The sequence below is a fragment of the Lissotriton vulgaris genome, chromosome 8 (assembly GCF_964263255.1).
Source record: "Lissotriton vulgaris chromosome 8, aLisVul1.2, whole genome shotgun sequence".
NCBI classification, from domain to species: Eukaryota; Metazoa; Chordata; class Amphibia; order Caudata; family Salamandridae; genus Lissotriton; species Lissotriton vulgaris.
Window position 1 is genome coordinate 374,833,186 of NC_141696.1, and position 144,179 is coordinate 374,977,364.

The window sequence follows — 144,179 nt, forward strand, 5'->3', positions numbered from 1 at the left end:
TCGATTTAGTGACTGACATTTGAAGAAGAAAAGGCACGATATAGAAGTGGAAACAAAATAGAGACTGCTCCAAAAAACTCTATAATAGATACTCGAATATATATATTTGTAATATCACCAAATTGAGAGAAAATGAAGTTCCAAAGCCTCCTAAACTTTGAGAGATGGGAACTATGTGCACCAAATCTGTCCCTTCATGTGAACAAAGTGGAATTATGAGGCTCTCCCAACCTTCGTGATTTGGTCTTTGTACATTAAAACCTGATTACTTTGTGGTAAAACTGGAGTCTCAGATTGTCATATTTCAGTCATTACCACCACAAATGAGGAATTCTGCTTATACCAAGGAATACAGATGAGGCCTAACTCTTGACTCCAATTTCCAGCAATGCCGTAAAGATCCTTCATCTGGAAAACAAAGAAGTGTTGGGTGCACTTCTTGAATTAATCTCATCCACTGGTAATTGGTCGGGGCTACATCCCAATCCATTGAGACAGTTATGCCTGCATGTGGGTCTTGTGTTCATTGTCCCATAGGAATACAGCTAGTCCTTTCAGATAATGCCGAAATAAGCTGAAACTGGTCTTGGTGAATTATTTTCTGGTCAGGAATAGACATCACCTTCCATTTGATGCAGGATTATTCCTATTGGACCATGTCCATGGCTGATTTGCATATGGCTTGGCTCTGTCTAGAGTTGCGCAGTGGGCCAGGACTGGGTTGGGGTCCGAAATGATTCTAATTATCTGCAATTAATTTAAGCATTCATCCTATCAGAGGTACTAGAATCGGGGAGCCACGCATGTACAAATTGTATTCTACAATTTTGATGTTTTACAGTTTATATCTGTCTTTTCAATTGTGCAGGCCATAATTGATTGCGTCATGTGTTTTGCTTTTTAACTATTAACTTAGGAACTAGAAAATGTCTAGTAGTGTTATTAATTGTTTTTAACTATATATGCATAATACATGATTTGTACTCTATATATTTGTGTTTGTAATAGAATTGATTTAATTGTGATTATTTAGGCTATGTTTTAGCCTAATCCTGTTATACTTTCAAGGGAATCCTTTCTTTGACTGGTTAGATAACCTCATTTCCCTTGAGTTTTTTAAGGGGTTCCTCTCATTTACATATCCTTGGCCCATAAGGGACAGCGTGGGGATATGTAAAAAAATCTAGGCGAGCGATAAAGAGTTTGAGTAAGGATTTAAAATGAATTTTAGCAATGCAATTCAAATATTGATGTAAGCTAACCTAACATAAGTAGCCATTTTGAATATTGTGGTTGATGCACAGAAAGGCCAATTTAGAGCTGTAGTTTGTATTCTGGAGCAATTGAACCTTTATTCTGCGTATATTTTAAAGCATTTTCTAATTGTTTTGATTACTGATGGAGTTTGTGTTGGGGTAGATGTAACAATAGATATATGATCTTTAAAGATCAAGATTTTAAATCAATGATTGTATACCTTATATGGAAAAACTATGGCATTGCTTTAAGGTGCAATTTTCTAAATACTTTGCACCACCGAAAAGTCACAAATGATGGTGCAAGCGTAACAAATTCTTTATAGGGTATTTACACTTGTTTGCACTGGAAAAGCGCCCTTTTTTTTACTGCAAATTGCGTTTTGAGCAGAGTTCTACTACTTTGCATCAAGGGGGCCTGCCATGGGTGGTACTTGGGTGTTCCAGCGCAATCACTCATGGATTTTAACACAAAACTGGGCTTTGTGTAAAAAATAACACCTCCTAGAGGGAGGTGGAAAGTTGGAGAAATCATTGCATTTCTCCTATCATTTCACACATTGCATGTGTGCTACACTGTACAGCACACATCCAACATGAACATTTTTTTTAATTGTCTTAGCATATGTTTTTGTACTCTAAGGGCAGCCTTCTGATTGGTCCTTTCAGAAATAAATAAAAAAGGAATAACAAAACAAAGAAGGCACTGGAAAGGGAGGAGTGGGCACCAACGTGCAGGAACATGAACACACAGACAGAACATACAAAAATGAAATAATATATGAAGAAACAATGTGTGGCTTTGCACGTTAGTGCAATGATTGAGCAGTAGGGGATTAGGGAGGTATGTCATTGAAAGGAACATGGAGTGCTGAAACACAACTTAAAAGTAGTGGAAGGATCCAAGTCTTCCATTAAGAACTGGTATAAAGAAGCTGTGATCCAGTGGTGAGAAAAATTATAGAAAAGAGCGCAAGGCTATTGAATAAGGAACAGGGAACTAAGATAAACAAGAAAGTCATTAAATAGTGAGTAAGAGGCTTAACACACTCCCACTCTGTATTTTGTATTGTAGACAACTCTTCGGCTGATGTCGAAATCTAAAATGTTAGCAAGAGCATTTGCACTTCCTCTCTTTTTTCTTGCGAAGTGTTGCATCAGATGAGGAATTCACAGAAGCGGCAACCTTCATGAATTTGCCGTTGCAACATGGAAAAGGTTTGTGAATTTCAAATGGATGTATATCTATATCTTTTGTGACCATGATGCTGTACATGACTAGAGTACTAAATTGGGGTGAAACATGCCAAAAAGATGCAGTCCTAAAGAGCATATTTAACAGTGCACATCCTCTTTTCTCTCCATAGTTTTGAGCACGTATTCAGTTCCTGCTAATGTGTTTTGGAAACCTACTCCTGGAACGTTATGTGGGAGAAGGTTAAACAGACTTTCCTTCCTTCCTGATTTAAACACTACCCTGTTCCACCTCCCTGTCCTGTACATCAGGGGCATAGCTTTGGGTGTGTGTGTGTGGGGGGGGGGGGGGGGGGGTTGGTGTGTTACACCCCTAATTAATTTATTTTCTGGTAAATAGTTGGGTTCAGGTGTTTTCAGTTGGGTTTGGTGAGGTGTCTGTAGGATTTCACCAGGACGTTTTACATACAGGCAAACAATTACGCACACACACACGCTCTCGATCTCTCCGTTTTGAAAGTCTTCAAAAATGTTGGCTATTTTACAAAATATTGTGATTTCTCTCACCTTGTACCCGTACCAATCTGCATTACTCTCCGTTGTTACTGCCCATTAAGCCCCTCTCTTGCACACTTGCTTGTGGTATAATGTATTTTAACATTATATTGCACTGAAGCTCCCCCCAATCTTCCCTCCCCAAACTTCCCTCCCCCCAATCTTACTGACCAAGCTACGCCCATGACCAACATTCAAAGAAAAGATTGATTACCTCTTTGGCAGAAGCAATTAAATGCAAGTCTGCCAGAAAACATTGCTCACTGATTTTTGAGAAGCAACGTTTAAGTGGGACTATTGAATTAGACACTTTATCAAGGCACAGAAATAAACATGCTCCCTTTGTTTCACCTGGTATCAATGGAAGAATGAGAGTCCCCCCCACACCTAGGGGCGGGGGGCCTTTAGTGGCCTTTCGGGCGAGAGGCGAGAGAGAGGCTGGGCCAGTGCACATATGGTCGAGGGGAGTGGGAGGAGTCTCCAGGAAATATGAGGCGGTGGGGCAAGCTATTAGTGCGTCACCTAGGCGCGCAGGCGACCCCTCCAGGGAAAGCGATATAAGAGCACTGAACATGAGGGAGAAGCACTCTTTGTCCTCTTGCCTCGGGCGTCTACTGGGTCGTAACCAGAAGCAAGTTGCCCACCCACCTATCCCTGTTTTCAAAGGTAGAACTGGCAGGGTCCCGGGCAAGGAAAATGGCGGGGACTCTTTTTTGGCGGGGACTGGCTGATCCTGGAACAGGGACGGCAGTCAATGGGGCTCCGGGCTGGCAGGAGAGGGGGCCGTCCTGCTGGTGGTCCTGACTCTCCGGCCCTACCCGAGATGCCGGTGCTTGGAAGAAGCAATTTGGTGAAAGCTGGTGCGCAAGGAAGGGCGTAAAGCAATGCCCTGGTGACCGCATCCAGGGGGTAGACGACGGGTAGTTACCTGAAATGGAAGCAATGGAGATGGATTGTGGCCTGCTGGTACAACCCACATCCAGTGTGGTGCTGGAGAACCTGAATTGTAAATACAATTGTAACCTGTGGTACAAAAGGATACTGCGCAACCCAATGTTTATCAATGTGTGTTGGATTCAATAAAAGTTGGTAAAATGTTGACAGTGCATCAACAAATAAAAATGGTCATATCTGAGAATTAATAAAGACTATGCAGGGAAGACCAGCCACTTGTATGGTGCCTTTTTTTGTGGTGGGCAAAAGGGGGGCAAAGTCTGATGGGCCGAATCGCACGTTATATGCCTTCTATAGCTTTTACCGCATTTGAAGTGAATACACACATCCTTCAGTGTGACAGGCCAGAATCACTATCTCACAAATTTTCTGCAAGCAGCCGCATATAGGGCCTCGTCACAAGGTCCCCTTATCTCCCTTGGTAACTCCGTCCCACAGAGTTAACCCATAGCATTCCATTAGAATTTGGAGACCCAATTCCTTTTTTAAATCCTAATTTCTCCTGGCATTTCCCCTTGAGTCTCCTCTAGGATTTATTGAGGCCCACTGTGCCCTTGGGTATACATACAAGAACAATGTAGCTGAAAAATCTCATTTTCCCATAGCAGTTTATTGATGAATTGAGAAATTTGATCAGAAGCACTGTTCCCTCAAGACAATGAAGAGCCTCTTAAAATGGATTCAGTACAACTCAGTGGTTTCTGTATAACAAGGTACATATGCATCATTTGAAAAGTACGAAGCACGATTATTGATATATTTAATAGCACTGGTACATCTTTATAACACCTTGTTAAGGTACACTTATATTACAAATATTTAAAAATAGCGACAAATCACTACCAATATACAGGAATTCTACTGTTAGACACAACAATAAAAAAATGCAGCACAGCTATGTTTTACCACATGATAAATGACATTCATTAAAAAATAACAGGCCCAATTCATAAATGTAAACTTAGACTTGAAGTCTAACTTTAGATCTGAATTCTAAAGACCCTTTTAGGATGAAGTCAAAAGACCCAATTCACAAAGGCAAACTTAGACTTTGGATTGAAGTTTACCTTTGTGACTTGGGCCCAAGAGTCTTACATTCTTGAACCCTGACATGTGCGAATGCTGAGGCAGACACGACCCCGCTGCGGAGGAAAAGGAAAGAAAAGCTGTTGAAAGGCTTCACTTCAGGGATACATTCTCCATCCACTCGTAAGATGCTCAGAAGTTTTCTTTGTTAAAAATAAAGTGCACTCCGCGTGGGTCAGCGGCGGAGTTGCCGATGCACTGCTCGCTAAGTGTCTCTGCGAGGGCCTCAGGTCCGCAGAGGAAAGTGCCCACCCTGGAGCTGTAAAGGAAGAGAAAGCGCATTTAAATTTTCTGTAAACAAATTGCATTTTCAAATACCATCTGATATCCTCTGGTCTCTGTAATTTTAAACTGGAATGAAAGACTGCAAAGGTCATGAGTTGCCTATATAGAGGAGCTTTAATGTGTTTTATGCCCTTCAAAACACATACTGCACAGTGCACAGAAAAGCCTACATTCTGTAGGTGAATGTATAATAATTATAAACACTTATAATAATTTCCACTCTTCTGCAGTGTAACTACATATGAAAACAAGAACTGCAGATCACGTTATTTTTTCTGGCAGACGTTTCGATAAAATATCAGGTCCCTTGTTCTGGAATCTCAGTGCAAATACTTCCTGTTTCTCCAACATTTCTATTAAAAGCCACACTACTTACTGTAAACTGGCTTTATTACATGTGCTTGTGGTAAGTGATTAACGCAGGAGTAACGCTGTCCACCGTAAAAGTGCAAAAATGTTACCATGGCTGGAAACAGAACGCCACTATTAATAATGACCAGTTGCTCACCGGTAATATTCATTACTCCGAGTCGTAGCCCTTCCCATCCCAGTCCAGGTTCATGTGGTTAGGACAGGGACGGGGAGGGCTGACGAGGAGGTAATGCGCGGTTACTCACTGGTAATATTCATTACTCTGAGTCGTAGCCGTCCCAGTCCAGGTTCATGTGGTTAGGACAGGGACGGGGAGGGCTGACGAGGAGGTAATGAGCGGTTACTCACCAGTAATATTCATTACTCCGAGTCGTAGCTCTCCCCATCCCAGTCCTAACCACATGAACCTGGACTGGGACGGGGAGGGCTGACGAGGAGGTAATGAGATATTACCAGCTCTAATAGAATACTGTGAGGGGTAAATACAGACCACTGCTGGTATAGAGGGAATAAACCGGCAGTGTAAAATACTACTGACGCAAACAAACACACCACCTACAAGCCATTGTGTTTTCACGTATAGGTTGTGTGGAGTTTTACACTGCCGTCAGTCACATATTGGATTGGAAGGTATTGTGGTCAAGAACACCGTTCCAAGCATTGAGGAGTGCCAAAGAATAATTCATGGAGGAAATGCTCAATCAGAATATATCATTCATTTCCATCTGCGGTCATGTGGTAAGCAGATTGGCAGAATTAACACTCAAGACGTTAAGTAGGCAGGCAGAACGTATGTTGGGGATTTCTCTTGCCAACATCTGAAGTGTTTGCACAATTGTCCTCCTTTATTATTGGACCATCTTTTCTTGACATATCTGATGTCACTAATTTATCTTGTAGACAATTCTTCAGCCAGTATGTTTTGTGTTGAGTACATTGTTTTTAAAAAGTGTCGCCAATCACTTCCAAATTACTTCCACAGGAGACTATAATAATAGGATTTTAAAACTGAACGAGACATGGGCTGGCTTTGGCATTTTGTTGCTGATGTTGTGATAAACATCAGAGGTAAATGGCACATATAATACCCACTTTCCATGCCAAAGAAGGACGTCTTGAGGATTTTAGGAACCTGGAGCCAAACATATTTTGGAGGCCCATGTTCCCAATCCTTTGAATTTATGATTAGTTTTCAGTGAATTCACGCCCTTTTAATTATACCTTAAAATTTTAGACACAGTAACAGAATGAAAACAAATAAGAAAAAGTTATATCTCAAATCTTTGAGGAGTCAACTGAACCCTTTAACATCCCTCCTTTTCTAGAACTGCCCTTACATTTCCTTGACCACGTGACAGAAGCACACATATGAGATTGAAAGTGGTCCATGGAGCAGCCCAGTATGAGGCTATGGCAGTGCTTAATTTGAGCTGGTGGTTTCCGGTGCTCAGCACCGGCACTTAATCATCAACACCGGTGCTTTGCATGAGCACCAGTTAAAGACATATTAATTTAGGGGGAGATTAATTGATTGCCCAGTATCACACAGAGACTCGAACCTGGTTCCCCAGCTCTGAAGTCTGCAGCTCCGGTCATTACGCCCCCCCCCCCCACACACACACACTTTCATCATTAGTAATTAGTTCTGTTTTGGGCAGCACTACCACGAGAAATGGGCTGGTGCAAGCTGCCTCCTGACAAGGGCCATGGCACTTATTTTCCTGCAAATTAACCACTGGGCTATGATATACCTGCCACAATTCAATGACCAAAAGAGGTAGAATGTGTCAGGTTTCTAGCATGCTTTCTATATAATTATAACATCACAGGAAATGACATCATATGCCCTTTAAAAAGACCATGAGATCATTCATAATGACCAATGACACTTGACTGGGACTAGATTGCAGGAAAATACTATGGGGAGTTCTGAGGACATCTCTATGGGGTGGAAGGGCTAGGCTAATTTGCTGGGCATTGTAGAACCATGTTAGCAGATGAGAGCTGCAAGCCCCTTCCAGACTTGCCATTTTTACCCACTGTTTAATTATCAATCATGAATGGTCTCCTGCATTATCCTCGCCTGTTTCTAATCCTATGCTTACTGAGGGTGTGCAAAATGTGTTTTAGCATATTATGCAAACTTTCAGAAAAATTCCTAGAAATTGCATATAATTATGCAAAATGCAATCAGTCCTTTTTGCACTATATTGTAGGGTAAAATGTATCCGTGCGTATATTTTTGGCACAAGGACGCATTTAAACAAAACTGATGGCACGAGGCAACATGTTACACATTCCTGCCCTTCCGTTGGTTTTGAGAGCAAATGAAAAGCATGTGCAGTTGGGCTGGGCATGCGGACTTAGAAAATGCTTAGCCAAGCCCAATCTGAACCTGGTTGCCTTGATGTCATTATTAACTCTTGCCCTACTTTGCAAGTTTAAGCCGTGTTTGGATGCTTACTAAACCGTGTCTGTTGGCTTAGTGGACTAATTCATCCACTATAGTAGACTGTGTTTGATCTCAGGGTCACATGTTTAAATCCTGGTCGGTCCACTCATCCTTTCTTCCTTATGAGGTCAATAAAATGAGTACAGTTGGGTAACAATAAACATCTGTACGTCAGTGCCAAGATGTCCTTCTGGATGAACATGCATTTTACAAATCCACATGGTAAGTTATGTTAAGATAGGCAGAGTACGGCAAGCTCTCAAAACAATAAAAAATGAAATAAAGAAACAAATAGCTACTTTTAAAAATAGTTATTATTGTGTGAGGTTCTTGATCAATTAATGACCCCCTTGACAGAGGGTTCACTTGGATGAAGCCCACAAAGATCATGTCTTAAAACATATTTGATTCATAATGATGGACAGATGGAGGAAGCTAATGGAGGTTGTGTGTGGATGTGTTCATGTGGCTGAATGTAATGGTACCAATTATATTGGGGATGCCACCTGTCACATGGAAGCACTCGTTTATGCACTGCTGGTCTTTATGTAAGCTCATTTAGAGGATATGATGCTTCAGACTAACAGACCTATGATGCTTGGGAATTAGATTGTTGCTTGCATGTACCAGGTTGGCTTGACTTAATAGAGATGAAAAAGGGGATGGAATTCTTGAAAGGAAATTCATAGTGGGCTGTTTCTCCTTAGGCCCTTGCAGCAGATCTTCATGATTTCTGATTCCAGACAGAACAGTAACACCAACATGCAACTCATACACTCCTGGACTAAACAGCCTTGTTTACCAGGACCATGGCTGATTTGCATACAGTTAGATGTCTTCTATTGTGGCAGTGAAGAGCCAAATCAATGGAATGGATTGCACCCAGGTATTGCCAGAGGTTAAGATGCATTCAGGTATTTCTGTGCACAACGTTTGTGCTCTTCTTGTACTAAATAAATGAAATCATTTGGACTACATCAAAAGCTCAAAGACAAATTCACAACCCTGGACATATGTTACCAAGAGAATATAAAAAGCAGAACACTGGACTCCATAAAACTATTTTAGACAGATTATTGAGCAATTTCAGTCACTATCAGACCAACAAGCCCTCAATGTCCACAGCTATAAAGTATTCTATCCCAAGACATGCTCTGATTCCTAAACATCATAATCCAGCAAACAGAAGAAGTGGTGGTGTTATCTTTAAACATCTAACAACAAGAAAGACATTACCAAACACAGAAAAAGCAGGTCTTTAAACAAAAGTATGGATGGCTGCACAAGTTTGATAAATATAATCGAACAAGGAAATCACAATCAACAAAGAACAACCTCTTTAACCCCTTCGAAGCTAATGACGAGCTGGGCTCGTCATGGCGCTTACCTGCCGTGCGCGGATGACAAGGCCAGCTCGTCATGATGTATGGAGTTTATGATTTTTTAGCGCAGGACGGGAAAACGCCTAGCAGCCATGTGGATAATATACCACAAAGTGTTTTTCACTGTAAAATAATACCACCTCAACCTGAAGTTAACACTAAACACTGTGGCATGTGATCCTCTAAATTATTGAAAACATCCATCTACCTACACCGCAATAAACTAATTCTAATAATTCTACAATGCAATTTCACGTTTCAGAAATCAAAATATATCAAAACAAAATGAAAGAGTCTTAAAGGCTCTCCCATAATGATGACATTCAAGCGATAAAAATGAAAAAATGATAAAAGTCTAGCTTCCAATCTCCACCTCCTCCTTCGCAATGATCTGAGAATTTACACAAAGATTACACTCAGACATCAACTGATACTCATGAAGAAATATTACTGCCATTGAAATCTACAGGGAATGACTAACATCTTAGCCAAATACACCTTACCCTTCTGTTTGTCTTCCCTTCTAACCTGCAAATTACAGAGCTTAAAGTAAGGTAATTCCCACTCTGATCCCCAACAGTTATAATGTTTCTGTTCAGTGGTCAGGTTTCTGCTATTGTGGTATAAATACCATGTGTTAAAATAACTGAGAGCCACAATGAGGTCACCTATAAAATTAATGTGTAAGGATATATTGATGTACTGATAACTTCATTGGATACAAAATCCTCAAAAGTCCATCATGATAAAAATGGAACACTTTACCTTGGGTGCTGGCGTGCAATTGTTTTAAACTCATTTTCCCAGTTTGGCCTGCCATACTGAGTTTTCTGTTTCAAGCCAGTGATTACATCCGTCTCCCCATCATGGTGTACTGTAAAGGCGGTGGCCTGAGGATGAAGAAGAGAAATATATTTAAAAGTTGCAATGTAACAGTCTTGAGGATATCGAGATAGGATATGTTATGTGTATTTATGTGGCTGGAGTCAAGCTATTCTGTGCTAGAACAATAGTTATAAGCAAAAGGTAATGAACCATGAACAAAACAAGGTCTCGGAAAATGTAATAATACGTGGAAAAAAATGTGCATTACTTGAATTTCACATTACATTAATTTCATGAAATAGTATGCCATTTCGAACAGAAAGTGTCTTGTGCAAAGAGTCAAACTGCATTAAAGAGCATTTTCTCCTTGAACCCACCCTTTGATTGGTATCTCATGTGACTTTTATTGGTAAGGTATACCCCACACCCTGGTGGAATTATCAGCCAAGTACATTTCGACCAATAAGTGATTTTTTTTGTCATTCTAATGAAGATTATGTACACTTACTGAATAAAACATTCACAATTTCGCCCACCCCTAAAAGAATAATTTGAACTCAAGATATTCAGAATAAGGCAAAAGTTGCTATGGGGTGTAGTCCGAGTGATCCATCACTCACAAAATAAGCAAGGAAAGATCAAGAATGAAGCCACATAAAGTTTAATTCATTTTAGATATAAAGGTAGAGTTTCCGGTGTAGTTTTCCATACCCCTTTAAACTACTCATCTATGGGTATCTCATAAAAATAATTTGTTGTTGGTACATTACATTAAATATTGCCAATTATTTGAAAAAGGCCATAAAGAATTATTATCTTGAATGTTTACATTTCACTGGAAAACAGCTAGTAGCAATGACGCTTGTTACTTTGTAATATCAGAAGCCTGAAAGAAAGAAATCTAAGATCATTCACTTTTGTAAATCAGACAGATTTATGCATTGAAGAATTGTTAATCTTTTCCTGCAAAACCGACCAAGGCTATTTGGCACATGAATTTTCAAATGTGTATGCGTAAGACCACACAATATTCTACTCTGGATTCTACTGTGTTCACTGCTTTTGCACTAATTCTACCCAGTGTAATTGGGAAGAGTCTGTGCAACAAAGCCTCAGGAACATGAAAAATTTGAACCCAACTAGGATTCTGAAAATTAGGTGGAAATTATTTCAGATTAAACGTGGCATACAAAAAAATCTTTAGTTTGTTTTGATGGGAAATGGTTGAAAGTGCTCTTACTAAAAGATTGGAAGGGCTCTCATAAAGTGCATGGAGTTTGGGGATTTAATCTGTGGAATATTCTGATTGTATCCTTTATTATTTGCTGTGTTTAATATCACTCAGTCTATTTTGATGCATTTGAAATCTATTGGAGTTTCTCATTAACGTTAAGAAAAAAAAATACACGTTACTACTATTTTGTTCTGATGTTCTAATGCCTTGAGTTGGGTGCAACCTTATTTGGAGATGGGATTTCTTCAGGAATTAAAATCCTCCTTCTTCAGAGACTATTTAATAAAAATTGATGTCAAGATAAGACCTGAAGCCCATTTCCGAAAAGCTGTTGAACAGCTCCATTCTGGTCAGAGTGTACTGTTCATGATACGGCCCCAGGGTGCGTACAATGAATATATGACATTACAAGGCAAACATTTATAACGCATGCTTTAACAACGTGGTTTTTACATCGTAGCTACAATTGCGACACATTTTTTACATCCTAGCTACAATTGCGACACATGATTTTACAACGCATGCCATTACAGCACATTTTTAGAAACTACATTTACAATGCAGTCCATTACAACTCATTCCATTAAAACACATACCATTACAACGCTTAATACTTTTAGGGCAACAGTAGGGTAAGTGCTGGATAGTGTAGGGGTAAAAAGTACTATTCCCACTCCAGTGAGTGCAACAGAAGGGTAAGTGTTGGATAGTGTAAGGGTGAAAATTACTATTCCCACTCCAGTGAGTGCAACAGTAGGGAAAGTGTTGGATAGTGTAGGGGTAAAAATTACTATTCCCATGTACCCCAAAACCCATACCCACCCTAAAACTTAAAAAATCTCCATGACTTACCTTATAATGTGTTGTAATGGTATGTGTTGTAATGGCATGCGTTGTAGTGACATGCATTGTAATGGCTGCGTTGTAATGGCATGCAATGTAAAGGCAGTTGTGTTGTAACAGCTGTGTCGTAAAGGTAGTGCGTTGTAATGATTGCCTTGTAATGGGTTTTTCCCGCGGACAATGGCTGGCTAGCTTTTGTTGTCCTTACCTGAGATTCATCCCAACCAGTAAGAAAGATGTTGTATGTGAGGAAGCCAGCATTGTTTTTCTCCTGCATCTGAGTTTCCAATGATTGTAGTAAATCTGCAAACCATTCAAAGGCACTTGTTTCTCTACATAGCCAGTAGAAGTAGATCTGAAAAAGTGTTACATGTTAATAATTAAAGAATTGTTACCCAATTAATTTGTACCAAATCAAGGAAAAACCTTTCTTTATTTAATCTAGTGGTGGTGTGGTTCTGTCTGTGGATCACATTACCAAGAAGCAGAGATAGTAGTCTATAATTTTTTTCAAATATATACATTCATTTATTATTTTCTGAAATGGGGCACTTGGCTACTAATATTGTACCTTTACACTTCACATCTCGACAATAACTTAAAGTTGATTATATTTGTTGCACATGGGTATGATGGCACAGAAAATATTGGTGTTTGCCACCATGGATTGGCTGGATTAGGCAATAAGAACATCCCTGAAACGTTTGATACCAACAAGCAAATTTGTTTTTCAGTTGGGTCTGACAATCAACTTTACAGCTCAATTTTCACAATGCTTCATTGCACTTGCACTTTGTAGCTAGGAGCAATATTTCTGCGTAGCAGCAAAACATATATGTATCTGTAGGAAAAGTGTGCAATGATTACGGGCAGGACCATCCGATAAGTTGTGGGTCCGTCAAGTGCTCAAACCAGTGCTTCATATGTGTCAGAGGCTGCAAGTGATGGACACATCCACTCATTCTTGGGACCAGGGCATATTTTTCATCATAAGACTTTGACCCAGAGAAAATGAGAGAAAGTTAGAAAAATGTGAAAGAATGAAGAAGAGAAAGATAGAAAAACAGTGACAAAGGGAGAAAGCAGGGATGAAAAATAACTTTCAGTAGCGCTATAAGGAGGAAGGAAGTGTGGGGTGATGGAATGAAGAAGCATGAGATGGCACTACGCCTGGCAGCCATGGTATTTAGCAACCACTGCATTGAGCACTGCAGATGGTGAACTTTTCAGAAAAATCTTTGTCCCTGTAGTGTGCCCCCAGGTATAATGATAGAGGAAGGCAAGCACAGTGACTAGAAGGCAAAACATCACTGAGGAATTAAAAAGTGGCAGGGTGTATTTGAGCCCCATTGCCTGCACTGTAATCCTGGTGTAATTTCCCTAATTTGTGCCAGTACCATGCTGCACCACACTGGTGATGAGGAGGAAAGTACACCTGTGTCACCTCCTCACATCACATCCTGTGCAGTCTGCAACAAGATACGCAAGTTCATATGCCACCAGCAAAAGCACCATAAGAGGAGAACAGCCCTCTGCCTACCCACACAAGGCATGCATTGTCAGTCTTACACAAAAGAGGATGCACAACATACTGCAAAAGAATATCAAGACCACTTAGGTGCCTCCTAGAGGATAAGTCTCATTGAAATCCTCACCATAGGCAGAATGCATGAAATAGTTGACACCCGAGCCACCACAATGTAAACAGCCATGGCGATAATGGAACTAGGGGACAGCAAAGAGCTAACATGACCAATCAAAAAGGGAAATGTAGGACTCTGCACCAGACAAATGCCCAAGATTGCCTCTACCAGGGGCAGGAGCAATACCGATGGTATATGCCAATGTGGATTCTGTGTAGGACAATCCCATTCTGAAACTGGCTGCCTAGCGCCGGACCAGACATGCTTCGCATGTGGTTGTCAAAACAACTGTGTGAGACTATGCAGAGGAGGTTAGGAGACATTTGAAGTAAACTTAAGAACCAGTCTCCCTGATCACTGCACAAAGACGCAACAGACATACCGACCAGGTCAGGCTGCCAGCGAGAGCTGCACCTAAATCGAGAAATTGAAGATGAGGAAATTCTTCTCATCTCTGTTATTGTTCAGGGGTCAAATGGCAAGATACCTCCTTAAAAATGTGAGGTCACAACGAATAGGCAAAAATTATTGTACTCATAGACATGGGGGAATCAGTCAATGTCATGGAGAAGATACAATTTTACCTTCCCCAACTCTAGCAAGCACTGTAGAAGACAAAAATCTGCATCCTTGCATATGGTAGCCACAATCCACTTTTAGTCGCAGGTGTTTTCACTGCTTCTGTACAACACAAAATGCAGAGTAAGGGGCAGATTTACAAACCCCTAGCGCCACTTTTGCGTTACTTTTAACATGGGAAAAGTGACGCAAAAGTGGCGCAAGGGGCTTGTAAATCTGCCATTAAGTGTTTCATTGTCGACAATAGCATCAACACTCTCATCATCTGCACCACAGCACAGGCTCTAGACTTAATCTTATTTGCATGCTTTGCTAACATCAGAGAAGTCAATGCAATGCTTAAAGAATTCAGGGACCTCTTCAAAGGGCAGGGGTGCTTGTAATCAAGACCTGTAAAGCTACACATTGATGACACAGAAGGGTTGTTTCACCTCTAAAAAAGGTAAAGCTCAAGCTGAAATGATTAGAAGACATGATAGTGTTCTAAAATGTAGAAGGCCTACACCCCAGCCCCCTCTTAGGGTGGTGAAAACAAAACATAACCTGATGAGGTGATCAGAATCTGATAGAGACTACCCAATGCAGTGATCCAAAGGGAATGACACATAACCCTTACCCTTGGCAACATACTGGCAAATTGAATGGTGCAAATGGTTTTCTGAGCTATACTTGAATTCAGGGTACCACCAGCTGATATATTACTACCTCCTTGACTCACACTGGATTGTAGCAAAATAAGAGGCTACGCTTCGGAGTCTCATCAGCCGCCAAAGTCTATCAGAATGCAATGTGAGAAGTTCTGAGTGGGCTGGTGTGCAGCATCAATCTCAGTGGCAAGATCTTCAATCAATCAATCAATCAATCAAACATTTGTAGAGCGCCCTAATCACCTGCAATGGTCTCAAGGCGCTGGGGGGAGCGGTGTGCAGCTACTGCTCGAACAGCCAGATCTTGAGATGCCTCCTGAAGGTCAGCAGGTCCTGAGACTGTCGGAGGTGGGTGGGAAAGGTGTTCAATGTCATGGCGGTGAGGTAGGAGAAAGATCTGCCACCTGTGATCGACCTGTGGATGCGTGGGACGCTGGTGAGGTCAGCGGAGCGAAGCTGGCAGTTCGGGGTGTAGAAGGTGAGTCGTTTGTTGAGGTATATTGGTCCGGTGTCGTGGAGTGCTTTGTGAGCATATATGAGGAGCTTGAAGGGGAACTTCTTGTTGACTGGGTGCCAGTGAAGGTCTCTCAGGTGAGCTGTGATGTGGGTGCGGCGGGGATGTCGAGGACGAGCCATGCGGAGGAGTTCTGTATGCGTTGTAGGCTTTTCTTGAGTTTGGCCGTGGTTCCTGCATAGAGGGCATTGCCATAGTCCAGTCTGCTGCTGATGAGGGCCTGGGTGACTGTCCTCCTTTTTTCAGGTGGGATCCATCTGTAGATCTTGGGAAGCATGCGGAGGGTGTTGAAGCAGGAGGAGTAGACGGCGTTAACTTGCTGGGTCATAGAGAGTGATGAGTCCAGGATGAAAATCAGGTTGCGTGCATGGTTGGTGGGTGTCGGTGCGGCTCCCAGTGCGGTCGGCCACCAAGTGTCAGCCCAGGCAGAGGTGGTGGGGCCAAGGATGAAGACCTCCGTCTTGTCCGAGTTCAGTTTCAGGCGGCTGTTCTTCATCCATTCGGCGATGGCCGTCCTGTAGGTTGGTTTTGGCACTGGGAGGTCCTTGGTGAGGAAGAGGATCAGCTGGGTGTCTTCATCTACTCTCATATACTAGTTGAGAACAATAAAAGACTTCATGACACCCTCTGGCAGGTAAGAGAAAGAGGGCTGACCCTGCACTCAAAAAACGTGCGAGTTCCTGAGAAACAACATGAAATTCTTTGGCTATGTATTTTCTGACAAAGGACTTTGCAATGACCCCCAGAATATTGATGACATCAAGGAGGGGTCAGCACCTTGATCTGGCTCAGAGGTTAGGAGTTTCCTCAAAATGTTCAATTTCTGTAGTCCCTTCATCTCCAGCCTGGTCACAATGTGGATACTGAGCATGATCAATTACTGTGGCTGTTTCCTCCCCAATCTGGACACAATGCCACTGAGCCACTTTTCAAACTCACAATATCATTAACCTAATGGTATTGGCTCTATGAACATGACATCAAGGTAGCCATACTGCAGAACACAGCAATGCACTATTTTGACATGCTAGCGAAGACAGAACTAATTGTGGATGCCAGCCTGGTTCAGCCTGGGGCAATCATCTTTCTAGAACATCAGCATAAGCACTGGAACCCAACCACATTTGCCAACAAAGCACTGACTGATACCATTGCAAGAGCTTTGTGTTCTCCCAATTAGAACGCTAAGCCCTTGAGATGGGCATGCAATCACTTTCAACTATACCTCTCTGGAAAGTACTTTTTAAAGGAACATTCCAAATCCCATCACCACAGATAGTAACGTGTGCACTACAACTTCAGCAGTACAACTTTGAAGTCAAATACCAGATAAGGCCAGACAACACCACCAATTACCTCTCCCGCCACCCAGCGAAGAACACCATAGAGAACCATAACTTTGCCAAATCTACAGAGGCCTTTATACAGCTCATACCTAGGGCACCTGGCCTCAAAGTGCTCTCCCAAGAAAAGAGTGATTGTGCCACATAGACAAATCTATGTATGCAGCTGGCAAAAAAGGCACTGCAAGAAAACGGTTAGAAGATGCTCCTATTTTGCCAAGCAACAAGAGATGAAGAGACTCAACAGTATGGAAAGTCATGCATGAACGGAGTTTAAATGGAGAGGTGACTCTACTGACAGGCATCAAAATTGTGATTCTCAAAAGTCTCCAAAGCTGCACAGTCATGCAAGCCCTTCAGGGACAACAAGGAGAATAAGAGTCCACCTGAGGGAGATATTGTGGTTTCCACAGATGGGCAAACTGACAGACACAATGATCATATCCTGTCTTCTTTGTCAAGCCAGAGACATACAACATACATCAGCTCTCATCATCACCGAAGGTGCCTGCATGGAGCCATGGGTGAAAGTTTGTGCTGACATGTGCAGCTTACTGGATGGACAACACATCCTCGTCCTCATGAACTCCTGCTCCAAGTATCCAGCAGCTGCAATCATGGAGTCATCAGTGTTTAAGAGATTCCAACCCTAGCCGGAGAAGATCCTTGAGCCGTATGGCCTTCCAGTTCCCCTCACAATAGGCAATGTGTCACCCTTTAAAGGGCATACAGTACAGTACATACACATAAATGTAAATGTAAATTGATACTTGTATAGCGCACTACTCACCCGCAAGGGTCTCAAGGCGCTTGTACGAATACCACTGTGGAACCCATCCTTGCTTTCCCTGTGAGGCGTCCACTCCTGGGCACCCCCAAGGTGGAAGCCAGGCATCCTTAGCGTTGTGGGGGCCGTTGTGGAGATTAAGCAAGCTATTGCCCAGAGTTGCAGAGTGGGACTCCATGATTGGAATAGGCACCAAGGCGAGAATTATCAGGTCCGTGGAATTTAGAGCCCAAGACCCGCCGAGGCGGGGAATTGAACCCTGGTCCCGGGCTAGACCTCTGCATCAGGGTCTGCCGCTCTAATCATTGAGCCACACTTCTCCATCATAAGACATCATCCAAGAGCCCTTAAGCCAATAGAGAGGTGGAATATTGCATATGTATGACAAACAAGACATTGCGCATATCTGTGGAAAGGGGAGACAACATCTAGTGGGCTCTTCACAGGTTTTTGTGTGCTTACCAGAATACCTCATATTACACGACTAAGTGGTCTCCTGAAAACAGTGTTGTTCAGGAGAGCTCTGAGAGACGCTATCCCAACATCCTCAGGGTGGATACCAACTGAGATTGAGGAAGGAAAGCCATCCAATAAGAAGAAATCAATGGGAGTGACAATAAAAGTACCAAATGGCAAGCAATGGGTTGTTTCTAAGTTCACTGCAAACTTATGGTATGGTCCATATGAGGATTTCACGTACTGGCAGCTAAAAGCTACTGGTAGATGAGACCGAAAACAAGTTACCTTTGTTATAATATACCAGCTGTCTAATCTTTCTCAGTGTTCAGGTAACTATTTTAAACTTTAATGAAACCATTTGACCTACAAAAATTAATCACCACCCTACTCAGTTTTGGAAAGCTATTATTCTTGCAGGTATATGTAACACATTTCTAAAACTCAAAGACAATTTCAACAACAAAAAATAACTTTACCTTTTTCAGTCTTAGAGTGCTTTCATTGGAGAGGTATCTGTACCAGACTGACTTGAGGACAGAAGCAAATGGTGTAACTCCAATCCCAGCTCCAACCAGCATGACCACCTCATAACTAAACACATCTTCACTCGCCGTTCCGAAAGGGCCATCCACGGCTATTCTAAAAACAAACATTTAGAGTACATATTTTAGTGACTCTAGGCAAATACAAACCCGATGTAAGATATTTTTGGAGAAAGTTGCAAGGCTTGCTGTTGACAATATTGAGGACGCAGCCCAATGGCTTACATTCCTGGCCGTTAATCTATAGCACTCATATGACAAAATAATGTCAATAAAACAAAGGCATTTTTAGTAAGAATGATGGCTGTAAAATATGTTTTCCCATAAAAGTCCAACAACAACTTAAAAAAGAAATACACTTATTTTATTGCAAATAAAAGCTATGGGAGAAATGGAAATATTATGAAATTCAGATATGTGATTCTGAACCCAGTTTGTGTATCTAGTTGACTTTATCTACTAATGGTACTTGAAGTATGAAAAGACAGATTCACAAACTGCAAGATGCCCATTGTGATGAGCATTGTGCTCAGTGCAATTGTGCTTAGGTTGTTACTGCATGCAAGCCTTGGTTTGCAAAGCCTAGACATTGCTTCTTCTTTAACCCCAGGCACAGGCACTGCTCCCAAGGACAAATGATTGGTTCATTAGCAGAAAATAACCCAAGTGGGATGCATTGAAGGAACAGCTGTTTAGCACAGATCATTACCTTACACGGACAACCAGAATCCTGCTCCTTGTCAAGGAGACTTTTTGAATCCTACACTCATGCTGGTTTCAAATTCTTAGTGCATCTGTATCCATATGGCATTTTTCCAATAGACTGCAAGCAGCTCAAATCCGCTAAATTCCCTTCCATATATCCCTGTGACATGAATGGCCCCATCATAGACTTCTTTTTATGTCAATCCATTGAGAGGTGCCTACCCCTCAATTAACACATTCATATCCATAGAAAATTTGATACAAGAATGGCAATTAGGCTTTAGAAGAGCAATAAAGCCTTTGTAATGTAGCTGGGGATGTTCTACATGCATTTGATAAGGAAGGGTTTTAATTTTTTCATGAGGAAGAACTTAATTTTTGGGCAAATATGTTCTTGTCGTTGAATTCAGTCTGTGTTCTCAATGATTTTTCCAATGAAAGGTAGTTTAGGTTATTGGTGGAAGCTGGTGAGATTGTCTGGGTTCTCAGTGAAATTTTTTCAGCAGGGGAATGGGCTATCTTATTTTGAGCTGATCAGGGGAGGTTCCTTGGTTCAGGAAGAGTTTGATAATATTGAGGAGAAGTGTGAGGACAGCGCAATTTTTTTATGGCAGATGAAAGAAAGATGTCATCTTCTTAGGAGCTGGGCTTGGGAGAGTTTAGTGTGTTGGTGAATTTTATGTGCAAGAGGAGGTTTAAGACTGTCCACTTAGGTGGGATATAGTGGGACTAGGAGGCAAAGTGTGTCAAAGTGTGTTGTTTAGTTTATCTTCTTGATGAAGAAGTGATTGATGGAATTGTGACTGTGAAATAACGATGCAGGTTATTTATATATGTAATTGCTTTACACAAAACTGATCTGTGAGAGAGGTCACATAGTCCTGCTTTAGTGAAAAGAGGCAATTAAGTCTAGGAGCCAATCCCTTTCCAGAGTGAATATGGATACATTGTTGAGGTAGATCAGGAATCTCCTGGTGATTAAACCAGGACTGGTCTTTACCAGATATCACACCACATTCTGTGGTGTTCTATCCTTATTTCTAGAGGGCAGGAAGAGCTTTGTTTTGAGTGTATTGAAGCAAGGAAGGCATGCCTGCTTGTGGACCGGTGGACTTTGAAGTGGATTGACAAGGTGTTTAACTGACTTGTAGAGTGATTTACTTTGATCAGTCACTTCACTGATGTTCGTGCGCGAAGGTGACTTTGGATGTGGCTATTAGGCATCTGTGTGTAGAGCCAAGTGCTATGGTTTCAGTGAGGTTGTCATGCCATTGCTCCCTCTGTATTTTTTCTCTTTGTCTTCCGCCATACACAGCAGTCACAGAATGTAGAGCTTGGCCTGTGTTCCCTTAACCTACATCCATCCTCTGTATCATCCAAGATATACTGTGCACGTCCTTTGTTCATGTGCAGAGTGTATTTATTGTTTCATTTATTTATTTATTTATTTATTTATTTATGTGATGTTAAACAGCAAGGACATTACCCAAAGCTGTTAGAGCGCTTTCCAAAAGAACAGATAATGACATAGGGCATATGACTTATGCCGTCCAAAGGTGTTGGGAAAGTTGCAATAGACAAAGAGCATTAAAGTCAGGTATACATTTCAGCAGTCAAAAGTGTTTGAGTAACTGGATGTGGACAGTTCCCAGGTACCGAAAGGTGTCCATTGAAATCAAGGTAGAGAATTACGTTTCAATCGGGGAAGAGAGATTAACTAAAAGGCTTTTAAAAAAGAAGGGCTTTCAATTCATATTTAAAGATTGTCTGAGCGGCAGTGGCGCATAGGTACCGAGTTAAGGGGTAACAGACTCCGTCACACTTCCGGAAAATAATTAACCCATAAATCTTTCCTTTTTAACCCTTTCCCTGTGGCGCTAATTCCGCTGCGGTGTGGGAATTTAATTAGGGGGCGTAACCCCTTGCGTGCTCAGGACGGCTCCCGGCCGTCCTACGTCAGGGCAGGAGTGTGCGGAGGACGGCCGGGGCGCGTTCAAATTCGGCCCACTAATAATTCTTCCACACAGGCGTGGAATTCGCATCACGCGGGGAATCGCGGCGTTCAGATGGACCCGGCCAAGCTGAGCACACGCCCACCGTGATGTAGGAAGGCCGGGGGCTCTTCCTGAGCACACAACAGGTTAAGGGTCAGGGGTTCTAACAGCAAGCTTCAGCATTATGTGATGGTATAGCACCACAAAATAACTTAAGCTTGTCAGCTTGTTATGGAGTGGAGGTGCGGGAGGCCTTGTGAGTGATACATGCCATTTTGTGTGATGTAGTGGTATACTTGTAGAGTGTAGCATCCGGCAACACCGCCTGTCCAGTTCCTTTATTTCTAGAGCTGATGGTGGACAACCCATGGTTGTGCCCAGTGATCTCAAAGCACAAGGTATGGCATCTGATTAAATCCTTCATCACCCCGGTACATAATATTAGGTAGAAGGACAATTGAGAAAGCTCTGGGGTGACAGGCTAGGTTCAGAACACGAACACAAAATAAAACAAAAAGAAAGAAAAGTTAATTTATGGGTATAGGCAGTTCTGTAATCAGGGGCGGCTCCTCCGCTAAGGAGGAGGAGCATCGCCCCACTGCCTTTGAACACGGCAAAAAAGGAAAAATAAAATGATAATAACAAGATGTTTTTATCATTTTATTTTTCTGTGCCGGGGCAGTTTTGTTGGGCGTGGCTAGGCTGCGCAGGAGGGAGATGTGGTGGCACTCTCCTAAGTGCACATGAATGTTTGGCTGGCCCACCGGCCAAACCTTCATGCGCACTTTGCATAAAGCCCAGGCTTCCATTCCACATGTGAGTGACGAACCACGGCACTCAGACAATTCACAACGCTGCATTGCAGCATTGTGCTTACCAATCACAATGCTGCATTGCAGTGCTAGTGCTGTGATTGGCTTAGGGGAGCCTATCCTGCTTCCTGTTCCAACAGAAGCCAGGAAGAGAGAAGGCGGCCGGCCAGCCGGCAGGTAAGTGATTTTTTATTTTTTATTTTCTCCCCCCTTCTCCTCCTCCCTGTCCCACTACTGATTCGCAGGAGCAGCCGCGACTGTCTGTAATTAACTTTTAGAGTTTTTTTTCTGGCGCATGTTTCAAAAAAATATTTCCTTATTTGTTTTATTCTTCCAAATAGAGTAACAGTAAGTGCCAAATGTGGAGAATCTGAACCAATAAAGGAGTTTCAGAACTGGGTTGGAGAGTCTCAGGAGTAGGTGTGGAATATTTTGTGAATGGTATGAAAAATTAACCGCAAATGTAGGAGGAAACCTGTGGGAATAAACTACTGGCTGCCTTTTGTGACTGACCCACCCAATTTGAGGCATCAGTGTGAGTTTGGTCGAAGGAGAAAACATTAAGCACTGCAGTATCACCTTTTCATTTTAATGTTATTTATGAAGGTGTATGTCGTTTGAAGGCCATAAGAGTGTTGCATTTGTCTCGTATACACAGAGGAGGACAGAAAGGGAGGAACGTGGACTGGAGGTACATTTACTAAACTCAAACAAATGTCAAAAGGTTACGGTGGTAGTTACCGTAAAATGCTTCCCACACTCATGATTCATGGAAAAACGGGTTTTCTGGGCTTGTGTTCATGGTAAAACGTTTACAACACATAATAACTTTAAATTGTAAAGTTTTCGTTCACTCACTTTGGCATTTTCCACGCCTCCTGGAATTCTTTTGTTTCACCTCCGCAAGCTTTAAACAGACCCTCTGTCCAGTCTCCAACTATTCGGATGTGAATGCTGAAGTGATCTTCTTCCGGGGCAGATGTCAAAGTAAATGGATGCCATTCCAGTTTTGACACCACAGGAAGTTGAACAAAAATATACTGACCAACCTCCATCTTGAAACCCTTCTTCTTCATCTGCAGCTCAATTGTTTTAAAAGGGTGAGTGACGACCTAGTATAAAAAAATGAATAAACAAAGCTTTCATGGTAGCACCAAACGGATGTCAAGGGAGTATATCTATTTGAAACTTACTTTTCAAAAACCCTGCACACATTCATCCATCTTTTTAACCCGTGCCCTTCTTGTGCTGTTTCAATTTTTGTAACAAATGGCAAAACGAGTATCAAAATGTTACCTCACAAGGACCCCTTGTTGTACTGAATATCAGTTTGCCATAGTATTTTTTTAGTTATTCTAAATGAGAGTGTTGGGGTCAGTGGTGAATCTATATTAAAATGCAAATACACCACAATGCGAAAGAAATGCATTCTTACAGATATCTGTCCTACTCTTTTAATTTATCATTGCTTGGTATGCAGTTTGTGCATTTATAATTACAGTAAGCGTGAACATTTATTAATATCTGATGATACAGCATGATGAGAGCAGTAAAACGTATAGACACGGAAAATATTCATTTTGAAAAGTATGTATCAACATTAAATCACCATGAAATAGTTAACAGAGAATAGTTGTTTGAAAAAGAGTTGGTTGATACCAGAAGCAAATGTAATGTTTAGCATTTCCAGAGTCTAGTGAAAGATGTAGGTGTATCAATCAGGTGTCCACCCTGAATATCGAATGTGGAAATCAAGGGAGGCACATATAGGTGACAGAAATTTAATCCAAAATATCAAAACGTAAGTAAGTATAGATTTTCTATACCCAACTCCACATATATGTAACTTGGTGAGATGTATATCTCCATATCTTGTCTTTTTTTTATACTCAAATCTCTGTTTTCTGTAGTCCAGTGCCACACTATATCAATCATGTGATTGAATAGATATATGTTTGGATCTCATTAAGATTAGATTGTAGTAGATAAACGCAAATGGTTGGCATTTAACACTTTCCTTCTGCTCTGTTAACTAGACAAATGGCAAAGATCACCCGAATGAGATTTTCCACCTACAGCAAGAGATATATAATTTGGGAGGTCGGTGCTCTGTGATTGCAAACCAATATCACACTACACTGTTTTCGTGTTAAATACAGAGAAAGAGATGGGATAATAAATGTATTTTTACTGACTGACCTCTGCCTATCCCCGCTCTGCCTGCTTATAGGCTAGAGGCCTGATAAGGAATTAATATGCATACTTGTTGCTAAAGGGATGTTGATGACAGCAAATTGTGCTACTGTATAAAAAAGCAACTGACACAGTAAATACATTTTATAACCTGCAGGATGTCTTGTGTCATTTGCTTGTGCAGTTCGCACAATGAATGAAGTTTACTATACGTTTTGTGGGCAGTCACGGCCCGTGGAGGGAGTTTCGGTGGAGCGGAGAGGCGGGCCGGGGGGTGCTAAAAAGTGGAGTATGGATAATGGAAGGTAAGTAAACAACTTAAAAAATAAAACAAATTTCGTAGCTTCCCCCCCCCTCCCCCCATCGCATTTTGCGATGCAGGGCGCGCTACGAAATTTGTTTCATTAATTAAATTGTTTACTTACCCTTCAATTATCCATACTCCAGTTTTTAGCACCCGAACCCCACCCTGCCCCTCCCCCGCCCGCCTCTCTGCCCCACCGAAACTCCCTCCACGGGCCGTGGCTGTTTGTGGACCATGTCTAAGGGATTTTGTGGCCTTGGGCTGTTTCGTGAATGTTTTCTACTTTAGCGTGTAGGATCAGAAGGGTACTATGTGCCTGTTTGCCTGATATTGCTCTGCCTGCAGTAAACACTAGGAAACAAAGCACATTGATTCCCTCTTCATGTTTTCGAGCTGTACTGTCTACAGCTCATAGACTAACTTTAAGTTTTCTGAGTTAGTGTATGTCAGGGGTCTCCAAACCGGTCCTGGAGGGCCGGATCCATGCCAGATTTTTAAAATTACTACATGTATCTCAATGGGGATATCCCAAAAATCTGGCATGGATCCAGCCCTCCAGGACCGGTTTGAGGACCCCTGATGTATGTGGTAAAAGCAGCACAATGTCAGAAAAGCAGGGCACAAAGCCCTTCTGGGTTTGCACGTGAGCACTGATGATGTTCATGATATGGCTCCTTCTGTATGGCTCATATAGGCATGATGTTTAGACCACCATAAAGTAAACCTAGGAACAGGAGTGCTGGGTCTAATGTTTTATGGGAGGACAGTGATTCTGGATGCAACCATATGCAGAGTGATCATTGTATCCAAAAACCTGATATTAGAGCTGTGTCCATAACCCTAATATCAAAGCTTTGAGAAAGTCAAACTCTGTAATACTCTCAGTGAAAGAGGATGACATCATGGAGGCACCACTTGCCCTGGAGTTAGAAACTGTTCCAAGTTTAGCTGCGAACCTCTTTGTCACTACATAGCAACTTACAGTGAACAGTGAATTTAAGCCACATGAGGTAAGCCGAGTTCCCAAACCAGAAGTGAGGAAGGCCCGAGGGTTCCAGGGACATTGCAAATAAAAAATGGTTATATCGGCCTATTAGGTGGCTCACCATGGCCCAAGTTTGTCATGAAGGAAGCATTCATCACAGAAAAGAGCTTAGAGGTAGGGGTTGAACTTATTCTGTCTGACAAAAGAGGGTGTCAAAGCAGTAAAAAGTGCAGCAAACTACAGCAACATGTTCAACCAACGACTAATGAAAAATTAATAAGACACATTCATCCCATTCAAAGTGCTCCTTCTCCAGTTCTTTAAAGTCTGCAAGGAGTGACTAATGGCCAGATGTATCAAAGGGTTTTGCCCATTTTGTGTCTATGGGAAAAATGTGTTCATGCATATGGCCCTATATCCCGTCGCCGTGGGCCTCTCTTCCCTGTCCAATTAGTGGGAAAGTAACAAAAAAAGTTACATTTCCTTTAATTTATGCTTAAAGTAATGTACCAATCATGACCACAGTTCTTGCTATCTTATTACTTTACTTCCATCTAGGCCATATTCCCTCTGTGTCTATTATAATAAATATTGATTCTAATTGCTAGGCCAACCATATAAGGTGAATGATTCCTTCATTTCAGACAGATACCCTGTCAAATGCTGGCGTCTTCAACGCATGGACGGTGTCTTCCATTGTTCAATTCCACAAGTTAATAATACATGTCTTTTCCTAATCACGAGCTATCGCTTTTTATGTCATATTCCAATACCTGCACTGCCTGTTATTCTTTATAGTGCTTACATGCACCTAACAAAACCACCCTAAACATAAGCACATACATAAACATGAGAGTCGTATTTAGTCTGGTTATATCATGTCGTATTCCCATTAATGCCGCACCATATTCACCATAGCCATTTTGCATTTGTAATTTCTTCCTGTTACTAACTTGGGTGACAGTGCACATGAAAAAATCCGCAAACAGACCCACATTTTCATGGACTTCTGATGCTCCTTGTTTGATACTTAGGGTCTGAGTCACAAAGATAAACATACACTTTTGTGTAAGTTTACTATTTTTTGGTATTCACAGACTACAACTTTAATTTTACTAATAGTAATTTTATGACTGCGAGACTCCGCACTCGTGATGGAGGTTCCACATATAGAGAATATAGGCTTGTCCTATCTTTTTATGTGTGGAGTTCTATTCCCTGACCGCCGGATCTCCACAGTCATTACATCACTATTAGTAAAATTAAACTTGTTACTTTGTGAAAAACAAAAAAAAATAGATAACTTACACAAGTATAAGTTTACCTTTGTGAATCAGGTCCTAGGTCTGGCACCTAGAATGAGGCCAACAGTACTGTAGTGATATTAGGTAGTGAAATATACATAAAGGTCTTTCCTTTTCTCATTTCTACCACTTTTTTGCTAACCTTCAATATGTTTCTTTTCAAAGGACGAAATTAATATGTATTAAAGAATGGAGTGTGGAGGCAGTTACACTGAAAAATCTGAGTGAAATGTATAGGTTGATGGATAAAAGGGATTCATGCGAACATGTATTAAAAGCTTACAGCAGCATTTCACACAGTTGAGCAAGATGAGCGCCTTTTTCATTACTGGGACACCACATGGAAATCCGGTGAATAGGCTTTCTTCCATTTTATCACGGTGATCCCAAGTAGGAAAATCTGGCTATTGCACTTTCATTTCCATGTTTGTGTCCTGTGGAGTACCTCTGAGCTCAGTCTGAACATCTACACTCTTCAATGTGCATGTTGAAAAAATGTGACCTGTTTGCGCAGGAAGAGGGTTATCATTACACAAGTACTCTAACTGCACACAGGATCTTCACTCTACGACAAGCGCTCTTTAAAGTGCAAAGGTAGATGACAAACAATTCTATTCAAATAAGCCTACAAATGACAGAGGGCCTGTTTAGGGGACAAGTTACCCGCTCGTAATCATGATGGATATCCTGTTCGCCATATTGCACGTTCGTCAGGATGAAATGGAACTGTAATGCGACAGGCGGGCTATCGGTCATGATTGTGACAGAGTAACCCTGCCCGCCAAAGTCCAAATCAGGCTCTTAATACTCTTATCGTCTATCTGCAGATGCTTCTTCCACTTGGATCTTCTTCAGAAACTAACCTCTTAGACCTCTCACCTGTTTTCTTCCCCACTGTGATCTCCCTGGGATTTATGCTTGATGCACCCCCTTCCCAGATACCTCATATAAACTGGGCCTCAAAGTCAGTAAACGTCTACCTACAAACTCTAAAGAAGCGTAAAAACACCTGACCAACTCAAATCAGCAGCACATGCATTGACTATACCTAGAGTTTGGATGTGCAATTGTGGCGCAGACACCAAAATCCACACTCAAATCCACTGAGAGCTGCCTTCCACACCACAATGAGCTCAGCCTTCTCTTAAAAACATATGACCATGAATCTTCCATCCTCAATACTTTCTACTACCTTCCTCTTGAGGCAGACTCCAAGTTTAACCTTGGATTGCTCTTACACAATACTCTACATCGTAACAAACCCTCACACCTCAAAAACCTACCTAAAATCTTACGTGGCCAACATGCCTCTGAAGAGGGGTCGCACTCATACTCGAAAGCCCCCAATTTAAAACATTCCATGTGCAGCACCAACCATTTTCAAGGGCTGCCCTCACATTTTGAACTTTCTTCCAAGGGGCCTGAAACTGAACTATGGTAAAGACTCTGATGTTTGTGGTACATCTCCAGAATATGTGGTTTGATTTATTGCTGAGACTGTTGATGATTCCTCTAATGAAACACGTTGTTAACTTTAACTGTGCTCATATGCTCTTGAGAAGCATGAGCCCCTGATAATATTTAAATAAATAGCTAAATAAACAAATAAATAGTCTATAATTAAAATAAAAAGATGCAAGCAACCACGGATTGTAAAAAATGAACAGGAAAATGAGTACTGTTTGCAAATGACAAAAATATGTAACTCGTGTGATAGCAAGAACGTGAAAATAAGACATCATAATCACCAGTCGAATATGTATTCTTTTCTTGTATTTTTTCATCTTATAAAATGTCAAGACACATTTAATTTGAAGTCTGTGATACAATAATAGTATATGTTTTGCTAGTTTGCTTCATGTATGCTAGATAGTATGTTCTTGATCTTCGGCTTACATTTTACAAACCACTGACATCAGGTAGTTGTAATTTTCATTTTCTTCTTTTAGTCAATTAATTTGATGACAGTTATTTGTAAAAAGAAAGTCAGGGCGGAGAGACGGTGTATTTGGAGTGTTCTGGCAAAAGTTTGTGTTTCATATGGTAGTTCTAACAGATTGGCATTGACTGCACCAATCTCAGACCTAGAAGCTTAGACAATGCGTGTTTACCTATTCCTCCTGCAAACTGCTCAGGTGTATGCACATTCACAGGGTTCGATTGATTTTGGAAACAGCTAGCATCATAACCTTTTATTACCAACCTTTGTGATAACGACCTTCTGGTGTGACCTCCACAACCGTATCAATCTCTCAAAGACATACAATGCCATGGGCCCAACAACCCATTTCCATGTCTGTAAAAAGAATAAACATGTTTATCATTAGTAATTTTAAGAAAAGGCAAAGGGAAGTAAAAAAACAACTGCAAGAAGTGTTTGTTGTGTCATCGTCTTCGGATCCCTGAGGTTACTGCAGAGCAGCTGGGCGGGGGAGCTAGGCAGCACGACTGTTCATGCTGAGGAACACAGAACAGGCTGCACAGAGAAGTGACCTGGAAGTAGACTTTCTAATAATTCTCCCTACACCGAGAACCAGCGGTGGCCAGTGTAGGTAAGTGCAGTGGGGCGGAGCAGGGCGGGAGGGTGGAAGGTGACATATGCCGGTATAGGGAAAATTAAATTAATAAATCCTATTCAGTCGACTTCTGTCCTGCCCTGCCCCACCGTGCCTTACTGCACCGGCTACGACTGCCGAGAACAGAACAAAAAGCAGAAATTGTACCCCATGCATTGAAGAAAAGTTCCAGCATGCCAGCAGTATTTGTCTTTTTGTTTTTCAAAATTCTGGGCTTTGTTTATGAAAAAATTGTGACCAAACATGACATGGTGGCTTTGAACTCAATGCAATTTTGCTGAAAATCTGTTGGCGGAAACACTTCATTAAAAATTCATTGCATGATCTGTGGGGGACTCTCAATATGGCTTGTTTGCTTCTGCTCAGCAGATGAAGACAAAGCTGTAGCCCCACCTGTGGGTTGACCACTTGCCAGAGAGCTGCCAATTAGCTCATATGTCAGTTATAAGGCTAAATAATACCAAGCATTATGACAGAGCAGAGGCAGCAGAGCCTCCCTTCTGGTGTCTGTGAGTGTTGTTCAGCATGGCTTCTGACTGTGGAGGTTTTCAGGTTGGTTCTGTCAAACCGCTATCATCTCTGTCCATTGCCCATGCATTGATATACTTGGTCATCAGCTGTGGCACTGTTCTACAACCATACTGTACACGTCGGTTTGTGAAAGTTGTGCATTTACTCAGTTCTTTAAATGAGCTTACATGGTAGGGCTACATGTTGAGTCAGACAATAGATTTAACTCATATCATACCATAGGTGGATTTCCTGAAAATTGAGGCGTTGGACACTCAGGGTTATCGGGTCCCCATGTGGTGAAGTTTGCTGAACAGTTTGCAGGACTGTGCACCTTTAAGCTGTCATCAGTCTGCCCCCGAACAATTTGCCTGAAAACAAAGAAATAAATTAACTTTGCATGCTGGTTATCTCCATTTTCTTTAACAGTATCACCTCTTTTTCAAATATTACAATGATAGTGACAAACAAAGAGCTAACTAAGAGGGCAAAGTAAGTAGTCATATTACTTACACGACTCCTTTAACTAGGAGTCATTCGCATTATAGAAAAGGGGAGTTTGGGGTTTGCAAAGAACATTTCAATCTTCATAGTATTACCTTTTACATCTGTACTGGTTGTCACAGACATGCAGAAGGTGTGTGTCTGTGTGTGTGTGTGAATTCCCCTCTCATACCCATCTCAATACTGGTTTGATTGTTTGGATTAAGAGCTCGGTGTGCTTTAAAGATTGAAAAACGATATGAAAATAAGGTTGATGATGATTATGGATTACTCCAATTCACACAAATTAATGTTAAAACCAGAAAATATAATTATTTAACTATGTATCGACTTTATTTTACCCCAGGAATAAATTCCATGACCCAGATTCACATACATCTTTGTCTCTGTGTACTTTTTTCAGAATGCAGAGTGGAAAGGTGGGTTGAATGGGAATCAATATTTACTCCAAGCGTATATCGATAAACGTATCGCAACGTTACTCCAACAACCAAGTGTAGTACCTACAGCAGCCTGAGTCTGAGACTCAAATAGGTTACTAGGATATACATGTGTCATTTATGGCAATCCCATAAACTAGGTTATAACATAGCTAAAAGAGTGAAATGAATTGTTTATTATACAGGGGATATACCTCGGTATTAATTCAACAATTGCCATGGGAGGAAAAAGCAGCATCGACTACTTTTTAACCTTCAATGTGATCTCTGGTTTGCCATTTTGCCTCACTATTAGTTCTCATCAACATCCTATTTAGCTGCTGAGAGCCTAGCGAATAAATAAGAAGTGGAAAATACAGAAAGTAAGCAGAGCTTGCAGAAACCTGTTTCCATTATGTGACTATTGTTGTCTTTATGACCTCTCACATTAGGGGTAGCAAGGGCAGAGCAAAAAGAGAGGTATTTAATTTCTAAAAAATACATGAATAAAATAAGTCGAGGGGCCCACAGTATTTCTCAGCAACCCCTCACTGGCTAATAATACCCTGGCTAGCCTGCCTTGAATCTACCTCCTACCCTTTTCTTCTACCACCCTTTACTTCTTGTCTCTTTATGCTATTCTTGCAGTTTTAGCCAACCATGATCTCAGCCTTGTTTGCTATTGCCCATCTTTATCTTCCTTCTACTGTCTCTTTGTACTAATATTCTCTCTCTAGCACTGGTTCAAAGTCTGATGATGAAAATATGTCCTGGTAGCCAAAATTAATGCTGGTGCCCACCACCTGCAAAGACCAGCACAAATCTAGCACTGTCAAAAGGAAAGACAGAGGTGGCATCTACTATCACTGGCTAACCATATATCACATCATTGGGAGCAATGGAAAATAACAAATGTAAAGAATACAAGTAAATCCAACTACTAAGCATTTGTTCGATTATTTAAGATGCTGTTTTTTACCAAACTACATTTTATAACCAACAAGGTAAGAGATATAACGAGGTAGTGGAAGAGAATGACATTAATGTTTATTGTTTTTTCTATGTTTAATCAGATTACGTACTCATTTTCAATCTCAATATCTGAGCAATAGATTGCTCTAGTTAGTGATAGAGACTATTTATAAAATCTAGAATGCTATCAGTTATCCTTAGTTTCATATGACTATTGTGAGCAATGCACAATCAACACTTAAATCTGTGTGAAATTAATCTGAGCAGTTTTGAAAGGCCACAACAACGTGCGGAGCTATACAAACCCCGCAGTTGTGTCTTTGCGCTGGTGATAAACGTTTGCATTCTTTCAGCAGTGCTTGAAACAAAGTCACTCTGGTTACCAAAAAAACATAACACAGAGGCCAAATTTAGATAAAACTGGAAGGTAATGAAAAAATCTGGAAGTAGTGGCAAATCTGGTGCAGAATCCACTGGTAGAATTACTTGCAACATACTTATGGGGAAAGAAATTGCACACGTTTTCTCTAGATTTATCAGTTTCCCTACAAATTGCAAATCTAAATCAGGACATAGAGTATTTTGAAGAAATATTTTTTGAAAATGGCAAAAGCAGAACACGATTCTGATCCTCAATATCTTCATACCAATTTTAAAACATGAATATGAATTTCGCCTGATAGCTGATGTTCACTTTGTCACATTTTCTATCAATATCTCATTTTATTATTCCACAAAAAAGGTATATGCATCCCTGCCTTGATTCTCACTGTGCACCTGACTGTTAAGGACAAAACTAACAATATATTGTCTTAAGTTAGTTACTCTGCCTTCCCCATGTTCTCTATTAAGAAAACTTAGAAGGTAGGCTGAATCCAGAGACCTTGGGCATTTGGAATTTTCTGGAAAATCTACTCTTGATAAACAAGGTTGATATTGTTTCTAAAATTAACGGAGACCGAGAGAATGAGAGGAGCGTTATGGACAAAACCAGTTTTACATTTTTATAATGATAGTTAAAATTGCTGTAGTTTGTGCAAGAACCTCAGAGTAAAAAGTTGAATGCATTTTAAACACTTGAAAGAGTCCTATAGACATCTATTTATAGTGCCTCCATTAGCTTTATTCGGTAATTCCAGAGGGTACAATAGTGATTCTCATGTAACCAATTTGTTACAGAATCTTGAATTTCAGATTAGCTGGCCTCTCTCTTCTGCTGCAGAAACCAGGATGGAATAACTGATGGCAAGGCATTTTGTGGCACAGTCACTGATGGTGAAGGCAGCATGCAGGGGTAAGTAGGGATGCAAGTTTCAGCACCATATTACTCCCTACTGCAGCGTGTATGCCTTCCTATTATTAACAAGATGTTTAAGTTATCTCTTAAGTTAAACTTCCTTAGGATAGTTTCTATCCTCTCCGAAGATTGTAGGAGTAGCAGTTTGTAGTCACGTCTTGGGTGGGGGGGGCGAAGGTCAAGTTATGTGACTTCCTGTCATTTCATCAAGAGGTCAAAGAGTATGTGTCATGACCTCAGCACCCCTGTATATGTAGTAAAATTGCACCAGCACGAGTTCAAAATGAAAGAGTAATATATGCAAAGAAATACGTACTCAGCCCCATGGATGACAAGACCGATGAAGAAGATGATAAACAGGTGATGGGTATACCAAAAGACTTCAAAGTAGGACCTGCGAATGGTTTTAGTTGATGATGTAATTATTAATATCAGTGCCAATGTAATAATCACTCCAGTGAGTCCAGCCAGAAAGGTGAAAGCCACATTTAGTCCTCCAATAGGATTCTGTTTAAAAGAACACAGCATAAAAAATACATTTGTCATTGTAGAGTTGTGAGCTTCGCATTAAGTCAATAGTTAATCCTAAACTGACACTACTGATGAACATTACATAAGTAGCCTTACAATTCTGTTATGAGTAATGCATGTAAAGATATGAAGCAGAAACTAAACATTAGCATATGAAGATGATACAATTTAATATACACTAACAGATATCTCATGACAGAAAAAAATGTTTATTAAGCAGATTTAAAGAGTATTTTTTGTTTAGCATGTTCACGACACTCATCAATTAGCACGTCATAAGGATCAGCTGCAGTTGTCATATCATTAGGTTATTTACAACTTTTTCTCATGTGATATTTTGGGGGAACATCACTTACAACGCATTTTTTACAACGCACTACCATTACATCGCAACCATTACAACGCATACCATTACAACGCATTGCGCTGGGGGGCGCTCTAGGATAGGGAATATATTTAATTTACTATCCAACACCTTCCCTGCTATCCACGGGGACTGGAGTTGGATTAGTAAATTAAATAATTCACTATCCAGCGCCTAAAAGCATTATGCGTTGCAATGGACTGCGTGGTAAAAACCGCGTTGTAAAGGCATGCGATGTAAAAGCATGCGTTGTAGTGACACCAATCCGATATTTTGTCCACAAAGAAATCCCCTTCTATTTTCCAATTTAACAGAATACTGTCACTGCATCTTAATCACTTATCAGTAAGGTTCTTACACAGTGAAGAAAAGTCCCTAACCAAAAAACACAACATCACGTTGGATCCCGTAAATGAACCTATTCTACTGCCAGGAACATGATGATGGCAAACTAATGTGAATTCCTTGTCACTGTTCTTAGCATCATCCTATCCTAGAACCACCCGAGGTGGATCGCCACGTACAACAAACTTTCTCTCTTGTGGTGTTTCCCTCTCTTATAATTAGGTTTTCATCTCTTTCTGCTCTGGCTCTTGTATTGTGATATCCATCATGTGGCTAGACTGTTCCATTATCCACCTCACGTTTTGGTCTGCTGGTGATTGGACAAGGTCCAGTTCCTATTCTCCAGCTAATTTCATACACAATAAAGGTATTTATAGATAGAGGAGTGTAAGAAGTTGGATTTTTGTGTTGGGTGGGTGAATACCCAAGTAAAGGAATAATGATGTCTCTTGTCAGGGTGAAACCTCAAAGTCACTAAATTAACCCGACCTCAACCCCAGGGGTGCTATGGCCCAGACCAGACAAGCTTAACTTAGAGGCAATGCCTTAAGTTTTTATTTGGTACCGAAACAGTCCTAAAGTCAAAATGTAACCCAATAAAAGTCTGAACCAATTTCGAAAGAAGAATATTTTAATAAATAAAATGACGCTTTTTTATGTCGATCCATAAGTCTGCAGAATAGCTGATACTGTGGCTTTGGACTTTAGGAATTTCAGTATGTTTGTTTGTTGGTCCTCTTCCCATTCTGACATTTTTGCCTCAGCAGCTTTGGGAACCTATAGCACTACGTGACCCTGGGGTGTGGTCATATTCTCCTTTTTTCCCTCATCAGGAAGAAGAAAAGAGGAAATGAACTGAGAACAAATATACCTCGTTTTTTGCAAAGTTCTGCGGGCTATTTCCTGTCAAAAGGAGCTTGCAATCAGCTTGCAATCGGTAAGTGCAATGAACCAGATAGAAGTTGAAGCCACATTCACTTCGACTTTCACAATTCACACACACCATACACGTGTGAAAATGGGGAAGTTGGTGCCCCGGTTAACAACCTACAGAATCAATGATCTATTGCACCCTTTATAACTTCCGTTTCCTTTGTTCCACATAATTTTAGATTAGCGGAAACTAAGTATTTATGTAACTCCATATAACTACTTGTTACTGGCATCATGACAGTGACTAATTAATTATTGGCATGCCAGTCAATAGCTCTGCACTATGACTAATGGGTAATGTCATCAAACACTCACGCAGACCAAAGTAAAATCAAAACAAAACAGGACCAACCAGAGTATCCCCAAAAAACAACTTAACAGCGCTACTCCACAAAACATTAATTCAACACAGCTTCACAACAGCACAGTAACAGAGAATCATGTGCCTTGCAAGTGATGATTGAACAAAGTGCGTCATTTCTTTCTCTTTTTTTGGACAGTTTTGTTATCTACTCAGGCGCTCAGGCACAGAAAAATAAAATCTAAGATCTGACTCTTAAGGACCACATTTAGGGAACTTCCTCAGCTTGAAGTATCTCTGGAAGAAATCATAGACTGTGGACACCAGAGCAGGGCCGGACTGGGAACCAAAATCGGCCCTGGCAAACTGCTTGGCTGGCCCCCCTGGGGGCAGGTGGGGGGTGCAGCCGAGCTGTTTGCAAGGCCTGGTTTTGGCCGATTTTGTTACAGGGAGACGATATTGCCAGCCCCCGGTAAAACGGCTCACAGGGGCCCAAAACCAGCCCTCAACCTTGTGGCCCACCGGGGAAACGCCCAGTGCCCGCTAGGGCCAGTCCGGCCCTGCACCAGCGAATGAGGCGAATGAGGCCCAGGAGGAGGGACAGAGCAACTCTGCCGTGCTACAAAAGCTCTGAGGACGTCCGCAGGCAGTGGCGGCTCCTCCTCTAAGGAAGAGGAGCATCGCCCCACTGCTGCAAAGCAGTGAAAGAAATAACAAATACAATGATAAAAACTTGATGTTATTATAATTGTATTTGTTCCTGCTTCAGAGTTTTGCGGGGCGGGTGCGTCTGCTCTGCTCTTAGAGCAGGGGAGGAGTGGTTTACTCCAGGAAAGCAGGAAATCTCATAGATTTCACTCAGCCACTTTCAGGAGGCGTTCCTGCGCAGGAACGCCCCCCCCCTGCACAGGAACGCATCCTTATGACGCAGTGCTTTACAACGTGACGCATCTCCTAGATGCGTCACATTGTAAATAGGGCGCATTGTTTGCGCCGCAGTTGCGTCAAAAAAAGTGATGCAATTGCGGCGCAAAGAGGTGCAACGGCCTCATAAATCTGCCCCTGAGTACGTATATCATACGGCAGAGTACATGCAGCCTGAAAGAGAAAAAAGCTGAAAATCAGTAGAGAGTAATGGAGGAGAGGATGGGGCAAATGGGGAAAACATGAAACAGCATGAGATTAAGGGCCTGATTTAGATCGTGGCGGTTGGTTTACTCCTGTCACAATGGTGACAGATATCCTGTCCGACAAAATATAGTCCGGGCACAGGGTCAAGACTAATTTGCATACACCTGTGTCTGAACTGGGGTGGCGAAGTGAGCTAAAAAACGATGATGGATTCAACCCAGATCTGTGACAGGGGGTGAGTGTCAGCGCTTCGTCCATCATCTCCTTGTGTTCGCTTTGACAAAATATATATCCCATAATATCCTATGGAATTGATATTTCAGTGGACGAGATATCTGTGACTATTGTTACTGAGGAACTCATCCACCAAGATCTAAATCAGGCCCTAAGACTCATGCAACAGCATAAAAGAGGAGAGCCTTGATGCAGGGCTTAATGTGAGATTGTGGTTGAGATGGTGGTTACCACTGGGGGCCACCAACACTCATTTCCGGGCACAGTGGCATCCTCCCCAGCCCAATAGCATGTAAATGACCATGCCACACATGGAGCTCTCTGGTGCACATCTTTATTCTTCAGAGTGCATTCATCAACCGCGAGCACTAAATCATAAACTTGATTAACCACACTCAGACATACCCAAATGATGATGTCATTCTCCTACGGTGTCCGTCAAGGACTAGAATGGTCCTGCTATTCATACTTACAAGACACTAACAGGCACATGCATCAATGTAGGCTTTTGTGATTCATTAATTGCGTTTATTAAGGAATTGCAGTTAAGGAATTGCAAAAGCTGATGCATATAGGAATCGCTATAAAATGAGCGATTCCCAAACATTCCTTAATTGCGACTCGCAAATTGCGAGTCACAATTAAGAAATGCCTTCCCATTCATTTCTATGGGGCTACATTATTTTTTTTAACTCTTTATTGTTTACCATAGCAAAATATCACCTTAAATCAGGGCAAATGCACATCACAGTAGATTTTTTCTTTTTTGTTATGCAGTTTCAAACATAAACTCTCGTCTAACAGTATATAATTACATTCTCTGAAGAGATTCAGATCAAGGCACTAAGAGAACTGAATTACTATCACTAGCCATGGTCAGTTTTACACACTGACTATAAATTATAAAGAACATCTCATGCCTGTTAAACAGAAATCTCAAAACGGTAACCTCCCTTCCACATCTCTCCCCCTTCCGCTAACCCACCCGCTTCTGGTCGCGTCAGATTCAGCTAGGTAATCGACTGAAGAAAAACAGTAATGGACATCAAACTACGGTCATAGTATAGAATGTTCATGTATACCGTCTTGTAGAGGGGGGGGGGCTACCTCCCCGTCACCTTCCTCCCTTCTGAACTAACTATTGCGGTCCGGCCGTCTGAGGGGTTCTATGGGCCTACATAGGAATGAATGAGAGATTGCATGCGCAATTTCATGGGTGCAAGGGTGTCAAAAGGACACCCTGTTGCACCCCTTAAATTGATCTGTGCACGCATGTTGCGCACACACATGCCCCAAGTATTACAAAATCCCGAGCATTACAAAATCACGATACAGGAGAGCATCAGAACATGAAGTTTGAATGCATGAGAGAGTGTAAAATGGAGCATGTGATAAGGTTTGACAATAGAGGGCAGCACAAGTTAGGTGGTATTGGGAAGAGTGAGACAAAAGAGCACAAGACAATGTCAAAGAGAAAAACATGCGGCCATGAGCAAAAGGGGACATGAGACACTATCAAGCCAAAGACTGCCCAATGTTTCATGAATATTTGTCTGCTGCTCTGCAGTTAGCGTTTGAAATTGGGAAGATGGACACATCCATGTTGTTATTGCTGAGCATCATTCCTGGGCGTCTTTAAAAAGTGGGTACTGCACATCACCTCTTCAGAACTGCGTACATATCCAGTGCAATCTCATCAATAAGTTTACGAAAAGAGTTGGTAAAACACACCTTTCTGGTTAATGTTTTACAATACTTTCTTGGAGGAAAAGCACCACAACTCTCTCATCTCCTACCAAACCCTATCCTTTTCTGAGGCCTCCTGATCCAACTGAATCCTTTTGACCTCTCTCTGAAATCTCCAGTTGGTAATAAAACATTATTTAAAGCTACTTTTGGTTCCTTGCCTGCTTGGCCATGCCATTTGGTCAAGTTGGGAAACCAGGATAAAAAATGTGAGTGTCAGCCAAGAATGTAACTGCCAGATTAGACAGCCATTGCTGAATTATAATAGCCACCTATATCTTATTGGAACATTGGAATGACGGGAGATCTACTGAAGACACTTTTAAAGTAGAGGACCTCTGTCTGCCAATAACGGATGGCACAGACCTTCTGCTCCAACATTCCAATGCTTGCTTTCTGGTTCTCACTGTTTACTTAGAACATTCTATTCTCAGGGATGAAACTTTCTAATAGCATTATGCCCTGCTACCTCAGGCTCTACTGATTGTTAAAGGACCTCTCTCTTGCTATAGGCCCTCATCTGTGGCTATGGCTTGTTAATTTTAGCTCAGGGACTTTAACAACCTTTATAGCCCTTGTCAGAGGACTACAATCCTTAATTAAATCATTGGAATGTTTAACGCTCCACAAAAAACAATAAAGTGGCAGAGGGTCAATACTGACCGATAAGGCATTCTGCTTTAACATTTCAATGTATCTCTTCCATTTCTCCCTGCTTGATTGGGAACATTCTACCCTCAGAGAGTGGATCAGTCTAATAGCATTATACACCTTCTGCTTTGAGCTAAAATATAGACCCTCACCGGCAGCTTGGCCATATAAATTGGAGAGCAGACATTTATCAACTATTAAAGCCCTTGTCAGCGGAGTATAATGCTATGGAACCAGGAAGTGGGAAGTACGGTAAGGTAACAATCAAAATATATTAGAATGCACCTGCACACCTTGTTATATACACCTCACATGAAACCTTGGGACTTGGCCATCTGGCCTCTATCCATTGGCCACAATAGCATGTAGGATCATGTTCACAGCTCTCTGTCAGCACCAGAGAGCTGTCCATCGAACAGGATCTCTATTCTCACAGAGGTTCTTTGAGTCCCATATACCTTCCTGTGTACTCCAGTCTACCTCCCATTCACTGCTCACACTTTCTGCCATTTAGAAAGTTCAGAATGCAGCACAGGTAGAAGGAGAAAAATACAAGGAGAAATAAAGACATTGTTCCACGTTCGTTTCCCCTGAGAAGGCATAGCATTCTAACGCATCGCCAGGTCTACTAGTAGTGGTAAATCTGGGAATGCTTCAGAATCCATGGGTGGGTGTGTTTGAACACCCAATCTCCACCCTTGGAACGTCTCCTTGGACTGAGGCTTGTGATGCCTTGCTTTACTGCAGATTTTCCAAGCCAAGCAGGGTCACATAAGGTGGCTTGGTAAATCTCATTATAGGTTTTTCATCACTCTTTGCCCTCTTGCGTGGTGCAAAGGAGAAGCAAAACCCTTGATAAATATGCCCCTGAATTTACGTGAGGTGCACTTCTTTGTCTCAGGTCTGACCATGTCCTGGTTGTGGGTGTGATGAGATCCAATGGAGATGGTGAGCTTCTGAGACTCATAATGCAGGATGCCATTGTTGATGGCTTAGTAGAAGATGCAGTTGGCCTCGGAGGTGATGTAGGTTAACAAGTGGAGCTAGTGGACCTCCATCAAGTGTAGGGGATACGTTGTCAGATTTCGGTAGAACTTTAATGAGGAATTCTATGGCATGTATTATGCCCCTAATGGAGGGTAGTCTGGGCCACGTCAGGAATGGTGTTTGGATCCTTTGCATTTCAAGAAAATACTTGCTTGCTGGAATACCCATAATTCACTGATAAAAAAACATTTCTATGGGTTTTATTATAATTTGGAATCACCATTAGGTGATAGCCTTACCTCAGATTTTGGAAGTGGTTGGTCTGTATGAAGTTTCTGGTCAAGTTCCCAAGATACCAGTTTAAGTTCCCAAGATTATCCTCACCTTCCCACCACCAGGAGATGGATGGTTCAAAGACCATGCTTGTTTTATATTTAAAAAAGTGGTAATTCCTGTGAAACTCACAAAAGGGATGCCCCTGTGAAATCCAACTATTGGGAGAATGTGAGGGAGCAAGTGACCAAAAGACCAAATTGTGCACATGGGTTTTCCACTGATTGTATGACAGTTTTTTATTCTTACCGGTACTCTTGATCGAACAAAGTTGAGGTATGTTTCATTGGCTTTGTCTTCGAGGTTTGAGAGAACTTCTTGAATGGTTCCATTTGCTTCGACCCGGGCATCTACACACCTCTCCACATTAAATAAATGTGCAACGGTGTGAATAGCTGAGAATGACAGAGATAGAGAAAAGTATTAAACACATAAAGACCCAACTCACAGTCTACAGCAGCCTACCAAATGTTCTGCATCTGCTGAGCTGTCCAAAGCATTTTTTGATTGCTTAGTCCCTCATGATGAGAGGCGGATTAATTCTGATGAGCCTGCTAATGGCTGTTGCTATCCTATATGAATTGTAAAATCCGCTGGAACCTCGGAAATTTCTTTTTGTATCTGGAGATGTAGGCTGCTGGGGGCAGTTGGAACCTTTGTGTGAAACTTCAGGGAAAATGAGGACTAGCTGGTAAATCAGATCTTAAATATCCAATTACCCTGGTAATTCCTCAATTCTACCCTGCACCTTCAAGGACCTCCTCACAAACGCTTAGTAACTCTGATCCTGGAATTATCAGCACCTCTGGTTTTTGAAATTCCATAGGGGCAAGGTGGCCCATAGGATTACTGAGTCTGTTGTTGTGAGGGCCTTAACACCTTGGCTGCTAGGCGTTTTCCACCTCCTGTGCTGGGAATTACCATTTTGCTGTTCCCAAGACGAGCTCAGCTCGTCATCAGCACACGACACCTGTGGGTGATGACGAGCTGAGCTCGTCACCAGCATCGAAAGGGTTAATATCCCAGGAGTTGTTAATGAAGATTTATCAAGCCAGAGAGAACAAGTGGTCACTATATCATATCTCGCTTGCAAGAGTCTTCTACAACATTTATTCTGGTACACTAATACCTTTGGATGGCGACTACCAATTTATGGGGCGACACATCCTGCAGGCCCAATAGGATTTGAACCAAATTACTTACAAGTTCAAGTTGACATTTGTAAGTCGCTAGGTGTGGTCCTTGAGAAGCACAAAATAAAAATAGCACTAATCTTCCATACCTAAGGAAGCCTAAAGTGGATATTATTGGCCTCTTCATCTATTACCCAATCTCAGATTGATAGATCGAAACTACAATATTAAAAACTGAGGTTTCAAGGCAGCTGAAACAATAAGCATTCTTTATCACACAATTGTGTAGTCAGTTGTTAGACTAATCAGATGCACAGAACTGACACTCATCAACATAGGTGATGAGCCAAGAAAACCATTGATGAGAATCAACCTGCAACTTTAATATTACTGGACTTCTCAGAAGCTTATAGCACTGTTGCCAACGCCATTGTTCTACTTCACATCAAAGACTTCATGGGGTGTTTTAGGATTAGTCCAAGCATGAATTAAGTACCTCCTTCAATGTCAAAGGCTACACATATCTCTGGGTTGGTTTACTTCAGTATCCCAAGGAATGTCTTGCAGGGCAACCCAAAATCTTCACTATACCCTTGACTCTTTAGCAAGTACCTATGCATTTTAGCCAATCCTATTGAATGATTCAAAGTGGCATTTCAAACAAATGCATACTTATTAGAAAATGGCAATTGGTTGCAATCAAACCAGTGAGAGCAATCACAAGAGATGCAATAAAACGAAGACTTGTATGACTGCACGTCTAGCCACTGGCAGATGAATCCCATTTGCTGCAGTTGAACATTTAAGACCCAGATTATCAGAATAGACTAAATCTAGTCCTCTGCTGTGCATCTCACTCTTCATCCAGTCCCAAAGAGCAGCCCATGGCCCACTTGATTAAATTATCCTGAAATATGTAATACAATTATAGCTCCTTATTGCCCTAATATTGCAAAAAAAGTGAGTGCTCTCTGATGTCCATTTCCATTCCTCTCAATGGGCGATACCCAGATGATTGTCAGAAAGAAACGGACTCTCCTCTACATACATCTGAAACTGTTCTTTGTTGATTAATTCAGTAATTTCAGATAAACAAGAAGAATATTTATTGACCTATAATCTTGGGGTCTAGTGTGGGCCTTTGTACTACAGGTGTCAGTATCACACTCTTGGAAGGAGTGGGATAGACACCTCACTGTCAGAGATAATTCATAAAATTAGAAATATCCTATGATAAAGATCCAATATTCTTCTTGAATAATGCATTAGGAAAACATCATCCCTGGAGCTAGAGGTCATCAACTTGGCCACCAATTTCTCAATTTCCTTAGGTGATACCAGGTCAAAACTTTTAAATTGTAATACAGAAGACCTAAATAGTTTAGGATTTGTTATTTTAACAGCCAAACCAATTCTCTCTGTTTAATGTTCACATTTAAATCAGCGTATCACAGTATTATTGAAAAGCTAGTTCAGATGGAATTCACTTACTGGAGGAATTGTTAGCTCCTATTAAAGCACATGTTTGTAGCAGCAAACCATATAATTGTGTATAATAATGACTTGGCTTTTACTTCAATTATAGCTTTTTCTATATCCTATAATGTTTTGTAAGCAGATGCACATGGCTCAATTTTAGACCTGCACCATAATCTTTTATGTTTACTGCTCTTTTGTTTTAATTGCAGCAGTTCACTAGAAATCCATGATTTTGATGCTTACTAATTTGTGGTTTATTTTACTGGTTGTAGAATACCCATTGTTGATTATACAGTTGAACGCTGTCTAGCCCCAGACATTCAATTCATATGAATGCTTGAGGTGTGGTCTAAATCAACATTTGTTATGGTTTTGACATTCCTTACTTGATTTTTGCTTGCTCAGGCTGACATGAATCCTTCTGGTTAGTTGCAGGGGTAGAAAACAAAAACTGAATCACAGGGTGGTCTGTCCAAAAGGGAGGAATGATGAAGCAAGAGTGATGCAAATACAAAATGAGATTTATGAAGCTACGCAAGGCCTGCTTGCGTGGCCCTGTGTGGCTTCATAAATCTCGAGTAATGTAACGCAGAGCAAATCGCTGTGTTGCATTAATTTGCACCAGGGAGGCATTTCCATTAGTGTTCCTAAGCAACATCCATGGATTGGGATGCATTCCCAGATTTACTAGAACAGGTACACCTGGGAATGTGCCCAAAAAGATGCCCCTCCCCAGGATGGCATAACAAGGAGAAATATCTTTATTTCTCCTCGTTTTCTCCTCTTTCTATGTGTGCTGCATTCTGCAGCACACATAGAAAAAGGAAAAAGTCTCTTAGGATTGTTTTTGTGCAGGAAGGTGCTCCTTCCTGCACAAAAACAATCCTGCTTGCAATGCAGGGGTAGAAACCAAAAATTGAATTGCAGCGTGGTCTGTCCAAAAGAGAGATATGATGGTATAAGAGTGACATAAATACAAAAATGAGGTTTAAAAAGCTACGCAAGGCCACCTTGCGTGGCCCTGCGTGGCTTCGTAAATCTTGAGTAATGTAACGCAGAGCAAATCGCTGTGTTGCATTAATCTGCGCCAGGGAGGCATTTCCATGGGTGTTGCGTGGCTGTTCCTCGGCAACATCCATGGATTTTAACACATTCCCAGATGTACAAGAACAGGTAAACCTGGGAATGTGCCAGAAAGATTCTCCTCCCCTGGAGCGGCGTAACAAGGAGAAATATCTTTACTTCTCCTCGATTTCTCCTCTTTCTATGTGTGCTCCTTCCTGCGCAAAAACAATCCTGCTTGCAATGCAGACCCCCGGCATTGGCGCTAGGCAGCCCATTGTGTGCCAGCACAGGAGAAAGGACAGGAAAGCACCATATTGCCTTGAATATGGCACATTCCTGCCCTTTCCCAGTGACGCAGCGCAGGAATGTGGCTTCCTATGCCCCGCTGCGCAACCTTTTCATAAATATGATCCTTAGTATTGAAAGATAGTCTCTAAACAAACTCGAAGTACTTCTGAATTTTCCAGTTGCAGAATATGTTTATATCCACCATTAAATAGTGCTTCCAACACCTTGGTGTGCAGCGTGTATGATTGATTAGGTAGAGATATCAGCAGGGACGTGCCTAGAGTTAGTGACTGCAGAATGTTTCTCAGTGTTTGACCAACTCACTGCTGCCGAATGCCTGCTTTTTATGCTTCTATGTATTATAATATTGTCACAGTAATGATATTGATCATAATAATAAAGCAGTTTTGCCAGGCAATTTTTTTCTTAGCCCATATGTTTTCCCACTTCTTACTCCACTGCTCAGTTTTTAAACACTCTTGGAATGGGAGCAAGATTGAGGTGCTTCTTGAAGTTTCAAAGCCCAGGATTTCAAGAACCCAATTCCATGAAATTCTCCAACGAAAATCAGTGAGGTAGAGTCAAAAGGGTCGGATTTGTAAACAGAGACCAGCATTTTTTACAGTTTTTAAAAACCAAATACATGAATATTTCCTTCACTCCCTGGGATTTAAAAAAAAGCAAATTGGCCCTTATTGAATGTAGTCTGTGATCTGGTATTATGGAAGAAGCTGTGGTTCAGTGGTGTAGTTTCCACATGTGGAAACATGTGGAAATGTGAGATTTCTGCATAGCCACAGCAAACGATGTTGTCATTGCCAAACGCCTTGCCCTTCCTGTGTCTCATTTACACAACTGCTCTGAGGACGTTCCTGGAAACAGTGGACAGGGAACTCGAGTACACATTTTATAAATTACTATATGCAGCAGGCTTTCCTGTGGAAGATCTCCAAGGCTATTGTTTCACAGCCCTACAGATGTTGAAAAAAAGTTTTACAAAAGTCTCAAAACGGAAAAAAATGACTGCCCAGCCTGATGACACACTACCATTCTCAACGTCCTACCCAATATCAGTAGGAGTAATTACTAAAATGGTAAAAAATAGCAAAGCTTCATCAAAGATTACTAATTTCCTAGGTAATCTTGCATAGCCAGCTTGATAAAGGGCCAAATTACAATTTTAGCCTCAGTTATTGGTACCATTTACAACTCACTTCCGGTGGTCCTTGACAAGCACAAACTAAAAGTAGAAATAATTCTTTCACCTATGGAAACCCAAAATGAATACAAATGTCTCTCTCTCTCAACTATCACTTGGTCTCATAGATACATATAGGAGGTGTTGAGGCAGCTTCAACAACATAACAAAAACTGTTCTTGTAGTCAGTTGTTAGACCAATCTAAGCCTCAGAATCAAGACTCATCGACATTTGTGAGGAGTCACTGAGAGCCATTGATGAGGACCAACCTGCAGCCTTAATATTACTAGAACTCTCTGGGGGAGATTTTCGAAGATTTTGCGCCTGTTTGCATCACAAAAGTGATGCAAATTGGTGCAAATGTATTTTTTCCAATTTACTTTCCAGTGCTAAACTTGTTTAGCGATGGAAATAACGGAAAAGTAATGCTGCTTCACATCATTTTGCGCCACAGGGCGTGCCAAGGGTAGAACAAGGGCGTTCCCATGCAACCACCCAAGATTTCTCATGCTAAACTCAATTTACTGAATAAAGTAGATTGGGTTTAGCGTGAGAAAACTGCGCCTTTTTAAAGTGGGCGCAAGTTCACCTTCCTTTTCCGACTTTGCATGTGTGCTGCACTGTGCAGCACGCATTGAAAGTGGGAAAAGCTTTGCATCTTGTCTAGGGATGGTATTTTGTACAAAAAGGGTACCTTCCCTGTACAAAACCTATGCTACACTCATGCACACACCCTAGCACTATAGCGCTAAGGTGTGTGTGTGGCCCACAGCAGCTGAAATCAGTGCCGGCACAAGGGAAAGCGGAGGAGAGAGACATATCTCTGAAGATATGCCGCTCTCCTGCTCCCTCCTTGTCGCACAATGCAGTGCAGCCTCGCGCTGCCTTGAGTGACTTTTTGCAGCTTATGTCACTGTTGACAATGCAATCATACTACTTCACCTCAAAATCTACAAGGCTAGTTCAATCATAAATTAAGTATTCCCTTCAAGATTGAATACTACAAATATACCTGGGATGTTGTCCCTCAGAATCCCGCAGGAATATCTTGCAGGGCAACCAAGGATCTTATCTATCCATGTTAACAATTCAAGGTTCCATTACAAACCTATGCAGATGCTACACAGGCCACGATAAATTTAGGGGAAGAAAGTAGCAGCAACTTACATATTGCTTTGTGCCTTAAGCATGTACAGGAATTGATGAGGATGAGCTATCTTTATTTCGTCTCGAAAACAAAAATGTTACTCTTTGGTAAACTAAATTCAATCCACTTAACTTTCCAGTAGACTCCTGTGTTGGTCAACATCCCTAGCCTTGCTCACAATATGAAGAACCTAGCAGTAGTCTTTGGCCCCTCCCTCTTGCTCAACTCACAAGTGAATCCTGAGGGACAAAGTGCTCACCTCTACTTCCACCTTCATACAAAGTCACACCAAATTTAAGTTTTCACCAGAAAGAGGACTTCCTCCACTTGCTGGTTCTGCCAGACTTTGATTACTGAACCAACATGCACATGGGTTTACATGACAAGACATTTAAACTCAGCTGGGTCAAATGTTAGCCTCAAGACTAGATCTAGACCTGGAAAAAAGGGTGTACATCATTCCTGCCTGCAGATACTTACACTGTGTGCTTTTGAACCTGCTAGTAACCTTCAAGATACTTTGCATTGCCTAGGGGGGGCACTGGACTGAGGACCCAAAAAGCTTACAAAACTAATCAACGACTACCCAACCTTCAACCTCACATCAGCAACCAATAACATGATAATTCAAGTTTCATTCATCAAGTAGATGTCAGTGGGAAAGTCCTGGGAACATGAGGTCTGAAAGCCTTTAATCATCTGAACCCAGACATTTGCAAGACATATTCAAGTTCCTAAGGGAGTTGAAGGCTTTCACTTCTGTCAGGCCTTTACTCATCCAATTCCCTGACCAACTGGCTGTCAATTAGGTGTAGGAGTCAGTGAAACCCTAGGCTACATATCAAAGTGAGCTAAGCCTCCTGGAACAGGCGAAAGGTTACAGCATGGGGAAATTAATTTTGCTCCATTTTAGGCTGTTCAGAAGAAAAGCACACACTTCCTCTAGATAACAGACACTGAAATGCATTGAGTTAAGCACTGTGAATATTACCTGTTTTGTATATCTTTTCTTACGAGATTTCACTTCATTCCCTTACCCTCCAACTATTTTTTTCCCTCTGAGAAAATCTGAAGTGACCTACAAGTGATGTATGATGCCTTGTAAATACTAAGCTTGGGAAGAATTTGGATTTCACCGGAGTAATCAGAGTAATATCGGTAATTTGGGGTTACTCTTTGATATGGAATTACCGATAATTAAGCGATTACTCCTGGCCACATAATTAAGAGTATTTTGTGGGAAACCATACTATTTTTTAGCAAATGGGAGCAGCCGCCCGTTATTCATATGCTGCATTTAGTGATGTCTCTTAGTGCAAAATGCACCCTCACATCCATTTTGGATGAGAGGCTGCATTTTTCGCAAACAAAATATTGCTAAAGGCCGGTAGTAAATTGGGGGAAAATCCTATCCTAAGAGCAAGTGCGAGAAAATGCTTGTGTTCCATTTAGCACTATTATTTTATCGCAAAATGCATCATCTCGTCCCTTTTGGATGAAGGGGGGCATTTTTGCGCTAACTAATAGTGTTAAAAGCAGAATTACTCTTTTTAGGTAATTCTGCATTACTTGGCTTAATCGCATGGAATGCTTGAGTTATTCCATGTGATTAGCCTACACAAAACTACGCAATTTACACCCCTGCCTAGTGAATACTAATAGACAAATTGCAATTGGGATTTGTTTTCCACATGTACCTTGGAGTAACCTGGAATCAGATACCAGGCAGGCCCTAATCAAGGTCACTGCTTAAAAATGGAAATTCTTGACATAGGTTTTTGCCACAAGGTGTGTGATCACCAGCACCTACATTGAGGCAAAGTCTGCAGATGGAACCCACCTGCACTCTATTTTAGGAACCAGGACTTATTTTTAATCATCAGAATTTGACCCAGAGAAAGAGAGAGAACAGAAGCAAAGGTGGAAAATAGGAGGGAGCAAGAGAAATGTAGAACAAACAATTACAAAGAGAGGAAGCGAGGATGAAAAAGAGCCTTCTAGAGTAAGATTGAGGTGCAGTAGGAGTGTGTTGGTAGATGAAATAAACATGAGGTGGTACCTGCAATGTTACCTGCAACAGGAACGGACCAAACCAAGCTCAATCGGAGCCCATGTTTGCCGGGGTGGAGGCTGAGCTAATATCCAAAGCCACCACTATCCACGTTGTTAAAAAGCATGGATTCTGTTAGGTAAAATATGATTTCTCTAGGTCGAGTTTTGGGGTGTATTGTGTTGCATATGTTAGCCTGAGCCACAAACGTGGGAGACCATTTTTATTGGGAGATATGTGGGAATGCAGAATAGGAGAACATCTGTTATTGCCAATTGGATTTCTCTGCATTTATACCTTCCAAATGTAAGCCAGTGTGTAAGACAGCATTGTGTAAAATGCTAGTATGAGTACCATAAATTCAGAGATATTTACAAATAAGAATTGCTCTCAAACTCAGTATCCAGTGTACATTTTTCTGAAGTATGTAGGTTTCCTTCATACCCATTTTTCACTCATTTCATTTTACTATATATATTGCTCTATACTGTAAACAATGATAGACCATTGTAGGATGCAGCTCAATTGTTGACTCTGTATACCTCAGTTCTTGGAGAACATACAAACGCTATATATATCCATGATCAAAAGGGTCTAGCAGACATAACAGCATATAACTTTTGTAAATTAGCCATTGTGAAAAGAAGTAACAGATGAAAACATTGTAAAAAAATGGTTGTTTTTTCTACTCATTAAAAAAATGTAAACAGTTAGTTTGAGAAAACCTGGGGTGATCTACACAGATGATGCTTTGCTGAATTCAGAATGCTGTCTGCTTTTCAGAAATGTATAGTTTTCTGCCATCACCCATAAGTTTCACACCTGTTTCCACCACATACTGGAAGTAGGTTGAAAGCACAAAAATGAGAAACAATGGACCTCTGGCAAAAAAACTAAAACTGTGGTAAAAAAGTGTTTTTCATACAGCTCTGTATGTTCATGAAAAGTGGGAAGATGGTGATTTTAGCAGAGCCAACCTTTCATGGGTGTCGTTTTTAAGAAACAAACCAAACCTGCTACTTTTGTTGCAAAGCACTCTTCACCAGTGTTTACCCAAAAACTAAATGTAGCTATATTTTCCCTGTTTTGTGAGTCCCCTTCAGGGTAATGCCCAATCCAGGGTATCTTCAGAATCCCCAGAATGTTTTAAAAAAAAGGATACAAATTTGTCAATACCTTACTTGGAAAAAAAGTTATTGAGGTGTAAGTATGAGGTACTTCAAAAAGCCAAAATGGGCTAAGCACTGAGATGGAAAGCCTCATCAGCTCAGGGGGCTAAAATAGTCTGACATAGCTTCATTACACACAGTGCCCGTGGGAAGACTCTACATACCCTGCATTACTTCTTCTTTAAATTAAATGTGTGCTATATGACAATCACTTTAAAAAAACTGCATGTTTTGTAATTACTTGAAAAACATAGGTTTTGTCTATTTTGAGGGTTAGGCAGCTGAATAGAAACTCGCTGATTTCAAAACATTTGGAAAACACAGCGAAAACACTACTGAAATCTACACAAAATAAACATGGAAAACAGGCCAGCCTACCAATAGGCATCAACCAGTTTTCCAAAGTGAGGAGTCTTCACATTTCCTGCAGCTGTCTTCCAGGGTTCATTTCCATGTAACTTATAGAAAATGCTAGTAGAATTATGAAAAACTTAATGCATGCATACCTGTGTGGAGTGCAATCATCCATGCTACAAGCTTATGAAATGAGAGATTTCGGTCAATCTGTCTTCTTACGCTTCGCCCACAGCACTGTATTTCCGAAAGATAAAAACAAGAAAATTGTTTACTCTGGGGATAAGCATACAAACAGTGCCCTGCCAAGGTGGTAATGATGAGCAATATCACATCCATTTTGTAACAGCAACATCATTCATTTTGTCATTGCTATATTTGAGCAGCTTTGTACGTGTGTATATGATGTGTGTGTTAGGCCATATATTCTGGTACTAGGCCCACGGTATCTAAAAGGACAATGGGAGAACAAGCTCTCTAGGGCAATCAGAGACCCATATTTTTCTAAAAAGCATTATGGTACTATCATACTCATGACCAAGTCTCTAGATATCAATATATTTTAGCCCCCTTATGACCACCCCAAGTATCTCTTTATAAACACATTTCTTGAGAACAGCTGAACAGACTTACACAAAATAATGAAAAGCATGCATTCTGAGTAAATGACTACATTTTTGCCAAATGTGGTGTAATTCCATTCAACTGTCTTTTTTGTATCGTTTTTAATGGAAATTAACATTGGACCACAATGTTTTCCCCCCGCCACCTTTCTGGGTCCTGATCTCCCTGATACTTTCCAGGAATGAGCTGAGGTGGATGAACTTTTTCAGAAAGTTTCATGACGACTGGTCATATGGCACCTAAGTTATTAGCTAAAAAAATATGCTGTTGCTATGGAAACTCTAATTTTAATATACACAGTACCGAGCACCACTGTGTAATATATATATATATATATATCTCATATTAAGTAATATTTTGATATACAGTGTAAAATTAATGTCAACAAATATGTAGCATTTATCTTACAGGACCTGGGCACATGTAGTGCACTTTACAAAGGACTTATAAGTAAATTGAATATGCCAATTGTGGGTATGCCAAAATTTAATACAACTCACATAGAAATCCTTGGGTCTGAAGTGGGGGGTAAATGGTCAGAGATACTGAGAAAATCACACCGAAATATCTGTGGAATGATCCCTTTCAGGACGTAATCCCTCACCCACCATAAGTGACATGCTTCATCATCATTCAGAAAAAGTACTGTGTAGGAAATGATGTTAAAACTAGGTAGTCAAAACAAATTATGTGCTTTATTAGTGTATTCTCACAGTTCCTGCACAGTACTTTTTCAGTTGCGCTGCGCCCTCCCCCAGCTCATATCGCTCTTATCTGTTGAACTTAGAATATTCCTTATAGAGTAGAACAAAAAACGTCCCTGAGCTCCTCCCTCTCAGAGAGGGGGTTGTAGCACTTGATGGGACCAGGCCTTCCCACTAAGAGGAGAATCCCAGATGATGAGGCATGCCACCTATGGTTGGTGAGGGATTACGTCCTGAATGGGATAATTCCACGGATACTTTTGTGTGATTTTCTCAGCATCTCTGACCATTTACCTCTCCACTTCAGACCCAAGGATTTCTGTGTGTGTTGTTTTTACCTATGGAATTGGGGATACCATCCTTTGCAGGTCTTTAAACTCTTTTTTATGCCAATGTTACCATGTTTTAAGGAGTTAGCACGGGCACTTTAGCACTGGCTAGCAGTCCTAAGGCCAATGAAAATTGGTCCAATGAAAATGGAGGAGGAGAGGCAAAAAGCTTGGGGGAAGACCACCCTAAGGTTGACAGGCCTAACATTGTTAGAACAACACTCAACCCCTCTTAAGAATGTAAACAAGGATTATCAAATTGCAAATCTTCTACCTATGAGATTTGTCAAAGTGAGAAATCAGAGGGGAAAACAAACCCAAAACTCTGTACTATATTAATGTCTGAGAATCTGTGTAATACAATACATGTCTACAGGCTTTAATACAGTTTAATAACAATCTACAGACTTACTGGCATTGACATATGATTTTCACAATAAATAGGTTTACTATATTTGTCTTAGCCCCTTGCATGCTTATGACGAGCTCAGCTCGTTATGAGGCACAGTGGAGCTGTGCTCATGACGAGCTAAGCTCGTCATAACTGCTGCGGCCGGCCCACGTGCGGCTGATTCCCCGCCTGTGCGGGCGTTCTATGGGAGTGGAGAGTGGGCGGAGTCATGACGAGTCCAGCTCGTCATGAGCACAGCTCCACTTTGCAACATGACGAGCTGGACTCGTCATGAGTACCGTGGTGCCGCGCGTGGCCCCTCCCCCCCATCACCGCTGGAGAATTAGCCCCGCATGGAAAGGGTAAAATGTTCATAATAAAAAGATAGTCCTATGGCTTCTGACATAACTTTTACAAATGAACCAATCAGGCTATAGCCTTAATTATTGGGCTGTTGCTATAGCTGTTATCCCCATAAGCTTTCAAACAAGGCAACTACCGGTATACAGCTATAGAATTACAGATATATACAACATTCAGACGGTAAAATGCTGCACAATCCCTCCTCAAAAGGCATAACAAGGATTATCACAGTGCAAACCTTTTACCAAAAGGGTTTGTGACAGTGAGTAACCAATACCAGAACCCATGCCCACTAAGGGACTCTCAAGATTCCTTGTAATAAAATGCCTATCATGAAGCTTTAAATACGTTAATGTCAATCCACCCTCAAAAGCCTACTGGCTTTAGTACGAAGTCCTTCTGTGTTGAATATAAACTTTTCCACAAGGCAACAATTTCAATATAAGTACTCCTCATCAGCTAAAAATCAGAACATCTGAGAAAGAAAATCTGTGCTCAAGGATATCGGTATTTAGACAAAACGAAGGTCCCCCCTTAACCGTTGTAGACTTATAAATATGCACAAACATTTAGTTGACAAAACAATGTACAGCCTTTCCCAAAATGGCATAACAAAACTTCTCAAAATACAAAACTTCTACCCTGAGTGTTTGTCGCAGAAGCTGCCCAACACAAAACCCCTCACTTACCTTGGTAATCTCTGCGATTCCCTCTAACAAAATATCTGTCCTCAAGCTTTAATAAGATGGAATGACAATCCACCCTGCAAGGCTTGTTGACTTGAACATCTGCTTTTGACCAAAATTTGCCATGCCTACTGCCTTTGTCATAGCTTTTATTAGTAAACAAGCAGGCCTATACAGTTGATCAATGGCTAGTGACCATAACCAACGCAGTCCTGCTGTGATGAGTATAAACGTTCCCTCAAGGCAAAAAGTGCAATATAAACACTCTTTTTCAGCTGATGCACACAACTTCTGACCAATCATAATCAGTTCTCAAATTAATCAACATTTGAGGGCTGAAAGCATCTCCTAAGCTCTTTTTCTGTTGATACAATAATATCCAACTTTCTCTTCACTGTCAAGCCACACTTACAAATGAATGACTTGGTTACACGAAGAATTAACCTCATCGCTGCGGCGGCTATTCCGCCGCAGCGCTAACGGGGGGGGGGATGGAACCGCTCCGTCACCAGCCGCGGTTGAGCTGTGCTCATGACAGAGCGGTTCCGTCATGGCCCCGCCCGCTTAATAGAACGCACTGCGCAGGCGCGAAATCAGCGCCGCGCAGGGGCGAAATCAGCGCCGCGGAAGCGCGTCGGGCGGGCCATGACGGAACAGCTCCGTCATCAGCACAGCGCCACTGCTACTGATGACGGAGCGGTTCCGTCATCAGCATGGAAAGAGTTAACAACTACGCTCGGTTTATTTCATTAACCGAAAAGGGAAGGTAAAGAGTCCTTGATGTAGTTAGGGCGCTTGGTGTGAAACATTTATGTAGCACCGAACAATTAAATTATCCTTTTTCTGGTCTCAGAATAGTGAAATTGGACTTGCCACTTCAAACACAGATTCGTGTGATACGTGCAAGCTTGATGACCGCCCCCAGCGCAAGGCTAGTTGTGAAATTGCTGTGTTCTGTTGAAACTTTTTTCCTTCACTCTTTTGTAAATGATGCACAGAGCAAACGAAATGGAAGAGGAAGCTTCCCACCGCAGAATGTGAAGTGAAACACCCGTCCCAGAGTTCGCAAATAAAAGCAGATAAAAGGATTGAGGAAGGAACAAAAGCGTAAGCGTCTGTTTCACATTTACTGACAACCATTAACATGGTTTATTTCACTGTTTCTGCTCAATTTCGGGTCTTGTACTAGACTGGCCTTTAGGGCAGCCTGGCACTGCTGGCTGGGCCACTTAAAAGGGCAGTCGGTGGGGCTAATGTTTTTTTTTCTTCCGTGGGGAGTGACGGTACCGAAAAATAAACAAGCATTTGCAGTGCAATTGGTCTCGCATTTGTGAAAGTTAGAGTTGCTGGCATTGTAAATTACAATGTTTTTTACTTTTGTTTTTTCTCTGTAGTGGAGCGATCATATTTGCATAGGGCTATTGCCATTTGTATGACCCCATGGCTAGTGGAAACATTATTTTAAAGAAGCATTTGCAAAGCAATCGGTCTCGCCTTTTGGACCCTATTTGTATTAAGCTATGCAGCACGTTAGCCTTGGTGCTGAAACGCCTACTGCTCTTTAACATAGAGGGAAAGTAAGCACCAAACTGCATGAAACACCAGGTATGGGAACACATAGAGAGAAATATTGATTTCAGCGGGAATTGGTATAGTCCAAAGCTCTGTTTTCAATATAAAATCAGGGCGTTCGGTGGTCATAACACTGAAAATAAAAGATTTGAAAAGAATATTACTGTCTCTAGCGCTCGTGGAAGACAATTTCTATGGACTTGAATCTAGAGAATGCTAAAGTTTGCGCTTTACAAATAGAAATACGGGATTTTAAATTATTCTGATATTTTACTGACCTCTGCTGGTCGTTTTCTATCAAGAAAGTTAAATAGAGGCAGTTGCCAGAAAAAATAAAAAAAGAAAGTCCCTCAGGAGAAAGCAATTCTGGTATTTTACTGACCTCTACTGGTTGTTTTCAATCAAGACCGTTAAATAGAGACAGTTGAACAGAAAAAAGTCCCTCACCAGAAGCAGACAAGTCCTAGGGCTGATCCCCAGAGCCCACAAAGTGCATACAGGTATAAGTATATCCTAAAGCATATACAAGAAAGTATATACTAAAGTATATACAGGAGGTCTCGAATGCTCGACCTAAAAATAGGGAAGGAGTTGCTGTAAAGGGTCAGGGAGATTGCATGACAGAAGAGAGCATGATACCAGAGCAGGATATGAGCATGAGAGACAGAGAAAGCGAAAGAGGCTTTAGGTAGAAGTGTGCATGAGTGACAGGGAGAAAGAGATAGTTAGAGAAGAATGGGGCATGGTAAAATGAATATGAGAGGGAGTGTGGAACAGAGGGAGGTTGCAAGTTTGTGAAGAAGAGACTAGCGCAGAATGGATGAAAGAGAGAGCTGGGAGGGTTGGTAGATAGAGAGGAGAGAGTTAGAAGTTGTTTGGAGTACTCAACATTCTTGGCCGGTGCAGCATGAGGGCAGGGGAGCAAGATGAAACCCTGCTAGTAATCCTCCTGTGGAATACTATATTACTGGTGTGTGCCAAATAACAACAAGCATTGGCAAATCATGAGCGAGGCATGCCTAGAAGGAGTGACTACGTGCGGAGGAGGAAAGAGGGGGGAAGAGGAGGGGAGGGAGCAGCAGTCGGATATGGCATAATGGGAAGAGTGACTGACCTTGAAGCTGGGGAGCCAGGTTTGAGTCTTTACATTGGCTAAAGCAACCTGCGTGCCTGAAAATGGATTCTGTCCATCTGTAATGCAACTGGTGGTCATGTAAAGCGCTTTGATCACTATGGGTTGAGTTTGCGCTATATAACACTAAAACAATCAAATAAAAACAGCAGTGTTGTGGGAGGGGTGAGGGGGTGGCTGGGTGGGGGCAGCATGGGGCAATTTAGTGGCAGCAAAGGTGCCAAAAACACAAAAAGGAGTGTTGTGGGAGGGGTAGGGGGTCAACACAGGAGATTAACTGTCAGCTTGAAATTGTACTCCTGATTGAAGGATGTGTTCATGTGCTGCAAATAGCAACAATGAGTTTGTCCCGAAGTGCCAACAAAGGCTGTATACACTAGCCCTAGTGCACAAGTGCATGCTGAGACTTGCACTCGCACCAGCCTCAGTTCATCAAAGGTGCAAGAGCAGAGCTTTGATGTGGGAGGTTTGGGGGGCCAGCACGAGGAATATTAAGTAGTTGCAGAAGCTTAAAAACACCAAAGCAAACAGCGTGGCAACCGTGAGCTTTTGATGATGCCCATGCACGAAGTAAACAGAACAATGAGCAGCGGTCAGATGTGGTGTAACCGCCAGAGCGGGCTACCTTGACACTGGGGAACCAGTTGTGAATCTCGATGTCGGCTCAAGATTCTTGTGATTGTGCACAAATTATTTAATCTCCTTGTGTCTGAAAAATGAATGTGCCCATCTGTAATGCAACTGGTGGTCATGAAAAGTGCCCTGATCCCTTCGGGTCGAGTTTGCGCTATATAACACTGCAAAAAAATAAAATAAAAAAAGCAGTGTTGCGGGAGGGACGGGGGGGGTGGCTCGATGGGGGGCAGCACATGGAGATTAAGTGGTGGCAAATGTTCAAAAAACAACAAGCAGTGAAAGCAAATTAAAAAATGACGGCTCTATGCGCAGCCAAGGATAGATAAAGCAAATGAAAAGTGGGATGGGCTAATAAAAACAAACAGCGAAAGCAAAGGAAAAGTGAGATGGGCTAATGAGAACAAGCAGGGATGGGTGGAACAAAACAATTTTAAAAAAAGAGTTCTCCCACACAACAGCTAAAGAAGGAAAGCGTAAGGAAACCGTACTTGGCCGGTGCTCCTCCGCTTTAAACGGAAGTGAGGTATCGGCTGCACGAATGAGTTAGGAGGCAGAAAAAAAGAGCAATACTGCAATGAACCTATGGAAAGCAGTAGGTGGGATCAAAGTCGTTTTTAGGGTCACAACATGTCTTGCCGAGAGCGCATGCGCACTGCCAAGGCTAGACCTAAAAACAGCCCACACTTGTGCCCTTTCAAACTGGTGCATCTGACAGTGCCAGACTTCCACATTACCCGAATTGTGAGTCCAACAATGTCATTGTATCACAAATTATCACTTATAATGTAGTTTTGGCATTCACGGTTATGGAAGGTAAGAGTGTTACTGAATTGCAGTACGGACAACAGGGATAATTGAAATCATAACGGTATCCCAAAAACATGTTTAGGAAACATCAATATACTTTACTCCAGAATCCTTTTACTAAAGGAAATAATCATTGGGTCTGGCATCGCTAATTAAATGTACCCATACACTGGCACCTTCTTCACTTTTCAAACTTAATTGATCAATACAGGAATAGAACTCTGAGTTGCAGTGGATACTCAAGCTGAAGCATTTTTGTTAATATTTTGATTGCAATCTTGTGGTCTAGAACTTTAAGACAGTTGACTCAACGGGGTTGCAAAATAAAACGATAAGAAAACACTCCCACATTAAATCAAAACTAGTGATTTATCCCTGAAGTATAGTCACCCATTACGTCAGACTAGATTTCACAGAATACATGATACTACACAAGAAAATGATAGTTTTGGAAAATAGAGGTGTTATGTGACAAAGTAAAAAAAAAATGATCTATATCCTCTTTTAGGTCAGGCGTTAGCCAAGACCTTTTGATTTTAATAAGATTGTATTCATATTATATTTAAAGGGACTTTCAGCAAGTCCTCTTCTTTCATTTGTTTGCTGTTTCGAATTTCATATTTTTCTCCCACCCACTTCAGCTTGCTCCTTCAGCCATTAGCTAACTTCACTGTGCGTGATGACATTCTGCTCTGTCACAAGAGCAAATACGGACATAAAATAGTTCCCTTCAGAGACCAAAATGAATATTTTCGAATTTAGCCATTGTTTTGTTTACATAGTGACAATAGCCAAGTAGTCCCCACACTACATTTAAAAAAAATGGCAAAATAAAATAGTAATTGGCAAAGTGAAGATGATTTTGGCATTCTAATGAATGTTGATTAGGGTATTTAAAAATAGTGCACAAAGCAAGTTTCTTTATCAGAATATTCAAAAGGCTTTCCAATAAATTAAATTAATTGTGGACCTTTTTTGAAAAGTATGTAAATATCGCTTTTCAGGACATCCAATGGATGCTCCCATTTTATTATTATTTATTATATTATACAAACTTAATTTAGTCCTTGTCTGGTGGGATAACAGATAGTATGAAAATCAAATATGAAAATCAAAGACAAAAATCAGACACAAATGCTAAACAAAAATGTCATTGATAAATATTTTGTGGAAATAAATCCACCTAAGGACTTGAAAGAAAGAGTGTGGAAAGGAATCATTGTCTTACTAAATTGAGGAAGCCACACATGAGTATAAACCATTACTATCATGTCGATTGTACATTTAGATTGATGTGAACAATGCATATATATATATATATAGATATGTGTGTGTGTGTGTGTGTGTATATATATATATATATATATATATATATATACATATATATATATATATATATATATATATATTACCTACTGGCGTTCGCCAGTAGGTATATATAGTTAGGATTTTTTCTCTATGGGACTTTTGAAAATTCTATGTCTAATAACTTTGGCGTTTGTGGACGGAATCGGCTGAAATTTTCAGGAAAATGGCACATTTTGATTCTGAGCAGCCCCTGAAAATTTGGGGGGGTTTCGTCAAGGGGGGGCCGAGAAAAAAGGGGGGTCCCAAAACGCGTTTTTTGCATTGAGTTTTCCATAGGGCGGTTGGACTCACTTTTAGCTCGAACGGCTGAATGGATTTGCACGAAACTTGGCAAAATTGTAGGGACTGTTAGCCCGATGTGCCTTTGCTAGGTCTCAATATATGTGCTCCAGTAGTTTTTGAGAAATTAACGTTCAAACCAAGATATATATCTGTAACAGCGCTCTGGGCAGCGATCCGGTCCGCTTACTTTTCGCTTATCGGAACTTTGCGCGCAGAAAGCTGATTGGCTCTCCGGTGTCTGTCAACATTCTAAACAGTCCGGAGCGGACGCCATCTTGTCTCTCGGTAGGATCGAGAGAGAAGAAGAGGTGGAAAACGAAGGGGGAATTTAATGAAAGGGGGCAAGGTATCCCCCTCTTGACCTCCTAGGAATGTTGTTGGGGTTATTAAAGGGTCCCGTGGGGAAAATAAAAAAAAAATGATTTTTCACGGTAGAAGCGCGGCCGCGAACTGGTAGCGAAACGGGAATTCGCCATTTTGTGCTTCGTAAATTAAATTACTAGTTATAAGTGGGTACGGGAGACGTATCCTAATCCCCTATGTTTCCTGAGGGTGGGTGAGGAGGCTGATATATGTTGATACATCTCTTCCAGCGGCTGTGCGTGAGCTTTTTTTTTTTTTTTGCTGCGTGACAGTCCGGAGCGGCCGCCATCTTGTCTCTCGGTAGGATCGAGAGAGAAGAAAAGGTGAAAAACTAAGGGGGAATTTAATGAAAGGGGGCAAGGTATCCCCCTCTTGACCCCCTAGGAATGTTGTTGGGGTTATTAAAGGGTCCCGTGGGGAAAATAAAAAAAAAATGATTTTTCACGGTAGAAGCGCTTCACGGGCCGCGAACTGGGCCGCAAACTGGTAGCGAAACGGGAATTCGCCATTTTGTGCTTCGTTAATTAAAGTACTAGGTATAAGGGGGTGCGGGAGACATATCCTAATCCCCTATGTTTCCTGAGGGTGGCTGAGGAGGCTGATATATGTTGATATATCTCTTCCAGCGGCTGCGCCATCTTGCCTTTTTTCGAATGCCACAATTTTGTCGTGCACGGCAGCCATTTTAGATGCTAGGCTGGTCCCAGGCTATCACCTACCCCTGCGGATGTAGTTTATGGCCCCAGCTGTAGAGAATTCAGACATGCCAATTCTCCTGATTCAGGCGTGTGAGTACTGATTTCAGTGCTAGTCTCCCGCCTCCCGATTTCTGCAAGCAAAAACCCGGGGGCATATTACTAACAACTAGCGATAATTTTTGTCTATAACTTGTTTAGAGACAAAAATTATCGCCGCACATCGGCGATTTTTATCGCAGATAAACCTTGCTATTATCGCAGAAAAGTCAGCGATATTCATGTATTATCGACCTAATGCTCTTAGCCATGTTATCCACCTCCCATTGGATAACATGGCTAAGACCTGCTCAGGGCAGGTGTTAGCTTTTGGAGATATTCGCGCTTAGTGCGAATATCTCCAAAAGTTGGTAATAGAAGGTAGCGATGTTAGGGACTGTTTCCAGTCGCTAACATCTTGGCACGCCACTTTGCATGTCATTAGTGATAAGTATCACTGACATGCAAAGCCGGGCCCAAGATGGTCGCTATCTCCTTTTAGGTGTCACTAACTGGTGTTAGCGACAGCTTGATAATAGGGAAATAATTTTATCTCCGCTTTCATGGTTTTTAAAGCCAAAAAAGCGGAGATAAACCCCCTTGCTAATATGCCCCACGATTCCTTGGGGGTTTCAGCTGATAGGGCTTGGTATTGTGTTACATGGTAATTTTTCCATGAAACGTCAGAGGGTCGATGTAGGGGTTCTAGAAGAGGTGATAAACCATTTAAGCCTCATGAACAAGCGCATGGTCTTTTAAAGATTTCTGAAGTACTCGGGGCGGCGGTGTGTGTGTGCCCTCTTTCAGGAGCGGGCGGGGGGGCACTGCCAGCAACTTGCCAGGTCAGGTAGTGTTCAACACGTGCATCACCCTTTCTCTGCTTGCTATTGCGCTCCATGCTTCGGAAAGGTAAGAAAAAGAACGTGCATTTGAGTTTGAAATGTCCGATCCTGCAGCAGCACACTTCCAAAGCCCACACATGACAATAACCCGATTCAAGGCCCCATTCACCCGTTTTTCAAAAAATAGATAACACTCCAACAAAGTAAGGTTATAAAACTTTATTAACTTTTAACGATAATGAACAGAACAAAAACTAAAAACATTTAAACATTTATTAACACAAAAAGCAACAATGGTTAGAAGCTGTCTTTTGTGCGAATAGTCCCAAGGCAGCACAACGTGCAGAGTTCTGGACGGCACCCAGGTGATGTCGCCTGGGTGCCGCACTGGTTTAGGGATCCTACAATGCTGCTCCGAAAATTGGCGTGGGGTGTCCCGGGTGGGGCGGGGGGAGGCCTCGTCAGTAGCGGTCTGTTGTGCGAATAGTCCCAAGGCAGCACAACGTGCAGAGTTCTGGACGGCACCCAGGTGATGTCGCCTGGGTGCCGCACTGGTTTAGGGATCCTACAATGCAGCACAGAAAAACAGCGTGGGGCGTCCCGGGTGGTGCGGGGGGAGGCCTCGTCAGTAGCGGTCTGTGTCCAGTGTCACATGGCTGACACAACATGTACGACAGGCACCCAGGTGATGTCCAGTAAACTGCCGCACTGGTTTTGGTATCCTACAATGCTGCTCCGAAAATTGGCGTGCGGCGGCCCGGGGGGGGGGGGGGGGGGGGAGGCGGCGTGAACGGGCCTCCCCAGGTGGCGGCCATCTAGCTGAGTTGCGCTCGCTCTTGCGGCCACAGCGTCTCGCTCACCATGTTGTGGAGTTGCTCCCACTCTTGCAGTGCAGCGATAGGCGGCTGCCACATGGCTGTCAAAATGGCGGACGGCTCTTCGGTTTTGGGCCTGGTCCACTGAAATGGCCCTGGGACACCTTGGAAGTCGGACGCTTGCCTGCTAGGGCTTGGGCTCCATTCTCGAAAAGCGTCCCCTCAGCCGTGAAGATTGTATAAAAGTCTTGGGGGCCCCCGACTCCCGCAGGCTTCCGGTGGGGAGCGGCTGCCATGATTGCTCGCGGAATGACCACGACGGAGCCACGAGATGGTGGTGCTCTCATGCTGACGCCAGCTTCAGTCTGAATGATCCAGAAACAAGGTGGGGCTTTCATCGTTTGGGAAAAAAAATGTTCTAAACCAATGAAAAGTGTTATTTTTAGGTCATATGACCAAGCCTTCCATCTTTAGGAAACCAAAAGTAAAATGAACCAATGAAAAGTTTTATAAACAAGTCACATGACCTGTTCTGCGGCATAGGGCTACAAAAAGCGTAGAAAATCCGTTGGCACGTGAGGCGGCGTCAGTAGCGGACCGATGTGCGAATAGGCCGAAGGCAGCACAACGCGTCGAGATCCGGATGGCACCGAGGTGGTGTCCAGCAAATTGCCGCACTGGTGTGGCCATCCTACAATGCTGCGCCGAAAGACGGCGTGTCCAGCTGAGTTGCGGTCACTGTCAGTAGCGGACCGATGTGCGAATAGGCCGAAGGCAGCACAACGCGTCGAGATGCGGATGGCACCGATGTGGTGTCCAGCAAATTGCCGCACTGGTGTGGCCATCCTACAATGCTGCGCCGAAAGACGGCGTGTCCAGCTGAGTTGCGGTCACTGTCAGTAGCGGACCGATGTGCGAATAGGCCGAAGGCAGCACAACGCGTCGAGATCCGGATGGCACCGAGGTGGTGTCCAGCAAATTGCCGCACTGGTGTGGCCATCCTACAATGCTGCGCCGAAAGACGGCGTGTCCAGCTGAGTTGCGGTCACTGTTGCGGTACAGTGACTCGAACGCACCGAGATCCGGATGGCACCGAGGTGGTGTCCAGCAAATTGCCGCACTGGTGTGGCCATCCTACAATGCTGCGCCGAAAGACGGCGTGTCCAGCTGAATTGCGGTCACTGTTGCGGTACAGTGACTCGAACGCGCCGAGATCCGGATGGCACCGAGGTGGTGTCTAGCAAATTGCCGCACTGGTGTGGCCATCCTACAATGCTGCGCCGAAAGACGGCGTGTCCAGCTGAGTTGCGGTCACTGTTGCGGTACAGTGAGTCGAACGCGCCGAGATCTGGATGGCCAAGTTTCAAGTTTCATCTGGCAGTTTTTCTCCATCCCTCCTGGATCAAAGAAGGTGAATGCTAAATATGCCACCTGCCTCATCTGAACATATGAAGTTAACTTGTATACACTGTGGTGCTATGCTGTCCTATGGCAACATGAGCATCAACATGATGAATACGGCATTCGAAAATCATAAATGCCCTAATGCACCCAAGAAGTAATTTTTTTTTTGCTCCAGTTGAGCCGTTTTCAATGCCTGTTTTTTGTTGTTTCCCCTCCATCAAGAACAAAACAAAAATACAAGGCGCTAAGATCCGAATGGCAAGTCCTGGATGTTGAGTGCCTCAGTTGAGAGTTCTGAGCAGTGCTTGTAAGACTGTCTGAAGCTTATTTGCACCTGCTGCAGCTTCACTAGGTCCGGCGGAACTTTTTTCCTTTTCCTTTCTGCTTCTTTTCCTACAATGCGTTTCATCTAAAGACACGACCAGGTCCCTGAATGTGTGCAGGGGGACGCTATTGATTGAATGAAAATGGCGGCTTGACACAAAGCTGACTCAAGCGTTACTGTTGGTGCTATACAGACAAAAATTGGTTTTCAGTTTGTACATTCTTCAGGTTTTTTTTTCCATCCAAGTCTGATTGAGAGTTTGTAGAAAAATGGCTTCAGATTTTCCACATACTACTCTTCAACATTCTTCCTAAATGTAACAATGTGAAACTCACTAGGAGAACGGCTGTTTCTGTTTCCTTTCAAAATGCTGCCACCAATATTTTCTGAATGGAAGACACCATCTTGTAGCATAAAGGGCCGAAAGGGGTTCTGGTCTGGCCGATGGTTGGTGGAGACATTTTGACTATATCTTGGACCTGCCCGGCCTCGCCCAAAATGGCGCCGGTATAAATGGGACTCGTAACTCTTTGCCCGCAAATGTATATCTAGAAAATGTTATTGTAAGTGGCCCTGTCGTATTTTAATTACAAAATGTACGTCCACCGATTCCGCAACTGTTAGACACCTTTGTTCTTGTCACCTAATGGCCCGCTCGTTACGTTCTTCTACAGTGTAAATGTCTCCTCATCATATACGATTTGAGTTTGCTCCGTGGCCGGCCCACGTGGTTATAGGCCCGTATTTGTATACTGACATTTTCACAATAAAGGTTTTTAAAACAAAACACGGTAGTAGTATTTTCATTTGTAAAGTTTTTACTTTTAGTGACTGTTTTCGAATCAGTAAAAGGCAAGTGAAATAAAGCAGTCCAATTACATGACGGATAAAAGGTATAATATGTAGGAACGCAGTAAAGATAAATGGTCAAGGGCAGTTGTGTTTTTCATGTCTGCAACATAAAGTGATCGATAAGAATCTGATAATCAGGCGCATCGGCGACTAAGACAGCAGGCCGAATCTCTTTTACTCAACGGCTCCGTCATGGAAGGAAGAAACGCCCTTTTTCTCGAAAAAGGAATATATTTTACTTGCCAGACAGTTGTAAATTTTCCGGGAAAGTACATTAGCCTGGAATATTATAACATATGTTTGAAAAAAAAATATTGTTCGAAAATAATAAAAAGCGTAATTTTTAGGTCATATGACCAAGCTTTTCATCATTAAATTAACAAAAGTAAAATGAACCAATGAAAAGTTTTATTAACAAGTCACATGACCTGTTATGCTTACGTTACGCGCTGCGCGCCGCGCCTCGGATCACTTCCGGGTGCGCTAACGCGGCGTGTCATAAAACGCATTACGCGACAACGTAGGTCAAGAATATAGTCTAAATGTCTCCACCAACCAGCGTTCAGAACACAACCCCTTTCAGTAGTCCAAAAAGTTCTGTTAAATGACAACAGAGGGGACAGGCAACAAGAACCATCAGTCAAAGAGGGGAGGGCAAGTTCTTCTCTTCCGGGTCATGTTGGGGCGCTACCGGAACTGATCGAATTGGTAGTCTACAGTGTTTCTGGATGTTTCAGACTAAAGCTGGCGTCAGCATGAGACCACTACCATCTCGTAGCTCCGTCGTGGCCATTCCACGAGCAATCATGGCAGCCGCTCCCCACCAGAAGCCTGCGGGAGTCGGAGGCCCCCATGACTTTTGTAGAATCTTCACGGCTGAGGGGACGCTTTTCGAGAATGGGATCCAAGCCCTAGCAGACAAGCGTCCGAGTTCCAAGGTGTCCCAGGGCCATTTTAGTGGACCAGGCCCAAAACCGAAGAGCCGGCCGCCATTTTGAGAGTCCTGTGGCAGCCGCCTATCGCTGCACCGCTAGAGCGGGCGCATCTCAACTACATGGTGAGCGAGACGCTGTAGTCGCAAGAGCGGGCGGAAAACAGCTGAATGGCGGAAGAGGCACAGTGTAGCAAAAGCGGGCGGAATGGCAACTAAAACGATAAAGGGGCGCCTCACTACAGCTTGTCTTCAGGTCAAACGGATTGTGGGACAAGGTCCAGAATTGAAGAGTCATCAAAAGGCAAAAAGTACCGCCGGACCCCGGGAGCCGGCCGCCTATGTCGGGGGCGATCTCAGGCTACACCAGTGCTATAAGACTTGGGGAGGGTGTCGGAGCCAAGCGTCTTCTCCGAGTCCATGGCCATCACAGCGCCCCTCAGGGGCCTCCGTCAAGCTGTTTAGGAAGGTAACATATCATATTGTTTTCTAATGCAGTCAGGTCCACAAACGACACTCACTTACTTTGAGAATAGTGAAGCTGCAGTAGGAGGAAATAAGCTTCAGACAGTGTTACAAGCGCTGCTCAGAACTCTTAACTATGGCACCCAACATCCAGAACTTATGCTATTTGAGAATGGTAGTGACATCGAAGCATCTCGGGGACCAAAACCATTAACGTACTTTCACGTATGAAAATCTTACTTGGGGAGGGGGCAGGAGCGAAGCGCCCCCTCCCAGTCAGCGCCACCACACCGTATGTTGAAAATCTGAAGCCATCGTTCTACAAAGTCAACCAAACTTGGATTGAAAAATCTAGAAAAATGTACAAACTGAAAACCAGTTTTGGTCTGCATAGCATCAGTAACAACGCTTGAGTCAGCTTTGTGTCAAACCGCCATTTTGATTCAACAAAGCACAGGCATTGAAAAAGGCTGAAATTCAGAACTCTAAACTATGGCACCCAACATCCAGGAGCTTGCTATCCGGATCTTGGAGCCTTGTGCTGTTTTCGATCTATTCACACATCGGTCCACTACTGACATCATCTTATAAACCAACGTTATGTAAATAGTTTTTTAATAAAATGTTTTACCCTATTTCTTTGCTGGTGTGTTGTCTATATTTTTAATATTTGCATAGGGTTTGTCATTATTTTGTGCGGGATGGGTGATGGAGCCGAGCTGTCTTGCAGCCCTCATGGTGTGGAGCTCAGTTCATCTCACTATTTTCGTATTTCTCAAGAAGGGTTGTTCCTAATATTTCTATTTTAGCGAGGTCAAAAAGAGATCCAATTAGTGGCCTACTGATTTTGCTCGATTACTTTTATTTTTTTACACGATTTTTCACTATCTGCAAAGACTAAACAGAGTATTGCGACTTTGTGCTTGTTTGTAAATAGAGAATGATCCAAAGAGAACCAATTCTAAAACAGTAAATGCTTGGACAACAATCAATCAAATGGAGAGACAAGGAGGTACGACGGATTACAACGCGGGTAAAGGCCTGCGTTAACTGCCCTTCTGTATCTGCAAAGAGAGAGTACTAACAAAGGCAAAAGAGGGGAGGGGGGGGGGGGCAGCGTTCAAAGCACATCAGCGTGCATAAATACGAAAATGTTTTTATCTATCACGTACTTGACATTTTAAAGCTTTTCATATTTGCTATTAAAAAACCAATGAAATTCACAGAAAAAACCATAGGTTATAGTGGATATATAGTTAGGAATTTGCATTTACAAAACCTTGAAAATTCAATGAAAAAACCATAGGTTATAGGCCATATATAGTTAGGAATTAGCATTTACAAAACCTTATTTTACTCGCATAAAACCATTGAAATTCCATATATAGTTAGCTAACTATAAGCGCTAACTATATATCGCGCACCCGCAATCCACTGCTGATGATGTCACATATTACATCATTCATGACATGGTCAGTGACATCACTGATGACATCACTGATGACATCTCAAATGACATCACTGATGACAACTCAAATGATATCAATGATGACATCTCAAATGACATCACTGATGACAACTCAAATGACATCACTGATGACATCTCATTTGTCATCACTGATCACATCACTCATGTGATAATACAATGAACCTCTTCAGACTCTAATATAACCTTACATACACTCAGTATAAACAGACACTCACAGACTGTCACTCATCCATGGACTTACTCACACACCTAGTCAGTCATGCAAAGAATCAATCACACCTCCATTTCCTCAACTATACAGTTATACACATCTTACTTATTCAAACATATAATAACACATATTTACTCTCTTATATAATCCCTGATACAAGCTCACAGTGATCGATACAGCCACTCACACATTCACTGGCTCTTATGTTCAGTTATTTATATATCTCAACTCTCACATGTATTGTGTTTTACATACGTACTTACTTGCACATGTAGCAATGAGAAATCCATTCACTCACCAACACACCCATGCACAGTCAACCGCTCATATAGCTGTTTCCACATGCACTCTTGAACTCATACTCCTAGTGAATCAACTGCTTACACATCTATGCACAGAGTCACGCACCTCCCAGCCACCCACACACACACTCAGCCTCCCATTCAAATATTTGGGCAACCAATCAATAACCCATATGGCTACTCTTATAGCTACTGATCAACACAAGCAGCAGTTTACACAACAACAAACATACTGATGCACGAATTAAGACAGTTTAGTCACTAACCCATGCACTCAGTGAGACACATTTAATCACTCACTCATACAGTCAGTCATGCACCTACTAAATTCTTCATCCAGACACTTATACATCCACTCATTCTTCAATATGTGAAACATATTTTAACTTTACAGAAACATACAGTCACTGGATGTTGTAATCAGTGATGTCATCAGTGATGTCACTGACCATGTCATGAATGATGTAATATGTGACATCATCAGCAGTGGATTGCGGGTGCGCGATATATAGTTAGCGCTTATAGTTAGCTAACTATATATGGAATTTCAATGGTTTTATGCGAGTAAAATAAGGTTTTGTAAATGCTAATTCCTAACTATATATGGCCTATAACCTGTGGTTTTTTCATTGAATATATATATATATACGATTTTTATGCTGGGGTTATAAATGTATTTTTTACATGAAAACGCTGTTAATACATTTCTTTACCAAATGAAAAACCCGTGTTAATGAATTTATTTTAGCAAAGAAAAACAACGTGCACGGCTCAGCTCTTACCCAAATCGACCCTCTCAAGAAGGACAACAAATTTCGACAGACAGGCAGCAGAATCAGCATGCAGTTGAAATTCAGACACGCTGCTGGTGCTCGTGCCCAAGCAAGGGCATGCTGTAAGGGAACACAAGACAACACAGTGAAATAGTATTTGTGCAGTACAGACACAATCATCAAATGATGTTTAACGTTTAACGTTTAGTGCTCATGTGCATTTCTAGCAATAGGACATGGGTGGTGAAGGCAGAACAGGGACGTGCTGTACTAAAGTCTTAATTCTTATAAAACTTAGGAAATATAATACATATTCTGTAAATGAACGCAATTAAAAAAAATCTAAAAAGATGGGAGTGTGACAACATCATTATTTGAACAGTTGAAGTTAGCATCACAGTATTTCCAGCATTTTGATGGGTTATGTGTGAACAAGCTTATTATTTTATTAAATGGCTTTAAGAGTGTGTTTGACAATCAGTTTTTAAAGCTGGCTACGAGGAAACCCCAAACGAGAAGGTCTGAAAAACGTTCCTATTCAAATGAAAACAATCTAAGTAAAAAAAGAATTTCTCTGCATTCCAAATCGATATAAACATCTTTTGCAAAATGTGAATGCCTACTGTGGAAGCAGAACATTCTCCATGGAGCAAATTAACTTTTTTGGCTCCGCCTGGGAAGAAAACACCCATCTTCCATTCACCCCGTTCTCCATTACTGGGTTGTGTTTTCTTCTTTCCCTTTGTTTGTTATTACCTCCTATGTGTCTCTGTTTCTCTCCTGTCCTGCTACTTGTTTACTTGTCTTGGCTCTTGATAGTTCCACCGTCAACGCAATTTTTACCCCATTTGATATGCTGTTTGTCTTATTATTATTATTGATATGGTCAATTACATAATGATTCATGTAATTAATTATATCACGCTGCATGCCATCACGAAACTCTAGGTTAAAAATTGAAGAAGGAACAATACAGAAGACATCTAGAACATCCACCACCCTCGAGTTTGATTGTGTATTCTGTTGTGACTCAAAAGTTGGCATTTCTTCTACAGTTTGGGATGTCTCTGAACCTCATAGTACCACGGTTGTATAAAACACAATTTAAGATATGGAACACTCCCAGGTGTCCAACAGCTGCAACAAGTACCTTGGCCTACGTCATATTTCCAAAGTGGGTGATATATAGCATTTTTCAGTGCATGCAGATTTCCATGGGTCATGGTAGCCTCGAGGAAAAAGGTATTGAGAGATGTGGCGTAGTGGCCAGAGCGAGTGACTCCAGAGCGTGAAGCTCAAGGTTCGATCACCGGCAGCCATTTAGCTCAGCATCATGTGACTCTAGGCAAAAGCTCACTTACGGCCAGATTCATCAAGCTTAATTGCGCTCACAAAGGGCCAGATTCTGAGAATCTGGCCCTTTGCGAGTGCAATTTTTGCATTTGGGATTCATCATCCCAAATGCAAAATTCGCTAATAAAGAATTCGCACATTTGCGAGGAATTGCATTTAAGGAATCTCTATTTGAGATTCCTTAAATGCAATTCATGAACCATTTTAAAATTGCAAAATCGCAATTTTGGGCCGCTATTTACCGCGAGGTCAAACCTCGTGGTAAATAGCGAAAACTTAGAAAAATGCATTTAAATGCATTTTTCTAAGTTGCATGTTACACACACACATGTCCTTTGGACATGTGTGTGCGCAACACCAATGTAGATTACATTTCAGGGGTGCTACAGGGTGTCCTTTGGACACCCCTGGCACCCTTGAAATCGCATCCTTATTTGCGATTAGCAAATTGCTAAGCGCAAATAAGGAATAACTCCCCATTCATTCCTATGGGCCTTTGATGAATCTAGCTGTTAATCCCCCAGACGGCCCCCCAGTGCCTGGATACTCTTAGGGGTGAAAAGTTTGCGCTTTACATTTGTAAAGTTTATTTATTTTAATGTTGCTGCCACAAAAAACAAGATTGAATAGAGTAGCATAATCAGACACGTGGCCTTTATTTCACTACAGGATCTCTTGCATGTGATCCATAATGAGCATGTTCAATGGTGACTACACACTATTTTGCACATTACCATATTTCATTTAATAGTACTTTGTCACCCTCTTCCTTTCCATCTCTTATTCTCTTCTACACTAATGCCAGTGTGGACTTTTTGTTAATATGGGATTATGCATTTCACAAATTGTGCTACAATTTGCAGCCACAGAATTTTGCATGATTTTCACTTGATCGGGACTGGTACAAGCAGCAAATTTCTTGTAGGAACAGAAAATCCACATCTCAGAGACATTTTCTCCTTGAACTAAACTCTTGGCACAATCTCGCATCATCTTTGAACCCAAGACACACTGTCAAATTCAGTTTTGATGTGCGATACAATCAAGATCATTTCACACTGTTTTTTTCAAAACTTTATACAAATTGCTCAGTTTTGCTCACCGTTCTGTGTATCTACACATTCTTACTACTACCATTAATAATACATCATGTGATGGATTGTCTAGGGCTAACACTTGTTAAAGTATGGACATAGAAGGTAAGTTCAGTATCCTTCTTGAATGCTCAAAGAAAGGGCAACACCCCCCAGTAGCCGATGTGCCAACCTGCACTTCATAGTCACCCCAGTAGCCATGGTGGCAACCTGCACTTAATAGTACATGTCAAAGGTGTCAAGTAGCTCCTTATGCACATTCCAGTTAGGAGGTAAAAAACCTCAAAGGGTAAATAATCTCCTTGGCCATCTTGTAGCTCTTGAATTAAGATATATATTAATAAATATGTTAGAAGCAAAGCACCAAACTCGCTCTTACACCAGGCAAGGGGAAAGAGACAACCAACAATATCCAAAAGTAGATCCAGGGGAAGGTCAAACTGCAAGAAGCAAAAATTATGACTGAAAATAGTAGCAAGAAGGAAGCACATTTATTGTGACCAAACCTATCACTTATAAATGCATCCTTATATGTGCGTTAAACATGAACTGACTTCACAGGTAAGGAATGTACTTCCTCTAGGATTTGGAACATCAGAGCACACTCTCGGAGAGACCATCATCTTGAAAAGCTTGTCCATGTCCCTTTCTTGACACTTGGCGTTGGTTTTTGCATGTAAAGAAGAAGCTCCTGTTGACATTCTCGCATTCCAGCCTCGTCCATTTACACCCGAAGCTCCTCAATGCTTGTGCAACACCCCTCTAGTGACCATGAGCGTGGAAACTCCTCCGTAGTCTACACAGTGAGGATTCTTAGCTACTCCCTGAGCATGGCCTCTAACAACATGCTATCTGACTGCTCAAGGAGTGCTCCATCATCTGTTGAATGCTTGCCCTCTCTTGGCACAGGTGGAACAGCACTAAAGTCTAGAGAACAGATATGATATCCTGTGGTATTTTGGGCCAGATTTAGAAAAGGATGACAACATACAACTTTCTAAAAAACAGTAACCACGTAAATTCCTCCATAACTGTAACGTCCATGGGAGGATTCTAAACGAAAGGAATTAGCATCACTATGCTACAGTTCCTGATTTTTCAGAAAAACATGGGGGCATATTAGCAAGCGTATTTTTGCCACTTTAGCGGCACTTTTCAGCGCTAAGGCAGCAATTTCATTATCGCGCTATCATCAAGGTCTTGTTAACATGCATGTTATCTTGTGATATAAGCCAGTTCCGGAACGCATCACAGGCCAGCGATATATATCGCTAATTAGATCCGAAGCAGGCGATCCTTACAAGAACTCCATTAAATAAGTCGCAAACACGTCTCTGTATTAGCAACCCGCCCTGGACCCGCGAAGCGATCAAAATTTACACCTGAAAAAAAGCTGACTTACCCTCTCGCCAATGGAAGGTGGGTTGTCAGAGTAAGTACACACTTGCGTATCAGCAAGCATTCCAATATTGCAGGTAGTTTATCTCAGGATTCAGACTGCTATCGCTGTTTCCATTGATTTTGCTGGATTTTGCATCGCCTGTGAGCGACGCGTTGATAATACACCGCTAACAAGGCGAGAAAATCCAGCGATAAGGGGCGATACAAAAAAACGCGCTAGCCTCGTTTTGCGATGATTATCGCAGATTATAGATAATATGCCCCAAAGATAGCTGAGGGGATCCAGCTGTACCATTCTTGAAAAGACGTGAATTTTGTGACTTGGAAATGTGCTTCATCCCATTTGGTGTAAATTGAAGGATACAACTCCTGCAAAGCCAGACAACAATTTACCAGGTTCCCAATTCTTTTTCATTCTGCGAATGTCTGGGTTTCATTTAGAGTTTATATAACTTTAAATATGAAGAAGACTCAAATGTCTGAAATTCTTTCACAGTATTAGCACTGTGTTGGAATAAATTCAGCTAATATGTTCTACACCATATTTGTAGTTTCCCCAAGACACTGGAGGTTTCCTTGAAAATTCCAAATAAGGCCATGTGACTTTTAGTCTCTCATACTGCTCTCAGTTTGTCTGCGGACAGCATCACAGTTAATTTTGTATAGTGTGTTCTGTAACGTATAAATATGGAAGCTCTGCACATCTTAAGTTGGTGACTGATGATAGATATTAGTAGAAGACTTCTGGCAAAGCTAAGATCTGCAGAGATGTCTGGCTGTGGCAATAATCAAGGTTGAGAAAGTGTTACAGTAGTCTTAACCAAACGCTGAGACCCTATAGCACTACCTCTCTCCAATTGACTATATATGTAAGAGATTAAAGATCCAGATAGAACAGCACTAAAAGTCAGATTTTTATGGGATACAATGGATCCTTTCTCTTTGATCTTTGACTTCACTTCAAAGAAGCAGCAGAAGAGTATAAGCAATCTCCTGAAAGAGCAGACTGATGATGGGTGCTGAAGAGTAAAAGGAAGTCATGCACAACCAGTCCCTACAAGAAAAATTCACATGCATTTTATTGATTTGACGTGCGGTATTTAAAGACAGCGTACATACATTTTAGATGTAGCTGAGTACTGTACACTGAGGGGGGGCATCTATGAGCTGTACAAGCAAATGATGCATTATTAAGAAAAAAGCTGAAATTCTTGGAGGTGAAGAGGGGTCTTGCTCAAGGATGTTGTCATTGGGATCAGAGATGACAGTGGAAAAGATTTCTAGAGGGTTTTGAAGGAATAGAGCATATTTAGAATGTCTGCCTTTGCTGATTAGGACATTCTGTGAAGGGTGTCAATATCTAGTTGGTAAACAATGCATCTAATACAAATTTTATGTTTGAATAGTAAAATAATCATTTCTAAAAGTATTGTGTGGTAAATAGTTTAGAATATATTTTAATCTCTGGTTTTGGTAAATAACATTGATTCTGACCACGTAAAGCTATTAAGTGTAGGTTTTAATTGAGAGCAACAGGATTCTTTCTATAGAACCTATAAAAAATATTGCTCTATTTCAGAGCACGTTTATTACTAAAGAAATAAAAGTTAGAAGTTCATAATTACATAGGAGTACAAGACGTTTTGGCTAGCGTGCACAAAATAACTGTAGTTACCAATGGCTGTCGATTGAATGTACGCTACTCATCCTAAATGAAAATTCTGGGGCGGCTCCTCCATTGGCGCAGGGGACCGTCGCCCCACTAAGTGCCCCCCAAAGCCACAGAGATAAAAAAAAAAAAATGGCAATGAATTACCATTTTATTTTTCGGGATGATGAAAAATTAAGTGGTAATTCATTACCATTTTATTTGTCATCATCCAGTTCTGAACCGAGCGTCAGGACAGGGGCGGGGCCTGCTGAGTGACAGCAGGGAGGAGTGGTGGGCAGAGGGTTGCCTTTGAACTGTTTAGGGTGCATCTGTCTCTTTGGCCGGGTGTCTTTCGACAGCCAGCCAAACATGCACACTTTATACCTCTCAATCTAGCTGTCTTATGACAGCTAGGTTGAGAGGAAGTGCCGGCCTCCTGTGCGCTGGGAAGTTCCCACCAATCTGGGTGCTGCTCACATGCATTGTTCTGTAAAATAGGTTAACTCAACTTCAGCAGGCCAGGATTGGTCGAGGGAGTTTGTTTGAGGCCTGCACTGCAGTCCCAGCAGAAGAGGTCAGAGTGAGGAGGACGTTGTCTATCATGATCCGGAAAGTGTTTTTCTTTTTTTTCTATATTTTTCAATTTTGTTTGCCCATGCGCGCAACCACCCATTTGCCCGCCCCCTCTCAGTAGATGCCAGCCACCACTGTAAAAGTGGTCCCTTTTCCCCAAGAATTGTTAATCTGTCCCTTTGAACAGACCTGTAAATCTTGTTTCTCAGGCGCTCTGAATTTGGCCACATCAAAAAGGCATCCGGAAGTACGAGAAACAGGATTTTCTTGCATCATACCAAAGTACAATACGCTAACTTTTTTATTATAACATTTGTTGACAAAAATATGTTGTGGCATAAACTGTAATACTCTGTTAAATCACAACTAGCGTATATCTTTAAGGCCTATCTAATGGCTGCATAAAAAATATAGGCAGTGCTGAGTTAGTCATACTTACCCCGTATATTTCCCTGGAGTAGTGGTACTTCGGACCCACATCATACACCAAGTAGAACCACACAAACAGGAATGCATTGATTGCCAGCCACAAGATCTGGAAGAGAATTAGTCATCAGTATACTTAAAATTCACAAGAATAATAGCAAGGCTCCTAAGGCTTGATTCTGTGTTGTACTTGTGTTATATGGGTTACACACGTCTGAAAAGAAAAAATAAGCTAATTGAATGAAAAACCAATTGAATAATTGGGACACTCTTACTCCGCAGCATCACAAATGAGAAAAGTCCTTGTGGAGTGCAGTTGCATGGAGTGTATACCCAAAGTAACCTGGCAGTCCGGATGAACCCTCCCTCTTTCCGTACTTTTCCCAAGTTTCACAAAAAAGCCCAAATACAACTGCCCCCTAAAGGACTGCCACAGATCCCCATTCTGTAACTTAGACTTAAACATCCATCCAGCGTATGGCACATCAGTACATGCAACTACAGTAACCTCATCCATATCACACTGATCTTCACTCTCAAGCCACACTCTGAGTGCACTTTAGACTTCATGTTTGTTGATGTAGGATCCATAATACACCAAGGACATGACTGATGCCTTCACACCCATTGTATCCATGAAATCTTCAGTGAAGAGACACAATTTACATCTCAGGCCTTATTGACAAGATCAAAGCAATTCGCTGCAATTGTCATTGCAGAGACGTGGATGACTGCTACCTCAACATGGATTTGAAAGATTCTTGTCCCCATTGGCTATAGAAAGTAACATATTGAAGACACAGAGAATGTGTGTTGGTTGTGTCATTACGGGACCTTCTCACCCTGGATGGTAAAAAAAACACACCACTTTCATCTTCATGGAGCTCCTTTTGTCCATCTCTGATTCCAACATATTAATTAGCTTATTTATCTATAGACCACCAAGAATAAGAAAATCCTTAATCAAGAAATTCTGAAAATATACAATTTATCAGCCAACAACAATACTCCAATGATAACTTTTTTAGGGATGATAACTGGCAGAAGTCTTCATCACCACCCTGTAGGGGTTTGCTAAACATCAACACCATATGCCGGAATAGCCCGTTTTAAATATCTCAGTTTATCACTATGCAGAGCCTTGAATGTCATCCATTGCTGACCGTTGAACTGGCCAGACCAGGCTGACATCCCAATCCTCATCCACCACATAGCATCAAACATGCATTTGCACAAAACAGTCCCATTCCTTCAGGGCTGCCCCATTGACACTTTCAGGTAATATGTTGTCATATTCCTTTTCACAACTTGGCAACATAGCCATTTTCAATAACCTGATTTAATCACTGAACCTCTTTCTTAAAAGCAACATCGACCACCCGGCACCACTTAAAGGATTCTCGCTGAAATCAAAGCATCTTACTAGTAGAACATACAAAACCAACACAAAATATGCCTGATAATTTTTTTTACATAACTCTCCAACATTGGCAATGCCTATCTTGCTCAAGGCATCTCTCCCAACACACTCAAATCTTGACAAATCCTTTTGCTACTGAAAAATAAAACCCCATCCCTGATGACCTGACTATCTTAGGCTCAATAATATATGTGTTCACTGGAAAGGTAAATGAGAAAGCAGCTGCAGTCTGCATGCAAGACCAAATTATTCATAACTCCTATATGATTACCAGCCTGGTTGCAGATCTCACTTAAGCACACAAGCAATGATCATCAAAGCTGTGGACAACTTCAACTCACAGAAATGGGTGGCTCCATCATTATGGTTTTTTTACATCTCTCTCACTGTTTCTCCTTGGTTATCCATCTGTAGCTTCATCTCCGCTTCATCTCCGGGATAGGTTTTTTTTAGATGCCAGCAGGTACTAGCTACTTTCAAAGTATTCCAAACACATATCTCATTTTCCAACATGTGTGCATCATCTCTTGGACTCCTCCTGGCAGACTACAGAAACAAAATTCACCAGCATACATGATGAAATTTAGCAAGATGGCTCCACTAGTGAGGATATCACCCAGCTCAGAAACTGCCTGCTCCTCACCTGAGCCTAAATACAAAGACCTACCATGACCAGAATTCTTTATGCTTGCCGCCAGAAATATCACAGAAGGCAAAATCTAGGACTAACTCTCCTAGATGACGGTAGACAACATTATGTCTACACTGGTACAAATGCTAAATCTCTTGTATACATTACATGTACTCAAACAAGCATGTCTGTGAAATTCTGACTTCCTGCTAGTTATCAATTCTGTCCAGAACTATGCAATGTCTTCCCAATTTGCATAACAATATCATCATTAAAGGCCTGTTCCTCTTCTACTTTGGTGGTGGTAACACCCTACTCACAGTAGCACCAAACTGTGAACTATCTCCTATGAAGAGCCTTTCACGTGCTACCATGCTACTCATCCCTAGACTTAAGAAGTACAATTGCATTATTCCCTCCCATCCTGCTGACCACCTCATAGATCTACATCATATTCAAGACCTGCTGCATAGTATGCAAAAAGGTGAAACCTGTCTTGGGTTGTTTGTGTTTCGATTCATAATGGACCTGATTTGGCAGCCTGGGCAGCACACTTCTTATTGGAGCAGGTTCATTACAGATTTGTTTATGGGTGGGTCTAACAATGAGGTGGAATTGTGGGCAAAATAAAAAGGGGGACCCAGGGTAAATACCAGTGGGTGACATTAATTTAAGTATACTACAATCACTTTTTGGTAAACTTAAAACTGATGCCCTATATGTTATGGGTATGCCAAGATGTATATCCTGTGCTCACTTTGTCACTGGAACAAAGTTGTACTCAACTGACAACCCCTAACCTGGATGACACCAGTATTGGTTTTTCTCTCTCCCTGCTTACCCCATCTCCTATCATTTGCCATGTCTCCCTCTCCTTTATCAAACTATATCTCCCCACCCCTAATCCTTTGGCCCCATCTCACTTGCTAATTTGTCATGACCCCCCAGTGCTCTTAGTGTTCAACTAACTTAAAATGCGTTTTGGCCACTTCAATATGGCTGCCTGTGACAGCACAAGTTTGTGCACGCACAGCAATACATGGCTGACATCTTCAAATGGCTTTTGTTTCATTTTAACAAATCTCATTCAAAGATGGCCACTGCAGATGCATCGGATTCACAATGCCAATCTTCAAATGGGATTTGGAAAACAAAATAGTAGTCATAGATGACTACTGTGCATGCAAGCACATCCACCATGGTCATTTTTAATCAGGATTGGTTAAATATAATACTGTGCATTCAAAGATGGCAGCTGTGGATGCGTGTACATTCACAGAGGCTATGCCGGATCAAACAAAGCATTTGGAAAGCGATTAGATTTCAAATTGACAAGCTACTAACTTCAACAATGCTTGTGTACAGTAGGAACTTAAAAAGTTATGTCTTCAATATTTGTTTTTCTACTAGACCCCACATGCACTTGCTATTTTCTTTAAAAAAAAATACCCACTGCCTTATGTGTCTAAATGAATTTTAACTTCCTGATCATCATTTGTAGATGTGGCTGTATGAGCTTCTCATCCCAAAAGGACAACATTATGAAATCTCTAACCTCAATAGTAGCTGATGTTATATACTCTGGTTTTACCGAATATAATTTGATACCAACAAAAACTAGAGTTGTTACTTGTTAATGAGATACCCACATTCTTAGGCCACATGTGACACCCTAAGTGTTATGTTGGCTTGAAAGTAAAAAAGGAAGCCAAATGTCAACTCCTAAAGATTTCCTAATGATTCTCCACTACTTGCTTGAAGGCCCACTCCAAGAATCTTCTAAAGCATATCAAACAACAAATAACATACAACTCACAGTTAGCAAAGTAAAAGCATGCATCAAATCAGACGTGGAAAAGGCAGAAAACTGCAGCAATAGGAGTGTAGAGGCAAAGATTCCCTTCCAACTGTCATGGTTATCGTTCTCCTATCAAAACTGTTACAACTTCTTCTTTTCCTTGTAATAAAATGGCTGCACATAGTATTGGGGCATTACCGTCCTTCGTCAACCACCTATTTGAATGATGCAGGCTCCTGTGCCTAGATGACTATTCTAAGGGAGAACACAAGTAAATCTAAACACGGAGTATTAAAAAATAGCCAATCAAACGTACCTGTGTCTAACTCCCCTTTGTTTAATCAGGGGTGACCTCATATTTTGTTTCTTGGGAAGGCCCAAATGTTATAAACGTCTTAATACAGCAATATAGTTAGTTTGGGTGCAATGCTAGTTTTTGAACAGGTGAAATTCAACTAATATATGAAGTAGAAGATGGTCTAATCTAAAGTGAAAACAGTTTCTCTTCCTGGTCTGCTTTTCTCACATTGAGTTGCCTTGGGAAAATAAATTGTTTTGTTTGTATTTACACAACCTCAATTTTATTGGTTACTCATTTTTAAGTCGAACTCAACAGACAATACAAGCTGTCTGGTTTCTAAACACATATTGTGGGTTTACCCAAAAAGTAGAGCTGCTTGCAGTCCACCCATTGCTTACCATTGGTCAGCTTTACTTAAACATATTTGCTTGCTTTCTGTTCAATGGCTTCCCTGTGTCAGCCTGTCCATCTTGTGTTTTTACTTTGTGATGGAACAGAGCATCTTTACCATCTCGTTAATTGGCTGGCTTGTATTCTTCCCCTGCTCCCTTTAAGGAAACTGCTTTTTTCGTTTTGCTTAAACACGCCTTGAGAGTGCATGTGTTTTCCAGGAGTTTCCTTCATGTGCTTTTCTTCCCCCTCCTCGCTACTCCCTCCCACCCATGTGCTACTCTTCTTACACCCACACTTGTGTTGCTTTCTCACAGTGTGCTTCTTCCCCCAGGCAGAATAGTTTTTATCTAGTCACTAGTTTTCTTCCTGATTTTTAACTTGTATTTGTCCTGTTTGGGATCATTTGTTGGAAGCTGAAATTACAGTAATCACACTATTGTGTTAATATATCATATGGAAGCTACCCTGCTCAATTTCCTGTTACTTCTTCAGAGTTATCAATTGAGATTTCTACCCTTAAATTTCTAAACAGCTTTCAGTAAGAACTAAGATAGCTTGTGGTCTTAGGCTACCTTCATTGCAGAATGTCTTTCATAGAGAAAGAAAAACACAACGTGCTGGGCACATTTAAAATAATTAATTTTAAATCCCACCATTTGTTGTTTATTTTTATTTTCTCGTGTTCACTATTATAGCTGATTTTGCATAGTATCATGCCTCCAAATTACATTTTCATCTCCGTCTCTCACGCTTTCCTTCTCTGCTTTCTTTGAAATTTTTCTTCATTCCTCGATTCCTTGTTGGGCTGTGCTTGTTATGGACCAACCAGGCTGTGCTGGTGGACCGGCCAGGCAGTGCTGTCCCCAGGGCTGGGCGCCTGCTTGCGTCAGGGTTAAAATTCACCTTCAGAGTCGGATTTGTAACACAAGCCGCTGCAGTCTCTGCGGCGCAGGGGCCCGGCCTCAGCATGCCACCCCCCCCCCCCCCCCCCCTCCCCCGCCTCCCCCACCCTTACAACCCAATGCCACCGAATCTGTGAAGTATGGCAGGCTCAGCTCAGGGGCCCCTCGTCGCATTTTACTCGGGGTTCCTTCGTTTTGCGTCACGCCACTGCACAGTGTCGCCCCCGTGTACGGGCGACAGTCAACAAATCTGCCAGGGTCACAAAGAAGGTCACCCATGCATGAGAGGCGCCGTGTGAGCTCTGGCCTTGGTACCTGTTCCAAATTTTGCGGGGGAGGTAAAACCCGGATCCTACATTAGAACACGTGAGACGTTAATATGCCTTTTGCAATTCGTGACAGCCCCACCCCTGCCAAATACGGATTACACAAAACAGCCAGCAGGGGGTGCTAAACAAGATGACGGGATTGCAAAAAAAAGTCTGGCCTGCACAAAGAGAAGATTGAATCCAGGGCAACACGTGAAAGTTACCAGGGTGTCCACGAGCCTTCGTTTGGAAATGGGCCATGGGAGGGGGACTTTTCAGTTGTCAGTCTCTTTGCATACGTCTTTCTGAGGGAGGTGCTGTTCACAGTTCGATTACACAACTGCCACACCCTCCCCCTTCTGAGACAAGCCATACTGCCTTATTCCAGGAGACCCTGTGACAAGAGGCGTGCTTGTGAAAAGGATCGCGTTTTGGCTGGCAAAGCCAAGTCAAGGATATAGGCTGCGGGCCTGCAATTTAGCTGATTAAAAGAAAAGGCACTAGAGAAAATAACATCTACTGCTACATGCCGGGCAGAAGTGCCAATGATGGTGTGAATATCATTTTCACTGGCAAAGCCAGCCTCATGTCAGGCATGCGACTGGCCCTGACCCGGCCCTGGCATCTTTTCAGATATACACCCTAGCCCTCAGCACTTTTCTATTGGCCAGTCCATCTGTTCCTCCTTAAGGCATGCTTACGAGTTTCTAGTTCGATTGTGATCCCTGTCTAACACCCGTGAGCACAGGGCTTCCAATTAGAGAGAGTTTAGAAGTTGTCTTAAAGTTTTGAAGGGCAAAAATGTTGGAATTCACAAACAGCATATTTTGGCTAAGTGGTAAAGCCAGGATTAAAACTCAAAGTCCCGAATGCCATGGCTAAACTGTTCCCACTGTACCTCGTCTTGTGATGGAGATTGGGTGTTTGTGATTGCCCACCTTGTCAAGCGTTTTTTATAGCTCTTGCTACGTTAGCCCCGTCTGTTTCTAAGCACTCCTAATGTGTCCAGGTACAAGACTACAGGTTTGTGGAGATTGGGAGGCCAAAGATTATATTTCATTGCAGTTCAACAATCAAGTTGCTTAATTTGTGCATATGATTTGCCAGAAGTAGAAATAGCAAGCAAAGGTTTACCCCGGGGTGCGGTAGAGGTATGCTAACCTGACACAACATAGCACAGTGTTGTCAAAGCACTTTTATAGAAACTAGGGGCTTCATTTAGAGGGCAGACTTGAATGACAACCTCAGAATAACTCGTAGATTCTCGGATCGCCCTACGAGAAGCTTACATATCTCACGCCTGACTCGACACTGCTGACACCAATACAGTCGTCTGACACGCCATGATGGAACATGCTTTCTGGCTACATGCTTCAGTTCAGATCATGGCAAATGGTACAAGCACGTTTTCACCCTGCGTCGAATGTGCACACTTTTCCCTTTCTATACTTTCTCATGTGTATCAAAATGCATTACGTGTTGAGATGTTTGTTATTTAGGTTGCCTTTCGGCACAGGGCATTCACTCGGTAGTGCAACATTTCACCTGCACTCATATGGGCAGATTTACAAGCCCCGTGCGCCACTGTTGCGTCACTTTTCCCAGGTTAAAAGTGACGCAAAAGTGGCGCAAGGAGCTTGTAAATCTGCCCGAGAGTGTTTTTTACCCCCTCTCTCTAACTGATATTGCAGGCACAGAAACATACATATTCCTTGCCTCGAGGTCACTGCTGAGATATTTTTACACATACGTGAATCAAATAATTAAAAACGTTCACCACTGTGACCCTGCCACGTCATTCCCACCATTTCACGCATAAGTTTGAACACTGGCAACAGTTACAGCTAAACGTCATCAACAAACCAGCTATGGTGGATTTTGCACTAGGCCTGAAAGGCAGTAATTAAAAGGGAACCACTGGTGTACTCACAATCACAACGATGGAGATCCCCTCGTTCACAATCCAGTTGCTCATGTCTGCTGTCACCGTCTGTCTGCCCGCACTGTGCCCGGGTCCTCTCTGCAGCTGCAGTTCTTAAGGCTCACGAGGAAGTGAAAATGGGTCCCCCGCTGTTGCAGATTTCCCCTTTTCCTCAACACGAAACGATCAGTGCAGTTGGCTAAAGAAAATGTTGCAATGCTGTGAGGAAATCTTTACGTTGCTTTTACTCCTTTTACGAAACCAGGGTGTCGTGATTGATTGCCCCTAAGTACCACGCGCGCCTCATGCTGTAAGTCTGTAGGTAATATTATATAACATATTGCACCCCACATCTGCGCGTAAAACTGGCATCAGGAATGTAATGCAGGATACGCGCTTATACAAGCTTGGAGTCCAGGGTCGCATACTACCTTTTATGTACCTTCGGTGGAGTGTATAGTAATACGAATGGGCTTATTTACAAGCCCCTTGCGCCGCAGGTACGTCACTTTTTCCCATATTAAAAGTGACGCACCGGGGGTGCAAGGGGCTTGTATTTGATGAGATTCGCCATTTTAAGTCTTGAATAAGGGGCCTTGAATCTTGGAAATGCTGCAGTTTTCAGAAGGAATGTATGTGTTTTGGGGAATGCTACCGCATGTAAGTTAATTCTACTGGGGATGCTTCTCCACAGCGGACAGGCGGGCCTCGTGCCGCTGTCTCGCGAGAGTGCTTTGCTATGTGGCTGCAAATTTTCAATGACGCAGCAACTTCACTATTAGATCACGCGTCTTGAGTCGTGACTCGTGGTGTCCCACGCCAAAGATTGCATAGAGATTGGCCCGAGAAAGGATAACGGCATTACGCATGTATTTGTACTACATAAAATCTACATTACCATGGCGTTCCCCATACGAAGAAGATATATGCTTTGAAAGTTCGAAAAAAATGATGCAGCTCTTAGGAAAAAAAGCCTCTCTTTTGTTTTTGGAACTTCCACCGGTCTGCGACTTAAATGTGCACCGTGGTCATTTTTCGACAGTTGCGCTTGTTTGCACAATAGTGTTTCATTTTATTTACTGGCTATTTGGGGGGCAGGGCGGAACACGTTTTGAAAAAGTGGAAGACAAGGATTTACTAGTATTTTAACCATCTGTATAATTTCGTTTTAATGCGCCATATTTAGGTTTGAGCTGTGGCTTTCTTTGGTGACATCATAATTGTGATTATTTCATCGTCATGTAGCTCTCTCTCACATATTTTCCATTACAGACAGATCGCAGATGCTTGTTGCCAAAAGTCAATTATTTATAAGATCTTATGTTAAGTATACTGTTACTTACAAAAGGTATTATTTGGTCTCCTATGGCAACTAATACGCAATGGGAACACGAGGGTTCTTTTTTAATCACTGTTTTCATTGGGTATGTCAAGTTGAAGGTATGCCATTTATAGGCTGATGACACAGTCAGATTTATTTTTTAACTTTAAATCCATGTGTTATGTCTTTTCTGTGTTTAAGACCTTATAAGGTGAATCACACCAAGAGAGATACATGCTGTCACACTACTGTATGTCCTCCATAATATACATCAATCACTCACTAAAAATACTGCAGAAGCATCCACACCTAAGTTGTTGGGGAAGTAACTGGACCAAATGGGAGGAATATTCAAAAAGATTAGACCGAAAAGGCTCGCCCACATTGTTGTGGCATGCTTCATCCTTGGCTAGTACATCCCACCCTGATAGTATAGTTCCATCAGGGGAGGCTCAACCTCATAGCGAGGAAGTTTAGAATTATTAGTGCTGGATAAGTTTAGGATTCAGATATCTGTTAAACATACCTCAGTGTAAATCCAGAGGGATTTCCTTTATTCAGAGGGTACGATGTTCAGGTTTAAAAGGATTTATAATGGTGCAATTTGAGAAACAACGTCTCATTCATCCTTGTGCCAACATGTTTTGGTCCTTGAAATTGCCAGTACAGGGTCCAAGGCCTTCAGCGTAAGAATGGATTCGCACTGTCCCTGCTCAGTCCTTGTCTGAGCAGGAAAAGGGCAAGAATAAGTCTTACTTCGAACTATTCTATAGTTAGCACCCATTACTTGAGGTATTAATGACCGAAAGATCTCAGCGGCCGGGGACTCCTCCGGTTACCAAACATTCATCAAGGAATGAGTTTGATAGGGTATCTATTTGACACCACCTGCGACCTTGGGTCAGTCCCTTTGTCAAGTCAAGTCAGGGATATTTGTATAGCGCACAAATCACATCCAGGGAGTCTCATGGCTGTTTTTGTTTGTTTTTGCTTTATTATTAACTGTTCAATTAATTCAAATCTTTACAGTAAAAAAGATCAGTACAAAAGGCAAACAACTGTGATTCAAAACCTTAATACTGGTTAAAATGTTGACGCCCCTCCCCGAGACCCATATAGTCTTTCCTCAGCGTGTGAGCACAGGTTCTGGACGCCCCATTTGTGCCCTGAAGATGATCTGTTATGCAGGGCTCTTGGACTGCCCTTTGTGGCGCAGTAAGTGTCTCTCAGTGGGCGAAATTCTCTTGGAGAGTATGCAAGGAGGACACTGTTGATGCAACACTGGTTCGTCGTTGAGAAACCCCTTGGCTTTCCTCCACGGAGATTACCATGCTCTTCGCCAGGGTATTGCTTCTTTCATCAGCAGCTTTTAAGGCCTTTGTTGATAAACCTCTTTATGGTAGATCAGCAGCTGAATAGCCAACACTCATGATATTGCACTTGAATAGGGTGACCAGATTTTGAGGACCAAAAACCGGGACAGGCAAGAAATAAAGGTAGGAATAAAGTCTTTAGTCTTACTTCTATATCTGGCCTGACCCGGTTTTTGCTACCCTTGCAAATATGTGCCGATGCACAGTAATGCAGTTAACTTGTAACTGTAGTAGAGGAAAGGCTCCAGACCCTGATGCCGAGGCAAGTGAGCAGGCAAAAAGACACAGAAAAAACAAACGTAGAAGGGACAGAAGAAAAAGATGCAAACAAATTGAAAAAGAAAAAGAAGAAGACAACGTGGCAGCGGAATAGGTAGATTTGGATAAAAACCATCGTAAATTTGTCATCAGTAGTTCTATCTACAGCTGAGAAACAACTGCTATCTTTAGGTTTGAATTTTTGTCCCGGTCAGACCTTTAACTATGCCTCAACAAGAATTGATATCTTTCGCTTCATCAGGAAACTAGAGCTTAAAAAGTTCTTTGCTTTAAAAAGAGATAAAAAGAAAACAACCAGTGAGAACAGTGATCTCAATGAACAGAATCCTGCATTAGTAGCTGCTGATGTACCTACTTTGTTAACAATGCGCGATCTGAATGCAACTGAATCCTAAATTACAGATTCACACATTGACGAAGCAACTCAAACCAGGCTACGGAGAATAAATCTACTACAGAAGGGGGCTGGGATCAGCCCTTTCAAGACCAAATCAAGTTTCATCCCCATGATGCCGAGGGATGCGGTAGATGTGTTTCAGGACTGTGTTATTGAAGATATCAAAAAGTTATACCTACAAGTAAACACCAAAAAAACTAAGAAAAAGAAACAAGTACAACATAAAAAACGTGAATATGCCAACTTAATGAAAAAGCTAAGAACCAACAATGAGATCATTATTAAGAAATCTGATAAAGGTGGAAATTTAGTCATCTGGCCAAGAGAGGATTACATCAAAGAAGCCAAGCGACAACTCAGTGATGTCAACTGTTATGAAAAAGCCACCAACAAAGAATATTCTAAAGCCACAGACACATTGAAAAAACAGCTTTCACAATGGCGTAGGGAGGGACTAATATCACAAGATGAACAGAAATTCATGAACAATGAATGTCCAGTCCTACCAGTATTATGTTTAATACCTAAAATTCATAAAGCTGTTGTACCTGTACCCGGAAGACCGATCATTTCCGCTATGAAAAGGGTTGCAGAACAGGTTGGGCAATATATAGATTTCTTTTTAAAAGAATTAGTAAAAAACTTGCCTAGCTATATCAAAGATACAGGCGACTTTTTGACAAAAAACAAAAATCTACCATGGTCAGATGACATGTTACTGATAGCGTTAGATATTGAATCGCTATACACTAGTATAGATCACAGTGTAGGCTTAGCGGCAGTCAAGTACTTTTTAGATCAGAGACCCAGTGAGTTCTACCAGCACAATAAAGCAATCGTAAGCTTAATTGAGTGGTGTCTAAATAATAACTTTTTCTTATTCAGAAAGGAGTTGTTCAGACAACTCAGGGGCGTGGCGATGGGAGCCTGTTTCTCCCCCAGCTACGTGTGCTTGAACGTGGGCTGGTGGGAGGAACAGGTACTTAAAAAGGAGTACAGTGAGTGCTTTGAGAACATCATCATTTGTTTCCTTAGTTACATTGACGACATCTTTATTTTGTGGAAGGACAATCAAATAGAAGCTTCAGATTTTGTTAATAACATTAACAACAATCAATTAAACCTCCACTTTACTCCACATATAAATAGAAATAGGATGGAATTTTTAGATGTCCAGTTGTACATTAGAAACAATAAAATTGAAACTACTTTATTTAGGAAGCCCAGTGCTGGGAATGTGACACTCCACGCCTCAAACGCTCATCCAAAACACCTTATCGCCAGCATCCCCTATGATGAAATCTTGCGATTAAAAAGAATTTGCAGTGTAGAAACAGATTTTGTAAGATGCACAACTGAGTTAATGACAAGACTCAAAGCACGTGGTTACTCAGATAAGATACTTGAATCCTCCATGACTAAAGCCAAATTGAGATCAAGAGACAGTCTGTTACCCAATATCACCATGGATAATGTTGAGCCTAGAGAACAGGAGGCTCAGGAGGATCAGCCTATAATAAATCAAGGGGCGAGACTCATTACTGCGTTCAGTAATGAAGAGCGCAAAATTAGATCCATAGTGAAAAGAAATTGGGCAATAGTGCTTACCGATCCAGTACGACGTTCACGCTAACCCCTTACTCCCACTATTACATTCAGTAGAGCAATAATCATGGGTTCGACTCTAGACCAGAGCAGTCCAGAAATTAAACAAAATTCCACTTGGTTAAAATCAACTCCTGGCTTTCGTAAATGCTCATCATGTAGAGCGTGCAAATTTGGCGTGAACAAAACACATCATCATACGCCTATTAGCACCAGTGGAACTGCCGTGGGTGGCAGCTTTAATTGTAGGACAGAATTCGCTGTGTATGTGCTCACGTGCACCTGTGGCTTAAATTACATCGGAAGCACAAAATTGCAGGTGCACCTGAGGATCTTGCAACATCTTAGAGCAATCCTACACAGTGATCCTACATACCCAGTGGCACGCCACTTTAAAAGATCTCATAACAATGATGCAAATTGTTTACAATATTTTGTAGTGGCATCATACCAAAACAAAATAGAAGAGGAAACATAGAGCTTTTGCTAAGACAGTTGGAAACAAAACTAATACTGGAATTTGATACCAAAAGCCCAAACAGGCTAAATAATGCTGAAGATATGCACAACTTTTTTTAGATCTTGATAGCTTACCCCCCTCGTAGTAACAGACTGCAGATGAGCCACACATAGTGGACAATACCATCTACTAATAGGGCCACATACTTCATATATTGTTTGCGATAAGCAGTAATAGGAATTAAAATGAGACACAGCCTGGGTCTAGTTGATTAGTTTTCAATTTAATTTGCTGGTCATCTGAAAATAGATATAATAACAACAATAAGGCCGAAAGCATTACCTCGTATGTCTGATTTAGCAAATCAATGCTTATATTTTAAACCACAAATGCACTTTGTATATAGTGTGTATGTATGAATTGTCATGGATAAGAATTTAACAAAGATGAAATTTTGGTATTTCTGATGATTTAACCGTATTTGAGGTATCATGCGTCAACATACTATTGCATTTTATTCACAATTTTGGGATCATATTAGCACAGTTTTGCACATTTTATGTTTTATTTTTGCTGCTATGCTTTGTTTTGCACATACCAAATAGCCTGATCTTACAACATCTAGATCAATTACAGTCATTTTTGGTCCTATTAGGTTCATATAAATTAGCATTAGAATCAAAATTAAAAAATATGTTTTACTGTGGATTCAACCAGCTATAAATTTAAAACTCATGAACTATTGCATTTCAGAAAATGGTTAGTATTCTAACTACTGTAGTTATAGGTTCCATGAGTCACAAAATTATGTATGACATAGCATGGGAGGGAAAACATTCCGCGTAAAACATTTCAAGACTCTATTGCACAATATGTATTTAAACAGTGATTCTTTGATTTTTATAACCTGTAATGAAGTTCAGATTCAATTATGGATCATATCCATAATAAATGTGCAAACAGATGTAATTGCAATCGAAAGATGCGAAGAGAATGTCAATATGCAGTCTGTTGTTTAGTTTCACTATCAGGTGACTGGATCATGTGACGTGGGCTGGTATGTACCAATACTTTAAAACAACCGGCAAATCACACAGTCTTCATGTGAACAAGGGCTTACGTGTCCGAAACGCTCCATCCAACAATGCTGGAGTAGCTGGGTTGAATAAAACATCTTGCCTGTATGCAGTGGTCCGTCTCTCCTTCTTCGCCCCACTGAAAGTAGCAGGAGTTATTTCATTGTGAGTGTATATATACATGTATATATATATATATATATACACACACACACACACACATACACACACACATGCGCTCCCTTTAAAGGGCAGAGCAGGGTCACACTGTTGGCTAGCCTTTGTAGAAAGAGAAGAGAAATCCAGAGAGAAAAAATGTCTCTTTAATGGATTTCCTTTTGCGCTACACTTATCCTTCTGCAACAAGGGCTCCAATGGTATGCTAAATCCAGGTACTAAACAAAAAAAGGGAAATTTTTCTGCTACATCCGGGCACCACACAAAAAACGGGACGATTTCCTAATTTGGTGAAAAGTGTCGGGACACCGGGACACTTCTCCCAAAACCGGGACCATCCGGGGAAATCCGGGACGTCTGGTCACCCTACACTTGAAAAACATTTCCATTGCAATGCATGGATGGTTAGTGTCTGTGCACTGTAATGGAGGTGTATATTTATTATGTATATTTTGCGCTCACTGATCTAGGAGAAACCACCCTGCTGAAGTCACACCAATGTTTTGTGCTGAGTCACTGCAAAAGCAACGGCAGCACACCAGCGAGGTCCAGTGCCGTCTTAACAAATGGGTATGCTTGGCAGTTGCCCGGGGGCCCCACGGGCATAGGGTCCCATGGAGATCAGATTAACACTAATTTTCAGTTAAACATTTTTATTCCTGTGAGTGGTTGTGTAGGCAGAGCCCAGTACACTGCTTTGCCCAGGGGCCTATAATGATGTTAAACCAGCCCTTAGGGCAGGATTGCATCTTTGCCTTCATTCCTTTGTCTTTGGCTAAGTCACAGAAAAAGCAGCTGCAGCACATCAGCAAGAGTATTGATGCAAATGTACCTCCATTGACTTCCTTTCAACTGTATATATTTTGAGGCAACAAGGGAACCCAAAAAATTCGACCAGGGACTTTGAGAATCAATATTAACACCCGGTTCCTGCTTAAACCACTGCCGCCTCCCCGGCGTATAAAGGCTCCTACAATAATAGGCATGTTGAAGAACCGGGTTTTTAGAACCCAGCGGCGCCAGGGACACGCTCAAAGTCTTCGGGTTCTCCTGTCTAGGCAAACAGAGACACAGAATACTTCTAGGTGGCGTCAGAGATCAAATTTATTAGCTGCAGCTAGTAGCAGTAATCCCAGCAACACAACACGGTGTACAACTCAAGAAACTGCTCAATTTTGTAGAGCAAGACATCAGTATTTATACACAATATTCACATTACAAATGGACACCCACTGCAGCAAATTCTGACCAATAGAAACATATTTCTATACATTATCACATTCCAAAAAGGCTCACTTTACATTGTACCAACCCCACAAGTTAATTATTAGGATGTCCCAAATTCAATTTCCACAAGACGGACAAACCCATAATTGAAAGCACAATGCATGTAACGAAGGAACATAAAAAGGAAACAATGATAGATAACGAGCAAGATAAGGCATGTGTAGAAAAGCTAAAAACTAACGATGTCCTGAACTTTGACTTGCAATCTCAGATAGCAATCAACCAAGGAAATTGGCCTCACAAAGGGTCAGTTTCAGATAAAGAGGTCAGTTCCTTACAATGCACCTTAGAGTCAAGAAAAGGCTTAGTTAATAAGTGCATGAACAACGAAGCCCATGCAACTTCGTTCGTCTAGTTACCTCCATTGGCCTACGTGATGGCAACACCAAAATGGAGGCACAAAAAAAATGGAACCCATATTCGAGACAAAGTCTCTGAATATGTAATGAACTCGCTAGTTAACATGACAAATTCACTCCATATTAGCCGTACTTGCTAAATACGGTACAACATCACCAAAATCGTGACGGAACCATAACATAACAGGACAAGGCAGATTTTACAGAACCTCAGCCCCTCCTTTTGCCATTACGTAGGCAAGAACCTAAACTCAAGTCAATCTGAATCCAATTCTATGTCTATTCTCATCAGGTCATCAAGGTGTTGCTGTAACATCATCTTATTAGCCTTCACTTCTCTCGGGATGGGTCTTCTCACACAGATTGTAGCACAAAGACTACAAATGGCGGGACCACACTGGATGCATAGGCAACACGAGAAAAGGATAGCTAACGCCATACCAAGGAACATCAGAATCTTCCATCCCTATTTGGACAGCAATTCCCATAACCATCCCATCAACGACCAGTTACCTTTGTCTACATGTATAGATTCAGCAGACTTACGTAACCTAAAGATGGCTTGGTACACTGTCGGGGCATTATCTGGTATGAAAACGCAGCAACTAGATCTAATCAATTTGCATACCCCACCTCTATCTGCAAGTATAATATCTAAAACAAAGCGATTCTGTAATGTCATAAGGCGATCCGCTTGAAGCTCAGTTGTAATATTGCTAAGGGGACCTGCAGTCTCATTTATAGTGGCCTCAACCACTCTCGTAAGCTGACGAATATTCCTACTATTAGCCATAGGACCCCAAAAGGGCAGGAAACCCTTAAAGAAGTCTCCAGCTTCTTGTGCGACAGTATCTTTCGCATCGATAACACCTCTACCATATCTTGTCTTATGGTAATCGAAAACAGCAGTGTATGTAGGGGGAAGCAGAAATGCCACATAACATGTGCCAGAAAAATCAGATGGCAACCATGTGTAGGCTCTGTCGTGACAAACAAAATGCGTGCCTTTAGCTGGCACGAATGGAGGAGATTTCTGGAACGTATAAACGTATGTGTGAACACACACACTCTTACCAAGCTGAGCTCTTGGATTCTGACCATTACCTTGCAAACAAAGATGACCTCGGTGGGGTACAATCCAAATAGGAGGAGACCTTCGCTGTCTTTCTTTCTCCGTCAAGCTAACACTATATGTCGTTTTATTCCAACCAACATATGCTCGTACCTCATCTTTAGGGATAGCGTTATACGCATCGATATCTCTAATCATGTCAACTTTTCCCCGTATCAAGGCATTATTACTTGCATTGTCTTTGACAGAACGTACTGAAGAGGCTTCATTCGCATAGATAAACCTTGATTGGAGTGCCCAAACTGACCCATTAGGCGAAAAAGGCAAAACCAAATATGGCATTCCTTTATCTGTAGTATGTGGCATAAGACCACACACCCAACAATTTGTGGTATTTATGACTAGCTGATGCTGATGCAACATCTGTATAAACAAATTGTTCACAAATTCTGATCTTCATGTCCGCTCATGTTCAGGTAACGTATGAAACTCATGTGGAAAAACAGTAGAAAAAGAAAGAGTAGGTTGGGATGTAGATGTAAGCGGCAATTGTGTGATATAGAAAATCCAACCCACACAAGCTAGCGTAATATTCACAAGCATAAGAAAACACATTATTAAAAAACATTTGCTACGAATCAATATACATATTCGGACTTTAGAATCCACTTTCCTAACACATTTATCAGACTCAAAAAACTCCATCCTCTAACGTGCTGCTCACGGCTATTACCTTCTTCACTTAAGTGTGCGCCAAGATCGCACTAACGACCCTGAACCACAGACCTTGTGTCAATACGTGGCTCACCCCTTAAGGCTGTACCGCGACCCTGCAGCTGAGTCCGGATGGTGACTCGAAAAAGGAAAAAGGAAAAAAAGTCTCTTAATCTGACAAGGTGTAATTCACTATATAAAAAATTCGGTTTTATTTGTCCATAGCAACAGGCTTTCTTGGCCTCAAATCGTAATGTTCTTTATCAGGTACAGTTGGATCCTTAAATAAAAGTTCCGGATTGGTGGTGTCAATCTTTAGATGAGGAGGCACAGCAGCTTGCAGAACATCATCATCCTCGCGTTCTGACCGTGTCCATGTCAAATGAGCATCACTAGAAGGGACGAATGTGGGAACTCTCTCGCAATCTGTATCAGCTATACCATCCCTCACCCACTGATCATACGGTAAAGGCAAAGGAACTTTTTTACAGTGGGTGGCATGCACCCAGTTCTTTTTGCCAACTACTCTAACAGCGGTTCTAGTAACCAAAAGGACTAAGTAAGGACCAGTCCATCTGGGTTCCAAATTCTTGGTACGCTGGAAGTTCTTGACCAGGACGTATTGACCAGGTAGGATTGAATGTCCTGGATCTGTAGTAGCTGTCAGCAAACTGTCATAGACCTGTTGGTGGAGAACACGTAATTTAGCAGTCAAGTCATGTAAGTAATCCACCAACATAGGGTATTCAATACTTCTGTATTCTTTAGGACGAGGCACACCACAAACATTGGCCGGACGACCAAACACAATTTCATATGGGCTAAGTCCCATACGAGAATGTACTGTCATCTTCGTTGACAAAAGAGCCAATGGCAAGGCATCTGGCCATGTAAGACCAGAGCTCGCTTGTATCTTAGCTAGCTTCAGCTTTAACGTGCCATTGTAGCACTCGACAAGACCAGATGACCGGGGGTGATTCGCAGCGTGGAACTTTTGATTGATACCCAATCCCGCACACACTCTCTTCATGAACTGGCCCACAAATTCACTCCCATTGTCCGACCATACAATTCTGGGCAAACCATACCTAGGGAAATATTCTTTCAGCAAAACCTTGGCTGTAGACAAGGCAGTATTATCCTTTAAGGGGTAGGCCTCTATCCATCTGGAAAAGGCGCAAACAACCACAAGGACATACTTCAAGTTATTGCATCTCTCCATATGAATATAATCTAGCTGTATCACCTCAAACGGATACGTCGGAGGAGCAAAATGACCAGCTGGAGTTGGAGTTCCCTTACCAGAATTATACTTCAAACAAATCATACAATGCTTCACCACGCTCTCTGCACATTTCGGAATTCCAGCATTCTGCCAAACTGGAGCCACCAACTTGCATATTCCCTTCGAACTTATGTGAGCCATTCCATGAGCCATTGTGACCACTGGGAGCACATACGCATCAGGCAACAACCATCGCTGGTGTTCTGACAACTCAACCCAACAACCTGTAGGATCCAACATACCCGTAGTCTCTCTCCACGTACTTACTTCCTTCTCAGTCGCTTCAGCCTGAATCATTTTCACACTTTCTATTGTGTCTTCACACATTCCACCAGCCATAACCCAATTAGCTGGGCCTGCAACATACATACGGCTCATCATGTCTTTCGCCGTTTCCTTCGCAACTTCATCCGCAAACGCATTCCCTCAACCAACATCGCCCACAACTTTCTTATGCGCACTACACTTCACAATTGCAATCTGCTTTGGGAGAGTGAGAGATTCCAAAAGTTCATTCACCAACTGCCCATGCTGTATTTTTGTCCCATGCGAAGTTAGGAACCCACGCTCTCTCCACAAACGCCCAAAACTATGGGCAACACCAAACGCATACTGGCTATCGGTGTAAACATTCACTCGCTTTCCTTCTGACAACACGCACGCTCTAGTCAGTGCAATCAACTCTGCTGCTTACGCAGAATTCTGTGGTATGCGTGCTGTCTCAACAACCGTATGAAAAGTTGTAATAGCATACGCTGCAGTCGTTTCACCATTCGGAAGCTTAAAACACGAACCATCTACCCACAGCGTACCATCAACAACCGTAAGGGGAGTATCCCTTAGGTCAACTCTAGCTTTTGTTTCTTCCTCTGTACGAAGAAAACAATCATGCTGTCTCTGTAGAGATCGGTAACAACGTAGCTGGATTCAACACATTTATTTATTTATTTTGTGTGTTTTGTAAAGCACACAGCTGCCCCAACGGGGCGTCCCGGCGCTGATAGATCTGGGAACAGGGGGCGTAGAAAAAGAGAAAAAAAGAGAGAGGAAAGAAGGGAGCATTATATGGAGAAAGGGTGGGTCTTAAGAGACTTTCAAATGCCGATTCTGTCTGGCAGGCACGGAGGACAATCGGGAGCTTGTTCCAACACTGAGTGGCGAAACCTCATATGTTTTCCCTCCAGATCGAGTTCATTTGAATCTGGGAGTGGCAAGAAGAAGTAGGGAGTTAGAACGCAATGTCCTGGCATTGGCATACGGCCGCAGAGTGCTTTTCAAATGGGCCGAACCATTACTCTTAGAAGCTCTGAAAGCCATAGTCATGGCCTTGAATACGCATCTTTTAGCAATGGGTAACCAATGCAGTTTGCGGAGATGTGGGGAAATATGATGTCTAGCAGGAATTCTCTCCACCAGCCGAGCGGCAGCATTTTGGACAGTCTGGAGTTTATGACATAAACCTGCTGTGATACCAAGGTATTTGCAAAAACAACAAGTGATGGACCGAATGTGGATCAATGTCACACATTCCCCCAGTCAAAAGATCTGGGCCCAAATCCATCGTTTTTTTGCACTCCACACCACCCTGGGTTAGACAATGGCGATATGCAAATCAGCTCTGACCCTGTTGCCCCATGGGAACAGTCCAGTCCGAACTACAAAAGCCATGTCCTTCCCAGAACGGAATCAAGCATCCGAGGACCGGACCGGTTTCGAGGTAACACCTCTCATCAGCCCGGCTAGCTTGACTCCAAGTGGTGTGGAGTGCCTGGGACCCACGTCTGGGCATCCCCAGCGCACTTAGGGCGGCAATTGCAAAAACAACAAGTGATGGACCGAATGTGGATCAATGTCACACATTCCCCCAGTCAAAAGATCTGGGCCCAAATCCATCGTTTTTTTGCACTCCACACCACCCTGGGTTAGACAATGGCGATATGCAAATCAGCTCTGACCCTGTTGCCCCATGGGAACAGTCCAGTCCGAACTACAAAAGCCATGTCCTTCCCAGAACGGAATCAAGCATCCGAGGACCGGACCGGTTTCGAGGTAACACCTCTCATCAGCCCGGCTAGCTTGACTCCAAGTGGTGTGGAGTGCCTGGGACCCACGTCTGGGCATCCCCAGCGCACTTAGGGCGGCAATTGCAAAAACAACAAGTGATGGACCGAATGTGGATCAATGTCACACATTCCCCCAGTCAAAAGATCTGGGCCCAAATCCATCGTTTTTTTGCACTCCACACCACCCTGGGTTAGACAATGGCGATATGCAAATCAGCTCTGACCCTGTTGCCCCATGGGAACAGTCCAGTCCGAACTACAAAAGCCATGTCCTTCCCAGAACGGAATCAAGCATCCGAGGACCGGACCGGTTTCGAGGTAACACCTCTCATCAGCCCGGCTAGCTTGACTCCAAGTGGTGTGGAGTGCCTGGGACCCACGTCTGGGCATCCCCAGCGCACTTAGGGCGGCAATTGCAAAAACAACAAGTGATGGACCGAATGTGGATCAATGTCACACATTCCCCCAGTCAAAATACCAAGGTATAGCGCGTTGGCGTAGTCAAGGTGGGATGTTATTAATGCTTGGAGCACAGTCTTACGGCAGTCCACCGGCAGATAGTTAATAAGCCTGTTAATAGTCTTGATCTACGCAAAGCAGGATGCTGCTACTGTTTGGACCTGGGCATTAAAACTAAGATGGTTATCCCAGCGAACTCCCAAATTTCTCACAGAGTCTTTGGGAGTAGGGGCTTGACTCAGATCCTCAGGCCACCACAGACTGGAATCCAGAGGGGACGGTGAATTAAAAAACAGGATCTCCGTCTTTCCTGCGTTGAGTCGGAGAGAGTTGGAGTCCATCCATCTGGAGATATCCCTAAGACAGGATTTCAATGGATCAAAGGCAGAGGCAGAAGGTTCATCAAAGGTATAAAGTAGCTGAATGTCGTCAGCATAGGAGGTAGTTTTAATTCCAGTTTGCGCAATCAAATTAGCCAGGGGGGTGAAGTAAACATTAAATAGGAGCGGGCTCAAGGAAGAGCCCTGAGGAACTCCCCATTTGAGTGGTCTAGCGGAAGAGGTAAAAGGAAAAGTATATACCTGCTGTGTGCGGTCGCATAGATAAGAAGAAAGCCATTTCAGCAGAACACCGCCTACACCCAGGTCTCCCAGCCTTCTCAGCAAGATCTTATGAGAGACGGTGTCAAATGCTGCTGAAAGATCCAGCAGCACTAACACCGCCCTCGACCCCCGGTCCAGCGTCCATCTCACCGAGTCAGCCATTTCAATAAGGGCTGACTCCGTGCTGTGGCCCGACCGAAAGCCATGCTGAGAGTCATGCAGGAGGCCCATTGGAGTCAATGTAGTTCGCAAGCTGGGAGTGTGCCAATTTTTCCAGGATCTTAGCTGGAGCGGGCAGAAGAGAAATTGGCCTGTAATTACTGGGATTGTCTGGGTCTAAATTGGGCTTCTTCAGGATGGGGACCAGGGAAGCATGCTTCCATTTGGCGGGGAATCTACCCGTTCTCAAGGATTCATTCCAAATATGATTTAGGTAGGGATTAAGAAAGGCTGCCAGTTTCTTATATTGTTTAGCTGGCCACGGGTCATTTGGTGAACCAGATTTACATTTGAGTAGTTCCACCATAGAGTCGGCTTCAGATATGTCTGCAAATTCTAGCAGGGCAGGAGTCTGTAGATTGTGAGTAATGGGTTCCTCCTCCAATCCTACACTATTGGAGATAGGGAAGGAGGTGTAAATATTCTCAATTTTTTCTTCAAAGAATTGCGAGAGTTTGTCACAAAGGAACTGGGAGGCAGGCTGAGTCCGAATCAGCGCGTTAGGGTCTGTAAAGGATCTGACTATACTAAAGATCTCCCTGGCGCTATTGCTAGCTTTACATCTTTTAATGTGCACATGGCTAGCCAAAAGCGTCAACTCGTAACCTGACAAATGAGCACTAGTAAGGTGCTGTGTCTTGGTCCTAATCAATAAGGTATCCACTGCATGTGGGACCATCACAATCAATGTATTATCCAATACCAAACCGGCAGACTGTCGGATAGAAACAGCAGCGGCCGCTGTAGCTCTCAAACAACTCGGCAACGCTCTAGCTACCGGATCTAACGTCGATGAAAAATACGCATATGGACGCTGCTTGTCCCCAAATGGTTGTGTCAACACTGACAACGCACAACCTTCTCTCTCGTGCACGTACAACGTGAAAAGCTTCTTTGAAAAACGGCGCTGGGAACTACAGGAGGGGGAATACGGACATTCAGGTGTATCCGCCTGTCTATCACTCTGAGTGCTACTGCCTCTTACACATCTTCTCCTCCCGGTTATGGCTTCCATTGAATACTAATGAGAAACTACCCACTACGCGAGCAACGTTTACGCACTACATACTTCGCCCTTATCTGGTTTGGCCATACCACCAATTCTGGTCCATATATTATGAGGCCCTGAAGATTCGCAGTGTGTTCCCTGCGATGAAACACGTGTTGGCCAGTACAGAGGAACATTAAACTGGTGGACAACACCAAGAACTTTACATCTTTTGAATTCTCATAATTATACTAATGGCCTGTTTACCTTAAAAGTCTTGATGTGCACAGTCTACCAATCTCACTGAAACTCAAAATCACCCGGACATTACTGTGTTGTCTAGTGCAGGGGCTTCGCTGTTATTGTGCAATTTGTGTGGATCTCCTTGGTCCAACCTTGAGCGGTTGTGAGGGATTACCGCCCGCCCTTTTGCCTAGACTTTTGTACTTAATAGTAGTAGACACATTGCGGTTACTCAGGTGTGCGCCTTGTCAGTTCTGGAAAACCCCCCCAATACCCTCCCAGCTGTATAACGTGGAAAGCTTACTATAGTCTGGGGTACCCAACACAGGAGCCGAACACAATGCATCGCGTAGTTCAGAAAAACTTTTCTGACATTCGTCAGACCAAGGAAGAGGATGCGGAGTATCTTTCAGAGTCAATGCTAACAAAGGTTTCGCCAACAGTGAAAAATTGGGAATCCACTGTCTACAATACGATGTAATACCTAAAAAGGCACGCACTTCTCTCTGTGTGGATGGCACACTCATTTGCGCAATTGCTTGAATTCGTTCTGGGGTCAATCTCCTTCCCTCCTTCGACAAGAGATGACCTAAGTAGGTCACTTCTTGGCGACAATATTGCAACTTTGAAGGTGACACTTTATGATGAAGGTCAGACAAATACCGCAACAAAGAAAGAGTAGCCTCTTTACAAATCTTTTCATTATCAGCAGTAATCAACAAATCATCCACGTACTGAATAAGAGTAGCACCTACAGGTAACACAAAACCGTCAAGCTGAGTTTTCAACGCTTGACTATAGATGGAGGGACTTTCACAATAACCTTGGGGAGCTCTCTTAAACCGGAAGCTTCGGCCTCTTAATGAGAAGCCAAAAATATCCCAGCTCTCCTCAGCAATAGGAATACTGAAGAAAGCATTCTTCAAATCGATGACAGAAAACCAAGCTGCCTAAGCAGGAATCAGAGTCAACAAAGCAGTGATGGGGGGAGGAGCCTAACCTGAATCCGAGATGGCCGCCTGATCCCTCGGCTCCGCCGATCTCTCCGCTTCTCTCCCGGCCCGTGACTTTTTCTGCTGCCCATCCTGTTTTCACGCTGCATTTTCGGGGCCGGGAGACGATTTGCCATCCAGCGGTGTGCTTCCCTGCTCGCTCCGTGGAGTGGAAGTGCCGTGACGCCCTTGTCTCTTCCTCGGCGCTGGCGGCAGCTGGACGGTTCCTTTGTTTGCGGCATGACCGGCCATCTTTGCATTCTTCATGGAAACGCTGCGGAGGCGCTTTGACCGGCAGGGAAAGACAGCGGCGCCGTGCTTTATGCTGCGGGGCTCAGTTTAGCCTCGACGGATATTGTGCTTTGATACAGTTGTAGCCGGTACTGGTACATTGTATCTGCGCCCTAATTCCTTCTCGGAGCTGCTGGTTCGCTACCCTCCGAAGGCGGAAGGGTTGATGCCGTATGGTTCATTGTGCTCCTTGCCCCTGTGATTCCTCCGGGCTGCTGCCAGCGAGATGCCTTGCTGCCTCTACTGCGTTGGCGCCGTGCATGGCGCCGGAATGGCGTGCGCTGCTCCTGAGCTCCACGAACGCACGTATCCTGCACCCGAACTATACGTCCATCCAGACGGGAGAGATGGTGATGACCAGCCTCGCGAGCTGCTACTCTGCTGCGAGCCCATTGATCGGAGATCTGATGCCCGATGCGCCTCTGCAATGCCGGTGAGTTTGAACGACATCATGCGGGCGTTGGGCTCTCTCCGCTCTGAAGTGCTAGACAGTGCCCGGGACTTAATGGCTCGCCTGGATGCCTGCGCCCCCCATACTACTCCCGTTGTCTCTGATTGTGCCCGTCCGCAGGACGCTTCTCCGTATCCTGATCCCTATTACAAGGGGGAGCCTACCCAGTTGTGTCCGTCTATCCTGACAGTGAGGGAGACTGGTGATGCTCCGGCACGGCTTGATCTCCGTGAGCGGCTACCTGTGGACGGAGACTTTGAGGTGTGGCTGGCGAGCTGTCCTTGGACGCCATGTTTGGTTCTTCCTCTGTGTTCAGCTGGCATTGATCGCAACTCTCCCCGGATGCGGATGGCTTTGTTCTGGCTGGCTGCTTCGAACGCTCTGAACCGACAGGGGATCCCCCTTCCTGGTATCGTGGATTGCAGGACTTTGATGTGGACATACTCTGCTGGGCGACGTTGTCCTATGTTAAGATCGCTTCAACTATCTCTCCAGTCCACCATGGCCATTGTACAGTCTGACCAAGTCGGTGCCCTAGATCGTAGGGGCCAGGGCTAAAGATGCTATTATTATCCTGATCTGCGGTAGAGTGTACTGTCGGGGTTGTAGGACTCAAATGGTGAAGCTGATTCTTTGTGTTCCTCTGTGGTTCGAGGGTCCGGGTGTGGGTGGCTGAGGGTACACCAGCTGGTTGTTTTCTGACTGCTCCTGTTTATTGAGGTGGAGGATCGGTGTGGGTTGTGGGGTCAGAGCTTCTGATTGATTTTGTGCCGACGCTTTAGTAATGGACGACAACTACGCTGTGGGAGTCTGTGGAGGGCCGAGATCTCCGGGTGTCCTGCTATCGAGTGGGCTCCTCCCCACCTTCTTTTCTTTGGGAGTTTAGGTTGATTTACTCTTTCCTACTCCCTATATTATAGGTGTTACTGCTATTCCTTTTCCTTTCTCTTCTCTCTTCTTTCTTGTCTAAATTTCGGGTTCTTAAAGGGCGACAGGCACTCTGTGGGGGGGGGGTAGGCCGTAGCCTCCACAATGTTGCAGGGTGGGTGGGGTATTTTGGAAACTTTTTAGTTCTATGGGCCTTCTTTTTTCTATTTTCTTCGCTTTTTTCATCTGATTCGATTCTGGGTCCGGGTTGGGGTTGGCAGGGTAGGAGCGGCGCTGGGTGGGGTGCGTAAATGATGGGTGATGACTTGCAGTTGTTTTGCACCGCCACATTGTCATTGATGTTAACCTCCATTATTGTTTTCAGCTACAACGCCGCTTACCCATGGTGTGAAGTTATTGTGTGGACTCGAATCTTCTTAGTTCTTAATCTTCACTGACTTATATTATGATGAAAACGCAAAAAAACCTAAAAAATTAACCTTCAATTCTCCTCTTCCCTGGCGTCATGATTCTTCCCAGTGTAATGCTTATTGATTGTTGAACTTTTAACTATTGCTGCTGGGGACCTGTAATGCTTGCACTTGTGCTGACAAAGTATCGTGGCCGGCCTGACGGTTGTAGGCCCGTATTTGTTCTTTTATCCATGCACAATAAAGGTTTTCAAAAATTTAAAAAAAAAAAAAAAAACAAAGCAGTGATATCAGGTACCACAGGAAACTGTGGCACGACAATCTTGTTGACCTCTCGAAGGTCAATCACAAACCGGTACACAGGTGGATGAGAAGCATCAGTACGTTTAAGGATGGGTAAAACAGGACTGTTAACAAACATTACCTCTCGTTTCCTCAACTACACCCTTCTCAACCAGATCATAAACAATCGCTAAAAGAGCTCTCTCACCATCGCTCGAAATCCTGTATTGTGGAATACGAGGCAGCCTAGCATTTGACTTAAGGGTAACAACATACGGAGGAATCTGCAAAAAACCAACATCATTTGGGCCTGTGGCCCAAAGTGTATCAGGAAGCGAACACAATTCCAGTGGCAAACAATCCTTAGACACATACATTGGAGAAATCACTTTCTTACCAAAGGTAAGTTGTACTCCTGAAGGAGAACAATGCAAGGTAGCATACAATCTTTTCAGCAAGTCCAAACCCAACAGATTCTCACCACAACCAGTCCAGATTAAGCGGAGCTTCCAATTCACACGGGCCAATGGAAAGGGACAAAGGACTAGAAACCGGATTACGAACTGGGGCGCCTGAAAATCCTACTGAAACATTGGTCAAGCCAGACAAAGGTGCGCCAGGAAGTTTAGAGTGCATAATAGAACTCTTCATCGCACCAGTATACAAAAGAAAAGGTTCTACCACACCTGATGTACTCACTTCAACATAAGGTCCACTCTGGTCTACTGGAACTGACACTACTCCCTCACTTTGTCCTTGGCTGTCCTAGTTATCATTATAACCAGAACTCTCACCTTCGACATAGTAATCCTCAACATAATACTGGGCAGACTGACCACTTGGAAGATTCTGTCTGTCAAAATAATTCACAGAATTCTGTAGGGAAGAGGAACGCTCATTTTGGGGGATCACACCACGTCCCCTACCCCTGGGAGCTTGCTGAAAACTACCACGACTTCTCTGACTAGGTACACCATTCGCACGCTGTAACAAAGCCGGGCAACTATCTTGTAATGACCTTCCTCTCTGCAATAAGCACACTGATTAGGGCCAGGAAAGAATCGCGGCGCATAGGGCTCAGGCTTCTGTAACAATCTCTGAAATTGTGGAGGTTGCTGAAACTGAGGCTGATTCTGACGAGGTGGATAAGCTTGCTGCAAAAGAACTTTCGTCTTTAGATCCTTAGTTTTCTTCTCTACTTTATCCTTCTCATCTTTATCCCTATTCTCGTAATATTGCGCAGTAGTCAATATCTGGTCCGACGAAGAAACAGCCCATGAACTCTCAGAGTCTTTAACTTATTAGAAAGTTCGGGAAGCAAATTAAAGACAAATTTATCCACAAACAACCTTTGGCCACCTTCCGTACTCATATCCTGACCACTATGATCAATAAACGTCTCTTCAAACCTAGTGAAGAAATCAGATACACTCTTGTCTTTCTTCTGCTTACATGCTGCTAACTTATCCCAATTCACTCGTAAAGCGGGCATCATCGTTTTCATCAAATTAATAATTCTACCTGGTAATTCTGAAACTAAAGGTTCAGGTTTAGCACCTCCCTCCTGTCTACCATCTGCAGCAACAATATTCGCCCAGGTATCACCTAATTCAGCAGCATGATTCTCATGACGAATCTTTACCCACAAAGGTTGAGGGACTACATTACCCATCAACAAATCGATGTCAGCTAAATTCATAATACACGCTTCAACTGTCTGGGACAACTCCTTGTAATAACCAGCAGGATTCTTATGAGGGTCAGGTAAGGTCTGCTTAAGAGCCAAGACCTCTGCGCTCTTCCAAGGGACATGTACCCATACTCGCTGAAAATGAGCCGGAGCGGCAACAATACCCTGATTTACATTAGCCTGAACTGCTTCTTTCCATACAGGAGGAACTTCTCTCATAGGGTACTGTTTCACTTTCCTCCTAACAGAGGAATCTGGTTCATACAATGTCTGAGGCGAAAGCCTAGATCTGAAAGCAAGTATCGTCTCTACGGCATCTGTAACATCAGATTCCACTATCATCCCTTTAGCAAACTCTGACTGAACATCGAGCACATCCTGCGGAATCGGACCCAAATCATTATCTTCCCATTCCTGACGCAGAAAAGTACACATTACATCAAAAACATACCTTTTCTTAGGCGGTTCCCACTGAAAGAAAACATCCATAACTGCTGGCATATCATACCTCAGAGCATTTAAAATCCACCTACGAGCCAACAAATCCAACACTGTCCATTCCTCGGAACTAGGAAGCTGACTACGAATCTGCTTGCGTTCCGAAACAGGGGTCATATTCAGTGACCCAAACAATGGTGACAACAGATTAACAACAGTCTCGGTCATTCGTTTTCGAGCAGAAGGAGAAGAAGTAGACATAAGAACAGGAGAATAAGTATTCTGAGGCAAAGAAGGTGTAGGGACAAGAACAGTAGAAGGCAAAGATGCAGAAGCAGAAGGCAAAGGAGTTTGAGGCAAAGCTGGTAGCAAAGCTGGCGACCCTAGAATGGGTTGCGCGGGAGGAGGCAAAACCATCTGTGGAGCATGTTGGCTCAACAACAGCAGGAGGTTGAACAGCAAAGGGTGGAACAACCGGGGGTAATGGAGGTGCAGTAGCACCCTGCACATAGGGGGGTGGCAATCTCAGTAAATGAGAGATCAAAGGATCTTTTTCAGGGTCTTCATTCACTTTTGGAAGGGATGGCGGCAAGGCCGGGTAACATTTATCGATAGCCATGCAACGCTGTCTATCTAAGACTTCACTCACACGTTCTTCTCCATCTTCCTTAAACTGCCTAGCAGCTTGTAATACTGACATATTTTTATCTTTCCTATCTCTTTTTGCTTGTTTAATTTCTCTCTGTTTGGCTTTCTTTCGCCAAAGGCGGAAAGAGTCAAACATGCCGCCCGGGCTTTCTTCTTGAACAACACAACTTCCAAATTATCTAATATATTTGATTCGAAACTACCATGTTGGGGCCATCGTAAAACACCATAATTTTTAGTATAGCGGACCCATACTTCATTATAAGTAATAGGATCCACTCCGTGTTTTGAATAGAGCTCATAAGTCGGAGTTCCAACCGGAGGTATCGGACACAAGTCCTCCAATCAGGAATCCTTGTTGCAACCACAACTAAACCATTTCCTAATTTTGCTAAGACCAAGCATCTTATAGCTCAATCTAGCTTCAAACTTCAAGGGGTTATCAACTATCGATACTCTCGCAAATATACGAGCCCCTCGGCTTCGGTTACTGCAGTAGCCGAATCAAACCAAACCAAGAATCAAACCAAGAACCAAACAAAGAACCAAACAAAGTCGTGGGAGCGACCCACTTATACTTAACCAAAATATCTGTCACGCCACCAGAAGACTGTCTATCGTCTCGCTCTACAAAGCATCTATCGAGGGTCCAAGACAGGGCGATAGTCAGGGCAGCAGTCCTTCGTAGCCGTCGAGGAAAGCGGGAAGCCTCGCAGAAAATACCTTCGGTCCACGTCGACATGCAGGGGTCGATGAAGTGGCGGCCTTCCTCCAGAATTTCCTCACGTGGCTCCTCACGATCCTCAGGCTTGGACCGGTACCGCTGAAGTCACCCCACCGTTGGGCGCCAACTGAAGAACCGGGTTTTTAGAACCCAGCGGCGCCAGGGACACGCCCAAAGTCTTCGGGTTCTCCTGTCTTGGCAAACAGAGACACAGAATACTTCTAGGTGGCGTCAGAGATCAAATTTATTAGCTGCAGCTAGTAGCAGTAATCCCAACACAACACGGTGTACAACTCAAGAAACTGCTCAATTTTGTAGAGCAAGACATCAGTATTTACACACAATATTCACATTACAAATGGACACCCACTGCAGCAAATTCCGACCAATAGAAACACATTTCTATACATTATCACATTCCAAAAAGGCTCACTTTACATTGTACCAACCCCACAAGTTAATTATTAGGATGTCCCAAATTCAATTTCCACAAGCCGGACAAACCCATAATCGAAAGCACAATACATGTAACGAAGGAACATAAAAAGGAAACAATGATAGATAACGAGCAAGATAAGGCATGTGTAGAAAAGCTAAAAACTAACGATGTCCTGAACTTTGACTTGCAATCTCAGATAGCAATCAACCAAGGAAATTGGCCTCGCAAAGGGTCAGTTTCAGATAAAGAGGTCAGTTCCTTACAATGCACCTTAGAGTCAAGAAAAGGCTTAGTTAAGAAGTGCATGAACAACGAAGCCCATGCAACTTCGTTCGTCTAGTTACCTCCATGGGCCTACGTGATGGCAACACCAAAATGGAGGCACGTACAAAATGGAACCCATATATTCGAGACAAAGTCTCTGAATACGTAATGAACTCGCTAGTTAACATGACGAATTCACTCCATAATAGCCGTACTTCCTAAATACGGGACAACATCACCAAAATCGTGACGGAACCATAACATAACAGGACAAGGCAGATTTTACAGAACCTCAATGTATTCCATGTCCTGATGATGATCCACCCATCCCCCCTGTTGGATCGAAACGGCGTCGACACCATAAAACACCTTACACATGAAAAATTTGTGTTCATTGAGACTGTAAAGGTGTACTCTGCGATTAGTTTTTTTGTTTTGTCACTGTGTATTCCCTATGTGTAACAAACCATAAAGCTTTGCCTGAGCCCCCTGTTGTTTCCTCTCTCCCCTATTTTGTAATTGATAAGTAGGACACAAGCTTGTGCCCCATTTTATGTACTGTTTTGTTGAAATCCCTTGTTTATTCTTGATTACATAAATATTAGACCTCTGTCCTGCTGGAAATGTCCTCTGAATATAGTAACACTGAGTCTATATTTATTGATTGTATATTCCCCATTTCGGGGACCACTGTTGCTCAAAAGAAATGCCTTTCAACTGTGCCACTAGCAGAGGTGCCCTCTCCGGACTTATCATTTCTGGAGGCACATGACCCTTTATATGCAGTGATTTGTTTTTTAATAACCCGGCTGAAATTGGGGTTTCATATGCTAGTACTGACTATATTTGGCATCCACACCCCCATTGTGACTTCTGCTTTGCTCTCTCTACTTCCTCTTACCAACGTTTGTCCTCTCTCCTAGACCATGTGCCACCTTCTAGTGCCTCAGAGAGGGGACAGACAAAGCTATGCCCCGATTTGCTATCTTCCAGCAGAGCAACCGGTAGAGCTGGACATTCCGCTTTCAGAAACTGTAGTTTAAATGCATAGCGTTGCCTGTATTTTCCATTCACAGGGATTTGAGTTTTTTTGCTGAAGGTACTCAACCCCCCACCAATCATGGCCTGAATTTTGCTCACACTCCTCCCACCCCCTACCCTTGTGCACTGTCACAAACAGTAAACACAATCATCCAGCATCCCAACAAGGGGAGACACACATCTGTAACTCTGTTTCCTACCTTTCACTCAAGCTACTGCAGAGTGGTGTGCGCTCAGCTCATCGAGTCAGGGGTCCCAGCACTATTTGTGTGGAAGCTCCTCCAGAAAATGTATCATTTGATTATATCAGCTCTATTTTGTAAAAATAAATGTGTGTTTCTTTTGCTAAATGCCATCTTCATCCATCTGTTCTCACTTGTCCTTTCTACTCTCTCCTCCCCCTCCTACCTATGGCCTCTCCTAAAGGTCATGTGCCATCTTTCAGTACTTCAGAGAACGGTGAGGCAGAATTGTACCTCCATATCCTGCCTTTACTCAAGCCAATGGTAAAGCAGTCCACCCAAGCTTGTCAGTTCAGCAAATCCATGGGCCACTTCATATGGTGAATTAATTGCTAAGTCTGCCAGAAATTGTAGTTTGAAAGATATCGCCTGGGGCAGAAAAAATAGTTTTGTGTATCAAAACTTTATCCTTATGGAACATGTTAGAACTGTCAGCCTTAGGATGGTCTTCCCACAAACCTTTTGCCTTCCCCTCCACTTTTTGTTGATATTGTTTTTGCTGGCCTTAAGACTCTGCACACTTTACCACACCACTGCTAAGCAGTGTGAAAATGTATATGCTTCTGCCTTAAGACATTGTAACATTGGCTTATCCTCAAATGGCATATTAAATTTACTTACAAGTTGCTAGTAAAGTTGTACTACATGTACCCAGGGCCTGTAAATTAAATACTACTAGTGGGCTTGCAAAACTGATTGTGCAACACCATAAATAGCCATTGAAACATGACTCAGGTCTGTCATTGCAGCCTGTGTGTGCAGTTTAAAACGTCTAATTCATTCTGGCAAAATAAACCTTTTGCCAGGGCCACCCTTCCTCTTTAATGCATATACGTCACCCCTATGTTAGGCCCGGGAGAGCCTAGAGGGCAGAGTACAGTGTACTTAAAAAGTTGGACATGTACTTTTAAGTTTTACATTTCTTCACTGCAAGGCCTATCTCTCCCATAGGTTAACATTAGGAGAATGTATTACATTTTTTAAGTGTAATTTCCAATTGGGAAAAGATAGATATTTTGAGTTTTGTGTCCAGTACTTGCAATTTAAAATCACAGCTTATGGTAAAGTCGGAGTTTAAGTTGTAAGCCTGAAAATTGCACTTTTAAAAAGTTTACATTTTCTTGCTCTGTGCCTCTGCGTGTCTCTGAATACAAGTCTGGGTTGGGTGACAGCTGGATTTGTGCATTCCCCCTGGACAGCCACGCACAATGGGAGCTTAGGTGTGTTTGATGGACTATTTACATACTAATGGGTCATCATCAGGCTGATGTGCCATTTCTGGGCAGGGTGGGAGAGAGGGGCTGACACTTGTACCTGAATAGGGCTATGCCTGTCCCTAGCTTCATACCCCCTTGTAGAAAGTCTAGAGCTAGGGCAGGAAGGGCAGGGATCTTGTGCAATGTAACCGTCTCTCTTTGAAGTCTCCCCCATTTCAAAGGTGGAACTGGGTATAAGTACTGGACCACTGACGCCGCCAACACACTACACTTCTGTACCTGAGGAGATTCTGCCAGGAAAAAGGACTGCTGTGCTGTTGAAAGGACTGTCACTCTGATGGACCTTGCTGGACTCCTGCTTTGCTGTGCCTGCGCTGCTTCCATCCTTGCCTGGGAGTGAGAAGGACTGGACCTGCATCTCCACAACCCCAGAGCCAAAGTGACTCCAAGGGCTTTCTGGGTTGCCTCCTGTTCTGAAGCTTCAGGAACATCAAAGACTTCCAGCAATCCTGCTACAGCCTCTGGACTTTGCCAACTGTGAGCCCTGCCCTGCCAAGTGGTTTAATCTAGTCCTAGGCCCTTGGAAGTGGGTTTTATTGCTGTCTTCTGCCGGAATGCACGCATTGCCATTTTTGCGTCAGTCAGGGACACATCTCACCTCAACGTGGATGCATCACTGCTGCAACCAAAGACGAGGACATTGCATCACCAGCAGCGTGGCTGGACACCAACGCATCATCTTCATCAAGAGGGGTTCGACAGCAATGCATCGTATTCGTATTCAAAAACTTTATTCGATACATAAAATGAATCATAAAAGTATTGAACATACAATTCATCTTGCCTTTAGAAAGAAAAAGCTAAATTGAAAAACACAGTTATACCAATAATTTTATAAAAAGACATGATGATAAAATACAGAAAAGGATTTGCAATTATACAATTTTGTAAAATTCCTATACGTGTGGTGCTACTCATAATTCTTCCTAATCTTTAATGAGATTCTGGTGAAATTTAACATTGCACAGCAGATTTCCACAGAGGATAGTGATGACAAATATTCATACCCTTCCTTATAAGTGCAAGGTTGCCTCCCCTTCAGGATTGGTTTGATAAACCGGAGTCTTGGCTCTTTATACAAGGAGCAAAAAAGGACCAGATGTAAGGTACTTTGCCTATCCCTGTTGTTACAAGGACAAGGGGGCAGTCTCTCACCCCAACCCCCTTGTTTCGGAAAGGCAAGTAAAAAATGGAGAATCTCCAGTCTAAACCTTGTTAAAAGGAATCGCCATTGCACATTAAGGGTAAATGTTAAATAGAACTGTGGTTGGGGTTTACAGGCATGAGTAATACCAATATCAATTACATTATCCATAGTAGGCTGGTTCACTGTCTTTAGATACTTTGCCTTTATGTCCACCTTATAATTCCCCTCGATTTTTCCAGGGTTGTAAAAATAGGAACCAAGTTCAATTTTGTTCAACATATTACAGACATAGGACAACCAGGGGATCTGTTTTGAGTTTTCTAAAGCCATGCAATCAGTAATAATTTCTTTGGTTAGTTGCAGGTCTTCAGATTACCAGATTTTACCCCATAACAGTAAAGGGGACAAGCGGATTGTATCGGAAACGCTAGCCATACCAATTTCATTATGGCAGAAAGTGTTTGAGGTACTTTTTGGAACTGACAAGACCCTTTTTATAAAGTTATTTTCCACCACCTGTTTTGCCTGAGGCGTTTCAGTCCCCCACACCCCTGCCCCGTAAGTAGCTACAGATAAGCATTTTGAGGTATAAAGGGTTCTGAGATGCATGATGTGCTTTTGCCCCAATTTACTACAGAAGCGGAAAATACCCTCTATCGCCCTTGTCATGTTCTGGGCTCGGACCTTCATTACCGGTGTCCAACTTAGTTTACTATCAAACAGATTACCAAGGTAGTTGAAATTATCCACTTTCCCAATTATGCGGTTGTTTACCACGAACTTCCTAATAGACGACCCCTTTGGGCCACAAGACATTACGAAGGATTTTTCAAAATTTACCTTTAGATCTAAATCAAGCATGAATTTGTTGAATGCATCTAAACACACTTGCATGCTGTTTCCTGTCAGTGTCATTAGGACAGTATCGTCCGCATACGAAAGCATAGGAATGCTTTTACCATTAATTTTTGGGAAGTCACAGCCCTGATTTAGTAGGTACTGTTCTAATCCATTTGTATAAACCAAGAAGAGGAAAGGCGCCAAGATGCATCCATGACGCACTCCTTCAGTAGAACGTATTGATTTCGTTATTTCCCCTCCAGAGCCAAATCTGATGGACACGTTTGTTGCTTCATGTAACCTACGGAGCAAAGTCACTAGAGGTTCCTCAAAGCCCATGTCACTCATCATCCTCCACAACTTGTTCCTACAAACAGTATCGAAAGCGCTTGTCAAGTCCATGAAGGCCAGGTGTATAGGAGATTTTTTGGCCTTCATGTACTTGCCCAAGATCAGTGCCAAATTAAGGCACTGCTCATTTGTCCCCTTTCCACGTCTAAAACCATATTGAGAATCAACTATCAATCCAACAGAATCTGCCCAACTTTCCAATCTCGCCAAGATTACTCTGCCTAGAATTTTGCATGAGGCATCTATGAAAGAAATCGGGCGGTAACAACGTGGATCGGATCTATTACCTTTCTTAAAGATTGGCACTACAGTTGCCTCCTTCCATGTGCCAGGGATACGGCCAACCACTACAGCTTTGAAGACATTCAATAAAATGGGTGCCCACAGACTAACATTAGACTTAGAAAGATCCAGAGGGACAGCATCTGGGCCTGGGGCTTTTAGTGATGCTCCTTTCCCTAGGGCTTCCTCAATCTCAGTCAATGTGATTGAAGAGCTGAGGGTCAAAGCCGAGGGAGATGACAGCACCACGTCCCCTGTCCCCTCATTCCTTGGCATTATTGCATAAGAATTAGGATTAAAAATCTTGCTAAAATGTTGAACCCATTGTTCAGCGGTAACCTGCATAGCTATGGCTTCCTTGTTATTACTCTTAAAAAAGGGACGATTAATAACCTCCCAAAAGAGCCTACTGTCTTTCAGTTCTGCTGCCTTTTCAAGATCATCCCAGGCCATGTCTTTCAGATCCTGCTTTCTTTTTGTGATAGCATCTCTATAAGCCTTTCTACTGATCCTTACAAGCTCTTTATTTCTTGGCTTTTGGCGCAGAGCTAATTTCAATGATCGATGTGTGGCAGAACACACGGAATCAAACCATCTAAAGGCCTTTTGGCCTCCCTTTCCTTTAGGCTTTTTTAAGCACTGTCCTACATGGCAACACAACTTCTCAAAACTTTCTATGACCTTATGTGGATCAGATCCTGCTAAACATGATTCTATTTCAGTTTTACAATTTACAACAATATCATCCTCCAGCTTGGGCACGTTTATTTTCCCCCATTTCAGAGTAACACCCTGGTTTTTGTTGTACTTGATGGGTTGTTCCCAGATCCTTGGTGATTCTTTTGTTGGAACCCAAAATGATAGTATTAAAGGGTTATGATCACTAGTGGGATTTGCCACCACCTCCAACTTTTCCACATACTTAAGAAAGGTACTTGATACCAAAACAAAGTCAATTGTACTCATTTCTCCCCTCAAGCCCTGAAAAGTTGGTATATGCAGAGTGTCTGGGGGAGACCAGGGGTCTACTACACACAAATCATTGGTTATGATAATATTGTTCAAGGCATCCCCCTGTGGTGTGTGCCTGAAATGGTTTAGAGGCTGGGCATTCAAATCCTCTAAACCACATACATTCGATCCTCCATGACTGCAAAGTGTACAATTAAAGTCACCAACCCAGATGAGCGGTGAGGAGGGGTGCCTACTGCGGACTTTACCCAAAGCATACTCCAGACCTTGAATTATTGAGGTATCATATCCATTAAAGATGTTATAGTACCAATTAATTAGTAACACTGCTTCAGGGAAAAGATGTTCCAATAACAACACTTGATACCAATTTGTCTCTACCATTGTCGAGGTTTTGAGGTCCTGTAGTTTTGTTGACAACGCTGTCATTATTCCACCTTTTGCCCTCCCCGATGTAGATGGGACAGCCGAGACAGCAAATGATTGAAAACCCTCGATGTCACAAGTGGTCCTAGACCATGTCTCTTGTAGACACAGAATTCCATGGGCTTCCACAAAATCTAACCATATCTCATCTTCTAGTTTGTTTGTTATTCCGGAAATGTTCCAGGACAATAGAGATATTAGTGATGATGATGATGAAGACCCTTGTATTCCATGATTATTTCCCAAAACATCTCTTACGACAGTGGTATTTGGGTCGAGCAATGGTGACCTATTCTGTTCATGGCCCTTGATTGTGTTGACCATTGGCATTGCAGCAGTCCCCATCTGCGGTTGTCCAGCATTCGCGTTATCGCCCTCAAGAGTTACCTGCACTAGGTCACCATCATTGATGCATATTCCTTGGTCTTCTTTCGTTCCCCCATTTAATATGGAAGGTGCGGTGCCTTTGATCCTGGGTGGTAGTCAGTCTACCTCATCCAGGTTCATTAAAGGATCAAAGCGATTCCTCAATGGGATATTGTTGTTGTAATTATTATTTGGGAACCAACCAGGATGTTCTATGCCCCTAAACCTTGGTCTTCTTGGGTTATAAGGGACTTGTGTAAAGTTGCCCATACTTGGCGGCCCCATGAAGTGAACTGTCTCATGCCAAGGGGTATAATGGTGATGCGGGCCTTGATTCATGTTCAGGTTATGTGTCCAACCCGTTTGATATCCACCATTTGTGCCATGTCCTTGGTGGAAGGGATTTTGATCAGGGATAGACTGATAGAGGTTGGGATAAAAATATTCAAGACCCACACACTGAATGTCCCCCATCCTCCCAAACCTGGCCTTACTACAAATGATGTCCTTGACCCAGTTATCTCTAAAGTTTATCAAAATGCAATCGCCCTCCAGGTCTTTTTTACTTGGTCCAACCCAGGGAACCCTCCGAACACTTAAGATTTTTGTAACAGTATCCTCAGTCAATGGCCTATTTGTATTTAGCCAGAATTTTGTTTTATTTAAGAGGTCCTCGTTTTTCTCGTATTTATTCTCTGGGATTAATGGTACACCTGTCAGGATTGCCATATAAGGGGCAGACTCCGGAGGTATATTTACGTAAATCTGTCTACCTTGTAATGGGGTTTTACTAGGGGCCTGAGGTTTGCTCGACGGGGTTTCTTTCACTTCGTTATTAATCTGGGCCGGCGCAGATGTAGTAACCGGAGTAGTTACCACCAGCGAGTTACTTGCCTTTTGGCCCAATGTGTTCCCCTGCTTGGTTTTTATTGGGGGTGTTGGTACTGAAGAAGGGGTGGTACAGGCGGTAATACCGCTAGATAGAGGTTGGGGTATCAGGTTAGGCTTAGGGCCCTTTTTCCCTAAACTGGTGTTATCACTATTAGTCTTGCCAGCAGTGATAGCTGGTTGTTTTTTATTTCCTACCAGACTTTCCAATAGAACGGTGTTCTTGGATGTTAGGAACTCCAGTTGATCTAGTTTTGAATTTATTATTTGAGTTTTCTCCATTAGGGGATTCAATAAACTTTTTATAAGTTTCTCGACACCGGCCATTAGATCTTTATCTTCCTTACCGGGGTGTTTTTTCCCTGAATGCGAGAAGTTCTTTTCAATATTGGAAAGTTGGGATCCTATCTGTGATAATCTGTCCTCAAAGGGGTTTAAAAGCTTTTTAAGCGTTTCCCACACTACAGTCAAAAATTCAACGTCTTCCCCATTTATAACACAAAGTGGAGCTTCATTATTCTCCTTCATTATTGTTAATTTATCTTTATCTTGAATTATCTCCAGCGAGTCCACATCAACCTCTGATATAAAGTCAGAAGGTTGTGTGATAATCGCTGGAGACGGAGATGGCAACTTGGTGGATAATTGGGACTTTGCAACCTTTACTTTTTTCCTAGCGTATGATGTTTGGTTACCACGCTTCCTTTTGGTGTATGACCCTTGCTGTTTGTTTTCAGGAATTCCCCCAGCCTGCTCTGTAGATATAATTTTTAAACCCAATACAGGCACATCTTTTTTACACTCATTCGTTTCCTCTATTACCCCAGACATAGGTATTTTTGAAGGGTTGGGGGATAATAAAGGTGATGGTAGGATCTCCTTTGGTGTGGGTGTAGTAGAAACAGTTGGCTGGTGGATGTCTGCAGTTGTTTCAATCAATTTTAGTGGCTGGGCGATGGAACGGTCAGGGGTTTTAGCAAAGGCAAGGGCACCTAAGGAGGATTTTTTGGCCGCAGCTATCTCCTGTGACAGCCTCCTTGCAGCGTCCAGTTCAGATGAAACTCGACGTTGCATTTTGGCAATCTCATTGTCTATAGCGGAATGGGTTTTGGTAATAAAATCGTCTAGGGTACCGTTTTTTAGTTTAGATTTTGCGGCCCTCTCCTTGTACTCCCGGGATGACATGGTATCTGGTGATAACAATAGAGCCCGTATATAGGGACTTAGAGGGCTGGCCCAGTCCAGTCCACTCAGTCCTCGAACGGCCTCAAACAGCCCGCTCTTTGCCCGGTCTTAGCCCCGGGCGCTCCCGCGCGCTCCCGCGCAGCGTTAGAACCCTGTATTTGTAAGTCAATTGACCAATGGGTAGAGATGTTGGAGGTGGGGCGGGGCTGTCAGGGAGAGCGGGGCCAGGTGACTCGGCCACTCACACCGGGACTCCTGGGAATGCGAGTCCCGGTTACCGCTCGCAGCCCTGCAGCGTCTCACAAGCCCCACTGATGCACCAGGCAAGGGATGTCCGAAGCGGGACCCGCGGAGCGGGTTCCGCGAGGCGTGGGTTAGGGAGCCTTCACGAGCCTTCGCAATCCAGCAACGCCGTCCAATTCAGGTAGGAGAGTGTCCCACGAAGCAGCGAGTTCAAACCCCTTTTCTGCTGATGGAGGTGGGGCGGGGCTGTCAGGGAGAGCGGGGCCAGGTGACTCGGCCACTCACACCGGGACTCCTGGGAATGCGAGTCCCGGTTACCGCTCGCAGCCCTGCAGCGTCTCACAAGCCCCACTGATGCACCAGGCAAGGGATGTCCGAAGCGGGACCCGCGGAGCGGGTTCCGCGAGGCGTGGGTTAGGGAGCCTTCACGAGCCTTCGCAATCCAGCAACTCCGTCCAATTCAGGTAGGAGAGTGTCCCACGAAGCAGCGAGTTCAAACCCCTTTTCTGCTGATGGAGGTGGGGCGGGGCTGTCGGGGAGAGCGGGGCCAGGTGACTCGGCCACTCACACCGGGACTCCTGGGAATGCGAGTCCCGGTTACCGCTCGCAGCCCTGCAGCGTCTCACAAGCCCCACTGATGCACCAGGCAAGGGATGTCCGAAGCGGGACCCGCGGAGCGGGTTCCGCGAGGCGTGGGTTAGGGAGCCTTCACAAGCCTTCGCAATCCAGCAACGCCGTCCAATTCAGGTAGGAGAGTGTCCCACGAAGCAGCAAGTTCAAACCCCTTTTCTGCTGATGGAGGTGGGGCGGGGCTGTCAGGGAGAGCGGGGCCAGGTGACTCGGCCACTTACACCGGGACTCCTGGGAATGCGAGTCCCGGTTACCGCTCGCAGCCCTGCAGCGTCTCACAAGCCCCACTGATGCACCAGGCAAGGGGTGTCCGAAGCGGGACCCGCGGAGTGGGTTCCGCGAGGCGTGGGTTAGGGAGCCTTCACGAGCCTTCGTAATCCAGCAACGCCGTCCAATTCAGGTAGGAGAGTGTCCCCAGCAATACATCTCCGATAGCTCGGATCGGAACCAACACATTGCCTGCATTCGAAAGGATAAATCAATCAATCAAGACATTTATAAAGCGCACTACATACCCGTGAGGGTCTCAAGGCGCTGGGGGAGGGTGCTGCTACTGATCGAAGAGCCATGTTTTGAGGAGTCTTCTGAAGGCCAGTAGTTCTTGGGTCTGCCGTAAGTTGGTGGGGAGGGTGTTCCAGGTCTTGGCGGCGAGGTGGGAGATGGATATACAAACGGCGGTCATTCTTCGGATGCGAGGGACTGTGGCGTGGGCGAGGTGAGCGGAGCTGGCGGGTGGGGGTGTAGAAGCTGAGTTGTCTGTTGAGGCATGCTGGGCCGGTGTTGTGGAGATCCTTGTGTGCGTGGAGGAGGAGCTTGAAGGTTACCCTCTTGCTGACGGGGAGCCAGTGCAGGTCTCTTAGGTGGGGTGTGATGTGGCTGCGACGGGGGATGTCGAGGATCAGACGTGCCGAGGCGTTCTGGATGCGTTGCAGATGTCTCAAGAGCTTGGCCGACGTTCCTGCATAGAGGGCACTCTCCTATATGACATAACATTGATTCTTTGTTCGCAAAGTTTACACACCATAATATTGATGCTGAATGACAAAATTATAACATATATAGGTATAGTTTAAAATCTGTTGTGACCGTGTCCAGGGATCCAGGGAACTGTTTAACCGAACGTTTTACAGTTTCCAGGAAGTGAAAAGGATAAATTAAATATTTTTCTAAACGTTATCACTGAAGGCTCACTACCTATTTCTTGCACTAAATACACTGTGCTATGAACGTTAGCATAGGCTCTATTTCAGAAAATAATCAACATTTATGTCAAGAAAGATGAGTAATTAGTTCTGAATAACTTAAGGTGGAAGAATAAGCAAAACAAGAATTTTAATATTAAATAAACTCAATGGTTTACTGAGTGCTCTTCATTTGAAGAACATCGCTAATGAGAAATAATACTGAACACTTCATCTTTTCCTAACTTATTACCAATTGATACAGACTGAATTGTGTCATGGTCCTTAAACAAATAGGTTTTATTTTTTTTCAACTCAATACTGTAAATGTTATTTCCAGTGGGAAGATGAAAGGCTTAAGGCCCTGTCACAAGTCGAGCAGAGCAGAATTACTGTGTGGAATTCCACTTCCCCCAATCAAAACTGTTCCGGTGTTTCAGCACGTGATGCTCCTAGGAGAGAGAACACCTGACCCTATTTTAACAGCTGAAAAAAACACTTATAAAATCGGATGTATGTCACTACAACGCATACTTTTACAACGCATGCCATTACAACAAAACTTTTACAACGCAACATCCATTACAACGCATTCCATTACAACGCATGCCTTTACAACGCATTTTACCAAACTACCATTACAATGCATACTACCGTTACAACGCATACCATTACATAGCATATATGGTAAGTATTGGATAGTGTAGGGGTAAAAATTACTATTCTGACTCCAGGGGGTGCAACAGTATGGTAAGTGTTGGATAGTGTAGGGGTAAAAATTACTATTCTAACTCCAGGGGTGCAACAGTAGGGTAAGTGTTGGATAGTGTAAGGGTACTTTGCGTTGTAATGGTATGCGTTGTAATGGCATGCGTTGTAATGACTGCGTTGTAATGACATGCGTTGTAGTGGTATGCGTTGTAGTGTCATGCGTTGTAATGGTTGCGTTGTAATGGCATGCGTTGTAATGGATGTTGCGTTGTAAAAGTTTCGTTGTAATGGTAGTGCGTTGTAAAAGTTGTGTTGTAAAGGTTGTTTCCCATTAAAATCACCTGAGGCTTAGGATGCAACGGCAACCAAGTGTCTGCTGAGGTTTGTTTTGTGACGCTCTTCCATCCATTCCTTCCCAGCAACTACCATCTGACTCACATTGACCACCCGCTGATTGCAGTTGGCAAATATGAGCATTAGCCATCCTGGATTAATGCTCAGATCTACACTCGGTAAAACTGGATCTGCACTGTTATTTTCCATTCCCATGAGATTGACTTGTATTTGCATAGCACTAACAAGTAATGGTAAGATTAATTTTGGGTGGGGAGTTTGTCCCCCTCTAGTTCCATGCAACCTGCAATCAGGTTCTTATTTGTCCCTCTCAGGATGGAAATATGCATATGCATGTGTTAGACCTGTCAACGTTAGGGTTGTCTTCCCCCCAAACCTTTTCGCCTTCCACCTTCATTGTTTCTGATCTTAGTTTTGCTGGCCGTAGGACTCTGTGCATTTTACCACTTCTAACCAGTGCTAATGTGCTTGTACACTCTCCTATTAAAATCTTAGAATTAGCTTATACCCAATTGGCATATTTAATGTACTTGTAGGCCACTAGTAAGGTAGTATTGCAGGTACGCAAGACCTGTAAATTAAATGCTACTAGTGGACCTGCAGCACTGATTGTGGCATCCACAGAAGTTGCCTTTCAAACCTGTCTCAGGCCTGCCACCACAGGGCTTATGAGTTGCCACTTCAACTTGGAATTTAAAACTACTTGCAAAGCCTTAAACTCCATTTTATTACACATAGCCGTATTGGCAGGGTGCTGTGTAAGTCAAGCGCCAAGACACCCTTGGGTAATCGTGCGCTCAATAAATTGCATAAAATAAAATAAGTAAAAAGCCTTTATGTTTTGCATGTCCTGATAGTGACAAGCAGCTATTTCATTTTTCACTGCTGTGAGGGCTACTCCTCTCATAGGCTAGCATTTGGAATTCCCTTATATACTTTTAAGTGGTAATTCCCGATCAGAAAGGAGTGGCATTGCCATGTTGGGTATGTTTAGAATGGTAGCGATAAATCCTACTTACTGGTGAAGCTAGATTTTATATTACTTTTTTAGAAATGCCAATTTGAGAAAGTGAACAGAATCAGCCTGGATGAATGTCCGTGGGCACAAGGTGCGCTACTATAGTGTCACTTAAATCCCAAGGGTACAATTAAGTAATCAAAATCCTTTTTAGAGAAATTTAACAATCTTAATTATAAAGTCAATTAATCATTTGTTTTTCAACATGAGTTCTCAATCTTTTTCCAAAATGATAAACAGATGAAGAAAATAACACAACTCTGCTTTTATTCAGTCCATAGCAAAGATTTTCCAAAGGAAACTTGATAATGCTTGGCTCAGCATGGTGAATCTGGTAATAATTATTTTATCTTTTCCCAATGCATTTCAGGCAGGTACTTGCCCTTCGTCAGGGAAATTTACAACATCAATATCGAAAGTGACTATAAGTATACCGAATAAGTCATTCGCAAAAACATTTATCATATTATAACAATATGCCGCTCATGCAGAAGAACAGGCAGGGTTCTAGTAATCACACGATAGATTTAAACCTGGGTAAAGAAAAAATGTGAAAGACCAGTGTGAAAGGAAATAAAGAGTAAAGTGATTGTCAGTGCTGGCACATAATACACTGGTGAAACGAGGAGTGTAAGAAGAGTGTGCCAATTAGACCGCGTGACGACAGCATTATGGCTAGGTGCTTGGACTAAGAGAACGTGACGGTATACACCCATATAGGAGAACGTAGATGACATAACTGTCAGACAAATACCTTGATAAATTACCGAGTTATGCAATACACGGTTGACTCTTGACCAGAAGCCGGAAGTGGCTATAAAATAAATAAGTGACAGAGTGGTCAGAAACTGAAGTGAATAACACAATTCTCCCTAGTTGAGAAACAGGCGAAAGTGATAACCTTAAAGTGGATGGCGAACCATGTCAAATAACTGTGAAAGCAGGGGGGGACTCAAGTAGGTGCGACGTTGTGCGAGTATATAAAAAATATCAAAATAAGCTCCTTTATAAATCCTACTGCTTCCTTCAACTAGCTTTCAGCATGAGACAAACAGGAACGATATACACGGGTTCCGGGAATCTGGGTAAACCTTTTCCGTATGCGCGTTACGTATTTATGCATAACCATAGAAATAGGACTGTGCTGAGATTGTCTCGCTACAGGAACAATAAACTTAAAAAACAAAAAAAAGCTGGAAAGTGCAAGCTTCCGTGTTGTGAGATTGGTGGAGGTGCTGATCCAAGAAAAGCCCAGTGTGCCATGTGAGCGAAATCAGTAAAGTGCTGTGAATCTGAAGCAAGTGATTGTGGTGGAAAGCGGTTATCATGGAAATGTGACAGTCTACGTAATCAGAAAAATTGGTGTGAAAAAGAGCAATTATGAAGTACGTCAAAGTTAAAATAAGTAGATACGCAATCTACAAAATTAGAAAACAAGCAAAGCTTGTCACATGGTTCATTTGTCCTTCAAATATGCTCAATTATACATAAAATGGGTATCTCGGAAACCTACCTATACAAATCTAGAATCAATCCTGCCTATAAAAAACCTAATAAATTCAAAACAGTGAATTAGAAAACAAATAAAAACAAATAAATAACTGATCATCAACTACAGTGATACAGTAATTCAATGTAACAGAAATCATATTCACAAAAAGCAAGACAGTTCAAACTTATCGTTCAAACCTTTCTGTTGAAAGGTTTCGAGGAACCAAGTCCAGTGAGTTTCGCGCTGAATTTACCTAAATCTTGACCAGGTAGAGTTTTAATTACTTCTATGACACAACATTTTTGTTGTGCTATATTGTGTTGGTGGTCTGACCAATCTTTGGCCAATGAGGATCTAAATGTTTACGTCCATATCCTACTTTTGTGTTCAGTAATACGAGTTCTTAAAGAACTCGCAGTTTTGCCCACATAATACAGGCCACAAGGGCATTTGATCACATAAATGACATTTGTACTGTTACAATTGGCAGTATAATGCAGTGTAATGCTTCTGCCTGATCTAGGATGAGTGATCGATTGGCCTATTATTACGTTGTTACAGTGAGAGCAATTTTGGCATTTCATCATGCCTTTATGGGTTCTTGCACTAGGGGGCAGTGCAGATGTTAATATCTCTTTTTCACAGACAAAACTAAAGACTTCTTAACTACGAAATTTCCCCGAAGGCCAGGGTTATACATGTTACCTATGATACTTAAGAACCTCATGAACCCACCCTTTAGACCGATTGTGTTGGGGTGTTGGTCCTTACACGAACCACTGGGTCAGTATCTAGACACTTTTTTACAATCTATTGTTCAAACTAGCAGTACTTATCTTCAAGACACAACCCACTTGTTGCAGATTCTAAATGAAGTTCATATTCCGGATATTGATGAAATTTGGCTATGCACAGGAGATGTGGTTACGATATACACTTAATTCCGCACATGGAAGGTATAGAAGCCATAGAGTGAGCTCTATTGTGTCACGAGGTACCAGGCGCTAACAAGATTTTTTTGTTGGAACTTCTACATTTTTGTTTATTTCACAGTTATTTTAAGTGGAAAGAATGATTCTATTTTTAATCCAACAGTATCTAAATGGGTTTTTTGGGAGCCCCCAGCTATGCCATTATCTTCATGTCCAAATTTGAAACTGAATATATACTGTTCAACATCAACTGGCATAGTAATTTGTATTTTTATCGTCTTTACATAGTCTATATTTTAATCTTCTGGCACGGCAAACGTACAGATTTGGAAATTATGATTAAAGATTTGAACGACAAGAACCCCAGAATTCAATCTACTTCTTCCATTGACGCTCAGAAAATATCTTATCTAGACGTTCCTATTGAACTGATTGGGACCCAGATCAAGACCTCGGTCTTTAAAAAAAGTGCTGACAGGAATAATACATTGCTGTATCAAAGTTTTTACCCTTGGTCCTTTAAACACCATCTCCCGTACTCTCAATTTACCAGAATCAGACGCATCGCCTCTGATCCAGATTTCAGCTACCAAACGATACAAGAACACAAGAAACATTTTATGGCCTGGGGATACCCCTGTGATATTGTAGATCAAGCTGAAACCAAGGCATTACAAGTGGTCAGGAAGAACCTACTGACTAAAGCGTCACATATGAAAACCACACCTAGAGAAGTTTTTGTCTCTACTTTCTCATCCCAGTCACACCTGATAAAAAGATAGTGTTAAAACGCTGGGAATTACTTCAAAGCGAGCGTGATTTCCAAGGGTTATTCTCTAACCCTCCGCTGTTTGCATACAAACGGTCGCGTAACTTAAAAGAGATATTAACATCTGCACTGGCCCCTAGTGCAAGCACCCAAAAAGGCATGATGAAATGCCAAAAGTGCTCTCACTGTAATAACGTAATAACAGGCCAATCGATCACTCATCCTAGATCAGGCAGAAGCATTAAACTGCATTTTACTGCCAATTGTAACAGTACCCATGTCGTTTATGTGAGCAAATGCCCTTGTGGCCTGTATTATGTGGGCAAAACTGCGAGATCTTTTAGAACTCGTATTACTGAACACAAAAGTAGGATACGGACGAAAACATTTAGTTCCTCATTGGCCAAACATTGGTCAGACCACCAACGCAATATAGCACAACTAAAATTCAGTGTCATAGAAGTAATTGAAACTCTCACTGGTCGAGATTTAGGTAAATTGCTTTTACAGCGCGAAACTCACTGGATTTGGTTCCTCGAAACCTTTCACCCACAAGGTTTGAATGATAATTTCGAACTGTCTTGCTTTTGTGAACATGATCTCTTTTACACTGAATTACTGTATCACTCTAGTTGATGATCAGTTTTTTATTTGTTTTTTTACTCACTGTTTTGAATTTATTAAGTTTTGTATAGGCAGGATTGTGTTATCTTCAAGGTCCTTGGGATCAGCGTGATGCTCAATGGGGTCCACCTCTTGATCTATCCAAACCCCGAATGCTGTAATAGCCGTGGGTTAAGGAAGAATCAAGCGAGGGAAGGAAGGGAAGGGAATAGCAGGGAGGGAGATCTGAAACAACAAGCAGAGAAAGTTGGACTCCTTTCTTCCAATAACCTCCTATTCTACCTTTCCCATTACATAGAGAGAGAAGCCCTAAGCTCTTATGCACTATACCTGTAAAGTAAAAGAATGCCACTGTAAGGTAGAAGATCAGACTCTTCACGAGAGGCACGAGCACTGCAAGGAGGAGGACTGCACGATTCCCCACTGAAATGCACAAGGGACAACAACTGATATCCCCACTGTCCTCTACACATGCGGATCTCATAGATACCGAAAAGGTCCATACAAACCCCTTAGAGAATCCAACCCAAGGGGTATCTCGGCCAGAGTGGGAATGAGTCCTAACGGTATTCTTGCCGCCTTAGAACCTCTAACAGCTTACTGCTTAGTAAACAAAATCTTGAAAAGAGTTACGTCACCCTATAAGTAAGGATAATCACAGTACCTGCATCAGTGAATGTCTGATGTCCAAAAAGGTTGTATCACACAGTTGTCCACAAGGCTGAGCGAGAAAATCCCAGCTATCGTTCTGTGGACCGGAGTAGAACTGTCGTCCTCTGCAAGAACCGCCAGACGCTGGTTCGCCAACAGAGACCGTATATCTCGAGTGCACTAAATGTGCCCAAACGGAGGTCTTCAATGATCTCATCCTCCGCATGAGCCGAAATGCTTCAGGCTCCCCAACGGAGGGCAAATTGTGACAGGGCTTTGAAGCAGGAGGTATCCAACAAATCGTCCTCCGCAAGAACCGCCAGACGCAGGCTCTCCAACGGAGGGCAACTGAATACACCCGCTGTCGGCTCTGCACCAATCAGGCAAATATCTCGTCTTCCGCATGAGTCAGGAGAACTGACTCGCCAACGGAGGGCAATCTCTAAGAAATGGCCGAAATACCGGTGAATGATCTATGTCTCAACCGCACTGGAAACAAAGGCGAGGCCGATCGCCTTTCCCAGGAATCCTACAAACAACACCAAAACACATCCGATTGTGTCGCTGTAACCCTGAATATCCAACACAGGTTCCAGGAAGTGGGCGCATATATAGATCCGCCCATTTCCAAGTATAGCCGCTAAGGCTTCTGGGATCTGTAGTCTTGGTCCGTTTTCACAGTTCTAGGATCCCGCCGCGGCGTCCGTAACACAGGAGGCGCTTCTGCCAGCGTCATGTAACAGATTGATACTAGATTTGTATAGGTAGGTTTCCGAGATACCCATTTCATGTATAATTGAGCATTTTTTTTTTAAAGACTTTATTGATGGCTGTTCACTTAACACAGCATTCGCCTACAACCCGGAGGCCGGCTGCTATAGTTATAAACATTTGTGCATAGTATGGCACATCATTCCTTCGGATAAATTGCACTTCAGCAGAAATGTTTCACCATTTATTAAATAACATATCAGCCTGTACCAAAAGTTTCAGTGTACGTCTTACTTTTATGATTTTTGTAAACTTAACTCAACTTGTGACTCGATAGCTTAACTATGCAGTGCATACCGTTGAATTGTACAGCTCTAGGTTCATATGAGTAAGTTCTGACTGTAATGTCTCTTCACCTTTCCGCCCATAGCTTTCTCCGCCCACCACCCTTCCCCTGATCCCCTTGTCCTTACCCTACCCGATTCTTACCCCCTGCTTCGAGTTCAATCTACATCTTCCTCTTCCTCTGAATCATCCGTCTCATCTTCTGATAAGGGTTCACATAGATCCCCCCGATAGCTGTTCCACGGAAGCCATAGTTTGTTCCATTTCTTAGGGTTAGCCCTTTGCTTATACACTGATCGTTCAATTACCATAAGCAAATCTACATTCCTACACCACTGTGCTCTGATTGGGACCTCTATTGCCCCCCATTTCTGCGCTATATCACGCTTGGCCACCATCAGTCCTATAATAGCCCATTGTTGTGCCTGGCGTATCAGATCATTAGGCCCCCACACATTAAGCAGACACATGCGTGGATTCGGCGCAAGTGAGACCTCAAGCGCTTGTGAAATCGTACGTAGTACTTGCCTCCAGTATTCAGCAATCAAAGGACATTCCCAGAGTGTGTGGAATAGCGTCCCCTCCTCACCACAGCCCCTGAGACAGTGTGGGTGATCAGCCCTATTGATATTGTGAAGTGTAGTCCTCGTGTAGTACACCCTATGTAGTATTTTAAATTGCACTAGCCTAAATCGTGTGGAGATACCGGCTTCCCTTGGGGAGGCCATGGCCTCGTTCCATTCTGTTTCGTCCATCTCTGCTACTTCCCTCTCCCACTTCTCCCTCAGTTTTTTCAGTGGATCCGGCATATTATTCAGTAATTTCCGATATGTAAGGGAGGTGGCGCTTGTTTGCATGTAGTCTGTCAAGAGGCGATCCTCCAATGGGGAGGACTCAGGTACAACCGTACCTGCCTCAATCGCCGATAGCAGTGCGTGTCGTATTTGAATATAACGGTATGTCTCGGTAACCGCCATGTCGTACTGCTGCCGCAGCTGTGCAAAGGGGAGTATTCCGTCTCTAGTCCATAGGTCGCCTACTGTGGATATGCCGATAGTATCCCATTGCGTGAACCCTTTGCTCTGCCGTAAGTTCCCTAGGGCCTTAGTGTCCGACAAGCGCGTGAGTTTAGTTATGACACCCCCCCATTTCAGTTTCGCCTGGGCTTTGTGCCATATCGCTACTGTGTGTTTGGTGGGTCCCATGAGCTGTGGCAACAGGCTCTTGTTGTATAGCGGGGCTAAAAGGCTGTGGGTACCCAGCTGCGCTCTGTCTGCCAGATAGGCCGGGTCAGTTTGCGGCACATGGAGCCACTGGTTATAATCTTGAGGTGAGTTGCCCAGTAATACAGGTGCAAGTCTGGTAGGGCTATCCCACCACTCTACCAGTCTCTGGTCAATTTTTTCGTGTGCCACTCGGGCTAGTCGGTCACTCCACAGCAGCCCAGTTATAGCCGATGTCACTTTGCGAAAGTATGAGGGTGGTACTAACACCGGCGTATTTTCTAACACATAAAGCAAACGCAGTAGTGCCTTCATTTTAAATAGGGCCGCCCTTCCTAGTAACGTCAGCGGGAGCAGTTTCCAATGTCTCGCGTCCGCCTGAAGCCGCGTGAGCGGCCGTAGTAGGTTTAGTTCGTAGAAGGCTTCACTGTCCCGGGTGATGGCTATCCCCAGGTATTTAAATGTGTCGGTCGCCACTGTCAAGGGACAGTCGGTTGGTAGGGGCGGGGCCGCTAAGTGCATATATTACCGATTTGGTCCAATTGATTTTGTAGCCAGAGGCGTGACCATGCTGTGGACACAGTGCCAGCAGTATCGGGATCCCCTGTTCGGGCTCCGACATATAAATCAACATGTTGTCCGCATATAATGATACCCTGTCTTCCCAAGTGTCCCCCCATTTTATTCCTCTCAGCAGCTGGGATGTTCTAAGTACCACTGCCAACGGTTCTAGGGCTAGCGCAAACAGCAGGGGCGAGAGCGGGCATCCCTGTCTTGTCCCCCTAGCCAAGGCTATGTCACGGGAGATATGACCATTCGCCGTCACATGCGCCACCGGTTCAGAATACAGCAGACGAATCCACGAGATAAACCTTGGTCCGAAGCCCATATGGTCCAATACCGCAAAAAGATAGTGCCACTCCACCATGTCAAATGCCATCCTGGCATCCAGTGACAGAATAACCGTTGGTACCGTTAGTGACGGCGCCCTTGCCAGCGCTCCATGCAATCTTTGGAGATTATGCGCCGTACTCCTGTGAGGCATGAACCCCGACTGATCCGGATGTATCAGGTGTGTCATGTGTGGCATCAGTCTGGTAGCCAGCAGTTTCGCCAATATTTTGGCTTCTGCGTTAAGGAGGGAGATAGGACGATAGGACGAGGCCTCATCTGGCGGTTTACCTGGTTTCGGGATTGCCACAATGGTGGCGACTCTTTGGTCAAGGGGCAGAACTCCCTTTGCTAGGCTTTCGTTGTACATATCTAACAGTGGCGTACTTATCTCTTCAGACATAGTTTTGTACCATTCCACCGGGATCCTGTTGGGTCCTACAGCTTTACCCACGCATAATGCATGGATCGCTAGTTGGATTTAATTCGCCGACAGATCTGCGTCGAGTTCTTCCCGTGCCCCCTGCGTCAGTATTTGTGTTGCTACGCCGTGTAGTGCCACCGTCGCCTCATCCCAAGTTCTGACCACCTCAGGGGTATATACGTCTTGGAAGTGCGCCGCTAGGATTTCAACTATCACGGAAGGCCGCGTTTCGGCCTCACCGGTGGAGTCTTTCAACTGTAATATATGTTTGGCCCCTCCCTTTTTCGTATCTAGCCAGGCTAAAAGCTTGCTGGCCTTATCCCCAATATCATAGATTCTGTGTGTCGTCGCTGTGATGTCCTCGACCGTCTTCCTGCGAAGATGGTCGCCATGAAGTCGCTGACAGAGCTGCAGTGTGTGGAGTGTGTCTGTGGTCGGGTCCGTCATGTGTGTCAGGTGCGCCTGCTCAAGTTCGAGTTCTAAGTTCGTTAATTCCTCCCTCTGGGCTCGTTTGTAGCCTGTTACGGACGCTATCGCCCGCCCCCTCAGGACCGTCTTGTAGGCCTCCCAGAGGACCGACGACGACGTCACCGAGGCCACATTTTTGGCAAAATAATACCGTGTAGCCTTCTTCAAGTCTTTACGTATGGTCGGCACCCTGAGGTACCCGGGGAAGATTGGGTAAATTCGTCTTCTAGCTACTGCGGGACAAGATAATGTCAGTGTCAGCGGAGAGTGATCCGAGATGCCCCTGGGTTTAATTTGCACGTCTCTCACTGTGAGGAGACCCCCTCCCAAGGCAAGAAAATAATCAATGCGTGATAGACTGTCATGGACTGCGGAGTAGTAGGTGTACTGTCTGTCATTGGGATGGAACTGTCTCCAGAGGTCCGTCAAACCGTGAGCCACCAGGAAATCACTGAATCTAGACGGAGCCGGGTTTGGCGTGCGGATTGGAAATCTGTCCTGCACGTTGTGTACCACTGCATTAAAATCTCCTCCTAGTATAAGGTCTCCTTCTGGGAGCTCCAGTAGGAATTTCCCCAAGTCCGGAAGGGCGACCGTGTGAAGCGCCGGCGGAATATAGATAGATACTAGAGTCAGTGACTTCCCTTCCCACTGGCCATGCGCTGCTGCGAAGCGACCCTGGTCGTCCATTTTAGTGGATTGTAATATGAACCGGGACGATTTCTTCAGCAGTATACCCGTACCCCTAGACCCCGAGGTAAACTCCGAGTGTGCAATCATCTGATACCCACGCCTATCTAGTGCCCGGCTAGCTGCACCTACCAGGTGTGTTTCCTGTAGTAAAACCACTGTGGGGCCTACCCTTCGGATGGCCTGTAGAACCAGCCCTCGCTTAATCTTATCACCCAAGCCCCGCACGTTCCAGGTCATCAGTTGTAAAGGTGGTATTGGCCCATGCTCGGATCCCCCGCCCATCGGACCGTCCCGCGTGTCACTTGCCATTACTATCCTGTAGTGTTGGAGCGAAACGGCTCCTGAACTTACTCTGACCTAACCGTCGCATAGCTGTCCATGTGTTCTCGTGTATGTACCACAATAAACCTTTACGAGTCAAACAGTTCAAATCCTTCGCTAACATTAGTAACATTCCCCACCCCCCAACTCCTCCCCTCCCTGCCCTCCAGCTACACGGACATACAACCGCCAACCTCCCCAACTAAGCGGAGTGCTCAACCCTTTCCCCGTACAGTTTATACTTGCTCGATGGGCGAAGGACTCTCCGGAGACGGCCGCCCCTCATACATCCTCCGGGGGCCCCTTGGCCCGGTGTCCAATGGCAGTCCATCAACCGCACCGCTGGTACCTTAAAATGTTCATGATCACCGGCGGTCATTGTTCCTCGTTGGCTTCTTCATCAACACTGTCTCTCATCTGCGAAAGTTCCTCCATGTCTTGCCTAGAGTCCTGGGAATTCCGTAGCCCACCTGTTCCTCGAGACTTGTTGGTTCTATTGGAGCGGCGTGATTGGGTAGCCGGCCTCCACCCATCCAGCCAGTCCCGGGCTATTTCAGGATTATCAAAAAACCAGGTCCTGTTATCCGCCACTACACGTAGCTTGGCCGGGAATAGCATCGAGTAGGGAATCTCACGTTTTCGGAGTTCTTTCTTCACCTCCAGGAATGTCTTTCTACGGCGGGCCACCTCGGCCGTATAGTCCGGGAAAAAGGCTAATATGGAATTTTGGATCTTTACCGGTGGCGACACCCGTGCCGCCTGCAAAATGGCATCCCTGTCACGAAAATTGAACAGTCTGGCTAGGATCGGGCGCGGGGCTGCACCCGGCTTTGGCTGTCCCCCTGGGACCCGGTGCGCTCTCTCAACAGAGAAGAAGGCGGAGAGGCCCTTAGGTTGGAGCTCCTTCTGAATTAGTTCCTCCACATATAGGTCCATCGCTCTAGTGCCTTCAGACTCCAGAACTCCCAGGATCCGTATGTTGTTTCGCCGAGATCGCCCTTCCTGGTCATCCAGCCTTTCACGCAGTACCTTATTTTCCGCCAACATCTTTTCCATTGCTATTTGAAGCTCCGAGACATCCTCGACCAGTGACTTCATTACCACCTCCATGGAGCTCACTTTCTCTGACATTTTATGGAAGTCCGCTCGTATGAGAGTGATTTTGGTGGATATCGTGCCTACTGTCGCTTGGACTTGCGTTAGGGCTCTCATGACATCGTCCAGCGTTGCCTTCTTCCCGTTCATGCCCTCAGCCGTTTTTCCCGTCGGCGTCTTACCATCCGCTGGGGAAGATGCACTCTTATCGTAGGCGAACCGTTCCAGTCTGGTCTGTGTAGTGCCACCTTTCGCGCCCCTCCCTGTCATGGTGGCGAGGTCTGTGTCTGCTCACACCCCAGGCTCCGGGTATTGTAGCGATATGGTAGTTCAACAGGTGCGATTGGTTGTCTTGGTACTGGTCCGAATGATAATCCACTTCGCCCCCACCGCTGTTATTCACCACCGTGCGGGCACCCGGCCCGGATATTCGCCACTCACGCGTTGGTCTCGGAAGTCTCACTCTAATCGAAGTGCCATCCACTGGTGTTCACATGGCTTCGTGATCTGGGCGGCCGGTCATGCCTCGTCCAGTGATCAAAAGCACTCCTGAGTTATACTTTGGGAGGGAGCCAGCCCCACACAGTCTGGGGTCGGAAACCGGTTTCTCAGTGCTTATTCAAGAAGCGGCAGCTATTCGTGCCACCGCGCCACATCCAGGTCTCAGTGGCCCTGCACTGTGTGGATCTGCGACAGTTTCATGTGAAGGACAGCAGCCTTGTGCCTGGATCAGCCTCGTACTACTGCCGCAGTCTGTGTCTGGCCGTCCGGCATTCAGTCAGAGGGTGCCAGGCTGCCAATGACTCACGTGCATTCCCCTGTTGCAGGACCACCTTCCAGACCAGCCAGTGTGCACTCTCGATCACTGCCTCCGCAGGTATGAGTCTCCACGGATCCGTTTACAGCTCCTTCCTGGCATTGAGCATTCGGTCAGCACATCCGATAGTCGCCGGTGGGACACGTCCGTGTGACTCGGGACGGGTCGTCCTGTGCCAAGATGGCGGCCACCCTTCACCGTCTCCGCCGTCGCCGCCTGCGCCAGAGTTAGCCCGCTACCCGACTCGGCCTGCTGCCCGCATCCGCAGTATTCTTCACCGAGTCTGCGACGGGGGGGCTGCAGCGCTCCCATGCGCAGCCCCGCCGGAGTTCGGTCCCTGCCTCCTCAGAGTAGTGGGTCGGGCGCTTCCGGTGTGTTGCACCCCGCTCCGTTGCACGTCCGGTCTGCTGTAGCCTCAGGCGAGGTCCCGGTCTGTAGTCGCTGGACAGGCCAATCTTGTTGCCGGTGATATCTTTGCCGTTCCACTTCTGTAGCCGCCCAGCGGTAGCGTATCAGGCGCCGCCCGGTCCCGGGCGTCGGGTCCCCCAATTAGAGACCTATTCTTGTCCGGATAAGTGGTCGGATGGTCGGAGAGGCAGCTCTATACCCGGAGCTCGCCTTTTAGGCAGCCGCCATACTCAGCCGCTAGCCACGCCCCGAAATTGAGCATTTTTGAAGCACATATGAACCATGTGACAAGCTTTGCATGTTTAATAATCTTGTAGATCGTGTATCTAGGTATCTTACCTTTGATGTACTTTGTAATTGTTTTTTTTCACACCAATTTTTCTGATTACGTAGACTATCACATTTCCATGATAACCGCTTTCCAAAACGGTCACTTCCTTCAGATTCACAGCACTTTACTGATTTTGCTCATATGGCACACTGGGTTTTACTTGGATCAGCACCTCCACCAATCTCACAACACGGAAGCTTGTGATTTCCAGCTTTTTTGTAGTTTTTTTTGTTTATTGTTCCTGTAGCGAGACAATCTGAGCACAGTCCTATTTCTATGGTTACGCATAAATACGTAACGCGCATACGGAAAAGGTTTATCCAGATTCCCGGGACCCGTGTATATCATTTCCGGTCATTAATCATGCTGAAAGCTAGTTGAAGGAAGCACTATTCGGTAAACCCCACAGTAGGATTATTAAGGAGTTTATTTTTATATTTTTTATATACTCGCACAGCGTCGCACTTACTTGAGTTTCCCCCTTCTTTCACAGTTATTTGACATCGTTCGCCATCCACTTTAAGGTAATCACTTTCACCCGTTTCTTAACTAGGGAGATTTTTGTCATTCACTTCTGTTTCTTACCACTCTGTCACTTATTTATTTTATTGCCACTTCCGGCTTTTGGTCAAGAGTCAACTGTGTACTGCATAACTCAGTAACTTATCAAGGTATTTGTCTGAAAGTTATGTATTCTACGTACTCCTATATGGGTGTATACCGTCACGTTCTCTTAGTCCGATCACCCATGCATGATTCTGTCGTTACAAGGTCTAATTGGCACACTCTTCTTACACTCCTCGTTTCACCAGTATATTATATGCCGGCACTGACAATCACCTCGCTATTTATTTCCTTTCACACTGGTCTTTCACATTTTTTCTTTACCCAGGTTTAATTCTATTGTGTGATTACTAGAATCCTGCCTGTTCTTCTGTATGAACGGCATATTGTTACAATATGATGAATGTTTTTGCGAATGACTTATTTGATATACTTATAGTCACTATCAATATTGATGTTGTAAATTCCCCTGACGAAGGGCAAGTACCTGCCCGAAATGCATTGGGAAAGGATAAAATAATTGTTACCAGATTCACCATGCTGAGCCAAGCATTATCGAGTTTCCTTTAGAAAAACTTTGCTATGGACTGAATAAAAGCAGAGTTTTGTTATTTTCTTCATCTGTTTATCATTTTGGAAAAGGATTGAGAACTCATGTTGAAAAACAAATGATTCATTGATTATATAATTAAGATTGTTAAGTTTTTCTAAAAAGAATTTTGATTACTAAATTGTACACTTTGGATTTAGGTGACACTATAGTAGTGCACCTTGAGCTCCTGGACATCCATCCAGGCTAATTCTGTTTACTGTAGTAAGAAGTGTCATATGGTTATTACGTTTCCATAGGTTGTGTTAAGTTAGCATGCGCTTGTTAAAAGTTTAAACGCCATCTTTTCTTTCTGCTTCGGTTTGCACACGACACCTAATTGTTATTATAGCTTTTAACCTAGAAGAAAGATGTGATTTACTTCAGAATAATATATTATTGTACTGGTATCAGTCGTGCCTGGAACACTTGGTACAACTGTCTGCACACTGAGATCTGCACACTCTAACACAAGGTTATTGTAGGCCTGATCCTCGCACTACGTTAGTCATAACACAAATAATGTTTGTGCCAACTTTGGGCTTTACGTGAGTTCAAGATACAGTTACAGGGAATTGAAAAACACACTTGATGCTGGACATGCTGAGAGCTGGTAGCTGTTGATGTGATCTCCTACTACTGAGAATTTGAGGTATGGGTTCGCCCAGCTAAAGCCCAAATGAGACCTTCTTAGATATAATATAATATGCTAATTAGGGTGCGCGAAATATAGGTGATACAGAATTCTATAGATTTTGCATCATAATATGTTATCACAGTTTGCTTACTATGGATTAGTGACTATGCTGCTGACTCTGATTTTTATAATATGTATGTTGATATTATACAAGATACTGCGTTTGAGAATGTTGCATTGAAAAAATAAACATTTCAAACTTGCACGTGTTCTCATTGCCTCCCAGTTTCGGTTTGGAATGATAATATAACGAAAGAGTGTTCATGTGTTCCACGATACCTGAGGTATTCTAAGTTCATGTTCCGGATTGTCTAAGACATCGGGAAGTCTTCACTGCCGATGAGATACTGTAGCTAGCCTGGTAAGTGGATTTCTGAAACTTAGGTGAGTTGTGGGTCACCCTGACTCACCCAGGTTCTAGGTCTCTGTGCACAGTTCTGTGAGAGAACGGAAACCCTGCGACATGGCCCCCATACGTTGGTTGGCCCTATAACATGACACTCGAGTAGTATATCATTCAAACCTTAACGCCTACATTCCCGTATCCGGAAAACGGCAGTGTCGGACAAACCTACCTATTTTTGAAATAGGTCATTTTCAAGCTTGAATCTATCTAAAACGGTTTCTTTGAATTACTACCCAGTTGTGCTACAAAGTATAATTTGTTTTTTCTAATTCCTGTGCTAACATGGCTCAAGCCGTGGACATCCCGCAGCATAGTCGCATTGCGGTGCGTGACCATTTGCGGATGTATGATGTTCCTTTGGATGGCTTGGCTCTGGTTCTGGTGGTGAGCGTGGAACATGCTTACCCGTACGAACTGTTTTATTCGTGGGTGACGTTTCCGGCGGTGGACGCTAATTCTGGTGTGTTCCACACATACACTGCTTCAGATGTACCGGCTGCGTACGCTCCGTACAGAGCACTGGAGGTTCCTATTGACGCTTGGCAGCATGGAGTTTGGTTTGGTGGCGCCCTACCGCACGCTATGACCGCTCCGAGGTTGGGTCCTTTGTCCATTGCGGGCACTAGTTGGCCTGCTTTGGGTGGATTTACTCCTCACCCTAGACGTAACGCTTGTAACGTGGGCGACCTGCGGCAGCTTCATGAAGTCGCGGTGGGAGTGATTAGAGCGCTTGTTCATTACATTGGCCGTAATGTTCAGGAAGCGGCCCCTAGAGGCGCACAGCTTCGAGCAGAACATGCTGGTCTGAAAATCAACCCGGTCATGGTTAATTCCGTGATGGGTAAAAAGCCCTTAGAAAAGGACGATTTTCCGTTCTGGCTTGCTGAGAAATTCGGCCAGCTGGAGGCTGTGTTTCCTAATACGAGTCCGGGTGATAAACACCGGATTCTTACACTAAGTTTACCGAAGGATCTGGCTCCTGACCTTGCTGACTGTGAAACCTGGGGAAAAACTTTTGCAGCGGTCTATTCGAGGTGCTATGGCTCCCCGTCTGTGACCAACCTAGGTGGGGTCCTTAAACGTGTTCAGGATGAACATGGACCAGAGGCGGCTGTTGAATTAGGCATGCGTCTGTGTGGCTCCTTTGAAGTGGTTTGCGGTGTGATCCTTGCGAATTTCAAGGGGGATGCAGTGAACTTTCAAGTTGCTAACGCGTTAGCGTTGGTTCCCGAGCCCGATCGACCCCGACAGTTAGCAAAGATTATTGTGCATGCTTACGCAATGGTAGGCCGCAATTCCAAAGGGGTTAAAACTTTTCCTGATAAAGAGAAGAAACAGCCCCAGAGTCAGACATCGGAAACTGGTGGTCAACAAAAGTCCAAGAAACAAAATTGGCCTAAAAAACAGAATCAGGGTAAGCAACAACAACAACAAACACAGGTTTCTTCTCCTGCGTCTCCATTGCCTGCGCAGTCGGATCGTGTTTATGATTTGCGCGACCGCGCGATGATTAAGTCGCCTGAGAGGTTTCAGGCTTCTGAACAACGCTCTCCTCGTTCCTTTCAGGACTCATCGGCTCCGTCAACCGGTGGTGGAGGGGGCGGCAAGGGCCGGGGTGGCCAGCAAGGACGTGGTCAGCCCCGCCCGCGTTCCAGTGGAGATCAGCAGGAAGGCTCTACGCCCAAGAGACCTCAGTTTGCCACGAAGAAAGTCGCTGCCCTGACCGCGCATCGTTATGCCCCAGATAGTGAGAACACGGCTTCGGAATCTGACTTGGGCTCTGACCTTGCTGGACAGCGCTGCAGAGATTGCCATAGTGAGAGAGGCCCTCCGTCCACTGTTGAAGGTGACAGCGACTGAAACTTTTGTTGTGATTGAAACTGCGGATACGCATGTTGCTCCCCCTGAAAGACTTTTTGAAATTGTCCTGTTAATTGAAGGTGACATGCAGCGAACTGTAAAAGGGGTATTTTGGGAAAATCTCTCGTCTACGTATGACTTTTTGCTTTCGGAGGCTGACTGGCCCCCACCTTTTGTTCTCGCAGCTCCGCGAGGGGAGGAGGTAATCCTGCCCAGCTTCGCGCACACTGTGCCGAGGGTGGAGGCGCTGCATTTTGCAGAAAAGTGGGCTCTGGCGCTTGCGCCGGCTGTGTACCGCAATCAGTGTGGCTGGGATAAATTGTCACCAAGCCATGAGATTCCTTTACGGTCACAGCCACAGCCTCAACCCCAATATCCCATACGGCGTGAAGCGAAAGCTTCAGTCGCAGCTATCCTTGAACAATTGGAATATCAAGGTGTAATTGAAACGTGTGTGTCACCGATGAATAACCCACTTTTTACTGTTAACAAACCGGACGGGTCATATCGTTTGGTTTTGGATTATAGGCATTTGAACTTGCATTGCCGTAACTGTGCAGTGCAAAATACGCACGGCTCTGCGTTAGTGAATAGTCTTGAGCGTAAACGGTTCAAAACCACGCTTGACATTTCCAATGGTTTTTATGCACATAGATTAGATGGTCTAAGTTCCCAATGGACCAGTTTTACGTGCGGCGGAGTGCAAAAAATGTTTAAACGACTCCCAATGGGCTACAAGAACAGTCCGGGAGTTTTTTCCGCGCGCATAGTCTCTCTTTTGGAGAGCTTCGACCCAGTTGCTTGTTCGTATGTGGATGACATTTATCTCACAGACGACAATCTTTGGGAGCATCTGTGTCGAGTAAATAGCATAATTTGTAACTTTGCTGACGTAGGTTACAAGTTTAACTTTGCAAAGTCGCACATTGCAGAGTACACAGTGTTGTTTCTGGGTTACGAGCTTAACCATGAAGGGAAGGGTTTAGCACCCCATTTCCTGGAGAAATGTGCACAGTTGTGCTCTCCGACAACACTGAAAAAATTACAATCTCTTCTGGGTTTTCTGAATTTCGGGAGGACTTACATTCCGGAATATGCCCAGCGTATCAAGCCTTTGTATGCTTTGATACAACCATCTTTTTCCAAATCATGCTGGCTGCCTGAGCATTCGGCCATTCTGAAGTCTTTGCAGGCTGATTTGCTCGCTTCTGAATACTTACAGACTCGTGATAACCAGACCAACCTGGTGATAAGAATTATCCCTGGGGCGGTGGGTTTCACGTACCTGACTTTTAATGAAGGAGATACAGTACCTATTGCTTACAAGTCACACTTGTACACTTCGGCTGAATTGCGTTTTTCCACTGTGGAGAAAGTTTTAACGGCTGTGCAGATGGCAATTCTTAAGGAACGTGCCCTGTCACAGGGAAAGCGCATGTTGGTTGTTACCCCGTGCCCTGCCTTAGAGGCGGTTACGAAAGCCAGTGTACCTAATTCCAAAGCTTTGCACCCTCGGTGGATTCAATGGGCTGCGTCCTTGACGTCCCAGGATGTCACGTTTATTTTTGACGCCACCTTACGGTCCCAGGAGTATTTACAGTATGAGTTTGTTCATCCTGCTCCATTAGCAATGCGGCCGTTGGAGGATTTCCATTGCATCATTTACACTGATGGTTCGGCGCAGGTTGCGCATGGCTCTAAACATGCCTACGTTTCCGCTTGCGCCATTGTGGTCGGTGCCATGGTGAACGATGAGTTCAAGTCCAGTGTCGTGCACACGCAGACGCTTGGAGACTGCACCGCACAATTGGCAGAGCTTCGTGCTCTGATGCTTGCATTGGAGTACGCAGATCCTAGTGTGACGACTTTAATCGTAAGCGATTCTTACTACTGTGTCCAGTCTTACAATGAAAACTTGTTCTTTTGGATTCAGAATGATTTTCGTGACTCCAAGGGTAGCACTATAAAACATAAAACTATCTGGGTCCGAGTGGCGGAACTTAAAGAGAAGCTGCCACTCGTGTTTGTGATTCATACTCTCGGTCATCAGCGCGTGGGGGTCCACGCTGTTGGCAACTCGCTAGCTGATGAAGCAGCGAAGTCAGCGGTATCAAAATACTTAGTTGCAGCAGTCACCTGGTCCGAAAGCAAAATCGATGATGACATCTTGGCAGCTGTAGCTGCAACGGAGAAGGGAAGTAAATATCCTGCGGGATTCCCTTCTAAATACACATACCACTTAAGTCCCGATAAGGTTCCTTATGTGAAAATCCCTGACGTTGGCGAGCGTTTAGTTCCCAACTCGGATCGCAGAGCTGCTTTGATTACAGCGGCACATGAAGGTGTGGCGTCTGCGCATGCGGGCGTCTCGGCCACTGTAACTCAGCTACGACAGAGATTCTGGTGGCGGGGTCTGTACAAACAGACGCGTGAATATGTTCTTCAATGTAACATTTGCCAGCAGATTAAGCCTTCTACTGCTGCGCGTCCGCCTCAGACACAGTTGTACATCTCTAATAAACCGCTTGGTTGCGTTTATTTGGATCACTGCGGTCCTTTTTCTTCTGATACTGCGTTTAAATACATCTTAGTAGCAGTTGATTCATGCACACGCTTTGTATGGGTATGGCCGCATCGAAGCGCTGATTCACGGACTGTCATTAAGGATTTGCGTGTCTTTGTGGGAATTTTTGCCTGTGGTACTTTCCATTCGGACCAGGGTCCGGCTTTCGCCTCTAAGGCATATAAGGCTGCTATGGTTTCGTTGGGAGTCCAAGTCAAATTTTCAAGCCCCTACAGACCCGAGGGTAATAGTGTAGTAGAACGAATGAACCGCGACTTAAAGCAGTCTTTGACAGCCCGAGTTATAGGCACTGGTAGAAACTGGCTAGCTCACCTCATAGGCGTGCAGCGTGCGCTTAATAATCTCCCTAGAAGGTCTCTGGGTGGGCGGACCCCATACGAAATGCTCTTTGGTATCAAGATGTATGTACCTGGCCTTGATGGGCCGGACTACAAGGCCCAGGCCGGGGCCTTTGACGTAGATGAACATTGCAATGTTTTACAGAATCTACAAAAGACCAGAGACAGTCTTGCAAAGGAACATTTGCCCTCCACATCGGATGATGCGTTGCAGATCCCGGTAGTTGGCTGGCTACCCCAAGTTGGAGAACTGGTTCGAGGGAAGATCGATAACAAGAAAGAGTTTGGTCCCTCATATCGAGCACCAGTCCGAGTCCTTGGAGTGAAGGGCACAAGAACAGTCATTTTACCACCACTTCCAGGTCGTAAGGAAAACAGATTTATTTCTATTGACAATGTCAAGACACACAGGGTGGCCGATTCTTCATAGCATGACACCGGCTGTATCCTGTCCTTCCATGGTGAGGCACTCTGTGCTGGCTATTACATCTGGTGCAGAACAGGAGGTGTCCCTCGAGATGCCTGCCATATCCAGTCCTTTATTAAATACTATTCCTGATACTAACATTGATGAGCAAAACTACACTTATCCTGATGATTTATCGATGCCTGATTTGCAGACCCGTTTGGCAGGCCAGTCCAGATTCTCTTTTGACTCTGTTTCGGAAACATCAAAGAAACCCACAAACATTGCAAGATATGCCACGTTGTTCAAAAAACATTTTTTAATTCCGCCTTGGACATACATTTGGTTGATCCTATTTTCATTCTATCTTTTTATGTCAATTGGTTTTGTGTTTTATTTTTTCCGCCTGATTGATGGTCACTACGTTGAAGAAAGAACAGGAATTCGGTACCTTAATGGAACATTGAACCCTCTCTCCTCTTCACATTCTGCTCACAGACAGAAACGAAACTTAAAGGCAGTTAACATTACCGCATGGCCTGTCCTTGATGGGATTGTGTGGGATGCGGTTAGGTTTTAGATACATGGGCCTACTGAAGTGATTAATGTTCCAAATGTGCTTAGAGTAAACATGGGAGATGTGATTAAACAAAATATACGTTCTGATGATTGGGATATTCAGGCCGTAGAAGCATTATTCTCTGATTTAAAGTATTATGCTGCCTTCGATGCTGAGGATCTGTACACAGATTCTATTAATTATGGTGATTTGTTTTGTTTTCAACATTATGGTACTCATTTTTTACATAAGACGAATTCCAGGAGGGTTGCTGTAAATTATACACAATGGGAACATTGCCCTGCTCCATTCAATGGCAGTTCCAATACATTTCTGAAAAAATATACATATTTTACAGACTTTGATCAGTCTAATCCCGAGTCATTTTATTTTAAAATGACACAAAAGCCCATTTCCAAAGTTAGACTTACCGATACAAAATTGCTGTGTTCCAAGTCCTTTTTAGACAGGTTGGCTGTAGATGGCTACGAGTTCTGGAAGGGAACAATTGACCTTAAATCAGTTTGGGGTACCAAAGATTGGCAGGTACAAGGCACTGAGGCTTTGCACCGTGCATGTCTCATCCCGAATCACATGTTGTTTTTAAATTCAACCATTTTCCAGACAACATGCTTTGGATTGGCTACTTCTAAAAAATTAAATACACCGACCATCCCATATTTAAATGAATATACAGGTTGGGGTAATTTCACTGATTCCTCCATTCAAGGGTTGCAGACTCTTTTACACAATTCATCCTTTAACATTTCCAGTTTGGATTCCAAGGGATGGCTGGTATGGCAAAAAAGTGCTGATTCTTGCCAGCGCCGTTTTATGGGTTTGGCTGAGGGATTCACAAAACTCAGGCCCGATCCACGTTTTGAGGGTGACTATTCTGTCACAACTTATTCTGTGGGGAAGTTATGTCAAAATTGGTTACAGCATTCTACTTTAGCTGCAGTTAAACTACATTTGTCTCAATTACATGATAATGTGGATTTAAACGATTTTATAAAAGGCCCTGCTAAAGGTAGATCTAAACGTTTCCTGTATGCAATTTACAATGAAATTTGGAAAGTTAACCAGGTTGAGGCTGCTAAACGCCTAAGGGCTATTGATCAAGCTAATTTGGAAAAAGTGCTTGCAGTGGTTGATAATAGCATTAACACGCTGTCTTCCCGAATTTACACTTTGAATAATATTGTGTCTTCTGTTGTCGACATAATACATGATGAAGTATCCGTGTTGTATCATGGTCAAAATCAATTGCGTTCTGTGATGCAGTTTGCATGGACACTACAGACTCTTAAGTCTGGTCGAGTGCCATGGACTTTTTTGAACATATCATCATTATTTGCCCCGTTTAATTTGACTGAAAAACAGCGCATGTTGTCAATGAGAGATGCTACATTTTCTATGTTACATATTGAAAAATTAGATTCCCTGCCATTTTCGGTGGCTGAAGTAACTGCAGCAACATGGCTTATTCATGGTGTTATAACGTTACCTTTTGCTTTGTATAAATTTACAAATTGTATGAAATATATTGTCATTGGGCGATATGAACCATTAGGCAGCACTTTCCTCCATGAGACATGGTCTTTACCATACACTTACAGATGCCTTAAGGATGGGAATGAAGTGAATCTGAATGGTGAAGAATGCACACAGTCCCCTGACCGCTCACTTATTTGCAGACACATCCAGTTGCATGGTTCTTGTAATCAGGACAAACCGAATTTGGCCTGTGTTTTGAAAGGGACCCCAGTTCCTGCAATAGTTCCCACGTTCACGTTGTTGTCCAACGGTAGTTATTTACTTTTAAATAACGAGTTTTGTTGTGGGCTAGAGGCTGGAATCGGATATGTGGTTACCGTGTCTGAAAGGGTCGTTTGCTGCAAGAATGTGTTGTATCCACCCACGCATGGGAATTCAGAAATTTTAATTTGGCCGAGAATACCAACCTTGCGAGCTGAATTCAATGGTTTAGGCCGTATAAGAGCCCTTTTGTCTCAAAAACAGGTGGCCCTGAGCTCTGCCCGTGAAACTTATGTCCTTCACATAGCAAACACACGCACAGAAGTACAAGCTCTTTTAAGTACTGATTTGCCGTTTCATTTTTGCGAGCTGGTTCATCAGATCTTTAATGCCTCCTCCACATCCAACCTCGCTCATTTTTTTAAAATGGTTAGCAGTGGTCTTGTGACTACATTTGAAAAAGTATTTGGTATTATCCCTGCGTTCTTTCATTCTATATTCGCTAGTCTGTTTGGCGGATTTCCTGTTTTGCTGGCTTTGGCTGCAGGCGTTCTGGTGATATTTTATTTCATTAAACATGGATGCCCATCCTGCGCAAGGAAACACACAGCACCTACTGATGCAGTTTCGCAACCGGATGCTTGATTATTATGGATCCCTGCCGCTTGCGACTTTAAGCACGGCTTTTGGATTATCTTTCAGATTTTCCTATTTCACCTGTGTCCAGCCTGTGTTTCATTGCCTGAGCTGTGATTTCGACTGGGCCATTGATTTGTGTCTCTGTTTACCGACTTCTCCTGACGTCGACTTTGATCAGCTGATGTCCCCCGTAGTGGCTCATGAGTTGGTCTGTTCTGGCGAAAGGGTTATGGCTGTGGCAGCGATGCATGGACTAATGGGTCAGTGGGACATATTCGCAGCAGCGCATGACTTTCTGGCACAAAGCGTTCTCGAGAACCCACTGAGTTGTCCTCTGATGATGCTAGAGGATTCAGTACTGGAGGAGCACGTATGTTCTTTCCCATTGCTTAATTGGATGGCTGAACTGTTTTCGGATGATGACAGTGATTTCATGTTGGAAGCTGTTGCTACATATTTTGCATATTCATTCAACGAGGAATGACTTTGAATACTTCCATCTATATGGCACGTGACTTTTTAGTAATTCTGTATGGTGCCAATTTCAATACGAACATTCGATTTTTTTCATATGTTCAAGGCCTGTTTATTATATTTAGGCCTCAAGTTCGACTTTTTATATTTTGTGTGGCCACTATAGGCATTCATATATAGTTTTTGTATTTTTTAAATTTTACATACATTACATACATTTAGCTTGGCTCAATATCATTGAACTCTGCTTTCAAGTATTGCCTCTCATAGAGTATTGGCTTATATATTTGTCTTTTGACCGTCCTCGGACCATTGGGGGGGTGTCATATGGTTATTACGTTTCCATAGGTTGTGTTAAGTTAGCATGCGCTTGTTAAAAGTTTAAACGCCATCTTTTCTTTCTGCTTCGGTTTGCACACAACACCTAATTGTTATTACAGCTTTTAACCTAGAAGAAAGATGTGATTTACTTCAGAATAATATATTATTGTACTGGTATCAGTCGTGCCTGGAACACTTGGTACAACTGTCTGCACACTGAGAGCTGCACACTCTAACACAAGGTTATTGTAGGCCTGATCCTCGCACTACGTTAGTCATAACACAAATAATGTTTGTGCCAACTTTGGGCTTTACGTGAGTTCAAGATACAGTTACAGGGAATTGAAAAACACACTTGATGCTGGACATGCTGAGAGCTGGTAGCTGTTGATGTGATCTCCTACTACTGAGAATTTGAGGTATGGGTTCGCCCAGCTAAAGCCGAAATGAGACCTTCTTAGATATAATATAATATGCTAATTAGGGTGCGCGAAATATAGGTGATACAGAATTCTATAGATTTTGCATCATAATATGTTATCACAGTTTGCTTACTATGGATTAGTGACTATGCTGCTGACTCTGATTTTTATAATATGT

At 43.2% G+C, this 144,179-nt stretch overlaps 1 protein-coding gene across 1 annotated transcript; it reads right to left on the reverse strand.

Annotated features, from left to right (window-relative positions):
* Positions 1-4,550: 4,550 nt before the first annotated feature.
* Positions 4,551-83,624, reverse strand: CYBB (cytochrome b-245 beta chain). The gene is made up of 13 exons (XM_086934160.1): positions 83,549-83,624; positions 75,879-75,974; positions 69,377-69,487; positions 51,120-51,204; positions 41,333-41,478; positions 33,844-34,034; positions 30,574-30,706; positions 29,453-29,545; positions 23,322-23,575; positions 18,887-19,049; positions 12,647-12,793; positions 10,302-10,426; positions 4,551-5,304 (listed from the first exon to the last, which is right to left on the reverse strand). Exons 1-13 carry the CDS (start codon positions 83,591-83,593, stop codon positions 5,178-5,180), a joined length of 1,716 nt encoding a protein of 571 aa, XP_086790286.1. The 5' UTR covers positions 83,594-83,624; the 3' UTR covers positions 4,551-5,177.
* Between the last annotated feature and the right edge of the window lie 60,555 nt (positions 83,625-144,179).

Bases quoted from the DNA above. Each gene is read 5' to 3' on its own strand.
- CYBB (XM_086934160.1), bottom strand. From the start codon at position 83,593: ATGAGCAACTGGATTGTGAACGAGGGGATCTCCATCGTTGTGATT. The intron at 51,205-69,376 runs GTAAGAGCTGAG...TCGGAAATACAG, and splicing joins TCTTGAGAGGGTCGATTTGG to TGCTGTGGGCGAAGCGTAAG. The intron at 23,576-29,452 runs GTTGGTAATAAA...TTTTTATACTAG, and splicing joins AGAAGGTCGTTATCACAAAG to GTCGTCACTCACCCTTTTAA.